This window comes from Bacillus rossius, chromosome 2 (assembly GCF_032445375.1).
Source record: "Bacillus rossius redtenbacheri isolate Brsri chromosome 2, Brsri_v3, whole genome shotgun sequence".
Lineage (NCBI taxonomy): Eukaryota > Metazoa > Arthropoda > Insecta > Phasmatodea > Bacillidae > Bacillus > Bacillus rossius.
This window is the reverse complement of record NC_086331.1, coordinates 116,141,878-116,285,942: the sequence shown is the minus strand read 5'-3', so window position 1 is coordinate 116,285,942 and position 144,065 is coordinate 116,141,878. Positions and strand designations below refer to the sequence as shown.

Sequence of the window (144,065 nt, the reverse complement as noted above, 5' to 3'; positions counted from 1 at the left end):
TTAGTATTATATTTTATCACATTTTGCATTAATTAAAAATGATTTTCTAATAATATTTTTGGTCATATATCAGGTAATATTTCCATCCTGAACCGACAGATGCCAAACTGCTTTTGTTGAGGAAAGTGCGGGGTTGCCAATTTGATTTACAAGATCCCTTTCAATTATCAAAGCACCAGAAATGTATTTTCACATTAGAAGCTATAATTATGTAAATAATATATACATTTTTCTCGTCTTTTAACCACCCCCCCCCCCCCCCTGAAATTTTAATGACGCAGTCTGCGTCGTTACACCCCCTTGTGGGCACCCCTGATATAAGTCATCAAGTAATCCTTTTCGGGATCCGGCTTTTTAATTTTAATAATCCATTTATACATCATACAGACAGATACATACAGCAATTAACGAACCATAACAACTGTCAACTAGTGAAAATAAAATGATAATTCTTTAATGAGTGATACACATAACAAACACAGGCTGTACTCGTGTACTCATTAGAACAGTAAACTGATGAGTAAACAGTAAGAGTAAACACTACACAGTAGTGCTACCTGGCGGACGGCGGCTATTATTCCGTGCGCCTGCCGAGTGGAGTGAACAGTGGACACCAAAAATAAAGGTTAGTGGTGGACACCGAGCGCGCATTCTATGTAATTCGAGGAGAACTAGGAGAAGTATTTACTTTTCAGAAGTTTCGTAGCCGCGGCCCGCATGTACGACACAAGTAATTGCACCTGGCTTGTTTCCGTGTGTATAGTTGGTTCGATTGATAATTGATATACATACTGATAGTGTTATGAGCACATATCTGTAACTCGACACGATTGGAAAACATATTTTTTTGGAAATAATACAGTTTTTTTGTAAGTATGTATTATTTCTGCTTGTAAAAAATAAAATAACGTTAACACTAATGGTGGTGCCAAAGCACCTGTGGCACCTACCGTGCGCACGCCTATGATATACCCCTCCCACTGTTACCTGACTTTATGAAAATGATTGCCCCAGATTATGCTCCTATAATGTCAATCCATTTACCCAGGCTTTAACGGTACCCACCGGAGGTTGTACTCCAAATCCTCACGTGCTGTTAGATACATTCTCTCTTTCTGAACTCCATAAGTGCCTTTCTTCTTCCAGAGATTCTGCCCCTGGGCCAGATTTAATAACGAATTCCATGATCAAACGTTTACAGTGCAATGCCCTCAGTCTTTTGCTGCGTATATTTAATTTGGTATATAATGCTGGGTATATTCCTTCTCCGTGGAAGGAGTTTTATGTTCTTCCCATCCACAAACCTGGTAAACCTCCCCTTTAACCTTCCTCTTACCGCCCTATAGAATTGCGTTCTAATATAGCAAAACTATTTGAGAAATTGATTAAAAACAGATTGGTTTGGTGGTTAGAACATTATTCTCTTGTACGATAGGAACAATATGGTTTGACGTCGTCCGACCGAAGGCCACCCTAAAGCCCGACCTGCAACCGCCAGTATTCAACCCCGCTAACGGAACGCGCCCCTAGCCATGGCCCACCCGAGTCAGGCGAGCCACCAGCAACCAAGGTAGAACCCGACCCCCTCAAATAAACAGACCGTCATTTCAACCAACCACGTTATAAAAGCAAACACAGATTATTAAACAGTATTACGTATTAATTTTAAGTTGGTTGACGAAAGTGCGACGTAGGAGTGCCCAGGCACTCACGTGTGTGATACGTTGATACGTGTGTGAGTGTTCCCCTGGCGGCCTTCTGCCTGTATTAGTCAATGAAACCATATGACATAATTATTCATCCCTCGTGTTACGTTATTACCCCCACCAGAGCAATCTGGCAAGAGACGAACAGTCGCTGGGGTGACGTAAAATTTAATTGAAATAATTCCTAAACATAATAACTTCAATTTGTAGAAGGGACGAATGACCTTGGTTCAGCTTTAATAATTAATGTAAGAATTTAACGTCATTAAATTCTCTTATTTAACACGTCACATTAAAAACTAACGTAATGAGGTCAACCCTGGCGCGAGGGCCACCGAGCCTCGGCCGGACGCCATGACATGACGCCAGTACAGCGCGACTCGTGGACCGGGGCGGACGCACGTCCCACGGAGAGACATCATCCTTTGTCTACATCGAACTCACTCTGGTAAATATAGTCACTTCTTAAAACCTCTTTTTTAATAATCTCTCCGTGCGTACCCGGTCCAATTTTCGGTCCAGGACCTAATCCGGCCGCATAAATCTAAAACCCCCCTGCACCACACTTGGTCCGCGGGGTAGGTTCAGCATCCGGCATGGGCCGTCTCCCGAGGAACAGAACTTTAGTTAAAATCAGTCGCTCCGGCACTGACACCACCCGTAAGGGAACTTTGAACGAATTTAGCTGCGGTCCGCGCTCTACTACCGTGGACGCGAACACCGCCTCGATACGTAGACTTACAGGATTGGCCGCCTCCAATCGCCCTCACCCCTCGTGTGAATAACCAGGCTCAGAAACGCCTAGGGCCACGCTAATAAGTAATAGTTAGTGACTTTGTACGGCGCCTTGAAACTGATCGTTTTCGTTTGTAAACTTGTGCAACGCACCTCCACGTAACATTCATAAACTTGTGCAACGCACCCTCGTGTAACATTTCTTTTGTAAACTTGTGCCACGTTTTATTAAGTAACTTTCAGACTTAGTTGTGTGTAATTGTGTAGTTTTTTGTATTTTGTGACGTCACCTGTTGTACGACGTGGCGTGTAACCAACGGCTTTACACCCAGGCCACAGTCGCCTGAATAAATGACGCACGTCATTTATTGCCTCATTTCAGCGTATGATTATTTCACCCTACGATTCCCAACCACCGCCGAGTAGGGAATTCCTTAAACCCACGCAACATTGCCGACGGTCCTAGTGGGCCACGCAGGGCAATCGACCCCACGACCCACCTACCGACTAGCACCAGAGCTAGTCTGGCGCCCATCCGGACACATTACATTCACAGCGGCCACTCCCGCTAGGAACCGCACCGGGACTCGAGCCTGAGACCCCGGACGACGGCAGGTTTTAGATCTGGTATTGGTACAGTGAATGCCATCAGCTATTTATATTCACGTATTCAACAAGCGTTCCAACGAAAAGAGATCCTAGGCGCACTTTTCATGGACATTTCTTCAGCGTTTGACAATGTCCAATTACATATATTGCAACAGAAATTAAACTCCTTAGGCATTCCGCTGAAACTGAACAAAATTCTTCATGAATTATTCGCTCAGCGATTTTATAAACCTCGAATGATTCATAATGGCCCTTATACTCGGCAAGTGTTCCAATGTTTAGTTCAAGGAAGCTCACTTATTCTCATTTTATTTCTTATTTATACGCAGGACTTAATCTTCCATCTTGGACCCTATGTTCGCCTTACCGCATATGCGGATGGCATAGTCCTGTAGTATCAAGGACCCACTTTCCAGGACGTTAGTGCAAAACTGGCTGACGCCATTACATCTGCCAATGAATGGTTAACAGCTCATGGAATGTCCTTATCGCTATCGAAGACCCATCTGGTCTATTTCACTAAAAAACGGTACAGTTCACCTCTTCCTACTCCATCATTAGAAGGTCACACTTTTCCGGCCATTTCCCAAGTAAAATATTTAGGTGTTATTTTTGATAGAATTCTCAATGGTAATGGCCATATAAACTATGTGATCAATAAATGCTACCGCAGGATACAACTGCTTAAAGCTCTAACTGCCAACAGATAGGGAGCAGATATTCATACCCTGAGGACTATCTTTCTTGCTACCATCCGAACTTATCTAATATATGGTTGTATTCTCCTACATCATATATCTAAGACTCAAGCTTATCGGTTGGAAAAAATACAGAACGAAGCCATGAGGATTATTTTAGGAGCTTTCAAATCTACACCAATTATATATCTGCAAGTTGAGTTAGGTATATTGCCTTTAACGTTATACCGACCACTAACTTACTGTAAACATTGGACTCATCTACATCGGACGAAGTTAACCAGCCTCAAAAGGTTGATGGATACAGTATGTGAAATTCCCCTGTCTATAAAACGAAGTTCGGTAACCATGTTGCCCGCCCAGATACAATCAAACTTTTCTATGACTATGCATGTCACCATTATACTCCCACTGTCAGAATTTTCGGAGGCAAAGATACCTCGCCTATTGCTCTCCGTCAGATGGCTCTGGAAATGCTCGCACAATACCCGGACAGTACCCATCTCTATACCGATGGTTCCAAAACTTCTGCTGGAACGGGAGCAGCTTGGTTTGAGTAGATTAATCACAAAACGGGCCTCTACCAATTACCTACTTACATCACCATTTATCTGGCGGAAGAATTCGCGATTTATCAAGCATTGACATATATACTAAACTGTCAGATAAAAGCTCCTCTCATACTCTCCGACTCTGCTAGCGTTTTAACCTCGCTACAGTCCTTCCTGACTCCTGCGGAGCTTCTTATCCTTGAAATTAAAAAATTATGCTTAGCCATTCGTCAATACACAAACGAACCTGTATTTCTATGGATTCCCAGTCATACTGGCATACACAACAATGAAATAGTCGATAATCTAGCGAAAATGGCAATTTCACAGGGTGTCCCTATGTACCCGCGATCTCCGCAGCTCTTACAACCACTTATCAAGGCCCATTATCATTCTCTCATGATTTCCCAATTGACACAATTATCTGCTGCCCGCTCTACCTTATATCATGAGTTACATGGCACTACATTTAAGGTTATATCCCACTACCCCCTGTCATCACATCACAATCGTGCTATAGGCCTAATATCTTTCCGTCTTCGTTCAGATCACAATAGTTCACCGGCACATCTTTACAAGCTGGGTATTATTGATTCGGCGGGTTGTTCCTGCGGAAACCCTTATGCAGATATGCGACATATACTTCTGGAATGTCCAAATTTTGTGGACAGACAACAAATGTATCAGGACTTGCAAAAACTGGGATTGCCTTTCCCCTTGTCGTATCCTTCGATGTTATACCACCATCCACATGAGGTATGTCAGATATTAATTGATTTCATTATAGGCAATCATATTCATGTATAACCCTGAAGTAGTAATAATCCGAGGTGGCCAGTTTCCGTGCCCATCCTCTTACTCCTTCATCCATGGCCTTATGCTCTTGTGGTAGAAAGGCCTCTACCAAGAAACCTAGCCTCCCTACCCGTGATTTTCCTTACCGTAGGTAACCCACTAACGTCTAAGTTCAGCTGTTTTGAACCATGGCTGCTGGTTCACACTGTAGGCCACCCAACCAAATATATATATATATATATATATATTGACGACAGTCGTCGTACCCTCCCAGATACAGAGGCCGTACCTGGCCACCGACGCGGGCCTGAGGGGGCCTGTTTTCCCCCCCAGTGAACCCCAGTGTGTGCGACGGCCAGGGACGCACCCGCGTGCGCCCTAGCATGCCAACGAGTGTTTTTTCTATGTGACTTTATCTTTTATTTCAGTGTGTATATATTTGTAAACGATTAAGGGATTTGAATGTGTGTAATTAACTTATTTTATTTATTATTCATTGTGCAAGTTCGCTGTGTAATTAATGTCTCGTGTATGTCTTTGTAAATAATTCAATAACTTTTTCTGAAGTGTTTCGCCGTAGTATGTAATTGCAGCCTGGCGCGCCGCGGGACGGAGCTCTCTCCCACGCCGGCCGATTTTCCCCTCCCTCCCCGCCACCCGCGGGCGCCGGCCCGCGGGCGAGCGGAGAGAGGCAGTCGCGTCCTGGTCTCGAGCGGAGACAGACGTGTTCGTTGCTCCGCGAGCCGCGCACGTTGCGCTCGGGATTGAACGTTCGCTCAGTCCGCAGTCGGTCACGGCAGCTGAGCTGCCACCGCGAATCAGCTTAGCATTGTTAACTTACGAGTCATCGGGAGACGTGTCTAGCGGGCAGTTTCTACAACGCGAACGTGGTGCTACGAGTCTCTGAACTTTTCGCTGTCCACGGAACATTACGTAACGGGCCGCGTATGTACAGCGTTCCGTCTTCGGGCCCTTTCTCACTGGGTCAGCCTAGCATTAATAAACTTTACGATTCGCGCCGAAACGTATTTGAGAACCGCCCCGTCATCAGGGAGTCCGTGTCGCCGTGGTAGGGCACTTGTTCCGCGACGGTTCCGCCAGGCTGCGGCAGGACTTTATAAGCGTTAATAAAAGACGGCTCGTGAAATTCGTTAATGCCGTGTTCTGCTTGCGACAACCTACCAACATTCCTCGCAATCACTTCACTCTCCCTCCAGGTCCCGCCTTTCCCGGTCCCGGCCACGTTGGCCTGGACCCACACCTCTCCGACGAGGGCAGTACGGGCATAACAGGACATTTATTTCAACGGGAAAACGGGGACCTGAAGCCGAGGGACGTCATTTGGCGCCCAACTAGTGTGGCCGTAAGCATACGCAAGCGCACGCAAGCGCACGCAAGCGCACGCAAGCGCGCAGGTGCAGGACAGAACGGAAGCAGGTGCGGCTGCGCGGCGTGGGAGCGGCTCGAATTCGAGACGTCGCGCCGGCGCGCCGGCGGGAGATAACGCAGCGCGGGAACGGCGCGAACACGAGACGTTTCGGCGAGAGATAGCGCGTCGTGGGGGACAGAAATACAAGACGGCGGTGCAGCGGTATCCCGGACTGAAGATAACGCGCTGGGGAGGATCGTATTGTATTACTGGGGGAGATTGTGTTCACGATCCGCGGATCAGTAGCACAGGAGGACAGGATGGCGTGGAAACAGGCGGGACAAGAAAGATACGATCTAATCAGTTTCGAAACGGACTTGTGTGAGGAGGGAGACTCCGCGAAAATGGACGTAAAAAACGAGATTTGCGGGTCCGGCGGCGCGGCCGAGGGCGCAAACAGCACGGACAGCACAGTTGAGGACAGTAAACGGGAACAGGGGGACAGGCACGCGGACGCAGATGGGCCGGTAGTGCGGTACGTGAGCACGCAGTTTGAGTTGCCAGAGTTTGCGGGGAGAGACAACGAGGACCCGCGGGAGTTTTTGCGGGAGTGTGAACACCTCCTAAAACTGTACGAAGTGCGACGGGCGGAGTGGACGCCGCGAGTGGCGGGACAGCTCCGCGGCGAGGCAAGGAACTGGTGGTCAATGGCCGGGAGTTTTGATACCGAGTGGGGACATTTTGTACGCCAAGTCAAAACTAGGTTTGATAACGATCAGGCGCGGGCAATGTGTTTGCGGACATTTTATTGCCGAAACCAGGAGGAGGACGAGAGTGTAGAGCAGTTCATTTACGAGAAGTTACGCATGTTCCGCCGATTGGGGACAAGTGGGGACGTGAGTGCGGCGTTGCCAACCATTGTCGAACAATTGCTGCCAGAGTTTCGCCCCTTCATGAGGACGGCTGCTGGTCGTGACACGGAGGAGTTCGTGGCCCTCGCCCGCGTGATCGAACGTGACATGTCGCAGTGGAGGACGGCACTCAGGGGCGCGAGAGCTCCCCGTGCTCGCTCGGGGCCGCGAGGGGTCACCGTCACAGAGGTCACGGACAGTGACTTGACCGTGGTGAGCTACGCCGGCGGCGCGGGACCGCGCAGGACAACAGACCGCGGTGGCACCAGGGAACGCCCGGAACCAGCTGCGACAGGAGGAGGACGTCACGAGCGGACAGATACGAGAGAGAGGGACGAACGTCCGCCGCGATGCCGTTTTTGCCCGGACGCGTACCATTGGCATCGCCTCTGCCCCACCAGAGCCGCGTGGGAGGAGGCGCGCGAAGGCAACACGTCGCAGGCGGGAAACGCAGGACCGGGGGCGGAGGGACAACTGGGTGCCGCTCCCCGGCCCGCCAGCCACCGGCAGTCCCAGTAACTGACAGAACACGTCGACCACCACCGGCGCCTACCGCACTAACGTCCTGTATGCCGCCGGGAAGCAGGGGACAACGGGACTACTCCTCATCAGCTGTCCCCATGCCGAGGCAACTGCGGGGACAGCTGACTGCCGGCGCCACCACCGCGGCCCTGAGGCCGGGTATACCAGGGCCGGACCAGCCGCCTCGTCGACACGCCGTCGACGGGGTGGACAACCAGAGCGTCAGCGCAGGCATCCCGCCGGCCATCTCCGTGCAGGGACAGCTGACTGCCGGCGCCACCGCCGCGGCCCTGAGGCCGGTTATACCAGGGCCGGACCAGCCGCCTCGTCGACCTGTCGTCGACGAGGTGGACCACCGAAACGTCAACACGTCGGCGCCGGAGCGAGCCGCGGACCTCGCCGCGAGTTCCCCACGCCCGGACGGCCAGGTGGCCGGGTGCGGTGGGGGACAGACGACTGCACAGCTGGGGCAGGTCGGCCCCGAGGAGCCGGAGCTGCTGCGAATTCCTGTCCGCGCTAACGGGCGGGAGATGCTGGCCCTGGTGGACACCGCCGCCAGCCGAACCTACATCGCGGCCCACCTGGTGGGAGCGGAGGCAGTGACACCGCGGAGGGAGCTGGTGCAGCTGGCCACCAGGGATGCCGTCGTTGCAGCAGGGGGCATCATTCAGGTAACAATGAGCATCGTTGGTCACGTTAGCCACGTCGAGGCCTGGGTGGTCCCCGAGCTCCGCGAGGGGCTGATTCTGGGGGTCCCATGGCTGCACGAGGTCGACGCCACCGTGGAAGTACGAGCTGGCCGGATGCACTTCGGCACCCAGGGGCGCTGGACGGTGTACGGCGTGCACCAGGTTCCCCCCAGTCCCCCTCAGTCAGTCATTCGCCTAGAGGACCTTCAGCACGGTGTTCCAGAGGAGTACGTCGATGTCATCAACCATGTCCTCACCTCTCAGGCACAGGTATTTGCGGCCGCGGACCGGCTACGACGGACAAACGTGATGGAGCACCGGATACCGATGGTACCGCACCGCCCTCCCTTTGAGAAGGTATACGGATTTGGCATCCGGGAACGGGAGGCCATACAGACTCAAATTGACGAGATGTTACGTGACGGGGTAGTGGAACCCAGCACCTCCCCGTATAACTCACGGGTGGTGCTGGCCACCAAGAAAGACGGAAGTCTACGCTTTTGCGTAAACTTCAAGGCGATAAACAAACTGACCATTCCCGCCCCGCCCCCGCAGATCAATATCACAGACGCACTGGCAGGACTGGGGGACGCCACTATTTTCACGACACTAGACTTAAAATCAGGCTACTGGCAGGTGCCGGTATGTCTGGAGGACCGCCCTAAGACGGCATTTACGGCACCAGACGGTCGACGTTACCAGTTCTGCGCCATGCCGTTTGGTCTCATGGACGCCCCTGCCACGTTCCAGGCCCTGATGGTACGTGTTCTGGATGGGTACATTGGTGAGTTCGCCAGTGCCTATCTGGACGACGTTATCATCTGGTCCAGGACGTGGGAGGAACACGCGCACCATCTGGCATTGGTGCTAGAACGTATGGCCAGACACGGACTGACGTGCGCCCCAAAGAAATGCCACATTGGGGCCACGGAAATAGAGTTCCTAGGACACATAGTGACGGCGGAGGGGTGCCGCCCCCGACCTGAGCAGTTGGAGCTAATAGAGGGAAAGGGGGCACCGAAGACCAGGAAGCAGCTCCAGAAGCTGCTGGGGCTGCTCAACTGGCTGCGGTCCTTCGTCCCCGACTTCGCCACGGTGACGGCCCCGATGACGGACCTACTGTCGCCGAAGACTAAGTTCCGGTGGACCCCCGCCGCGGACGAGGCCTTGCGACAGGTGAAGCGCCGGTTCAGGAACTGTCACACGCTCTCACGCCTGGTGCCCAGCCGCCCCATCTTCATCCAGACGGATGCGAGTCAGGAGGGGATGGGGGCGGTGTTGTACCAGATGGATGACCGGGGCGAGAGGCGCGTGATCGAGTACGCCAGCGCCAAGTTTGGGCAGGCTGAGCGGAAGTATCACGTGAATGAGCAAGAGTGCCTTGCGGTGGTCTGGGCCCTACAGAGGTACCGTCACCACGTCGAGGGCCGCTCATTCACGCTGAGAACCGACAGCCAATGCCTCCGCTGGTTGGACTCCGCTCAGGGCCGGAAGTCTAAGTTCACTCGGTGGGCCATGCTGATCCAGGAATTCTCGTTCACGGTCAAGCACATTCCTGGACGTGAAAATCAGTTGGCCGACGAGTTGTCCCGGAATCCGGACCCTGAGAATGAGTTCCACGACGACCAGGGCTGGGAGGAAGTGCTCCTCCCTGAGCGTGAGCGCGGGGTAGAGGACTCGGTGCCGCGACCGTGCGCGTTGTACGCGCTGACAAGCCCCACTGCTCCTGCACCTGACGCGCGACCCGAGACTATGACTGACCTGCTGGCGTGGGTCCACGCGGCGCAACTCCGGGACCCCGACACCCGGACCCGACTGACAGAGTGTGGGGAGGGGGTGATACCGGGCTGCCGGAGCCTGAACGGGGTGCTCCAGACCAGGGGGGCTCACAGGTCGAGCGGGTGGCGGACCCACGTGCCGCCCGAGGCCAGGCGCTGGGTCCTGAGCTACCTGCATGACCACCCCCTGGCGGGACACCCGGGCGCGGAGCAGACGCTGCGTGAGGTCAGACGGACGTTCCGCTGGCCTGGCGACGCGGCAGAAGTAAGACGCTACGTGCGGGCCTGCCTGCGTTGCCAGGAGCGGAAGTCCAGGCGACCCGACGGCAAGGAGCAGCAGGTCCCACGACGGCCCCGGAATCCCTTCCACACTGTGGCGGTGGATATTATGGGGCCGTATCCTCGCACGTCCCGTGGTCGGCGATTCATTGTTGTGGTCACGGATGTCTTCACCCGCTGGGCGGAGGCGTTAGCAGTACCAAACGTGAAGGCCGGCACCGTGATTGCCCTGCTCGAGCGCGAGTTCTTCCCGCGATACGGGTACCCCGCGGTCCTGCTGACGGACAACGGGGTGCAGTTCACGGGGAGAAGCTGGCGAGTGTCCTGCGCGGGTTGGGGGGTGGAGCATCACACGACGCCCACCTACCATCCGCGCGCGAATCCGACCGAAAGGCGGAATCAGGACATTAAAACTCAGCTGCGCATCCGGTTGGACGAGGACCACACCAAGTGGGACCTGCACCTGCCGACGCTGCTGTTTTGCCTGCGCCGTCGGACGAACGCGGTCACGGGCCATTCCCCCGCTGAACTGGTGCAGGGCCGGAACCTCGCCCTGCCCGGGGAAGCGCGCGCAACCCCCGACTTGCACAACATGACCACGGACGATCTGCGCGAAGACGCCCGACGTCGCCAAGCTGACTACCTGACTAGACGTACGCCGCAGACGCACCAGCCCCCAGCACGACTAGAGCCTGGCCAGCAGGTGTTTGTTAAGTGTCATCACCTGTCGGCTGGCGAGCGGGGCTTTTGCGCCAGTCTGGCTCCTAAGTGGGCGGGGCCACAGGAGATCGTAGACAGACTGGGCACCACCTCGTACCTCGTGCGTCGCGCCGACGGACGGACAACTAAGGTGCACAGGGACGACATTCGACTGATAGGCGACCCGCACGACGAGTACGACCACGACGACAGCGGACCAGTGGACGGTGACGAGGCCGAGGATGACGTCACCGAAGGTGTACTGGCCGACCTCGGCGCCCCTGTGGTGGTACCGCCGGAGCCGGACCTGGGACGTCGACGGGGACACGCCCACCCCAGGTCACTGCGGGGGGTGGGCAGGAACGTTGACAGGGACGACGACACACGGGACAGGACCGATGACAACGTCGCAGTAGGAGTCCTGGTCGACCTCGGTGACCCCGTGGTGACGCCACCGGAGCCGGATCAGGGACGTCGACGAGGACACGCCCACCCCAGGTCACTGCGGGGGGTGGGCAGGAACGTTGACAGGGACGACGACACACGGGACAGGACCGATGACAACGTCGCAGTAGGAGTCCTGGTCGACCTCGGTGACCCCGTGGTGACGCCACCGGAGCCGGATCAGGGACGTCGACGAGGACACGCCCACCCCAAGTCACTGCGGGGGGTTGGCAGGAACGTTGACAGGGACGACGACACCTGGGGCACGACACATGGACGGGCCCCCACGACGACACCGACTCAGCCTCCTACGGGGGGACAGCAAAAGGGGAACGGTGGTTGGCAACTGGCAAGAGGGGGCGGGGAACGGACGCCCGTCAGAAGGGGCGGAAGGGGTCCGCGTGGCGCAAGCATGGCAGAGCTGGAGCGCTTTGTGGACCGGGTGCTCCCGCCTGATGACGTCAGCGCCTACGCCAACGACACTGATGGACCGCTCATCGAGGACGTAACACATGACAACACTGCTCAGGGCGACCTGGTCGACCTGAGTGAACCAGTGGTGACGTTGCCGGAGCCTACCCAGAGACGTGGACGGAGGTACGTCCACTCCTGGGAACGGCGGGTGACGGGGACGGACGTGAGCAAGGACGTGACAGACGGGGTAACGGTCCGGCTCCTCAGTGGGGAGGGCGATGTCGACAGGGCCCAGCAGGTGGTCCTGGACTTGCCTTCCGGGGAGCCGAGGATGACCGCTCACGCGGGGAGGGGACCGGCGTTGCGCCGGTCCACGCGTGAGAAGACGGCCCCCCACTACCTCCGGGACTACGAGTGGGGGAGTCAGCGCAAACCCCGCGACGTAAGACAAACGACCGACGGGGGGTTACGCTGCAGCGTGATGCAGCTCCTGCCCCAGTTTGCCCGACCCGGACGGAATGACGTGACGAGCTCCGACGACCAGACAAGTGGCCGGACGCGGACGCGGCTGCCGGTCTAGGTCGGCGTCGGGGGCCAGGACGGCCTCGGGAGAGGGGGGGCATATGACGACAGTCGTCGTACCCTCCCAGATACAGAGGCCGTACCTGGCCACCGACGCGGGCCTGAGGGGGCCTGTTTTCCCCCCCAGTGAACCCCAGTGTGTGCGACGGCCAGGGACGCACCCGCGTGCGCCCTAGCATGCCAACGAGTGTTTTTTCTATGTGACTTTATCTTTTATTTCAGTGTGTATATATTTGTAAACGATTAAGGGATTTGAATGTGTGTAATTAACTTATTTTATTTATTATTCATTGTGCAAGTTCGCTGTGTAATTAATGTCTCGTGTATGTCTTTGTAAATAATTCAATAACTTTTTCTGAAGTGTTTCGCCGTAGTATGTAATTGCAGCCTGGCGCGCCGCGGGACGGAGCTCTCTCCCACGCCGGCCGATTTTCCCCTCCCTCCCCGCCACCCGCGGGCGCCGGCCCGCGGGCGAGCGGAGAGAGGCAGTCGCGTCCTGGTCTCGAGCGGAGACAGACGTGTTCGTTGCTCCGCGAGCCGCGCACGTTGCGCTCGGGATTGAACGTTCGCTCAGTCCGCAGTCGGTCACGGCAGCTGAGCTGCCACCGCGAATCAGCTTAGCATTGTTAACTTACGAGTCATCGGGAGACGTGTCTAGCGGGCAGTTTCTACAACGCGAACGTGGTGCTACGAGTCTCTGAACTTTTCGCTGTCCACGGAACATTACGTAACGGGCCGCGTATGTACAGCGTTCCGTCTTCGGGCCCTTTCTCACTGGGTCAGCCTAGCATTAATAAACTTTACGATTCGCGCCGAAACGTATTTGAGAACCGCCCCGTCATCAGGGAGTCCGTGTCGCCGTGGTAGGGCACTTGTTCCGCGACGGTTCCGCCAGGCTGCGGCAGGACTTTATAAGCGTTAATAAAAGACGGCTCGTGAAATTCGTTAATGCCGTGTTCTGCTTGCGACAACCTACCAACATTCCTCGCAATCACTTCACTCTCCCTCCAGGTCCCGCCTTTCCCGGTCCCGGCCACGTTGGCCTGGACCCACACCTCTCCGACGAGGGCAGTACGGGCATAACAGGACATTTATTTCAACGGGAAAACGGGGACCTGAAGCCGAGGGACGTCAATATATATATATATATATATATATATATATATATATATATATGTTATGATTGTAAATATTTATGAAGATTATTAAGTGTGTAGTGTAAGTACGTTTCGTAGCCTTGTAAATAACATTTACAATGCAAAACATCCCAAGGGATAGCAATATGTAAATTTTTAACACAAACGATTGTAGAAGGAAACTGTATAAATTGTCTGTCCTACCTATGTCTACCTGGGCACTTCCACGAGTCGTGAGCATCGTCGGAGTGCGGCCCTACCTCCTCACTGCGCATCGCTTCGCCTCGTTAGCTCCACGGACACAAAAGTGACAGCCGGCCTGAGGGAGGTTTTTAATCCCAAAAGGTCACCTCGAGCCTAGCCCGTTTGGACTGAGGATAAGTTAGATTCGAATCTCAGATTCGTTTCTAAATGAGTATCATAATTGTAGTACTGTACGATAAAAACGAAACAAAACTAAACAATGACTTGGTGCAAGAACGACATATGTAAACCAAAGTCAAATTTTTTATTTTAATTAAATTAAATAAGTATAGAACCCTTGTAAGATGTTTATAAGTACATAAAAACGGGTAACATATATAATTCAATTTAAAAAGCAAAAAGTAAACCTATTTTATAAGATTTAAAGGTTTTTGAACACTAGACATCGATGCTATTTAAAAATAATGTAGGCCTACTATAAAATAAAATAACAATGGTGGAACATTCCGCTTGGTGAAAAAGTTTAAGGAGACCCATGTCTATACCTCACATATTGCAGAACCGGGTGATGTGGCACCATAACTACCAGTACGTCACACTAGCATTCTATGTGCTTCATATCTGGTCAACCTTGGAATAAAAAATTATAATTATAAAATGAAATAATAAAGGGTGCAACATTCCGCTTGGTGCAAAGGTTTAAGGAGACCCTTGTCTACACCACACATTTTGCAGAACCGGGTGACAGGGCACCATATTTACCAGTACCACACCATAGCATTCTATGTGCTTCGTATCTGGTCAATCCTTGGAATTAAAAAAAAATTTAATATAATAAAATAATAAAGGGTGCATCATTCCGCTTGGTGCAATAGTTTAAGGAGACCCTTGTCTACAGCACACATATTGCAGAACCGGGTGACGTGGCACGATATTTTACCAGTACCTCACCATAGCATTCTGTGAGCTTCATATCTGGTCAACCTTGGAATAAATAAAAATTACTTTAAAATAAAATAATAAAGGGTGCAACATTCCGCTTGGTGCAAAATTTAAAGGAGAACCCTGTCTACACCACACATATTGCAGAACCGGGTGATGTGGCACCATATTTTACCAGTACCTCACCCTAGCTTTCTATGTACTTCATATCTGGTCAACCTTGGAATAAATAAAAATTATTATAAAATAAAAATAATAAAGGGTGCAACATTCCGCTTGGTGAAATAGTTTAAGGCGACCCTTGACTACACCACACATATTGCAGAACCGGGTGATATGGCACGATATTTTACCAGTACTTCACTATAGCATTCTATGTGCTTCATATCTGGTCAACCTTGGAAATAAAAAATTATTATTATATAATAAAATAATAAAGGGTGCAGCATTCCGCTTGGTGCAAACGTTTAAGGAGACACTTGTATACACCACACATATTTCATAACAGGGTGACCTGTACCATATTTTACCAGTACCACACCATAGCATTCTGTGCGCTTCATATCTGGTCACCCTTGGAATAAATAAAAATTATTATAAAATAAAATAATAAAGGGTGCAACATTCTGTTTGGTGCAAAAGTTTAAGGAGACCCTTCTCTACACCACACATATTGCAGAACCAGGTGATGTGGCACCATATTTTACCAGAACCACACCATAACATTCTATGTGCTTCATATCTGGTCAACATTGGAATAAATAAAAAATATTATAAAATAAAATAATAAAGGCTGCATCATTCTGCTTGGTGCAAAGGTTTAAGGAGACCCTTGTCTACACCACACATATTGCATAACCGGGTGACGTGGCACGATATTTTACCAGTACCTCACCATAGCATTCTGTGAGCTTCATATCTGGTCAACCTTGGAATAAATAAAAATTACTTTAAAATAAAATAATAAAGGGTGCAACATTCCGCTTGGTGCAAAATTTAAAGGAGAACCCTGTCTACACCACACATATTGCAGAACCGGGTGATGTGGCACCATATTTTACCAGTACCTCACCCTAGCTTTCTATGTACTTCATATCTGGTCAACCTTGGAATAAATAAAAATTATTATAAAATAAAAATAATAAAGGGTGCAACATTCCGCTTGGTGAAATAGTTTAAGGCGACCCTTGACTACACCACACATATTGCAGAACCGGGTGATATGGCACGATATTTTACCAGTACTTCACTATAGCATTCTATGTGCTTCATATCTGGTCAACCTTGGAAATAAAAAATTATTATTATATAATAAAATAATAAAGGGTGCAGCATTCCGCTTGGTGCAAACGTTTAAGGAGACACTTGTATACACCACACATATTTCATAACAGGGTGACCTGTACCATATTTTACCAGTACCACACCATAGCATTCTGTGCGCTTCATATCTGGTCACCCTTGGAATAAATAAAAATTATTATAAAATAAAATAATAAAGGGTGCAACATTCTGCTTGGTGCAAAAGTTTAAGGAGACCCTTCTCTACACCACACATATTGCAGAACCAGGTGATGTGGCACCATATTTTACCAGAACCACACCATAACATTCTATGTGCTTCATATCTGGTCAACATTGGAATAAATAAAAAATATTATAAAATAAAATAATAAAGGGTACATCATTCTGCTTGGTGCAAAGGTTTAAGGAGACCCTTGTCTACACCACACATATTGCATAACCGGGTGACGTGGCACCATATTTTACCAGTACTTCACTATAGAATTCTATGTGCTTCATATCTGGTCAACCTTGGAAATAAAAAATTATTATTATAAAATGAAATAATAAAGGGTGCAACATTCCGCTTGGTGCAAAGGTTTAAGGAGACCCTTGTCTACACCACACATATTGCAGAACCGGGTGACGTGGCACCAATTTTACCAGTACCTCACCATAGCTTTCTATGTGCTTCATATCTGGTCACCCTTGGAATAAATAAAAATTATTATAAAATAAAATAATAAACGCGGCAACATTCTGCTTGGTGCAAAAGTTTAAGGAGACCCTTCTCTACACCACACATGTTGCAGAACCAGGTGATGTGGCACCATATTTTACCAGAACCTCACCATAACATTCTATGTGCTTCATATCTGGTCAACATTGGAATAAATAAAAAATATTATAAAATAAAATAATAAAGGGTGCATCATTCTGCTTGGTGCAAAAGTTTAAGGAGACCCTTGTCTACACCACACATTTTGCATAACCGGGTGACGTGGCACCATATTTTACCAGTATTCACTATAGAATTCTATGTGCTTCATATCTGGTCAACCTTGGAAATAAAAAATTATTATTATAATATGAAATAATAAAGGGTGCAACATTCCACTTGGTGCAAAGGTTTAAGGAGACCCTTGTCTACACCACACATATTGCAGAACCGGGTGACGTGGCACCAATTTTACCAGTACCTCACCATAGCTTTCTATGTGCTTCATATCTGGTCACCCTTGGAATAAATCAAAATTATTATAAAATAAAAATAATAAAGGGTGCAACATTCCGCTTGGTGCAAAAGTTTAAGGAGACCCTTGTCTACACCACACATATTGCAGAACCGGGTGACGTGGCACCATATTTTACCAGTACCACACCCTAACATCCTATGTGCTTCGTATCTGGTCAACTTTGGAATTAAAAAAAAATATATTATATAATAAAATAAAAAAAGGTGCAACATTCCGCTTGATGCAAAAGTTTAAGGCGACCCTTGTCTACACCACACATTTTAAAAAAACCGGGTGACTTGGCACCATATTTTAACAGTACCTCACCCTAGCGTTCTATGTGCTTTGTATCTGGTATACCTTGGAATTAAAAAAAATTATTATAAAATAAAATAATAAGGTTGCAACATTCGGCTTAGTGCAAAAGATTAAGAAGACCCCTGTCTACACCACACATATTGCACAACCGGGTGACGTGGCACCATATTTTACCAGTACTTCACTATAGCATTCTATGTGCTTCATATCTGGTCAACCTTGGAATTAAAAAAAAATATTATAAAATAAAATATTAAAGGGTTCAACATTCCGCTTGGTTCTGCAATATATGTGGTGTAGACAAGGGTCTCCTTAAACTTTTGCACCAAGTGGAATGTTGCACCCTTTATTATTTTATTCTATAATTTTTTTTTTAATTCCAAGGTAGACCAGATACGAACCACATAGAATGCTATAGTGAGGTACTGGCAGGGCCGCAACTGCGGCCGGGGGGGGGGGGGGGGGGCAGCCGGGAATACGACCCGGGCGCAAAGCTGTGGGGGTGCCGAAATCGCTTGCATTGTAATTCCTACTACAACTGGTAACTGTTAAAAGGTTTTTTAACTTGCATGCCAGGAATGTCTAATCTGATTTACAATATAACGTATCAACATATTTAATGAACAAGTCTAATGATTATACGGACTACTTTATGGACTTAGTGGGTTCATGCATAGCAGTTACAGTAGCACAGAAACTGTTACATGTAGGTATGGAAAATGCTTAAATAGCACCATTTTTCCGTGGGAGGGCCCCCGGAACACCGCTTTATTGGTGTGGTATGTGCAAAAAAAGAGAGAAGGGGGGGGGGGGGGGGGTGCACGAATCCATTCATGCCCCGGGTGCCAGAGACTCTAGTTGCGGCCCTGGCTACTGGTAAAATATGGTGCAACGTCACCCGGATCTGCAATAGGTGTGGTGTAGACAAGGGTCTCCTTAAACTTCTGCACCAAGCGGAATGTTGCACCCATTAATTATTTTATTTTATAATAATTTTTATTTATTCCAATGATGACCAGATATGAAGCGCACACAATGCTATGGTGTGGTACTGGTAAAATATGGTGCCACGTCACCCGGTTCTGCAATATGTGTGGTGTAGACAAGGGTCTCCTTAACCTTTTGCACCAAGCGGAATGCTGCACCCTTTATTATTTTATTATATAATAATATTTTTTTATTTCCAAGGTTGACCAGTTATGAAGCACATAGAATGATATGGTGAGGTACTGGTAAAATATGGTGCCACATCACCCGGTTCTGCAATATGTGTGGTGTAGACAAGGGTCTCCTAAAACTTTCGCAACAAGCAGAATGTTGCACCCTTTATTATTTTATTTTATAATAATTTTTATTGTTTCCAATGTTGACCAGATATGAAGCGCACACAATGCTATGGTATGGTACTGGTAAAATATGGTGCCACATCACTCGGTTCTGCAATATGTGTGGTGTAGACAAGGGTCTTCTTAAACTTTTGCACCAAGCGGAATGTTGCACCCTTTATTATTTTATTTTATAATAATTTTTATTGTTTCCAATGTTGACCAGATATGAAGCGCACACAATGCTATGGTATGGTACTGGTAAAATATGGTGCCACATCACTCGGTTCTGCAATATGTGTGGTGTAGACAAGGGTCTTCTTAAACTTTTGCACCAAGCGGAATGTTGCACCCTTTATTACTTTATCATATAATAATATTTTTTTTTATTTCCAAGGTTGACCAGATATGAAGCACATATAATCCTATAGTGAAGTACTGGTAAAATATGGTGCCACGTCACCCGGTTCTGCAATATGTGTGGTGTAGACAAGGTTCTCCTTAAACGTTTGCAACAAGCGGAATGTTGCACCCTTTATTATTTTATTTTATAATAATTTTTCTTAATACCAAGGTAGACCAGATATGAGGCACATAGAATGCTATATTGAGGTACTGGTAAAATATGGTGCCACGTCACCTTTATCTGCAATATGTGAGTTGTAGACATGGGTCTCCTTAAACTTTTTCACCAAGCGGAATGTTGCACCATTGTTATTTTATTTTATAGTAGGCCTACATTTTTTTTATATAGAATTGTTGTATAGTGTTCAAAAACCTTTAAATCTGATAAAATAGGTTTACTTTTTGCTTTTTAAATTGAATTATATATGTTTCCAGATTTTATGTACATATAAACATCTTACAAGGGTTCTATACTTATTTTATTTAATTAAAATAAAAAAATTTACTTTGGTTTACATATGTCGTTCTTGCACCAAGTCATTGTTTTGTTTCGTTTTTATCGTACGGTACTACAATTATTATGGTACTCATTTAGAAACGAATCTGAGATTCGAATCTAACTTATCCTCAGTCCCGTTTGGGTCAGCGGCGAGTCCTCTTTCACCGAAATAGATACACAACATTTATTTAAGACTGCCCCTAGCAAGTACCGTACACAGGACTTTTCCGTGGCTTCCCGCCCCTCCCACGACCGGGCCTCTGGGCCGGCCCTGAGGGGGGACAGCGGAATGAACGAGCAGGGACTCCCAGCCAGTTCCACGCCAGACAATCTACCGCCCGGCGTAGCCTATCCTGGCTGCAGTTTTCAGCCCGTCAGGCACAACACCCAGTCTCTGTACACTCCCTCCCAGGAAGTCACAGTAACAATCATGGAAACAGCCACCTATCCAGACTCTGAATCTGTTGCCTCTCGCTCCTCAGTCAACTCACTGTCAGTACCAGCCGAACTGTACCAAGAATTTTTGCGGGACTGTGCTAGGAAGGAGAGGGAGCACCACGAGAAAAATCACGACTGGCAACAACAAACGAAAAGACAACGGAAAATTCCGCAGGCGACCACGCCTCAGCCTCTCGCGGTTTCGAACCGCTACGCGCCACTCGCTGTCCAGCGGGCCCCCCCTCCACCCCCCGGCAGGGTCAGCGCGTGAGCCAGCGCCTCACACTTCTCAGAACCCATCAGAAGCCCCCTCCCCCGGCTCCACCACACGCGCACCTGCGCCAGCTTCATCAGCCACACAGGTAGTGAACACTCAGGACACTGCTGCCTCCCCTGGCACACAGGGAGTTGCAGCACAGCCTACCACCCCGCGCTCAAAGAAAATTAACATGCTCTGAGGCTGGTCATTCCAGACACTAGTCTATACAACCAGCTGGTCACTCGCGTACGAGCCTTGGCCCCTGGAGGCGCGCAAATCGCTCTTGTGCGGGAGGGACTGCAGATCGCATGCAAGCACGAGCAGGCCTACCAACTGATTAAACAATTCCTTGACTCGGCCCCCATTCCGTACTATACGTTCAGCACGGCCTCAGAGCTGCCACAAAAAGTGGTAATAAAAATGCCCAAACAAACGCCCACAGATGCAATCAGAGAGGACCTCGAGACGCGCGGGTACTCTGTCCTCGATGTTTACCAATTCAAGGCCCGAATCACAGACCCTGTCGATCCCACTCACACCTGGGAGGAGCCCCTTCCCCGCTTCTGTGTAACAGCCAGTAAAAATGACACACTGCCGCCGCTCACGACACTATCTGTCATCAACATGACTAAAGTTGTTATTACACAGTACAAAAAACGTGTTTCAGACGTGGCGCAATGCAATAACTGCTGGCAGTTTTTGCACACAAAGAACTTCTGCCGCCTGGCAACACGCTGTAAACACTGCGCCGGGCCCCACATTCACGCCGCCTGCCCAAATCTTGACAAAAACCCTAATTGCGCTAATTGCAAAGGGAAGGGAATACATGAGGGCAACTCTAAACTTTGCCCCATTTACCTCAAACATGTCCAGGCCAGACAGGATTCCGCGAACTCGCGCGCAGAAAAACCAAAGCAGAGTGTCCCTCAGATCTCGCCAGCCAGCTTCCCATTTCTAACAACAGCTCCACCTTCAAATCCAATTCGCCCCACAGTTTCATTCGCCCAGGCGGCTAGCAACAGAACAACATCAGGCGAGCCCTCAGCCCGCCCCTCCACTCACCACCCCACCCCTGGACCATCCTCTCTCGGCGACTGTAGCGGCTTTCAGTCCTCACTCACAGACCTACAGGACCTACTAAAATTCCTTCGTGATGCCAATTTTGCTTCCTTCATGGCACATATGAAACCTTATATGCTCCTTGCCAATACAGTCTCCGATCCGTCCATGAAAACCCTCCTGCTCGTTCAGGCCCTGACAACCTTCACGGGCTGCGAGTAAGGTCGTAAATTACCTGACAGTACCGCCAGTACCTTCTCCTACGCCACGGAAAATCCAGCACCGTGTCTCAATTCACGGTAAACTCCGCGGACAGCCCGCAGTGCGGACTGTGCTGCGATTGGCCAGAGCCAAAGACACACAGCCAATCAGAGCGAAGCACCGACTTCGACACTATTTAGCCAGTTTTTTCACCACAATATACGCGGTATTTTCTCGTACACACAAATAAATTAACAAATATATTTATACATAATCAGATAATAAAATTAATATTCTTCAAAAATCTGCACAAAGATTAATAATTAAATTCTAAGCAGAGAAAATCTGAGCAAATAATTGGCCAGAGCCAATTTCCTTACACAACTAACAAAGCACCGACTTCGGCACAGCTAAGCCATAAAATCAATTTAAAGTCAACACTAATTAATTAATCAATTAAATCAACTAATCATTGTATTATATTTTTGGAGACCTGGTAGCATTCCCTGACTAGCTTGTTAATAACACTTTCGGCTAAATGCTTAAAATCACACAATAAATAAATAAAGACCCACAATTATTCAAAATTTCCGACCGTTTTAGGGCAAATGTGCAGGGGGGTAATCCTGCGCTCGACCTCATCCTCAGTGGGCAGACGGGGGTAGAAAATCAAAAGGACACCTGGGGGAAAGGTGGCAACATTTTCCCCTGACAATACATCAGCTGGGAATGCGCAAGCTACCCGGAAAGACAACTGAATGACGAGGGGGAGGGGAGGGGCTATCCCTCTCATTCCTCCCATCCAAATAAAGATGACAAATTGGGAGAACAAGAGCCCTGCCGGGCTTGTACCTCCCCCGCGCTGAGGGGCTGCGCCCCAGTGATGAAAAACCGGCGGCTATCTGGGCAACTGGGCTGGGCTGACGAGTGCAGTCGCCCGCCCCTGGGGGCACATGCGCCCCTGGTTAATAATAACCCAGGAGTACCCAACTATAAATGCAGACCACAAAGCCCAAGCACATAACTCCAGCATGGTTTATTTTTCAGCCCCTCCAACAGTTAGCTAACACACAGTTATCCAGTTTGAATAATTAAAATGATTTATTTCCCATTGATTGTTTTACTGTTGTCCAGATTTTCAACACGGCATAGTGAATACCACAACTTTTGTAAATAAAGTAAAAATAAAACTTTATAAATCAAAATTTTATCATGAGAATAAAACAGAAACAATAATTTCTACAGTGGTAAATTTAATTTCATTCCAATAACACTTCAATCCCATTATTTTCATTAAATGTATAACATTTGACTGGTTGGATATCTTCAGTGTACAGTAGAACCCCGATTATCCGTGTTAATGAAGGGGACGAGTGAGTCGGATAATCGAAAATCGCGGTTAGCCGAGTCATGCTTGCCTCAAAGGTCAATAGCCCACAGACAGCCATCTGTGGACATTCGGAGATTACAGTAGATAGGACAAACTGAATCCTTAAAAATTGGATCATACCATGTTTCGCCAACATCGGAAAAAAAAAAGATTACAAGTTTTGATCTCTAGTTTATTACATATCCAGTTGTTATAATTACATATTGTATTGTATTGTCTCGTGGTAATAATGGGATTTGAAAGTAAAAGTATATATTTTTTAATTGTCACTGAAAACTAAATGCTGTGTGGCATATTGCCGAAAACGAAAATTAGAGCACGTTGGCCTGTCGTTCTCCATATTACCAACTACTGTTTTTGAAGTTGAAAATTAAAAATATATAACGGAATGGAAAATAAATATAATAAACAGAAATAAAATTAAATACTAAACGATCATTAGTTTCAATCTGGCTGTATAATTTGAACTTTACTAGTGCAGAAAAATATTACATAAGTATTTATACTTGTTAAACTTATTTAATGTGAATTGGTGGTTGTGCGGCTAAAGGCGTTGTGTTTCAGCTCTAACGATCGCGGGTTCGAGTCTACCTTGAACCGAAGTTTTTTTCTATTGCGGAAATTTTTTTTCTATTGTAGAAATAGTTTAACGTCCCATTATAAGGACTAAGGGCGCGGTTACACGGGAGTCTGAACTACTTCAGGTGAACATGTTCAGCTGTTGAGTGCGGTTACACACAGTCTGAACATGTTTCGTTCGAGGCCATTTCTCATTTAACTTAAACAGGTTGGCAAAGTAGTTCAGATCGACATATCTTCTACATTAGCCTCTGATTGGCTGGTTAGAATATAAACAGTCTTTTGCAGAAATTCTAGATGGAAAGTGTTTCTGGCACAAGTTCGAGTAATATTTTACCGAATGCAACAAAAAAAAAAACCAACAGATAATTACATATATTTTTTAATTTATCCTGACCTTAATTTTCTTAAAACTGAGATAGGTACTCTCGCTCAAAAAATAATAAAAAATAAGTTTAAAAATTTTACTGTGCATGTTTGAATTCCCGATTTGTAAAAAAATATTGAGCAATATGTAAACACATTATATTTCTGCTGATACTGCTGTATAAACAAGTGAGGAAATCCCGCGTTTTCTGGATGCAATTAAAAAATAGAGATCAACAACACAGTCATTCGTTGACAGTAGACAATCGGTTTTAGAGATAAACACACTTTTCAGCAACTACCGTGTAACCGCACACTTTCGCGTTTGTAAACGTGTTTACTTAAACATGTTCACCTGAAGTAGTTCAGGGTCCCGTGTAACCCCGCCCTAACATAAAGCAATTTTACAATATCGGTAGCCTTTATCGAAAATATATAAAATATGGCAACTACAAAGGTGCCAACTATTGCGCGCTTAACCTTTCTCAGGTTGTATCTGGCTGTAATTTATTCGTTGTCAAGTTGCAAAGAAATGGTATGATCGCAAGGGTTTTGTTTTCAAATTTAAGCAAACGATCATTACTATGGGAGTGGTGCCTCTCCCTTTACTTACTGTATGCGTGAGGGGTCGTATCTATTCTCCGTTCACTCTTAGCTGAGTTTTTTTGCCGACCTCCATAGCGTAGTCGGATGCACACCGGCTTACGGTGCGAGGGGTTCTGGGTTCGAGTCCCGGGTAAGGCATGGATGTTTATTTACAGTAAGAGATATGATTGCTACGAAATGATAAAGATTGGAATGATTTAGTTCTGGTTGTGGGCGAAAGCCGTTAACCATTTAAATTAAAAATATTAAAATATATATTGGCTGAGTTTTGAAATAAAAAACACCGTCGTATCACTGCGCCGCGTCAGCTAGTTTTTTTTTTTTTTTTTTTTTTTAAATGGGGGACCCCCCTCAGGAAAATGGTGCCGTTACCTTTCACGACACAAAAGGAAACAATGGCTGTATCCGAATACATAGGGATGCGTCCTTAGCACACACAGCCCTACTTCCCTTAGCAAATGCAGCCACAATGTAGAGGACGCATTTCTAATGGATGGATAGTATCCAAATACTTTTACTGCTAGCACCACCTGTTGACTGTCAGTCGTACTAATGTTTACGCAGCCATTTTCTGTAGGGATATCTACGAATATTCAGCAAAACGTAAATAATAAATACCTACCAATTAAAAAATAATGTAACGTGTATGTTATACATGTTAGCGATCCAATTAAAATACATTTTATAAATTGTAAACTTTAAAAATACTTATGAGTTTTGAATTATACTTTAAGTTTAAATTCGTATTTTTATGATTTTTATTAACGTCTTCATTTGTCTCTGTTTAAGTTATCACTTTCGCTTATAATGTTTTAAACAAATCTTATGCTGAAAATCTGAAGTAATATTATACACAAACAAAATAAAACCCGATTCCGAAGCTAATGGATGTAGGGACGCGTTAGTGGATGCGAGTGTCGCATCCCTATAAATCTCGAATTAGTGGATGCGTGAAGGGATGCATCGGCATCCCTTGTGAGAATTCGGATTCAACACAAAGATGGCCGCGTCCACTACGATGCACTTTTAGTGGATCCCTTAGCTAAGGGATCCATTAGGCCAGTATTCGGATACAGCCAATGTTTATTTTTTGAATAATCGATAAAATAGCACCGTAACGTAAGACAACAATATGATAGTGTTACGATTTGGTACTCACCTAATCACTATCTGGCAGTGGTGCTATCCCTTCCAGACTTGAATCAGACCTACCACCACTATCTTCGTCACTACTGTCATCACTGTCAGCGAGAGGAATGATTTACTGGCCCCAACAGCGTGACACATTCACAGTGAGGAGTTGAAGTGGAGCGGTTTGCAATTGAAAACAAAGGAATTCGGTACAAACTTTTGTAAAAGTTATCTTAAGAACATTATAAAACTAGATGTTTAGAACTTTGAACACATTTTAAGCATTTTAAGGAAAATATGTTAAGTCTTCTACAGTTTTTTAAAGAAGTCTGTTACTTTTTTCTGTCGCAACTTGTTTATTTTTCGTTTGATGTTTAATCTTACTTTTCTTAATGTAAGAATATCTGAGAACTCACTACATATCTTCTTCCTGTTCCATAAACTGTAAAAGTGTTTCTGTTGACTCTAACGCAGTTTGCAGATTCACACGTTTTGCTGGAGTCAAATCTTCCCCGTCGCCCTCATCACTTGAACTGACATCGGCGGTCGCGCATGTGTTCGAATTGACAATGTCGTCATCACTTTTAATTTCATACCCAGGAAGCAAGACGTCAGTTTGTAGCCATTTTCTTCATCAACATGAGCAAATTGCTCATTGTTTTTTATAGTCGATTGAAGCGACTCAGCAAAGTTTTCCGTCTCAATGTCTTCTTTTTCAAAGCCGTGGAAGTTATCAGCTGAACCTTCAATGTCACAATACAACTTCCTCCAAGATCTGACTATGTTTACTTTCGAGACCATTCCCCACGCCTTAACAACAAGATAAATTGCTTCCTTTAAGTTCATGTTTTTCCAAAACTGAACCATTGCCCTATCTTTCTCCAGCAGTAAGTTTAAGAGTTCTCGTCGGTAATGCCTCTTTAATGTTACAATAACACCTTGATCCATTGGCTGAATGAGCGCAGTCACATTTGGAGGCAAATAGGATACAAAAATATTCCCATCTGCTGATTTCAACTCGTTTTCATTTGGATGAGATGGTGCATTATCTAAGAAAAGCACTGCTTTGACCGGCAAACCTCTTGACTTCAAAAATTCAGAAACATGTGGTACGAATTTGGAATGGAACCACAGTTTAAAAATTTCTCGAGTCATCCAAGCAGATTTATTGTGATAGTAATCAGCTGGAAAATATTTCATTTCCGTGCCTTTAAATGATCGTGGCTGTTTTGCTTTTCCGACACACACTAATTTTAGTTTATCTTCTCCACTAGCATTAGCACAACACATGATTGTGATTCTCTCTTTACTCAATTTGTGGCCAGGCGCAGACTTTTCTGCTGATGCTGCAAGTGTTTTACTTGGTAAGCACTTCCAGTTCAAACCAGTCTCGTCTCCATTATACACTTGGTCTGGAACTAAGTTGTGTCTGTCAATAATCCGCTGGAACTCCTTTTTAAATGCGCTTGCCCCTTCGGTATCGCCGCTAAGTTTTTCACCTTCCAAGGACAATTCTCTTATTCCATGACGATCTTTAAATCTTGCCAACCAACCTCGTGATGCACTGAATTCTTCTGTCAGGTCTAGTTTTTTTTAAAAAATTTGAGCCTGCTGTGATAAAATTACGCCACTTAGTGGTACACCCTCCGACCTTTTCTGTTGAAACCATTGAAACAAACAAGCGTCCAAGCTGCTAAATGTGGATTCTTTCATCGTCTTTCGTTTATTTAATCCACTTGAAGTGTCAGCCTGTGAAGCAAACTGAAGGATTTTTTCGCGATTTTTTATGATGTCGCGCACTGTTGTGTTACCGACATCAAACTCAGTCGCAAGTTTTGCAATCGTTTCTCCACTCTGAAATCTTTCTATAATTTTTGTTTTGCTGTCGATTGACAGTACCACTCGCTTTCTTTTCTGTTCATTTGATGACATGATGAAATGTTACGCTCAACACTTCCGCACAACACTACGGTATAATCCGTCGGAATGCTGTTACAATACATAAAATTATCACCACCTTCACGCTTCAACAACGTACACTAATGGACTGTCTCCATGCGCCGGGTAATTTCTGTGGCACGGCGCCGTGCTGCGCGCGGAAGTGTACAGTCCGGTCACGCGGACATGGAATCGCGCACCGGTGTATAATCTATTCACGTAACACGGAACACAAAAATAGTATGTACATACGTATGTATCGACTAGTATTTTTTTTAACTTTCTTTGTATATAAACATGACTGAGTCAAAAGTACTTTGCCCAACATACATTTTGCAAAGTATTTTAACATTTACATAGGTACATATTGAGGCATTGGTTATATGTAACTAAAAAATTGGACTTGATGGACATAAATCGCGGTTAATCCGCGAATCGGATGATCAAGTCTCGGATAATCGGGGCTCTACTGTATTTAGATCTGGTTAAATTAAGTTGATGCTCCTGATACAAAAAGTCTAAATTAGTTTTGTACATCTGCACCTCCGTGTATTCTAGTTGCAGCTTTCACTTTTCTCTTAAAAATACTTTGTCCTTTATACTGTTTCCAGATTAACATTTCCTTTTGGAGCCTAGAACAATAACTATTTTAAGTATCTTTTGCAACATACATACAGTTCAAAAATTTTTGACAGAGGTACTGAACAAATACAAATTTTATACTTAATCAAAATAGCCCATGATGGATAATTTTTTTTGTCCCAATGCCACGTAAATTCTTCTTGAGACATATGACTTGCAAATTATTTAAAGCCCTTTATCAAAATTTTGTTTAGAAGTAAAACAAAAAAGTTTCAGGGAAACAAAGTGAGTGTCTACAGGCATGGCGTTTTTGTAAAAAAAAATTAAAAATTTCAAAAAATTGTATTTATTGAGTACCTACTACTATAGAAATTGTGGGATTAGACACCATTAAAACTAGCAAATTATTGAAATTTCTGTCATTTAAAGCTTACTGCAATTTCAATAATTTTCACTTCAATTCAATATTGATAGAGAAGATAATTTTCTAAATAACTATATTTTTTAGTTTCTAATTACAATTCTTTATCATTCTGATTCCAAGCGTGTGAGCATATGAGCTAGCCGACATGCAGTGTGCAAGGACTTGTTTGTCTCCAAGTAATTATTAACGAAAATGTAAAAATGCAGGTAAACAGGTAAGCTCTCCATGTTCACTACGCTCATGGTCTGAGAATCAGAGTGATAACTCCGCAAATAGTATACTTAACTATTTATTTTTATTCCTTCCTTGGATTTAAATACAAATTTTAGGAGCTATGAATGATTATTTTTTCCATGGTGAGACTTACGAAGTTATATTGCGCAAGGCTGTAATATTTATTAACAAATAAAAACTTATTAGATAGGTGCCCTATTTTTTGCAATTATACATTGCAAGACATACTGTCAATACATGATAAGATATGTTGCACATTTACTTACAGGTTTGTTACATAAATCTGCATAAACAACACAAATCATCTTATGACTGCAGCTTATGTGGAAATTTTTAACAGACATACCTTGGCTTGTTTCTTCAGCAGATTTTCAACCCACAACAGCTTCAGCAACCATCTCCCCTTCATCCATGGCAACATCTACTTCGAACATAATTGATTCATTATTGCAGCTTGTGTTAGAACCCTGGACAGTAACGTTACTGGCCCTGGCTAGTTTCTGTAACTTCCAAGCTAAACACAAGAGGGGAATCTTTCCCATCAATATCCAGAACTAAATTTTCAATGTCTGTCAGTTTCGCTCCACTTCCCCGTGTAACACCTGCCTTCTTAGGATTATCTATTTTACTTTGTAGAAAAGAGAAAGGTGCAGGTTTGATTTAGGTTAGGTAGCTGTCAAATGATAACCTAACTGTATTTGAAGTCAATACAAATATTTGTTACGATTGTATTGCATATTTCTGTTACATACGATGTATAAAACTAATTTCATAGACTATCCTTACCATTGTACTTTTCTTGACAATAAATTTGTAAAACAAAATCCCAAACAAAACTTCAGTCTTAACTTTTAGGATTAATTCCTAATGAAGCTGCAAAATTCAAAATCTCCTTCCAAGCAACCATTATATTTTCTTTCGCCAGCATGTCTGAGAGAGCCCAAAAACAAAATATTTTTGTTTTCTTTTATTTTGTTAAGAATCATAATCTTATTTTCAGTTTGCTTTCTGCCACCACTCATTTTTGGTTTGGCATTAAAATACAGCTGTGAGTCTTTTGTAAAATTATTGATTCGCCAATTGGTTCACAAGTAAAAACATTTTATTCATTAAACACTTATAAACTAGACTTGTCAAATATTTACTAGTAATGTGTAGCTTGTAAACTTGTAGTTTTATGAAACAGGCCCCAAGTGCTCTGACTAAAATTTGTCCAGCCATGATTGACTCCTCGATGCATCCTTCTCCAGGGCACAGGATCATGCAACCTCTTGGAGTACCTCCGAAGATAAACGGAAAAATTTGGCCAAAAAATGGAACGACACCGCAACACTTTGATTTCGCTATTACATGAACATGATTACCTTCGGGGCTCCCTCTGGTCGCTTAGGCCGTTGTTGCCCATTGCTGTTTACTGTGATCCTTTCTCGTGTGCAGTACAAGTGTAAGAAACAAATGAAGTGCAGCAAGTAGAAAGTCCCCGCGGCCGGTATATCGATAGCTGTCAGCGCAGCTATCGGATGACAACATTGTGTTCCTCTGCCAGGGTTTAGTATATCATTCTGCCATATGTAAATGTAATTAAGAAAAAAATGTATTTTAATACATTTTATATCACCATGTTGATTTATTAATTAAATCACTTATATTCATTGTGCAGTTCAGTCCAAGAAATTAGCCTGAACCATTTTTTATTTGCTTTCTATACACTTCACGCGTGAACAGCCACCCCGCGTGTCAAAGTGTCGCTAGGGGCCAGCTCAGTTGTCATTCTCCCAGCGCCGAGGCCAGATGCATTCACGCACCACACCAACATTGATGTAGCTACAATAGTGTAAGTTTTCATCAATCTTTTTCTTTTCGCTCCATGGCCAGCCTCCATCCGACTTGATTTAAAGCATTAGCTGCTTAACCTAACTCATTTAATTCTCTTAACGCATTCACGCTTTGTAAATCGTAACTTTGTAGTTGAAGGGCCACACTGCGTGGATCCTCTCCTGAGTCGCGGTGGATTAACTGCAAAATTGAACTTTGTCCGCACTGGGCTGCCTACGGGCTGAACATGTAAACCGCTCAACAAATGTTAACTTAACTTGGGACTAGGAGACGCGTACCAACAAGGGCCCTCTGCCCAAGCATACTACATAATCTTTACTCTCCTAATGTACGGTGTACTCACCACCTCATGTGCATACTGAGTTAGTGTAAATTTGTTCAACTATTTAGGAACTGTTAATTCCGCGTAACTGAAAGACTTGCAATCCGGCGGTGTTATAGTTTGTTCCAGTTAACTTCTGTGCATTTTGATTTAGAGTTAAGTTTCTTGTAATGTCTTCACGTCAACTTGCTTCTTCACGAGCCTTCATGCTGCGCTCAGGCGTCCTTACGTCTGTTACCATAGGGACGAGATCTGGAGCTAGTCGGTGATAGTGTCAGAACGTGCCCTTGGCACTCAAATGTAAAGGGCTAGTTACTTAGACAGCACCTTGTAAAGTGTAGCTTTTGTATTAAAACAAACGTCACACCAGTCCAGTCTACAATCATTTACCACGGCGTCCCGAGTGGCCAACAGCTCGGGTGGTCATTGTTGCAACATCTCCTCTGTTCTCAGCCACCCCACACATAACCCAGAGATAAGCGAATTAGTCAACTGGTGTACGGGGTTCGAACCCGCAACTTCAACCATCACCAGGGAATACGTGGGGTACGTCAAACCAATCTTGAATTATTCTCCTCAACCGTTTTAATTTCACCATATCACAGACTTCAAAGCTGAACAAATGTAAATAGGAACTTTCATGTCTCTTATTTGCTTCCTACAGCATTTTCAGGATGCTATAGCATTGAAGACTGAAGAGAAGACGTGGTTTTTTTCTGCAGGGCTTGCCTGTTTATCCCCACATTCGTGAGTATAGCCCACAGATGAATGTGCAGTCAATGGCCTCAATGACTAGCCCACCAAACCCCAAAGGATAGTAAAAATTATGAAATAAAGAACTTAATTCAGAAACACCAACAGGTAGGCATGGATTCTCCTTACCTTAACAGTAGATACAACTCATTATATGCCACAGAGAAGTAAAATATTGTGATTAGTTACTTTGACTGACCCTTTACTTTCCCCTATCTCTTTCTCTGCTAGTGACTCTGTGGAGACTGCAGGAAAATTCTTTCTTCCTAGCGACTCTGCAGAGACTGTGAGCACACCCTTCCTGCTAGCAACTCTTCGGAGACAGCTGGCAATCTCCTCCTCCTCCCACCCTCTTAATACCCATGCAGCCTAACTAGCCAAGGTGACCAGCACATTGTCCCTGACACAGGACTGGGACAAGTCAATTTGGAGCCCAATGTAGTGCGAGTTTAGTCTAGATCACGGATGACAAACCAATGGCACATGTGCAAGTGGTGGCACGCAACAAAATAATTCGGGCACGCCAATAATTAAAGAATCTATGTACTTGATCGCTGAAAGTAACAAAGTATGAGTCTAATATAAGATAGTTAGCATCTAACCTTTTATTTAAATAAACATAAAATAGTGAACATTTTGATTGCTGTACAAATTTTGAGTTACAAATAAAGAGTTTTAAGTTAATAGCATCTAGTTTTATTTTTATCCATTATCATCACTAAGTCAAGATTCTTTGATAGCACATCATAGCCAAATTTTTTTTCCCATAAAAAATAGCATGTTAACCAATAAAGGTTCATCATCCCTGGTCTAGATAGGCTTATGGATATCTCATCACCATTGCCGGAGTGCAGGAAAAACCTGGTGGCACCCAAACCATTCTCCACGATGGTTGCAGAAGCCTGTGCAGCACCATGCTGTAGTGCCATGGAAGGACCAAGCATCAGCTGCGAATGTTGTAGTGCCCAGTTCCACCTCCAATGCCTTGACCTCATGGAACAAGTCTTTGAACAACAGGTACTGATCCACATCTGCAACCCCTGCCAAGAGAAGCTTCTAGAGAAGAAGCCAAAAACCCCAGTGGCCAGGTGTTGTTTTGCACCGAACTGCCATAAAGACTGCCCTAGTCCTTGTCACTTGCCAGACAGACCTCTCCTGTCTCGGCTGGGAGGACACTCTACTCAATCTTATTGGGACTTCATTCACATGAATTCTATGTTGAGAAAACGACTCCACACCCTTAAGTACCAGATCTGCAAGTGCACTCTGTTCCTTCAGAGGACAAGATCATGAGGATCCTGTGCAAGATGCCTGACAATAGGAGCAGGCCTTACATGAGCAAGAATTCCACTACACCAAATGGGTGCACATGGTAGGTCCACTACTATTGGGAGAAGCAGCTAGATGGTGGAATGCGCATGAAGAGCTGTGCAACTGGGAAGAATTCACATGGGTTTTCCTAAACCACTTTGGTAACCAACCAAGAATGGCAGAGCTCACTGTCCAGTTATTTGACATAAAAAAAGGTAGGGGAGGATGTCGAATGTTTCTTACAATAGAAAAGGAAACTCTATGAAAGGCTGCACCCAGGAAGAGATACCAATGAATTCCTCCCTACCCTACTGGAGCTGGTGCAACCCAAACTTCTGCAATTTTTGATGTACCCGCCTCCCAAGGATTTATCAGTACTCCTTATGCGAACTGCTGCAGTGCAGCGGGATCATTTCGAAACTCAGGGCACCGTAGCAAGTAAACCAGGCCCACCTCAGATATTAAAAGAGAAATATGGCCCCGAACATAAGCTTGCACAAATGAAGACAATGCTCCGAACAACACTTCCACCAAGACTAGCGAGTATTCCGCCAAAAAAATTGATTGACAGGAGAAGTCTTAACCAGGAAGGCTCCTGGAGAGAGAAAACTGTGCCTACCAGCCAGACCCCTGGGTCTAAGGTAAATGACTCCAGCCTCCATGCTCCACACGAAAGTAACCCTACCCTGGGCATTATGTGCATACAGCACGATCCACACCAAGAACTGCCACAAATCAAAGTGCTACTTAACCAGCAGTCCATTCATGCTCTAATCAACTTAGCAGCCACCACTAGTTATATACACGAAAGTGTCATTTATGCAACAGGGACCTCTACGAAGTCTCAACCCCAAACTTCATAACTCGCAAACAAGGGACCACCCTCATTGCTGCATAGCAGATACAAGGGTGGAGATTCCCTGCCAGTCACAGAGGACCTCCACGACGATCTCATATAGGGCCAAGATTGGCTCACGCAGTAGCAGGCGAGACTTGACTTCAAAGAGAAGACTATTCACTTCTGATGAACCTCTCACCGAGCCCTTAACTGGACCATCAAAGAAATTGGTGGCCTGCATCCCTTAAATAAAAGCAATTTTGACAACCCCAATCCAGACACCAATGTGGAACTACTAATACACCCGCATAATTTTTTGCTGGACCCAGGAGACCAGCGACTCCATGAAACTTCTCCACCAGATGCTGCTGCAATCCCACTGAACCAAGATAGCTCAGTCAGCGGTTTTCAGTGGCACAAGGAAGGGGGAATTCCCAAAGGTGACATCACCTATACCGCCATGGAGACAGCCTCAGAGTAACACATCTATCCACCCAAGGTTCACTAGAGCCAAGAGCCCTACCAGCACCATCTAATGTGGAGGTCCCATAAAATGCTTCACTTTCAGACATGGAGGCAGAAAAGGGTTCCTTCCAAGGACTCCAAACCCCAAGAGCACTAAAGGCAATCCGCAAGAAGACAGTGCAGTGCAGTGCAGTGGCCAGTGTAAAGGGGCCAGCCCAGCGTGCTGACTCCAGGCAAGTGCAACAATATCAAAATACCAGCCGAGGCCACAAAGTGAGGGGGGGGGGGGGGGGGGGGGGGGTAAAATTATCATATCCACCATTTTGGCCTTGGCTGGCACTGCAACACTTTGGGAACAAACTTCTTGACAGAGTGCAACTTGCAGCCCTACAAAACCTATGGAAAGTGTAGTGTCGCCAGCTGCCCACAGATGGCAGTTGTATATATTCACAAACAGTATGATAAATTGGCTTCTAACATCTCTGCGGTTATCTAGGGTAATAATTACTGTGGGTTATATTTGTGTGTTGTATATGTGTATAAACATGTATGATGCTCAAATCCTTTATGTATATGTGTTGCATATATTAAGTCATAGACCTTTTCAGACATTCCTTCCCTAAAGAAATCTAGGAAAATAAAACTAGAGAACTAAAATATTGGGATTAATTACTTTGATTGACCCTTTCCACTCTTTATTCCCTCCTGCTAGCGACCCTAGGCATTATGCCAGTGATGGTATTGAATGCTTTTCAGTCAGATGCTGGACATCCAATCCCTAGTGTTTTTGTTGTGTAACTGCCAGAATTTTGTGTAATCGAATTCCGTACCATACCGAGACTTGAGGCCATAAGAGTGTATCTATCCGCTTAAGACTTTAGCAGGTGATAACTCGCACTTGGCCTGCTAGGCCATGTTTCCCATATGCTATGTGTTAGGTTTCGGACTCACGTTAAGGCTACTCATGCACTAACTTCTGGAGTTACATCACACCTTCAGCCATCCAGGTTCATCGCAATACATCGCAACAACTTCGCATCCCTTGACCCTTAACAACCACTAGATGGATCAGTAGTTACTGTGATTACCGCTAACAGGCAGCAAACCTGTGCCAGGAGGATCCTAGCTCCGCTCGTGACAAGCCATGTAACGAGATAGCACCATGTACAGGAGTCACTGTACAATAAACTCAGTTTTGTAAACATCCTCTTTCATTTAATAATTAGCAACCCGAGGGGCCGAAACACTACATTTTATTTTCTTTTATTTACAAAATTAGTATATTCCATGATCATATATTTTTTTTCTTTTGAGTGATTGTCCACAAGTAGTTGTAGTACAATAACATAGTCCACAACGCTGAAAGAGTCAAACATTCTCTCGCTAAAGTTTCTTCTTCTGAGCTACATTGTTTAAGTTACGGCTTCTCTGGTGTGTTGGTGAAATCTCTCACATTAGAAATCAGGGTGGTGAAGGCAATTGTATGGGTTTGGCTAGTCCCAAACATTTTGGTAATGTTTGATTATAATTCTATAGATAATATTTGAAGCCTTTTGAATAGTTACTTAATTGCGCCTCATTGCCGATGATATTTTCATTTTCCCATCCCCCGTAAACTTATTTAAGGCCAGAAAATATGAGTAACAGTTTATGGTAGAAGCGCTAGGTAGTTTTTCCTGTCAGCAGTTCCACCTGTGAGAATAAAACTGTGTGTATAGAGTGCAGATCTAATCAATAGACTATTAATACTTAAAGGAGTACTCAAAAGACCTATAATATAAAAGGGAAGATGTTCTGCAAAGTAATTATTGTCCTGTAAAATGATTACAAGGAATCAAATGATGACCAACTTGAGCTTAACTGTGTGAAAGAAATTTAGGGATAAAACAGAACACTTATTACTACTGTCTATTATTACATTTTACCTGTCATACTTGCATTTGTTGTCTCTTATAAAGGCATTTTAATTATATTGATTGTTATCTTGTCCCTTATTGTATTTATGTATTAGATTGTTGTGCTGCAATTGTATTTCTGTGCAATATTTTCATGAAAATTCTTGTAGACACACACAATTTAAGTGTACGTAAAGCTAAAAATAAACAAATTATCACTGTCACAAAGCTGAAGGAGGAAAATTTATTTTTTCAGAAATAATACAAATTAGTCATTCTGATTCTCAATTAGAGTAAATATCTAGTTTACAATATAAGCATACAATAATTTGGTTAAATTTTTGATTTCATTACAGAACTATGTATAAAAAACAAAATACTTAATAAAAATTTAACAAAATTTGGCATATATTTTGTAGATAATTTAATATGCATTTATAAAACAAAAATGGAAATGTTACAAGTATAATAAACAGTGACTGCTGATGGTATTACATATTGCACACAAATGAGTACATAATGAACCACACAATAGCTGCACAAGTACCTTTTGAAAAGATACACATGTTTGGACGAAATGAATGCAGCATTAGGCACCAATATTCACTGCAGTATGTACAAAGAGAACTGCATCATATAATTTTTGTACACATTTCAGACTTTCAGGATTATGCACATTTTATACTTGCAACAAGTTTTCAGAGCTTCACAGAGTTCTAAATCTGTAAAAAAAACATAACATTTTATATATATAAAAAATGTATACTAGAAACAACTGTTGCTATTACAGACTTTACTAAAAATTAGGAACATAAAGACAGTAATTTCTATTCTTTAATGATAAGAGCAAGACCACGAGTTATAAAAGCAGGGCCCAATTTCATAAAACTTCAAGTCGACAAGTCACACGTATGTTCTCTTGTAGCTAAGGAAAAAAGCGAGGAAGTTGTTTAATAAAACCAGAAAACATTTGCAATTCCAAGTGCAGATTTACAAGTCACAAGCTGTTTCTACATGTAATATTACCCTTGTGTTTCATAATGTTTTTTGTAACCTACATGGGCTTGTAATTTGTGAAACAATTTCTACTAGTCATAGCACGAAAGTAAAACATTTTACAAGAATAATTTGTATTTTTAATGTGGAAGTAAACTTGACATAATATTCACTAAAGGAGACGATATTAATGGTATTGAGGTAAGGAGAGCATAAAATATTTACCCAGGATTAATATGGACTTTGTGATAAAATTATAATAAAACATGAGGTTCTGACTAAAATCAATTGCATTTGAAAGACTTTGTGAATATACAGAACATCAACTGGAACATCTAACACTGCGTAAATAATCTCTGTCTAGTAACTCTTTGGTTATCATCTTGAAAAAACAAATATGTAGTTTATTTATATACTCTTCCACCTCAATAATTCTTACATATTATAAGCATTCCATATAAGGAAATAACTATAGAACAAGACACAGATAAAGCTTGATTTCCAAAAGTCATGTATTTTTGAAGGGGAAAAAAATAATTTAAAAATGCATAAAGGTTTTTTTTTTAAACCTATTAATGTTTATTTACTATCTTGAAAAACAACATTCTGAAAAGTTTGAATGTTGCTGACCTACCATAAATTACCTTCCATAAATATTTACATGATTTTAATTGTCATTGACTTAATCTAAACAACTTTTTACACAATTTCACAGTATTTTAAATACTGCTAACCAAATATTACCAACATTTGACTCTCGTAATGTTCATTATGTAAAAAAAAGACCTATTAAAATTTAACAATTTATGAAATTGAAAGTAATTATAATCACTAGAAAATCATTTCCAATTTTTTTTCTCAGAGAAGTTGCTACTCTAGAAATGTATCTTTGAGCATATTAATTTTCTGAAGTAATTACAGAGTGCTATACATTTTCGGGTTTTTCAAGATAATATTTATATTCATACATAAAATTTGGTTTCACAATTAAGGTTCCCTTTAAATATAGCAATCCCAGATGACTTTTAAACTTGTAATTCAGTTTTATTAGAGAGCAAACTTTTACAAGTCAAAGAATTTTATTTATGAAACAGTTCAGTTTTACAATAATAAAACTATAACTTGTAACTTGTAACATATAGACTTGGTTATGAAATAGGGTCCTGATGACATAAATCAACTGTAATCATGTTAGCAAAACATAAAATTCCAAAATTAATGCTACACTAATATACTAATATTATAAAAACCGAGTTATTTCAAACAATCTGAAAAAAAAAAGTTAAATAAAATAAATTACTGCAAAGTAAAATATTATGAAAAATTTAATTACATAAATCTAGACTAAAACACAGAAAAATGCACACATTACTATCAAATTTCTCCCATCTTTACCTACCGAGATTCATAATTGCAGTATAACCAAACTGTACACACAAAAACTTTCTTGGTGAAAAATTGATTCAAACTTTCATTTCCAAATCAAACCAAGTTAAATAATTGATAACATCTGGAACTCACAAATCCATAAACAAACCACGGTAGAAAATCAAGGCTCTGATATTGCCTACTATGGTTTGAGACCGCCTGAGATAGCAGTAAAGCATAATTAAGAGTTTGAGAAAATCAGTAAAAATAAACAAACTTTACATTTAATTTTCAAACAAAATTCTACTGTTGCACAGTCATTGCCTATCTTACACTTTTTAGACAAATAACTGAAATTAATGGATTATGTTGAATTAAGAGTAAAATTATGTTTTATTTGGATCAAACAATAGTATACCTAAAGGTACTTATACTAAAAAATTTTTTTTTAGCATGCTTAAATACTCAACATATCAATAACGTTTTTCTAAAAACTCTAAATGCCTGGGTGTTTGGTCTGTCAGTTGATGGAAAATGCTACTAAAAATATAAAACAAGTTTTGGAGAAAATAAATCTCTATATTCAAGGACATTCATAGTATGTTTGTGCAACACAGAAGAAAATAATAGCATTTTGAAATACCTCACTTGAAAAATAACAACAATCATCAGAATACATAGCAAACGTGTTGCACTGCTGATGGCCTCTTTCTTTCTGTCTCGCTTGCACATATGATGCACAGTCAAGCTCATGTGAACACACACATACACACGAAAACAACAAACACTGTGACCAAACATTTAGGACATACAAAATATTTTGAGCACAAATTACACAATTCCTTGACCAGATAATTACAAAATTACCAAAACCTTAATTAAACTTTTACTACCCAGACACAGGTCCAAGCATTTGACATCTTTAGCACTGGACATAGCACTAAACAGTGATGTTAGCATTCCTCATGCGACATGTCACATAACCCGAAACACATAACCAAAATGCAAACTTAAATACATAAAAGGCAGTATGAATATGCAACATGCATTAAAAACAAAAATTAATTCAAAATATCAAAGCATTAATCAGTATTTAAATCATAGAAATGCATGCATGTATTATGTTTGTAGATACCACCACCCATGTTACATGTTAAAAATATTGAAAAGAAATTAGGAAGCAATACAAATGGCATAATAAATAAATAGAAAAAACAACATTCAATGGCATTTTAAATTGTCACAATAAACCTATGATTATTTCAGATGCAATTTAATTTCATCGATTGTTGCCCCTCCAGGCAAGGATTAGCAAACTTACCATTAACTCTAGCTTGTTAACTTTTAACACAGTCAGTTTGTGCACATGCATACAAAACTGATTAATTTGGGCACTGACATAGTATGCACAATGATATTAGTACCACAGAAAGACAAAAAAAAAAAGTTGAAAACCAATTTATGAAAATAGTTAACTAGGGGAAACTAATAAGTTATAATATTTGAAATTCACGTGACTTAAAATGTTAAATTAAACAGACAAATGCTTAATCTCACAAGCTTGAAAACTTTTATTAGTGTGCTAGTACTGGAGACCAACTGATCCAATTGAGTAACCAACTGTGTAACCATATGTTTTAAATGAATAAAGTCCTTACAAAATCAATATTTTATTTCAGCTCATTAACTCTATTCATGATTCAAAAACCTTGTATGACCAATCTTCTGCCTTTAAACACTTAATCATGAAATATGAATGCCAACAGAACATGATTCCTGCAAACATGTTGATTTTAAAAATAACTTTAACTTCTTAACTTACATTTGTAACTAACTCACTGTTGTTATGCCATTTGAAAATCAAGGCTGTTAAGACTAACTAATAATAATACATATATTAATATTAAATTACAATTTCTTCTATTATTAAGTGCAGTACATAAATAAACACAATAAAATTAAAAAAAAAAAAAGAATTCTTACCTTAAAGTTTAAGAAGGAACCCCAACATTAGCCACTACTATAACTGTAATCTGTACATAACCTTTTCTTTCTTAAAAAAAAGTCTTGAAGTCAAACTGCACACAGGCCAAATACATTACTTCAGAATATTAAGTAACAAGAAATCAACATAAAAAATGTCTGGTTTAAATAATGGCCAAGTCAAATTGTTGGAAATAAAAGAAAGTAAAAAATGAAAGTTCTTAAAAAAATTGGTGCTTTCTTTGACTTTCTCATTGTACAATTTACCATCGTGTTGGACATACTGCTAGTAAACCAGAAAGACTTCAGCATAGTACACCAGGGTTGAATATTCCATGGAACCACGGGAACCATAGGTCCACCTGCTTATAGCGGGATACCTTATTAATTAGGTTCAGAATCTGTCATTTGAATACATTATATGAGTAGAAGTGAAAAAAAAAAACAACTTAATTTTTGAGGCAACATTCTTTCTCCCCTTAGCTCTTAAATGCTGCAATACATTGTTTGAAACTCAAGGGCCAGCTATCTTCACATGTACCGATTGTACCCGAAGCCACGCAGCTGGACTGGGGAACCAGACCAGTGCTCCGCTTCCTTTGCACCAACAATAAACACATGAGATTTTAAAGACTGGCATGTTGTAAAAAAAAAACATTGTCTATCACAAATTATTCCCGCTAACATCTTTAAGATTCTCGATACTAGAAATGGATTGTTGAAAAGTAGTTAAAAAAAATGCAAACCTGTCCCTCGGCAGGCCCAGGCCACGGAAGGGAACCGAGGGCTGGCTTCGCTTTCTCCAGCCAATCAAGCAGCAGAGGGGAAGTCGGGAGGGAATATGGTGTGGGGAAACAAGGGGAGCAGTGCTTGGGAGGAGGAGGGAGAGAGATAGACATCTGTAGACAAAGACAGACAGTTTGGCCGACAGTTGGTAGCAACACATTTGGATGACAATTCTTTAATTTTTACGTGTGAGACCAACTCCTGACATAATGCATGTGTTGAATACAGCTAAAAAGAAAATTAGGGATTTCAAAAGACATTTAAAAGTAAGATTTTACAGCTCTCAAAAATGCCTTATGCATTGACATCAAAAATAGATTTAATTTTGTAGACCTGGTATAATAAGCACTAATGAGAAGAGGACGTAGATAAATGATGGGTTTAGTTAGTTATTACAGTATTTATTATTGTGGCTTTGTGACTGCTGACATGTTATTTGTGTTTGTATATAATTAAACAGTTATATATAAACACACATTTTGTTCTACATTGAGTGTAAAATTTACAGTCACATATTCATATTATTTACTATTAAATTATAATAAAAAAAGGATAATAGTTTAAAAAACAATGATGTTATGTATCTTAAAAATTGAAGAGCCATTTACCGGTTTGAAAATTTCTGATACTAATTTATAATGTTGGTTCCCCTACATTGAAAACCACCCTCCGCCCCTGTAGTACGCCAAGCTGTTTCAGATTAATGATACCTTACTTTTAATGCAATAATGATCAATTTTTACACATTTATGAGTATTCAAATTTTGAGTTGAATATTTAATCAATATTTAAAAACTAATATTAAATTAATTGAGTCAAGTTGAATCTGTTATATAAAATACATCAAAATTTCTGTAAATGCTGGTTTCACAACTTTAGTCTGCATTATAAAATTGGTGGACAGGTAAATTTTTTTTTAACCATGCTCAATAATGAAATTTTGCTAATCATAAAAAATTTTACATAATGAGAGACTACTGATGTATCAAAAATACAGGGTTTTGAAATTAAAAAAAAGTTTTAAACACAAAATAAATAAAAATAAAAATTACTTCTAATTAATTCCCAAGTGGGGTAGTTTGTAGTTAAGACTCCAAACACGATTTCATTAATTTTCAAAAGTTGGGATAAATTGATGATTGAGATATTATATATATATAAACACACTTTAACGGGGGAAAAAAGGCAAATGTTTTATAGTAAAAAAATTGAAATTTTGATTCAGAACAAAAAAATAGAATACAAACATTTTTAAATTCTATAGCAAATATTTGAACAAACTAATTTTGTATTCTTGCTAAATGTATATGCATTTAAGTAATATAAAAGTATGAAATTTGTTTTTGAAATTTTACATCAGATTTACCCACCCACCGACTTACTCTATCTTACCCAAGAAACAATTTATTAATTAATTTAATCATGTTTTTTTAATATAAATTTGGTAATTTATGTTTTTCTTGAGCCAAATCAATGCACTTAACCAGGTGTACACTTCAGTACTGAACCTGACTAATGCCAAAACAACTAGTATGTCAAAGAAAATATTAAAAATAAGATGTGGAATAGATTCAGTGTCTATTTGTATTAAAATCTAAGAACTGAGGCCATCTTTTGTGCAAACTACATGTTGCATGTTAAATGTTCATAAAGCTATAAACACTGCACAATTATAATTATAAACAAACATGAATGTACTAGAAGTTTTCTTACCATCTATTGTTGTTTGAAAAAGAATAATAAATTGCTTTATTTATTTTTTGGAGTTATGTGAGTTAATTAGCTGAAACTAAAATAAAAAAATTATGACTGATGCACAATGAAAATAAACCCAATTCTGCTAAACAAAATTCACGTTGTTTTACTACAAAAAAAATATATGTATATTTATAATGTAACTTGCTAAGAAACCTAAGCCATAAACTTCACTCCAGAAACAAAAAAAATCTTTGGGTTGAAGTCCTTGAATGTGTTTATACTAATATGCCCAATGGTATCATTCAATTACCGTCAACAAAAAAACCACTTCCATCTTGTACATAGCTTTTGGGACTTGAAAGATACTTACATAATTAATTATAAACACTTGTAAGACAAAACAATATTACTAGCATAAAAATTTTTTTGTGACAAAGTTCTGTAAATACATTTTAAATCATCAATTTAATGCAAATGATATGAGCTGTGTAAGTCTAAAGTCTACAATAACACTGAAAATTAATAGTTACAACATAAATTACCAAAATGACGTTAAGATCCTCAATAATCAAAAAAATATTTAACTTAGGTCATTAACTTTGTAAGTACTCACAACACTGCAGAATTACTTTAATATCTATTGTACACTGAAAAATCTTATAGAAATACTTAACTGATCTACTTTTGAAGTGATTAATTACTTTATGAAGCATTTTTAAGAGATAGTAGCTATGTGATCCATGTATGAAAAATAATGCACTGAGGAACTTAAATATTATTTTAAAAGAAATTTGAACTGCATACTTAAAATACACAATGCACTGACAAATATAATAATCTATCAGCCATTTAAAATACATGCACCATATACATTTTAATAAACCACCCATTATTTAAAAAAAATTCTGTAACAGAAAAAGATGGCATACTTCTTAAAAACTTGGCTACTTTATAATGTTCAGAGAAAAGTACACATGAAAAGAGGCAATAAAGCACATTTGAAATAATATAAGCTTCCACCTTTTTGCAGCTTCTACACACTTTTTCCTGTTGCCAAAGGCCATCAAAACAATACTTATATTTGAACAAAGATTGTGGTGTACACTAATAATGCCTTACTTTTGTATATTGATATGTCTGGTGATGACAGTACCCTTCACCTTCAGCAGAGTTAAAGTTACAGATTTGAAAAATCATTAAAGTGGTGAAAGAAATAAGAAATACAGTGATAAAAATGTATACTAGAGAACTCCAATCATCTAAGATATGATCATCCAACACGTGGATTAGCCACAATATTCTAATATCTTGTATAGTGTTGACATAATCTGTGGGGACAAAATGCCTGCTTCTGCCTGCCGTGAAGTTCCCATCACTTTGGACGTGAACTATTTGTAATCACCAAAATCCAATGCATCTTTGTGAAACATTTACTTTTGAGACATTCTAGTGAATTTAATGGTTTCCCAAAAATAAATACAGAACTTTAGATACCTTGATTTCTAAAGATACATGAAATAAGTTTACAAAACACAGGGCAAAGAGTTAATATGGCTACTTTTATAGAGACATGTATAATTTGAATAAGTATAAAATTTTAATTACCTGCTAAACAATTGATTTTAGCCATTCCAACAAAATAAAACTCTTCTGACCAACTCACATATTTTTTTTTTTTACAATTATAATTTAGGTTTCTGCCTTTGTCTTCATTATTATATTTCAATATCAATAGTTCATAAAACTTTATTTAAATGGTTTGTCTTCAAAAAAATTCCCATACCTGCAATACACTACCTTTTACAAATAAATATGTTTTCAAAAGAAAATAGATGACAACTAAGCATAACAATTCACAAATCATCAGCGCATGAAAACAAATATGTAGTTTGTTTGTTGTGTTATTTTGTACAAAAATCATGGTAACTTATGTTTTTAAAATAATCATAATCACAAAATTATCATAGCAACTGGCACATGATTTTAATATTTGAAAAATTAAAAAGATACATCACCTAATTGCAAATGTACAATATATGTAGAAAAAAATGCCTAAATATCTTGATTATGCCCTAAATCGGGCAAACAAATGTTCCAGTGAAGGTGTGAACAATAAATAAAAAACAGTTTTGCAACTACTGCAATTCACGCTGAGTTCAGAACAAAGAGAGACACAATAATTAAGAACCTCACATAATACAAATAAATCCAGAATATTCAGGTTCAAATTAGTATACGCGTCATTGGTGCAGTAATCATTAACCAATATCAAAAAAATTTTCAATATTTTCCACATACATTTGTTGTCATCAATATTTTATGTAGCAATGTAATGTTCCCTTTGTCATTTGTTACTCAACTAAATATAAAGTACCAATGCAGCAGGCGATTCTGAAATTACGACAACTTCAAAGGCAGCAATAAGACCTCAAATGCTGTAATATGACATCAAAAACAGCAAGGTGAACTCGAGTGCAGAAAGGTAACCTTGAATGCAGCAAAAAATTCAAAGGGGCTGCAAGATTACCACTAACGAAAAAAATTCCAGAGCCAGTATACAGATGTGACTATCCTTCTTTGAACCAAGCAATTATCATTATCATCATATGACTACTTACCAGTACAAAACACATTTTTGCAAAACACTTGTTACGGCAATTTTTTTTTTCAAGGATGGGAGAAGAGAACCATTTTACCAGCATCATACTGGAATCAATGGTATGCCAAACCTTGTAATATCGAGCTTCTACAACAATTTCAAATAGTACTCACATAGAGTAAAAAAAAAAAAGTCAGATAAATTAGTGCACAGTTTATTCAAAAGAGAAATACTTTTCTTTCTGATAGGTTTTGAAAGGTATACAAGAGTTGATCAATGATGTGGTTTATTCAAATTTATATGATACTGTATAAATGCACTACATTACAAAATTTATGATCATTTACTACATATATACTACATAATTCAAACAAAACTTTGAAGTGAAATGAATATAAATAAAAATAAATAATTCAGATCTGATAAGGTAACGATAAGCATATAAAACATCTGAACCCAGCATAAAAAAAAATCATTAACAGCCAGGGAAAAAAATAACTATTTTATTATATAGCACAAGGAGCTGACTAGATATTTATGATAATTAATTCTTTACTAAAACAATAACATTACAACTCAGTCATGCTTCATATTCTCTTCTTAAAATTATAATAACCCTTTTAAAAATGTTTGACAGTGCAGTCAATTACCCAAAGGGAGAGATTGAACACTGCGTGAGATTACTTTTTGCCTTTTGGAGATGGTTTAGATGTTTTGGCAGGCTGGGCTGCAGCAGACTTGCTTGCATCCTTTGATGTTGCAGCTTTATGAGGTCCCCGTCTCTTAGGTGGAACCGGTGCTGCCGTCTCACTTGCAGGTGGTGTTACGTCTGTTTTTGCACCAGAAGGAACATCAACACTGCTAACTGGACTACATGGAGAGGCAACCTTCGATGCTTGTGGCTCTGGTACAGAGGAAGCAGTATCTACAGGTGGAGAAGCCTTTAATACAGCTGCCGCAGGAGAAGACTTGGTGGAGGAAAGTGGGGCTGGGTGTGGTGCTGCTTGAGCAACAGATTTAGGTGATGCTGGTGGAGGTTGAGTGACAACTGGAGGTGATGCTGGCAGAGGTTGAGTGGCAACTGGAGGTGATGCAGGCGGAGGTTGAGTGGCAACTGGAGGTGATGCAGGCGGAGGTTGAGTGGCAACTGGAGGTGATGCAGGCGGAGGTTGAGTGACAACTGGAGGTGATGCAGGCGGAGGTTGAGTGACAGCTGGAGGTGATGCTGGCAGAGGTTGAGTGGTAACTGGAGGTGATGCAGGCAGAGGTTGAGTGGCAACTGGAGGTGATGCAGGCGGAGGTTGAGTGACAACTGGAGGTGATGCAGGCGGAGGTTGAGTGACAACTGGAGGTGATGCAGGCGGAGGTTGAGTGACAACTGGAGGTGATGCAGGCGGAGGTTGAGTGACAACTGGAGGTGATGCAGGCGGAGGTTGAGTGGCAACTGGAGGTGATGCTGGTGGTTGAGTGGCAACTGGAGGTGATGCTGGTGGAGGTTGAGTGGTAACTGGAGGTGATGCTGGGGCTGTAGGAATAGAAATAAGTGTTGATGCTGGAAGTGAAACAGCAGATGCTAAAGACTGAAGAGCAGCTGGTGTGGATGCACTTTGGAAAGGCAAAGCTACTGTGCTAATGAAAGTGCCAGAAGAAGCAGGTGCAAGAGGCTGAGCAACTTCCACTACTTGATCACTTGCCTTTTTGCTACTTTGCTTTTCCTGCAGACTTACTATGGGAGAATCAGAAGCAGCAGTTGGGCTGACTGAAGCTTCAGTGCTCTTAGCTACAGTGGTTTCAACTTTTGGTTCTTCACCTTCCACCACAGCTTCAGTCTTGTTTTCAGTTGCTTGTTCATCAGTAGATTTAATTCTAGATTGTTTACCTGCAAAAACCATCAATTATGTAATTATGAAAGTTTAGTTTTGATGGAGAAGATTTTTAAACATTTATTTAATTTGGCGGAATAAATTATCTCACTGTTCTATTTATAACCCAATACGTCAATTATTTATCTGCATTCTTGAATTAAGAAAGTAGTGGATGGAATAAACCAAAAATAAACTCAGTTAAGCTTTAATAATTTGGTAAGTAAAAATTGGCAATTATAAAGTCTAAAATATAACCAAATATGAAAAAACTTGAGGCAACATTCAATCTATTGAGAAGGGACACAGATAAAAAAATAAGGAATATTTATTCATATACATTCTGTTGATCTCACATGAGCATAGGCTCTGGGATATAGAACAAGTCAAGTTAATAAGGAACATATATATGTATACATCAACAAACTAACAGAAATCACAGAATTACATAATTAGCAAATTTAATTTACTGAAAACAAATAAATATAATTTGCAAGAATGGAAATATAACGGAGAGAACAAGGAATGTCATATAGTTAAGCTTATAACTAAATCAAACTTATAAGTTTTTAAATTTATGCTGTACAAAATGTCCAAGGCTAGCATTTAAAAAATTAAATCATCCAATGTAAGCAGAAGTTCAATAGTTAAAATAATCTATAAGTTAAAAAATGTTTATTTTTTTAATACTCAGTGCTTTAGGATTTTCTTGTAAATTAATATACAGATTGGTACCTGAAAATTTGGTCACCTTTCTGTAATATATTTGTACTATTTGTTTGGACATGTATGTAATTTTTGGTTCTGATGTTATGACTGAGAATCAATATTCATATCAAAATTATGTAAATTTTTTGTAACAAAATTAATTACCTACTGCATAAATGTATTGAGATATGGGGGTAAGTATTTAGCATTTTTTGAATAAGGGTCAAAACGATTCTTGGTACTTGGCACCCACAATGATTGGTATTACTTTTTTTGAAGGTGGAAGACTTGTATTTGATGTGATGACAATGCCCAGAAAATTACTCCAAATAACAATATTGTATAAAAGTATACAATATATATTTGTTTAAGAGATGAAGTTGATAAGACAAGAGATAATTTATGCAAAGCAAAAAATGGTGCAATATGTTTCGGAATGATGTCTTTAATTTGTTAATTTACACATAGAGAATAAATACTGTTCAACATGAAGCCAAGCAATTTAGTAGACTGGCTTTCACTGAGGTAGGAATAATCATTAATGATCTGCAAATTAAATTATTTTTTTTTTGTTGAAAATTTTAATAAGTTAGATTTATCCATATTTAGTGTAAGATTATTTGCAAAAAACCACTGCTTCAGTTCGTGACTAATAGTGTTTAGAGATATGGCAAGGTTTCGAGAACTGTGGTTACGATGTAATATGCTGGTGTCATCTGCAAAAAAAAATTTCTCAGCTTATTTGAAATAATGAGGACAAACGAGAACAGTAACCCATTAATGCTGGGTTAGGTTATAATGCCAGAATTACGTTTATTAAACAGGATGTCAACAGATAATGGGTAAATGAAATTCAGGACATTTTTAAGACTGTTTAATAACAATTTCATTCAAATTTTTTATACCACAATGGAAATAAATTTTGATGCAAGCAAAATTCCACTTAACTCAAATTAAATCTACTATTAGTAGGAATTTGTCAACTCTTAAGTCAGAAAGCTTAAACCTTTAAGAAATAATTTACACATGATAGTGCTGTCAAATTTCAAACACACAGAGCTGCCAACCTCAAATCACACCCATCAGTAATGGCAATTAGGTATATGAAAAAAGTACGCGTAAATCATGCACGATAAATTTTTCCTGGGGCATTATAACACACTCACAAGATAAAACAACGACAATAATATGCAAAAGAAAAAGAAAAATATGAATACAATGCAAATTAATACATAAAAAAATCTATTTGAACAATACAATCATCTGAATATGTAAGAAATATTAATAATTTTACTGGATATTTTGAATCTTCAATTCAATGTATTCAAAGTTAAACTTTAAAACAACTGTCTTTTTATTTGCTTCTTTTATCCTGGTTCGATAAGAAATGTCATGTAAACAAACAAGACAAACACAAGGACTTGTAAACAATAACTGCGTTCGTTACTTTCGTTTCTTCAGATGTAGCGAAAAAACGAAAATATAGATTTATTGCTAGTCACGGCTTTAAAATGTTCTGCATGTTTCTTTGATTCAATATGCCGTCTACAGTCATCCCTTTCACCATGTGCAATCGAAAAGTCACACGCGCATACATTACAAAACCGTGGCGTTCCAAACATTTGAAAACGACAATCATGGCCATTCTTTTGAATATTTAAGTGGAAAGTTCTGAAGTCTTGCGTGTTTTTTCCCACAGATGCACATTATTCTGTCACACGCTTCATTTCTACAACCGGCACTGAAGAACACAACACTATCGAAAAAAATAAAAAAATTTTCACGTCTGTAGACACGACAAAAACCGGACAAAAACACTATGATGAAAAAAATGGCTTTCAAGAAATAAATTAATACAACACAGGTTAGCCAAAGTACCGTACAAAAATTATCGTGATGTAAGTAGCCTTCAAACGATAAGTCCGAGGATATGTACTAGTTGTATCGTACAACGGACGTAATACCATCCCATTATTATTTGAAAACACGAGAATTAATTTACTTATTTCGACAGTACATCGTACATGCGCACACTTACTAGTTCCGTTATTTGAGCAACCAACCGAAGTATTCAAACAGCGTTCACGAAACACGCACAGCAGAAACGTAAATTTTTCCGTTACCATGCAGCACAAAGCCTCGTTTCCGTAATAAACTAGCGATGTTCCGTAATTCCGTAATTCGGGGTTAAAATCCGTAATAATTACGGAAAATCCGTAATGGTTGGCAGCTCTGAACACATATAGCTGAAATCACAGTTATGAAACATGCGTAAAACAAACTTATTCACCCGATTTGGCTTATAATGGTAGTTAAATAAGTGTTTTCTTTCAAAGAACAAAGTCATGTTAATTCTCACAATAGAAAAAAGTAATAGATTTTTGCTAATGTTGATAAATGTGACAAAATATAACACTGGGAATGTTTCATGGTAAAAATTTATTACGCTTATAGACATGCATTAAACACTGCAGAATAAACTAAGTTTCTCCAACTAGACAAAAGGAACTGATGGAAATAAATAATAGCCAACAACTGTTTATCTGGCTCCTGAAAAAAGAAGTCACTCTTCCTCTGTTTCCCAACTAGACAAAGACAAATCAAACGAAGAAAATTCCGTAGAACAGCTTTATCTACAACACACTGTTCTCCCCCCCACGATGGGAAAAAGGGAAGGTAAAATAAATGCAAGAATTGTCAAACGAACCCTGTAAAATTTTGAATTTTCAAGTTTATACAATATGTTGTCCCTAGTGACCTCAATCGATGAGACATTACACTCAATCCACCCAATCATACACACTCTATAAAAATAATAAATATTTGCAATTGATTTTTATTATCATTTACAGTGTATTGTTAACCGAGAATATTTACACCTGCGACCTTGATATAATACTGTTCCTTTAGCACGCTTTTGAAGTAAAAACACCATTAATTAAGGCATTGTTTAAGTAGCGCAGTTTTAGATTTGAAGCAGTGTTCTTTTTCATCCGTATGAATTTTAATCTCCGTGCCTGCACAATAGCAATTGCACTTGTGCAACATTAAACACAACATAATGAATTAATATTATGTAGAAATGGTTCCAACCCCTGTGTGTGTTCGTTCAGCTCTAGTGAGAAATAACAGAAGCTTTCAGGGCTAGCTTACCTCGTGCCAATTACGCTGCACTAGTCACAAGTCGTGGTTAACGATTTAAGTGTTATAGTAAATAATAGCAAATAAAAGTGTCATACATACAGAGAGAAAGAGAGAGATATAGAGGTATTATTTGATGCATGGGAAAAGAAAATCACGTGATGGGTGATGGGTCTTATGGAAAAAGTCGCAAGACATTGAAGTCTGTTTTCACTATCGAAAAGTGTTTTGTCATTGATTGTAATTGTAAGCTGCAATGTTTTTTTCCCAGTGGGAAAAAAGCTGGATTCATAGGTCACAACATTTGTCGTTACTTAGGCATCTGTGAGAGCAGGCGTGTAGAGTGGTTGCTTGCCAAATTAACATTTCTAGGTAGTGGAGGGAGGAATTTCATGCCTGTGGTCCAAGCCGTGCTGTTTTTAAACTTATTTCGGCCCTTCAACTAGAATTTTTCGACCAAAGGTGGCAGCAAGGGTCTAGAGTGGAGCCTTTTTAGTAAATCGTGATCACGCTGAGTAGACCATGGTCTCTTGGCCATTTGTACCATACCTAACAAGTGACCGCGGGATTTCGTCAACAAACCTTCAGTAAAAACTGTGCCTAAGAAATGAAATAATTTGAGAAGTTTTAATTTTTGTGCAAGTTTTTGTTCGTTTTCTTTATGTAAATATTACTGCACTGTTAAATGATGGCAATGTTCTGTGTTTGGTAAAGAAGAAATAACTGTACAAATTTTATTCGTGAATCCTTTTATCTATGCAAGACAACCTTTAAGGTAAACAGACTTAACCTCAAAAAGTATTCTTCTATCGTACTTGTATTAATCTGAGCACCCAGTAAATTCTTCAAATGTTTACGCATGTTGTGAACATTGAAAAAATAGTATTTATTGGGTGTATTTTTATTATATTACTTATTTTATTTGTCGCAAACTTAATCTTTATTGATTATTGTCTGTATGAAATATGGATTGTAAGCTCGTCCAGCACCACCATACACACTTTACATTCATGCTTTAATTGCTTAGTTTCATTTCATGTTCATTTTTATTCCTTATGATTGGTATTTTATTATTTTTGAATTTTTTCCCCTGCATCCTTGCAGTTTTTACCACAGAAGCTTCTACTGCCAGTTTGGATAGTAATTATAGTTATACGGGTATGTCCTCTATGCCCTTTTTCTTAGCATCAAAAGTTGTGAAAATCAAAGGAAAGCCTCGAGAGGGAGAGTTCAGTATTGGGTGCTGTGGAAGCAACATCTGCATGCACGTGGATAGGAATTCATGCCAATTGCAGAAGACTCAGGCTACTGCCGTCTAGCTTAGCTGCAGTGGCGATGCTGACCACCAGCTTAGGGCTTTTGTCACGCCTACGACAGAACTAGGGAGTACATTTGTCTTCCGGAAAAAGCATCCGCAACTGTAAGTTTATCGTCTTCGGCAGCAGCCAGTCTCCCGACAACGATTCTCGGTAAGAACGTCCCAAGTCATCTCTGCGTCATCTTTCTGTAGAAATGCATCTTATTGTGCTGATGACTATCTGTAGCTTCCTATTCTCATTCCTCTCCGACGGCCTGGAAATTAATTTAAGCATACTTCCAGACCGTCCTCAGTGGTTCTGGAATATGAAATCATTTTCCTCTGCCGAATTAAGCTAGTTATAAAATAATTAATGCTAGGTTAAAAGTATTTCTCAAAATATTTGGAAACATTTTAAACATTTATAGTCTGACGTAATCCCATCGTCCCGTGTCCATAGTCAAGACTTGACATGCCTACGATGGCGGTAGGGTTAACTAATAACAGTTCACTTCTTTTATTGAAATTTTTTTAAATGTAAACTATAATAAATAGTCAGTAAAGCAAATACCATACATTTAAGTCTGTTTTAGTTTGGACACTGAGCTGACTTGTTGTGTTAAAATTCTGTGATTAAAGTTTATATAATTTAACAAATGTTTTCCTTATTCAGTAAATTTATCTATATGATATTTAAAAGAACTTTGACGTACTTCCATAAGTGGTTTCACTTGTGCATCTTAAATGATTTTTCTTTTAGGATCCACACAATCACATACTACAGGTATAAAATACGCCAGAATTTGAGTATAGAATAACTAAAACACATTTTAATTTTTTTAAGGTGCTCAAATATATTTAAGATATTTAGATTTTTTTCCATTTTGAGATAATAGTCACAGATCAGAAGTATCCAATTAATACAATTGATCATACACAAGAATTATTACAGTTACACCATAAAGGAACTGTAAATAATTACAATGTAACAGCCAGACCAATTTGAACTAGCCAGAGGTCTGGTTTGTTACAAACTGGTGTACAGTCTTCTCCAACTATGGTGGAAAAATAAAGATAACGGTGTAATGCCAGCCCCTTGAGTGATTTCATGAATTTGAACTAAATGTTTTATGCCTAAAATTATTCTGAAAACACACAATTTAGTAATTAAAAAAAAAGACTTTAAAATATAAAATATGGAAACGGAACTACTCATCAGCTCTACGCGTATTCTTGAATAATTTCTATAAACAGATCCCACTCGGAATATCTTGAGCAGTTTTCAAATAATGTGGCTTATTTCTGAAGCTCTGCATACCACATTTGTGTCTATATAGGAGGGGCCCTTAAATATGATTCCCCATCACAATTTAATGTTACAATTCAAAACTTATACATAGATAATTTTTCTGTAACACGATGGCTTTCAAACTTTATAATCGTAAAAGCTTTCAAAATAAAAGTAAAAAAGCATTTCAGTACATCTATCATAATTTCAGTTACATTTTAATCAAATTATAGGCTGCATACTACAAGATCTCTGTAATTTAGTTGTAGACACAGCACAAACTGCTGCACACCCATTGAGAATCATTGACATAATGACTGAAAAATTCAATTTTTGAAAAGACACCTGAGACTCAACACAAAGTTGCCACCCAAACGGACATGATTAAATACCTGGTGCAGCTGAGAGAGTGGTGCATATCTTGTTCCAGATGTTGTCAAAGGAATCTGAGCCCATGTAGTCTGCTTGGCCTTGTTCCCAGTTTTGCCTTCTCAAGTGTTCCTCTAGAGCCGTCTGAGCATCTGACCTTGGCGCGCCCAGCCTCAGCTGTGCAAATGCTCCCGCCAAGCCAGCCTGGGAAACAAAACACAACACCTCTTCTAAACATCGGGCCCCTTAAAGCCAACTAACTGTAGCTATGCAAAACCAACACCAGCTACTGGCTATACACATACTGATACACCACTTTTCCTTAGCCTATGATGACTTATCCTACAGGCTGTAAAGAAGTTTCACTTCAATATTCAATAATTCACTTGAAAGGTATAACCAAACAATAAAATACACAATGGAAGTCCACAAATTTCCAACTCTCTACTTATTCATTTCTCCCCCGTACCCACCCCAACACACTGCCCAATATCCATAGAGAATTTCAGCAGTTTCAGTTACCTCAACATATTCGTTACCTCCAACTTCCATTACCTACTCACGTTTAGCTACCCTCAGGTAACTTCATTGATCAGCTTATCCCAACAGCCAAAAAAGCTTCACTTTCAAAGAAACAAATTATGTTGAGAAAACGTTAGAAATATCATTGAAGTAATAGTGAAACTATTAAGGCTTTGACAAGTAGTACGTAGCCTGATTCATTAATTATTTTACAAATAGATGATTTTCAGCCAGAGTTGCAAATGTATCGTTAAGTTTTTCTCTTAATTCAGGTGTTCCACAAGGTGGTAATCTTATCTCCAGTATTCTTAAAATATTTTTATAGTTACAAATGTAATCAAACATTCAAAAATATTACTACATGCTAATGACATTAAATTATAAGACAACACAATTAGTAAATATGATTGTGAAGCCCTTCAACAGGATACTTCAGCTGTTCAGGCCTGACAATAATGAAAAATTACCTTTACTAGGAAAGCTTATTCAATTAATCAGAATTATCAAATTGTAAGTCAGGACATTAAACATGTGGACTACATCAGACATACAGGAATTACCAATATTGGATTGTAAACTTTACTACTTTCAATAGCATGTGGACCTTCTTCTTAGTAGCACATCAAAATTATTTTTTTAAGAATTATAAAACTCATAAAATTTGTGACACAGCATACTCCTGCCCTATTACAATAATATTTTGACTAATTTGCATAATATTTTTGTGCATAATTAATGAATACTCATGTTTCTTTTATTATGCATAGGCATTTTACGAGGGTTATTTTTTTTTCAACCTCCGATCGGCTGTAATAAAAAAACTGGAATGAATTGGGAAATTATTTTAATGTCAAAAGAAACGTACATCTTTAATCTATTTTTCCACATAATCACCGTGCAGATTGAGGCATTTGTCGTACCGATGCACCAGCTTTCCAATACCCTCTGCATAAAATGATGCCTCCTGCCTATTCAGCCACGTTTTAACAGTGCTCTGCAGTTCATCATTGGTGTGCCCTTCTGTCTGTAAGAAACGGATGACTCCACGCAGCTCACATTTCGCCGTACAGTTTATCGTTGCAGCCATGTTGACATTCCCATAACCAAGCTTCAACTGAGGTGTGAGTTGGCCGCTCCACATGGTTGGTGGAAGGGGGTAAACACTACGAGACGTGTCGATTCGTGTACGAGCGATTAGGGTATCGAGTAATGGGCATGCCATGGAGAAATGAAACTGTAATCACACTGCAGGGCACTGTTAAAACGTGGCTGAATAGGCAGGAGGCATCATTTTATGCAGAGGGTATTGGAAAGCTGGTGCATCGGTACGACAAATGCCTCAATCTGCACGGTGATTATGTGGAAAAATAGATTAAAGATATACGTTTCTTTTGACATTAAAATAATTTCCCAATTCATTCCCGTTTTTTTTATTACAGCCGATTGGAGGTTGAAAAAAAAATAACCCTCGTAAGAATTTTGATTGTGCTAAAATAAAATATTATTAGTTCGGGTTAGGTTTTAAATAAAGCTGAATGTAATATTTTTTATTATTATTCTTTCACTCAAATTTGTTTAGTCAGTTAAAATTAATATGTCTATTTTTTTACATTTTTACAATTATAAAGCACGCTCAGGGCAGTAAGACTGTAACATTTTAGAACATTTTAGAACGTTGAAGGTTTGAAAAGAAAGGAAGACAGTAATGGAACACACCGGTGCCCTGAAGTAATTTTTTTGTATCTAAGAAATGCATCGCTGGGAAACCCCATCACATGGCCGCATGACTGCTCAGAAGGTTCGTTGGGTGCTTTTTCAGCCAGCCAATCAGGAGGAACCATGATGTGGGGTGATGTCAATTTCCAGACTTTCAGAGAATAATTTTCAGCAACGTAATTGCCCTATATGGTCACGTACTGAATAACGTCCTGTGATTGGTCAGTTGGCCCACTGTGTTGCCTCCCTTTGTTTATATTTTTGTAAAGGAAGGTAACTGTGTGGTGCAAGGCAGTCGTTGCTCGATCGTTGCCACGTGCAGTTGCATCGTCGGCAACTCAAGAAGTTCTGACAAGACATTTTCAAGTGACAATGTAACGCCTGCTGGTCAAGGCCAGACTGAGTTACAACCTTTTATTTTGTGTATTTTTTTGACAATATTAATTAGAAATTTGACCTCAGGCGTTGGCATCGGCCCAGGGTGACTGTTGTCACCCACCCGGGATAAATTCCGCAGGATGACGTACCTGGTTAAGTAAACTTAACCAAGGCACTTAATTTCTTTATACCGAGTGACATGAAGCTATGAAGTTCAGCTGGAATTGTGTTAGTATATATTGTAAAATTGTTTTATCAAAAAGTAATCAGATTAAGTATAAAAACATTTTTAGACACAAAAAAATTTTTCAATTAAAGAACTTTTGATCAGAGAACGGAACTATGCTTGGTAACGTGTGCAAGTTGTGATTTTTTTTTAAACAAAGAAAGTTTAAAAACAGTTTTATTTTTTCAAAATAAAAAATCAAGTAACTCATTTTGGTTAAAAGAGGAAACTTAAGAACAATCTTGAAGTCACTACATACAACAGTAAGTTTTTAAGTATCTTGTTATTTTTCTGGATTGCTTAGCCGGGCCAACCTAGAATGTAACAAATTTTCTTCGACAGCACCTGACTCTTAACTGTGCTTATTCTTCACTTTGATTAGATCCAAATTATAACACTACCACCCTATAATGTGGATTTCAATCACAGCAACCGACTCCACAATATGAAAATATCTAGAAAAAATATCCAAAAAAATATAAGAAAAACTTCAGTATCATGAAAGTCTATTTAGCAAAGCTAAATATTTATCTAAATTACAAACACACACAATTGTATCATTTGGCTTTATACAAATAGTGCACTATTTCTCGTTAAATGTTTTTTTAATCATATTTTGACAGCTCACAATAGCTTATAAATACCCAAATACAATCTTGATCTAAAACAAACTATAGTCTTTAAAAGAAAAAAATATATAAACATTTTAAAACTACTAACATGCATAATTATTGTTAGAATCAAAGCAGTGGTGGCTAATTCGGCACTGCAATTCAATTACTGCTCAAGTTCAAGGAACACTCCTGAATTAATCGGTATCAAAACACACACACACCACATACACACACATATAAACACAATTAATTGAAATAAAGTTTTTACTATGAATAGCTCCCTGCTGTTACTTAACAAACACCTTACTTTTTCTATTGTAAATACCCACAGCTCATTCAGTTTTAAAACACAGTTAAACCCAATAAATAGTGTTACAAATGTAGGGAAGTGTAAAAAAGGTAAACTTAAACTGTATATGAATAAAAATGTATTAAACACAAAGACTATACTACAACTCAGTCTCTGATATGCAAACCAACTACAAAATGTAATATACGTAATCAGTTTAGTAATTGACATTAAAACCCAACTTAATTCTTTAATATTACTGTGACCCAATAAGAGACTAAACTTAAAAAATTAACATATGGCACAATAATTTATTTATTTAATTATTTACTCACGTACAGTTCGGCCAAGGGCCGGTTTTCAACAAATACTTACTTTTCATACACTTATATTATTTTAAATTTTCTATTGCAATAATTATCTTATGAGTGATAATGAAACACAAAAACAAAATATTTAAAAGAACTATGATTACATTACCAAGGTTAACCTTCATTTAATTCACAATGCACTTCTGGAACAACACTTTCAATAGAAGTTTTAATTAGACTTAAATTTGGGTAAGTCATTCCACATTTTTCTGGCAGTGTATTTAAGGACTTTCTGAACACTGTACATCTGTGTGCTGGAACTCTTAAGTAGTGTTTGTGCCTGGTGAGATGACAATGATGTCAGTTGCATTAGCTTACTGAATATGTATTTAGGCTTCTTATAACTTTTAATTTTTGCTATCTGCCTAGTTAGTTGGGAGCAGTTGCCTATTTTCCATACTAAGCAATTCAGAATGTTGCAAATATTCTGTAATATGCTTCCTTCTATTCAAGTTGTATGCATATCATCGGCATGTGTTCTGAGGTTTCTCAATTCCATACTGAAGACATTTTTCTATTCGTATAAATAATCCGGCCAAATAGTTAAAAGGAATAAGGACTACCACGCCACAGATTTTAAGTTTAAGATTGATTGGCAAAGTATGTTAAATTTTTTGTAGGTGCTCTAGCTGTTTGCACAGTACCTGAAATATGCTTTGATCATTCTAGATTTTTGTCTAGAACATACCTAAGCTCTTGGTTGTATTGACTTAAGAAATTCTCTCATTTTTAAATTAATTACAAGAGGATTTAATGATTTTTTTGTAAGTTTTGGTTGTTAAAATTTTAATAAAAGAGCATTAGCTCAGATTTATTTATAGATTGTTTTTGATGCACAATTTGTAAAGTCAGCGAAGAGAGACTGCAATGTTAGCTTGTCCAGAAGATTTTACTGAGCTTTCTCACAATTTATTTTGCCTAAAAAATTACTGATTTATAAAGACCATACACCAAAACGACATTTTAAGGATCCAATGTCTGATGGGAATAAATAAGAGCTGGAACACACCACAAGTTTGTTCCTTTTCTTACATTGAAATTTTTTTGACATTTACATCTTTATTCATACAAAACATACATACCATAAACAAAACTAAGTATTTTTATAGCATTAAAAATTGTTTCTATGGCTGAACTATAGAATTACTGAAATGCAAAATGTAAAAACATGCTTTAAAAAGTTTCTATATTTTTCTTACCATTTTCTAGCAAAGAAATATTTCCCTACTTTAAAAATTAAAATACTTACACACTTTAAAATAATACTTCCTTTTAAAAATGTGGCATTAAGCTAGTTAAAAAATACCCAATGCCTCTTTCATATAAAAAAACAGCCACCCTGCAATTAACTAAATACTAAAAGCTATAAAGGAATAAGATATACCACTTTGATTTAATGTTTTCACTGTTCAGATAAACTAACGGACGTTTTTTAAAAGTAATTTAATGGACTTGTTTAAAAACTATGCAAAACCATAAAATTAATGACACACAAGGTGTAAACAACAGGAGAAAAGTTAAATTCGTATTAAAATTTTCCATTTTTCTTCCACAATTAATTCTTTCACAATGATTTTATCCATTTCAAAAATGGCAATACTGTCATAACTTGTTTTTTCACATTTTGTTTTAATTGAAGTTTTTGATTTTTGTTAAGATCGGTAGTATGTTTTAGTGGTGAATTTGGTTTTGGTAAAATATTGGGTTAGGGCAACTGTGTTCAGACAAAAGCTAAACGGGATTGGGTCACACTGTGCTTAGCTAGCCACATATCACTTGGCTATCACATTTTCACTGCATGCAACCGGTTCAGCACAGTTGGCATTTGGCCAATGTCCAGTAGTAGACTGTTCTCCTGGCCTGGGCTGTTGTGCAACTCGGTGCCACAAAATTTAAATTTATGCATTTAAATTTTAGGTTACTAAATTTTGTATTTAAGTTTAGTTTATTCATCTTTTGAATTTATAATTTTAAATCTTTGGTCAATTTTAAGTTCAGGTTATTTATTTAGTTAACTTTGTTTTATAGTAGCGCAAATCAATTGTTTTGTTATTCTTCAAACTTAAATTTTTTGGTAGTGGTGCTAATGGATTTATTTTACTGGAAATTATTGTTATTATGTGGTCCTAGTGAAAAGGCGTGACAGTATTCGGCCATAGGCCATGATGCGTGCACTTGGCAGTCACTATACGACATAGTTGTGTGTGCATGCTTTGACTACTGTAGGCGCTAGGGAGTAGTGAAGCTTATTTGAAAAGTATCTGCATAATATTACAGACCACATACCACCATGACAGGCAGTAAAAAACTTACAGCTGTACTGGTTATTGATGCTTAATGTTTGTATCACTGTCACAAAAGTATTCATAAAAGTACTTAAGTTATGAAGGTTTAACTGCCACCAGAGGTAAGAGTAGTTACAAGTTAAGACAAATTAATCTTTACATCCTGCAATTTGTAAATTTGGTGTCTTGATGTTTTGAATCAGTCTTACACTTGTTCAATATAGTACAGTTAGCAATGCTTGAGCTATGCAACAGCTTGTAATTATTACAGTTAATCACCTTAACCCATAGGAATAGGAAATTTTTCACCTAAAAATATACACCAAACCAAGGATTTTTGTTTAAGTACTAAAAAACATACTCTGTTCAACTTTGAATACTAAACTAAACATTTAGATTTAAGTTCCACAACTACAGTAGACTCCCGATTTGTCCGGGGTAATGACTGGCAAGGGGTCCACGGATAAAGCAACGTAAAAAAAAATTGATTGAAATTTTTTTATTTCGATTACCTAGACATACACTGCAACACCCCAATTCGTTCCAGTAAAACAGAGCACTAATCAAAACAAAGCTAGTCAAATGGGTTTTTTCAATAAGAGAGTATTTTAATCAAAATAATTTATTTTCCAATCGGGAAAATATGCTTGCCCGCTAACATTTAAACTTCCGTTAAAATTATTATACAATACTAATTTACAAATGTCCAAGTACATTAGACGTACATTTGAATAAATATTAAATAACATTGAGATTAAACCAGCCAAAATTAAATTTAATAATTCACGTACGGCATTTTTTATATAATAAGGCTTGGGCATAACATTTCTACGTAGGTGTTATTAACATTTCTGAATTACGAAATAATAATGTTATTGATATAGGAGATATATTTCAATTCTAATAAGAATTTAAATAGCATAACCTTAACGTTTTATATTATTAGAAAGATTATTTAATATGTTAACATAATTCCTGACTGTTGTTTACTAAATGTGTGTCTGCCATGATTTGCCACTAACAAAAGGTAAACTAGTCATGAAAGCTTCAGGTTTTTCTTTCCAGAGATGCTGTTGACATGCAGTATAACGGAATATAAACTTTTGTTGAACACTTGGGCATCATCGGAAATAATTATGAATGAAGGAAGCAAATAGCTACTGAGGAAAAGCAAAATATTTTTTGTTGATTCGTCACATTATTAATTTATTGCATTAGTAATTCATTGCATTGTATTTAATGCTACACAAGTGGTGTCATTGTGCGCGCATGGAAATAAAAGGTCAAAAATCATTTTTGTTTTCGTGGTTTATTTAAGTGAAATATGGCACGGTTAATCCTCGAACTGGATAACCCAGACCTGGATAATAGGGAGTCTACTGTATTTAGTACTGGCACATTGGGAAAAGACACATTTAAGTAAAGAAACTACAGTAGCTACTCACATTTCTTGGACTAGGATCCGATGCCTTGCTGCTGCCTGCGGTCTCGTCTACGAGACACTCACCCTGACTGGTTATTCTAGCACACACAACAGGAGCATCAGAGTTCACGACATGCATGGCCAGGCAGGGATCAGCCAGGTGTGCTGTGCTAGGTGGCATGCTGTCCTGTGCAGCGCTGTGCAGAAGTGTGCCATGCGATTCAGAGAGGGGGCTGGATGCAAATGTGGGACTGTTCTTGTTTTCAGAGATAACACCACTATTTGTTTTGCATAAACTATTGTTTAATTGTACGACCGAGTTGTGTGGCACGTCATGGGCAACACTTTTGGAAGATGCGTCATGTTCGATGACTGGAACAATGTGGAAATTTTGCAGGCCACCACCACTGTCACCATTGTGCAAGTCACCTGAAGAAAAACTCTTGTCATGGGCATTGGTGTCATGTGCATGATTGAAAGCCACAAAATGAGGACTATGTAGTGTATGCGTGGGTTCTATATGCTCTACATGATGTACTGCAGGTTCTTGATGTGGCAAGTGATTGTTAGTTGGAGGGACGTGCTGTAGCGATACAGTCTGTTCCAAGTCAATAGTTTCCCAAGGGTCCCAGTGGCCATAGCAAAAGTCCTCGTCTGGCTGGGAATGCAGTCCCATCGTGGAGTCAGCAACGTGGCGAGACACTGTTGGGGTATCCTGTCGGGCCTACGTTAACAGCCATGCACAGAAAAAAGAAACAATGAAAGTGCTTGTCAAGAACACTACAAAGCCAACTCTATGCCACAAAATCCAAATATTCAACCACAAACATATATTCCTGATTTTAGGATACAGAAAATTACAACATAAGAGCACAGGAAAACTATGCAAAAAATTAACAATTATTTAAATGTTTGTGATTGAACATCTGACAAGCTTGGGGAGTGAACCAGAATCACCGTCCACCAACACAGATGTTAATTGTGTTAATTCCATAGCTGGATATGGTAACATTCCAAAATAAGCAGAACATTTTAGTTATTCTACAGCAAAAACTCATGAATTTGGGCAGGTGGAAATTCTGGTTCTTTAATTCTACTATTTATCATATTGTCTAATCTAACTCTAATTTTCTAACAAATACTTTAAAAAGAGTCAACTATTTTGAAAAGAAAACTATGTACAAAAGCAATTTTAACACACCAAGCAATAATAGTTTAATTTTGTCAGATATATGATACTCATGCTATGTTTATTAAATTTGATTTAATTTTTACAATAATGACAATTTCAGAAATTAATCTTGATATTTCTCATGCAAAGAATTTTTAATAAAACTTATTTTGATAAAACCATTTTATTTAAAAAAGTACACATAAAACATTATTGATATAAAAATATTTAAATAAAATATGGAAGCGCAGACTTACAACAGAAAACTGTCAAATTATATAAAATTCTCCATTAAACATTCAGAGATATGTGCATTCAATTGCAAACACATGCCAAACAACACCCAAAAAATTCTCAATGAATATTTAATGCAAGATGCTCAAATCAGAGGATTAACTTCATGCATTAGATAATTTCAAATTGTGAAATTACTACAAATATAAAAAAATTTCAATTGTATTATTTTACTCAGGTACACAGTCAAAAATATACAGTAAGATGTTAAAACATGGAACCATGTATCTTCTATGACTTAAATAATTGTACGACTGCACACTCAGCTTTTATTAATGGTGGAAAGGGGAATCAGACATTTGGCTTAAGGCGACATGCATTCAGCACCCCTCACAAGGGGTTGTGGTTTTGGGCAGTATTGTTTCTGATGAAAGCTAGAAGTTGCTCACTGAAACCTAATGAGCAGGTTGGGCTGTAAATTAGAGCTGGGACATGTCATTATGTTTTAAATAGTGCAATAAAAAGTGTTTTAGAAAAAAAACCTGTTAGCAGATTCAACACAATGCATTTACTCTAACACTTCTTATAATTCTGTATCAGAACATACTATGAATAACTAATTTGTGTCTATCAACATAAAAGTTTTTTTTTTTTTTTGTATTTTTGTACTGCTAATATTAGCGGTTTAAAAATTGCTGCAAATTTTAGTTTTACATTTGTTCAAGTTTAAGCAGCCACTTAATTAGGTTGATAAAAGTATGTATAGTTATATTCTATGTATATACTTATTGTAATTATTAATTTAATTGTACTTTTTAATGTTAAGTGAAAATTTTTTGTATTTAATAAAAAAAAGGCTCTACTTAAAGAAAACATTTTGAAAGATAAGTACATTATGACTATGTTTGATCTAATAATAAATATAGTTAGAACAAAAGTTGCATGTAGTTAGCCATTTCCTATCCACATCCTAGTTCAGAAAATTCCTAAAAGAGTTTAAGTAACCAACCTATTTAAAGGTTAATAACTAAAAAATAATTTTAAGTTAAATTACTTATTAAATATTTATTTGGTACTCAATATTATTTACAATATAGTTGTTTAGTTTAGTTTTCCAGGTGTGTCTACCATTATTTAGATTTGTGCATAAGTCAGGTCTTTTATTTTACAGATGGAAAGTAATTATTTTTAAGTGTTTTTATTTAAAATTAAATAATCTTTCATAATTAAATTATACTCGCTGCCCAACCCGGCTTCGCACGGCTATACTAATGGAAAAAAATTAAGCCACATCTCCCATTTACAGTAATGGTAAATAAAAAGAAATTCAGTGAAAATTTATTACAATGCTGTATAATGTACCGGAGAGAAAATGAATAGCACCGATGGTTTCCCGACTCGTGCACGCAACGTACAACTGATGTACCCGTACTTCGCTACGGCAGTCTACAGGCAGATCACTTTTGCACCGCTCATTATACATGCCCCTCCTTGTGGGTACGCCACTGCCGCGCGATGCCCGTTGCCATGGATAGGCAGAAGGCATGAACAATGCAAAATCCTGTTCTCATGCAGACAAAGTACCCACTGTTGCCTTGTTTTAACCACCCATGGGATCTAATTTTCGGAAAATGTCATCCTGCGTAACATAAGGAACATTACAGTGAAGTTTCAAGTCTGTAAAATATATATAATTGAAAAAAAGGGCAATAAAAAAACAAATTAAACACAGAGAGAGTAATAAAAACAATAGTTTAGGTTTGCGATTTAAATTGATAAAAAGTATTTAAATACTAATTGAACTCTTATGAGGTTACCGATTGCTTCGTTGTTGATATCACACGGGTGTTTTTTACTTGTATGGGAAAATTAAGAATGATAAGGCATCTAGTGCGTGGCAACAATGTTAATAGGCAATAGGAAATAAACTTCTAGTGCCTGCGGCATTGTCAACACACACTTCGTATGTGTACTGCATGTTGTATCTAACGCATTTTATTCTAAATTGGACTTTTAGTAAGGATCCCTAATGTTATTGATAATATAATATAGCCTATAGCCTTCCTCAATAAATGTACTATCCAACACTGAAAGAATTTTTCAAATCGGACCAGTGGTTCCTGAGATTAGCACGTTCAAACAAACAAACTCTTCAGCTTTATAATATTAGTATAGATTACTCCTGGCCCTCTAGGAGCCCAGGCCTTAACTCACAACAGGATTCTTTACTAATGTCCGATAAGTTTTGTATAAATCTGCTTGCAAATACAAGTAAGAAAAATATAAGTTGCACATACTGCCTTATTTTTATATTTTCAGGAAACGAATATACAAAATTAATGACCAAAGTCCAGTGAAAATAAGGAATCCACATAAATATGACTTGCATGTAATCGACAATGGCATCATGAAATGAGAAGAACCCTGAACCCTGCCTGCTACTATTTAACATGAGTACAATACAAACAAGTGCTATCTCCTACTGCGGGCCTAATGAACCATTTTCACTGGATGCTGATACCACAAGAATTTAAACGACCTGTCACACATGTTAAGGTCTGCCGCTGCCCCTGAACACTGCTGCATCATGTTGCAGCACCTCGGGACGACCAGATAGTCGGAAATAAGTGATGTCACACTGTGCAGTTGTACCGCAGCAGTTGTCAGTTCCTACTGGGTTAGCTATTCTAGATCAATTGTTTACATGTTTGATTTTGATTAATTTGCTCAGTGCATTCTTGAGAGACCTGCATTGTGCACTCTAATACAAGCAGTCTGAAGAATATTTACCCAAAAATTGCTGCGGGGATGATTTTACCTTAATTTTAGCCAAACATAACTTTTGTCTTCTTTAATAACACAAGACAAAGCTCTCTCTGGTCGAGTACACAATATAATTTCTCTGACAAAGTAAAGCTCCAGCTACCAAGAAGCAATGTGTTATGTTGTCTCTGAAAATAACCCTCTTCCACATTGACTTTTAGAAATCATAAACATCCATTAATATATATAAATGTGTTTAAGTATCTTCATAGTTTAAACAATCTATTTTAAAGGTAAATCTGTAGAGATGCATGAAGCTTTCAATATTATTAATGTCTTTAATGCATTTTCGGTTTTTTGTGTGTTGTGATAAATAAGTTTGGTTAAACAATATTGTTGATCAGACTATTCTACATTAAGATTATTTTTTGAATGGGTGTTTGTTAAATGTTGTTTCAAGCTAATACAATAACTTTTACGTTTGTTACACAATTTTAACCTCATAAATTAATTTAAAAAAAAAAATTGTCATTGATTATGCAGTTTCTGGTTTAGCTGCAGCGGGAAAAAACACAGTTGAAATCATGTCTAGGAGCCTTACACAGCAATAACTGCACGTATAAATCAAATGTTGCCCGAAAATGTGGAATGAGACAGATTAGCAACCTCCAATCGAATGATCTGTGAACGTGTGCTATGTGCAGTTGTTGCGCGAAACACCAAAGACAGGTGACCAGTACCAAGTGCAAGTAACAGGACTGCTGATCACAAGACCACCTAGACCTCACAAGACCACCTAGACCTCACAGACCTTCGAAGAAGTCGGCCATGGTGAGTGCAGGTAGGAAATTCCGAACATGTAAAGTCATCGAGGTGTAGAGTATATGTAATGTATTTGTCACGGTTTTAAGTAGCGAAGAACGAAGGACATAACATCTACCTTACCAACAAGCACAGTCATGGTAGATGACAGAAAACTAAGCACCGAGTCGATTGGAATTAAGCCAGAACTTTCGTTTAACATTAACTGCATTTTTTTGTGTAAAATGTGTGTGACCAAGGCACGCAGGTGGGATCATGGGTGCATCTTAGAGCAGCACGAGCCATGTGTGGACAGTTTCACGTGAAGAGTAAAACCAAATCGAACTAGAACACCGTAAGTGCAGTGACTGACTGCAACGGACAGGCGCACGAAGGCATATGGTGCAGAAACTGCCGGGTGTTAAAGCACATGCAATGCATGTATCAGACTGAACAAACATTTCTCAGAAGCAGTTGGCACAACTGCGCAGATGTGTGATGCACGAAACAACACTCTCCACTGAGCTCCGAGGCAAGACCAGTAGAACAACAACAAAGATAAATGTCCCGTGGAACATGTCAAGCTGTCCGAATTTTCATGCAGAATACGTGACGATGTGAGAAAGTTCATGCGTGTGTGCCACGAGACTACGGTACGGCATGCCAGACGCGGAGTGAGCAGGGCACGTCGGTAATTCAGTAATGTGCTCAGGGTTGACGCAAAGACGTGGTGAGACATTTTGTTGGTGAATTTGATATGACCAGCGATTCAAGGCGCAGTTCACGGATGTGAAAGCTAAGATGAAGGTTAGGATGGAGCTGTACTGTCTCGAGCAAGCACTGACGGGATCTGCAGAGGCGATCATTGCCAATAAAGTCAGACTATACCAATAAATATTCCCAGAAAGTAAACCAGAAGGCATGTTGGAGTGTGTTATAGAGTTAATGCACCCATAGCATTGTATCTACATCACACAACCCGTTAGTCAGCCGAAGAATTCATGCAGTATGCATGCACCGTAGAACACAGCTAAGGCAACGCAGACGGAAACCATGACGATAGCTGACGCAAAGGCCGTAGTGCCGTACATCCCACCACTCGAAAACAGTCGGTAAGAAGAACGTTCACCACCGGCATGACGCAATCTGCATAGGACCACCACCGCAGCGCCACACATATCCGAGTGAGTGGCACACTCCATTGGCACAAACACTGTCCAGTGCGCAACTGATACCAGCCAGCACCAGAACAGAACAACACATCGGGAAACGGACAACAGGGGACAGCACACTAATCAATCCCGTCACCCCCAAGCAGCCAGAGAAACAACAGTGGGACCAATCCTGGGTCACATCACCATGGTGGAAGGTGAACAGCTATGCATATGCTATATACCTGTTGTGGTCAACAGGCATGCAGTCAGTGGTCTCGTTGACACTGCTGCCTACCACAATTATGTTGCATCATGACTCATCGAGGGGATGCTGATCAAGTCCAGATCAGGCTGACTCCCAACAAGCAACCACTGGAGACGCCTGTCCCACCCAGGGTGTCATGCCAAGCACGTGGACGTGTGTGATCAATGTTTGAGCCTGCAAGGCACAATGATCGAGGCACAAGAGAGCTGCATACACGTAGGCAACCAAGGCTGCCGTACCGTGCATAGCTTCGGATGGTAACTACCACCACAAAAAAAAAAAGGTCAGTCTCTACTCATTCAAACATGGTGTCCCTCACACCCAACATGCCACAATCCAGTGTGTTGTAACGTACAGCATTGGCAAGTGTTCACGAATGCTGATGCTTTGAGATGTGCTACTGTTACAGAGCATCCCATTCAAATGCACCCCCACATCCCAGTGTTCATACCACCAGGTAATTAAGGGCACATTGATAAACAAACCATCCAGAACAAAGTGTGAGAGATGTTGCAGGACGGATGTGTCACACCCAGCGAAAGCAAGAACAATTTCCAAATTGTGCTAGCGGAAAAGGACAGGACCTTACACTTGTTCACCAATTTTAAACCAATTAATAAAATAACATTATATGCCGCACCGCCTTTCTCTGTCATTGCTGTGTCATTAACTGAACAGCTGTTACCTACGAAACCCTACCAGTGGACAGCAAAAATGGAAGTCGCGATCAAATAACTAACTAGACACGGAGAGGCAAGCAATTATGGAAACAGACATAAGCCAGGAAGGCATAAGAGCAATTTGTTACAGCTAAGGGACACGGGCGAACCATGCATATTTGAGTACGCAAGTGCAAAGTTTGGAAATGTATAACAATAGTACAGTGTTAACGAGCTGGAATGTTTGAGCATAGTGTGGGCCTTTAGAAGGTACTGGCCGCACTTCAAGGGACGTCATTTTATCTTGCAAATGCGTAGGCAGTGCCCAAATGGTTGGCCACTATGCAGATGCATCACTCGAAGTTGACGTGGTGGGCCATGCTTTAGCCAGCTCCCAATTTTACAGCAGAACACTTTTCCCTTAAACAAAATGAGTAGGCTGACGAACTGACATGTAACTCCAATGACACGGTTGACGTGCGAGGATACATGGGATGGGATCAAATCCCACCACTCACTTTTGTACATGAACACGAAACCTGCACACCCTCAGTCAAGAGGCGCTGTGTGAGATCACCACTACACCAACTTACCTAGGGGCAGAACTCAAGGATATGGACGCGTTCGTACGCACGGCACAACTCATGGATGAACACACTATAACTCAAGCGTCGCTGCGGTGAGGCTACATGCGAAGGGTATAGTGAGAAACGGCATGCAGGGATGTCGGCACTGTCAGCAGCATAAGAGACTGCAACCAGACGGACGAGAACAACAATTACCTCGACAGCCCACAAAACCGTTTCACACGGTTGTGCTGGACTAAATTGGGCTGTACTCGAGATTGACCGGAGGAAAAAGGTTCCTAATGGTCATGAACGATTTTATCACACGCTGAGTCGAGGCCTTTCCACTGACAAACTTTCACACTGGCACCACTGCACACGTCTTAAACACAGAGTTTTTCACACGATGGGGCTACTCATGCATCATTTTGATAGAAAATGTGTCACAATTTTTGGAACATAAATGGACAGACGAGATATGTGGTGCATCAAAGCTCACAATACACCGGTGTTCTAACCCCGAGCAATCAGGAGGTAAAAATACAACAGAAAATACAGCTGGTGGAGGACCACACACAATGGGACATGCAAATTTCAGAAATCTGTGTACTGCCTATGATGATTCGTGAAACCAGCTACTGGTGCAACATCTACCACTCTTCTAAAGGGACGTAAACTCCCCCTACCCAGACAGTATCGTGTGCAAGATGGATATGTGGAGAATGCGGAGAAAACACCAGAAGAGCAGGTGTAGACCATTGTAGTAGTACATGATGCCGCCAGACACACACAATTGACTTACCAAGAACAACACACACTCGTCACAACAAGGCCTCCACCTGAGCCTCCACCTGGCCAGCTGGTGTATGCACACCTACATCCACTCCTGGGTCGACATACAAACTTTTGCTCAGGCCTAGCACCTAAATGGATTAGACCTATATTGGTCTTGCATGAACCTGGACCCACAGCGGTCACAGTAAAGCTACCAAGCGACCGAGCCACAAAGTACCACTGGAACGTAATAATAATTGCGCACGAAGACGGAGAGGAACAAGTCAATGCAATGAGAAGTGGACCCAAAACACTCAAAGATGCAACAAGTCAACATCATATGTGTGCAGTGACATCCACACCAGCAGACAACTCGGAGGCAGAGTTCCGGGATTTTTTCGAGACTGAGGCAGTCACCTCACTCGACATACTCCAGCTGAAATGCTTATTTGTGGAGACAGACGGGGAAGACATGCCTTTCCACGAATTCACGTAAAAGGTTGGGCCAGATGCCACACACATCACCACCCAAGACACGTCCATGCCACTGATATGGTCGCCAAGCAACAAGAACGAAGGCCAGAGACACCCGATTTCGACGAGATGATGTGGCCATTCCACTACTCAAATGAGGATTCAGACTTCCATCTAGTTGTTGAGAAGTCCTCAGAGCATAAAATGGAAAGAGACATCCCAGACGAGCCAGCGGAAGTACCAGTACCAGTGCTGAAGTAAAATTTATGACCACGGAGAACAGCGCAAGTACAGAGGTGCTGTGCGCTGCAAAATGATGGGCTGGATGCCAAGGCCTCAACTCCATACTAGCTTGGCATAACCACACCAGAAGATAAACATTGCACGACAAATGTAAACACTGTAGTGACAATTCTAAAAAACGTTAACATTACGCCAAACCTGCAACCACAGCCTTGAGGACACCAACGTGATGAGCCGGCAAATTGTAAACATTTACACAATGAGCCAGCAATACGTAAACATTAACACATCCACTCAACTGTCAAAGGTATATTTCACATCGGGCTAATTATTTGGCCTGGAGGGGGGAGGGGGGGAGTTGACATTGTCCACAGCTATGCCCACTGGAGCCACAATCTCCCTCCTTACCTATAACCTTCTTTGCTTTTTTTTTTTACATACTTGTGACGTTTGAACATGTGCTGCAGGTGTTTCTGTGTTTAAACAGCGTGCTACCAGCCTGGATAAGGAGGTGAATGATATTTGTAGTGATATTATGGGACACATAAGGTACAATCTTGTGTAAGGGAAAGGAAAAAATAGTGATTCTTTACTAAGGAAAACATTATTAACAATAAAAAACTAATTATGATTAAAATTGTACACCTTAATATTGTTATTTAAAACGTAAAAATATAGAGAAAAGTTGACCTCTCACTAAGCTTAATTGGCTATCATCTTCTGGAAACGACAAATTTCTAGAACATGCCCTAAGAAGAATGAAAAAGGAAAATTTCATTGTATAGTTTGTACCTGTGCAAGCAAACAACTAACTATGTCAGAACATAATTAATGTTCTTAGACATCAAATAGTTGCCACTATGAAGTTCATGATCTACAGAAGCATTTTATCAAACTATATAAACTTAAAACTGCCACTATCTAATTCATACACACAATGCACACATTGTTAAACTATAGTAGAATAAAATCAATTTTTTTAAGAACCGGCATCTTGGCCATGCACAAAAATACTTACAGTTCTAGTTGGTTCAGTAGTATTGCACTCCCAAAGCAGCATAAAGAATAAAATGGCATATTTTATATAATCCAATCTTTAATAAACTCAAAATATAACTCAAGAATAGTACAATGGTAGTAAATTAACTCAACATACATATTTATTAATTACACAATCATTTAAAAAAATTATCATTTTAAAGCTGACGTACTACATTGGTGTCATTCAACACTAAACACTGTTACAAGTAACATACTTTTTGACAGCATATAAAATAATACACTATCTGTACCATCGTAAATAAATTAAGGAAAGGATATTCAAAAACCAAATTTAGAATTAATGCTACTACGATGCTGCAACTAAATATTACACCACATAGGCAGTACTGCAGAAAATTTAATTTCATACCTAAAAACTATGTAATACCAATTGAGATGATGATTAATATATGCCTAGGAAAGCTATGCATTAAAAAGATGATTTTCATATGTCAAACTTCATACTACATGAAACTAATACCAAACAAAGACTATCACCCTCATAGTTTAATGTCTAGAAATATGCATGATGGTCCTTGTTAAAAACTCACAAACAGCAAAACCGAACCATGGATCAAAAGTAGAACTGGAGTATTATGATTATTGCTAAAAAGAATTAGGACAGAATTTTGCCTTCTTGATGAACAGCCATGGTCACAAAAAATGAGCAGTTGAAATAAGCAAGTCCACTTCGGCAATCTTCAACTCCAGGAAAGAAGGGTAGCATAATTAATTAAACACAACAAATAACACATGCAACAATATCCAATAATGACTAGCTTTAACTTAATCAGTATTACTAGTTAATTTAGTGGTGGGTCCTTTCAACTACGAATGAAAACCACAAGTTGTTCACATTTTTATTGATTGAATGGTAAAAGCCAGAATACCAAACAAATTGAAAACTCCTTTCAGTTTCCTTAAGAAATCAGTGACAAATTACTTAAAGATTGTTAAAAGATACAGTTGCGCTGCAAATTTGGCCATGTTTATGCTCATTTTGGTGAACAGTAGGTGGTTGAATAAGCTTTTCTTTGGTATCTTTTCTTTTCAGAAGATATATGCTATTAAAATAATTTTATTTTTAGTTTTGAAAACTTGTGAACGAAACAACCGAACACAGACTTGGTGACAAAAAAGGCAAATTTTAACGTACAGTTGTAGAGATGGGTCAGTCTGTCAAAAAAAGGTTTATTACAACCCCCTTCCCATATTTAAAACAATATTCTCGGGAACCCTGAAGGATCCCAACAATGAGGTGTTACTGTATGATCATTAATTGTGTCTATACATGAGGTGGCCAGTCTCACAAGTTGAGGTTAAATGATATTGAAAAACAGTTTTATAAGTCACTCCCTTTATACAGACGCCCGTGCAGATTTATTGATCGTGGTCATCTCATACTTCATAGCCCCTTGTGCTGCTTTGTCTCTAATGTTTTAGTGTTGAATGTCTAAATTATTCATGATGTATTTTTTTTCACAGACATCAAACCGTTTTCAGTCTGATTTTTTGTTTGATATATTTTATTATCTAAATGTAGGCTATCGAACTTGAATGTAAACCTGTGAAAAAAGGTCTCAACTCCCCCCCACCCCCCTCGTTTTAGTAAAAAGCCAGAGATCAACGAAAAGGAAAATCAACTGAATTTTCCGTTTGATTTTGCAGTCACAGGAAAATATTTCAGAAATTTTTGTGATTTTCCTGACTTTTCCCTTTTTTCTATACCTGGTGCAACCCTGTCAAATTACTATAGCTAGGGACTTTTCCAGGATTTCAAGTGAATTCCTTGACTTTCCTTGACTTCTCCCTGGTTTTCCCTGACTTTCCAGATTGTGGACACCAGGGCACAACTAAATGAATGGGTGCTAATTACTGCATTGTCCAGGTGCCCCTACAAAATCTAATTCACCACCACCTAACTGAAAATGACTGAAATTTTTGTCAGAGTAAATAGTTAAGAGTATCCTTGCAAAAACTAATTTCTACCCAGTTAAAATTGTAACGTGTTTCAGAGGACAGGGTCCTCTGCCGTGATCGGTAATGCCTTAATCTCATGTGGTGAGGATTGGCATCACTAAAATCTTTTGAGCAGAATTACAATGTGTAAAATTGTACCATGGAGTTTTTATTAAAATAGGAAAGCAAACAATATCTGTAGTTTGGACAAGGTATTCGGTGTTACTTTCCATTGTGAAGCCAGAAATTAAGTAGTTTTCACGGACCCCTTTGCTTCAACACCTTCACACCATCAAGAGGTAGGAAACTACTTGTGTAACAAAAAATCCCTCAAGAAAACAACAAAAATTGAATACTCCATGCACCAAAAACAATTTTGTTGGTTAGTTAAATTCTTACAGATAAGCCCCTATTGTCCAGAATCATCTCTCGAAATCTCTGAAATTTGCAGCCTTGGCATTCAATTAGATCACTAATTACATTTACTTTATAAGTTTAAAGTAATGCAGTAAAAATACACATTTTTAGTTTAAAGATGATATACAAAGTACACAAAATTATTCAAAACATTTTTAAAGTAAAACTTCTTTGCTGAGGGGGCTAAAATTTTCAAGCATTACGAAAATTCCAATTGCATGAGGGAAATAGTTAGGTACGTGAAGGGGGAACAGATGGAGGAAGAGAGTGCGTCAGCTGCGATGCCACTCAAACTAACGGTCAAATGGGACTGTGGTAATGGAAGGGGGGGATAGGTACGTAGCGTAGCATGCTATATGTTAGTTGTAACGACCGGAAGGGGAGAGGGCAGGGTAGTAGAAATGACACAGCAGTGATGCTACAGAATTATCGTAATGCTGCTTGTGTTTATCTACTCCTCAGTTTTTATAATGGCTAACGATTGATGCTACCATATTTCTTTTATTTTTTAAATATAACTTTTAATCATGTGACCCTAACTTCGCCAATAGTACTGCGCATGGACAAATAATGTTTGCTGCCAAGTCGGAAACAAAGGAACATTAAAATTCCCAAATCTATATTGCTTGCAATCAGTCTTTATTAAAGAGACTATAAATTGTTAATGAAATTTAAGGACTCTGAAGGCCCCATATTCAATTAAAGACAAATTAAGTACTTTCTGAGGATATTAAGGAGGCATACGAACCCTGTAAAACCATAAAACATAAAAATTAAAAAAAATACTATTTCACAGCTAAAAAAATATTAAAATATGACTAAAATAACCCAAGCTAGTTGATTAATAAGTAAATACAGCAGTGTCTCGATTAACCAAGTTAACATGACCAGCAGCAACCTCGGATAAGCAGAAACTCAGATAATATGGACAGAATAAGAAAATAGTCTTGGTTTTCAGTTGGGGATTTTTTGGAGCAATGTTAATGTAGATTCTTTCACGGCACTCCATGATTTATAATTAGTATTTCCAACACAAACTTTCTTAATTAAGATATAATGGTATATTAATGCAAACAAGTGTTACTACAATTTGTTTGCACTTTGCACATTTTATCCTCCAGCCTTGGTTTTTTCTAGCAGCACATAGCCACTCACCCATGCTCATGGCAAGTACGCTCACATACCCAAGCAGGATTTAAATATTTCCTGCTCCACCAATGCGCTCACGTTTTATAACCATGACTGTCCATACTAGCATGAAACACTTTTTTTAAGATCTTTATACAACTTATCTATGGCTATAGGTTAAAATAAATTCCTCTCTGTAGTATCAGGTAACTATAATTTTACTAAGGACATTATTAATATTATACAACTTATACCACAAACTAAAATTGTTGTAATTTTAGGTTCATTTTAAATAATATTATATCAAATATAACATATTTTTCCTAACTCTAATACGTATAGCTACATATTTTCTAATATTTTCTAGAAAACTATAAATTTGCTAAAGTGTATAGCATAATGTGTTTTAAAAGTCATAACCGCAGGAGAAAATCTAACGCTGGATATTATTAACAGAAAAAACAAGATATTAGTAATAAGATTCTGGGACTAGCAGCCTTCTGCTTTTCAATTAATGTGTTTCTGAAAATATTGATTAAATTTTAAATGTAAAAAATTTGTATAATTTTCTTGCATGTAATATAATTTTATTTCCAGAATGTTCAATTACATTATATTTCCCACGAAACTGCGTGATTACTATTGTAATTGGTAGCACAATGTTGCACTTATAAAGGCACGCCTGCCAAAGAGCAAAGAGTTGGACTCACCATCGTAGAAGACAGTCTCGAGTGCACGGAGGCAAAGAAAATGTCCCACCATTTCTGCAGGAGTGGAAGCACATGGTGGAACCCAGCTGGAGGATGGACGCAACCAGTCTCCACATCAAAGTGCATGAGCCACGGCTTGTTAGGACCAATGAAATGCACTATTTTCACAGAATCGCCATAACTGGAAACATGAAAACAAATTCATAATCTTTTATAAACATTTAAAAATATAGATTTGCTAAGAGAAATGAGAGAGAAAAAAAACACTTATTAGCAAGGAAGTATGGGTAGAAGAAATACGGAAGCTAAAATAAGTGGGGAAAAAATTACATTATGAATGAATGAATGCTTAATGTAATGTTAACATCAAGGTCAATAGATGATGACGCATAATGAGATGAGAATGGAGCATTGATGGAATTGGTGAGCAAACATGAGTATGCCACGATTCCACTTGCAGTGACGGACCCACGATGAGGTGCAATGGCGGATCCCCGAGGGTCAGTGACGGATCCACAACGAGGGGCAGTTGCAGAACGAGGAGAGGTCAGTTGCGGAACCAAGAGGAGGGGTATTTGGGGAACCACGAGGAGGGGTACTTAAGGAACCACGAGGAGGGGTATTTGGGGAACCACGAGGAGGGGTATTTGAGGAACCACGAGGAGGGGTATTTGCGGAACCACGAGGAGGGGTAGCTGCGTAACCACGAGGAGGGGTAGCTGCGTAACCACGAGGAGGGGTAGCTGCGGAACCACGAGGAGGGGTAGCTGCGGAACCATGAGGAGGGGTAGCTGCGGAACCACGAGGAGGGGTAGCTGCGGAACCACGAGGAGGGGTAGCTGCGGAACCACGAGGAGGGGTATTTGCGGAACCACGAGGAGGGGTAGTTGCGGAACCACGAGGAGGGGTATTTGCGGAACCACGAGGAGGGGTAGTTGCGGAACCACGAGGAGGGGTAGTTGAGGAACCACGAGGAGGGGTAGTTGCGGAACCACGAGGAGGGGTAGTTGTGGAACGAGGAGGGGTAGCTGCGGAACCACGAGGAGGGGTAGCTGCGGAACCAAGAGGAGGGGTAGCTGCGGAACCACGAGGAGGGGTTAGCTGCGGAACCAAGAGGAGGGGTATTGGCGGAACCACGAGGAGGGGTATTTGCGGAACAAAGAGGAGGGGTATTTGCGGAACCACGAGGAGGGGTAGTTGCGGAACCAAGAGGAGGGGTAGATGCGGAACCACGAGGAGGGGTAGCTGCGGAACCACGAGGAGGGGTAGCGGCGGAACCAAGAGGAGGGGTATTGGCGGAACCAAGAGGAGGGGTATTTGCGGGACCAAGAGGAGGGGTAGCTGCGGGACCACGAGGAGGGGTAGCTGCGGGACCACGAGGAGGGGTAGTTGCAGGACCACGAGGAGGGGTATTTGCTGAACCAAGAGGGGTAGCTGCGGAACAACGAGGAGGGGTAGCTGCGGAACCACGAGGAGGGGTATTTGCGGAACCACGAGGAGGGGTAGTTGCGGAACCACGAGGAGGGGTATTTGCGGAACCACGAGGAGGGGTAGTTGCGGAACCACGAGGAGGGGTAGTTGAGGAACCACGAGGAGGGGTAGTTGCGGAACCACGAGGAGGGGTAGTTGCGGAACCAGGAGGAGGGGTAGTTGCGGAACCACGAGGAGGGGTATTTGCGGAACCACGAGGAGGGGTTTTTGCGGAACCACGAGGAGGGGTAGTTGCGGAACCACGAGGAGGGGTAGTTGCGGAACCACGAGGAGGGGTAGTTGCGGAACCACGAGGAGGGGTAGTTGCGGAACCAGGAGGAGGGGTAGTTGCGGAACCACGAGGAGGGGTTAGCTGCGGAACCAAGAGGAGGGGTATTGGCGGAACCACGAGGAGGGGTATTTGCAGAACAAAGAGGAGGGGTATTTGCGGAACCACGAGGAGGGGTAGTTGCGGAACCAAGAGGAGGGGTAGATGCGGAACCACGAGGAGGGGTAGCTGCGGAACCACGAGGAGGGGTAGCGGCGGAACCAAGAGGAGGGGTATTGGCGGAACCAAGAGGAGGGGTATTTGCGGGACCAAGAGGAGGGGTAGCTGCGGGACCACGAGGAGGGGTAGTTGCGGGACCACGAGGAGGGGTAGTTGCGGTGCCACGAGGAGGGGTATTTGCTGAACCAAGAGGGGTAGCTGCGGAACAACGAGGAGGGGTAGCTTCGGAACCACGAGGAGGGGTAGCTGCGGAACAACGAGGAGGGGTAGCTGCGGAACCACGAGGAGGGGTATTTGCGGAACCACGAGGAGGGTTATTTGCGGAACCACGAGGAGGGGTATTTGCGGAACCACGAGGAGGGGTAGTTGCGGAACCACGAGGAGGGGTATTTGCGGAACCACGAGGAGGGGTATTTGCGGAACCACGAGGAGGGGTATTTGCGGAACCAAGAGGAGGGGTATTTGCGGAATCACGAGGAGGGGTATTTGCGGAACCAAGAGGAGGGGTATTTGCGGAACCAAGAGGAGGGGTATTTGCGGAACCAAGAGGAGGGGTATTTGCGGAACCAAGAGGAGGGGTATTTGCGGAACCACGAGGAGGGGTATTTGCGGAACAACGAGGAGGGGTATTTGCGGAACCACGAGGAGGGGTATTTGCGGAACCATGAGGAGGGGTAGTTGCGGAACCAAGAGGAGGGGTAGCTGCGGAACCAAGAGGAGGTGTAGCTTAGGAACCAAGAGGAGGGGTAGCTGCGGAACCACGAGGAGGGGTAGCTGCGTAACCACGAGGAGGGGTAGCTGCGGAACCACGAGGGGGGGTAGCTGCGGAACCACGAGGGGGGGGGGTAGCTGCGGAACCACGAGGAGGGGTAGCTGCGGAACCACGAGGAGGGGTAGCTGCGGAACCACGAGGAGGGGGATTTGCGGAACCACGAGGAGGGGGATTTGCGGAACCACGAGGAGGGGTATTTGCGGAACCACGAGGAGGGGTATTTGCGGAACCACGAGGAGGGGTAGTTGCGGAACCACGAAGAGGGGTAGTTGCGGAACCAAGAGGAGGGGCACCGACGGACCCACAAGGTCAATCTCAATCCAGTCATTCTCTAATTATCTTTATCATCACTACAAAACAGTATTGGCTAAGCAAAATTAAATTTTTAAGTCAGAAACAATAAGATTGCATGGGACTTGACATTAATTTAGATAACGGATATTAGTCAATATATATTTTTTTTAGTTTTCTAAATCTTCTATTACAATATTTCACCTATTAAATTGAAACAGGAGAAAGTATTGTTAAAAAAAGAAGACGGAAACCACTATTTAACAAACCAAGTCACTTGCCCTCTTCACTTTCTATATAAGTTTATTAAAGATTAATTATGTTTTTATAATCAATCACAGCTGTTTTTTTTCTTTTGAGAAGTATTTGTGCATTTGACTACTTGTCATAGGAGAACTTTTTGCCTTGGATAACATATTGTGCTTTACACCTGATCTCTGTGTGGATACCACCAGCTAAAAAGTGAGCCTCTTTTATGCATATAACGGTTTTCACTCAGTACAACCCGGGCTATCACTGTATGGTCTGGGTGTTTTGACCGCCACGTTGCTGGAAGTCTGTGCTATGTGGAATACAGGTAGTTAAGGAACAGTTTAAGAACAAAAGTTTGTTCAGGGGAACGGCGATCCAAGCAAGCAGAGACCCACATCAACAAGCAACGACACGCTACCTCTTTCCACGCCGCTGCCGCCCGCAGTCATCGCTGACATGCTACCGCTGCACGCCTCCATGGACTTAGTGATTTTGGTAAGCCCATTAGTGTTCTGACATTAATAGACAATTTGTTTTTACTTATGGAAGTTTTGAGTAAAGTTTAAGTGTAAATAAGTAGAAGCGCTGAACGAGTAGATATGATGAATCGCTCAGCAAGAACTGAAGCAGCTGAACCAGTGGACTTGATGAAGTCGCTCGGCGATAGTTTGAAGACATTAGCAAGTAAGAGGCAGGCATTAGATGACATCAGTGTGACTATGACTCACCGATATTCTTCATACGGACTAAACTCAACTTACAAGATGTACTAAGGATTCCCCCTGAAAACTGATGCATAAAATATAAACATTGTAAGGTAATAATTTATGGTGTCATATTAATTATTTCATTCCTTATTACAAAAATTTCAATCATATTTTTATAAATTTTCTTGTGATTTGTTCAGTACAAATACTGAATGTTTTGTACTTATGGTTGCGGACGTATGAGTTTGTGGACTTTTCTTCTACCTCAAAGAAAAACAAAATACAAGTAACAGTATTTCATACATTGTTCAATGTCTTGCAACATAATAATAAAAAAAGTCAAATTATTGCTCATTATCACTGTCATTGCCTGTACTTAACTAACACATTACAGCAGTGCTTCTCATGCACCGTAACACACAATTACTCCAGCAGTAGCACAACTGTTTGTTCCCACCTCTAGTCATGTAGCCAACCACTGAGAAGTTCAGAAGCGCAGCCATTTTTTTTTTTTTGCTACTTGGGCACATGTAAAGGGCTGCTTTTGTTTGCATAACCTCAACCAGCAGATTTAAAATTAAAAGGTTTTCACTATCGTAGCTATAATTACTTAAAAATACTTACTTCTTATATGCTGGAAGATATGAGTACACAGCGTTTGAGCACATATTGTAGATGAATGGCAGATGAAAGGCAATATCTTTTGTTGCCCAGTCAGCAAAAAAAGAATTCAACAATCCCTGATCACCACCTATGTAAACAAATTAAGACAACATTTTGTTCACAATGTCAGGGAAGTACACAATCACTGATCTTATGAAAACAGTTGCAAGCAGCTCAATTAACTTTTAAAGGGTAATGTATAATAATTTTTTCGGAAGAAAAAAAAGTGCTACAGCAAGGTTTTCCACATACCAACTATTGTGCTGTGGTACGCTAGTTTGCTGTTGAGCTTCAGTGGCATGCCATGAGAATTTGTTAACTTAAAAATATCATATATAAAAATTTGTGTATTGCATACTAATTTTCAAAATAACCATATTTAACTAATCAAAATACACAGAATTTTTGTGACAATACACTCAGTTCAAAAATAAAACTCAGAACCAAATACTGTACAGTAGACACATCCCATCCTTTAGCATTGAAGTTATTAATTTTTAATGAAATGTATATAACTATTTTATTAAGGCCTGATAGTAATTTTATTTATAAAAAATAGTGCTTAGCATTTTCATGCAAATTTTACTGTAAAAAAAATTTAACATGTTTATCTATATTATTAAGATTAGTAATAAGTTTGTAAATAATGTCATTTATATAGTGGAGAGTGCAAAATAAAGCCTGTCAGCAACTATTAAACTGAGGGACTACAAGACATGTATTTTCAAGAAAGTATTTACAATTAATATTTGAATTAAAGCAGTTATGAACAAAAAGTGAATGTAATAGTGTTCTACATACAAGGGGAAATTAATATGGTTTCGAAAAGTTCTTATGACATAAGGTTTTCAATAATTAGTTTTGAATGTTTTATAGCTTGTCACTCTCAGACTTATTGATGTTATTCCAGATTACCAATCTATATTCTATTTTACATCATACTAAAAACTAAAACCAGATAAAGTGAAAGAATAGAATCAATGTTTGATGCATATTAGATAATAAATTTTATCAGGGCTAAAGTTCAATTGATAAATGTCAGATGAGACCATGGAATTAACATGTTTATGGAAATATAATTTGGAATCAAAAATGATATCTAGATCTCTAATAAAGGAAGGTTTAAATATAAGTATATTTTTAGATAATCAACAAGTAACGAACCAAAATAATAATTTAAAAGCCCAGCAATATTATCAATATAAATGTGAAATTTCACCAGTTATAATGTATTTCCTTGAGCGACTCCAGAATTTGCATAGACAAAGTGTCTAAAAATATCTGGAGAACCAATTTCAGTACTTCAGGACCTTTTAATAAAATTTTCTTATAATGTTTTATATTGTTTATACAGATTTATATGTATAAGGTAAATTATTATACATAATAAGCAAAATTATACATAAAAATCTGTATCCACTATTTGCAACTGCTCTATGCTTATTTTTACTAAAGTGCTTAGACAAAGGATCAAGACATAAGAAATGTGAGAAGTATAGGGGAAGGAGTGAATGAAGAGAAGAGTGAAGTCCAACGCACCTCCACCTCATAGGGAATGGGATCCAGTTTTTGGGATGGCTGGTGCTCACACAGCCAAACCAAGGCATCTTGGGGGTAACACCGGCTGCTTTGATGTTTGCTACTAATGCTATGATCAGAACTGAGTAAGTTGTGCGGTGACAGTGGTTAGTTTTGAATACCAAAGCAGGCCTGGGAAATGACGGCAGACGCAGTGAGCGGCGACAGAGCTCCCACCTGTCCCAGTAAACAGCCGGGGTGACGGTGGCAGCCCTGGTCAGACTATGAGCATGATCTGGGAATTAAAACCCACAGTGCAAAGTGGGAGGGTACCTAAAGTACCAGACTGGGGCATTGTAAGCATGTTAGCAATGATACCAGCTGCAGGCAATTTGTATTAGCTACCTATGTGTATCTCACTGTCTAGCCTTATGAAGCCCTTACTTGGGTTTAGTTCTTTAAAAGTACACGCTACAGAATTGTAAAACTTTAGATTCCAAAACTAAAGAGGTAGGTGCTACATTGCCATTGAGGCAATTGTTAAGCTCTTGAGCTGGGGATAATTGGCAGGGATGTTCAATGTGTGTGTTCTCCTCTGCTTTAGAGGCCGATCACACAATCTGAATACCCAGAGAATGTTTAAATTATTTTCAATTAATTTCAAAATTAATTCCAAACTGTTACTTTGCATAATACCTCCGCCAGGAGTTGGTTTAAAAATTAAAGCAAAAGAGGTTAACCAAAAGCTATGCTGTTGAATTGGGCCAACAATAAAATTCAAAACATCGCAAAATGATTTCCAATGACAATTTATTCTGCTACAATGAAGGTACAGTTGTTCGTACTCAAAAGCTTATCAACTGTGTACTGGATTTTTCACTTACATTTTTACCATTACCACTGGACTTCCCCAATACAATTATAAAAATATTAAATATAAAAAAAAATACCCGGCACAATTTATGTATACATTTGAGAATTGAAATGTGCCAGGATATTAAAATAATTTTGCATAAATTAATTAAAATACACCAAAAACCTTCCTAAAAACTAAATAATTTGTTAAAAAATGAGAGAAAAATTATTAATAAAAATTTTCTTAAAAAACATTCTTAATACTTTTTATAAAAATATCCAAAACATCACAAAGTTTATTTGGGGCCCCTCAAAATGTATTCCTTGCCAAAACAAGTTTAACCCAGCACTTTATAAATAGCAACTTCCTAGGAATGAATACAATTTTCTTCTTTACAAAATCATGATCATTGCTAAACCTGTTCAAAACCGGGAGCTTGCAAAGACATAGTTGTTTCCTTTGCATTACCAAGCAAAATTATTCAAAACCATGCTAATAATTCAGACTGACCAACACCATAAAAAATTTGGAGCAGACAGTACTTACAGTACATTGCGTCGTAATTGCGGGACCGAAAATCACAAACTTGAGCTTCATTATCGTCACCAATAACAAACTATTTAAAACGCAGGCCATCTGTTTCACGTCCAGCAAGGCCGAGCATTCGTGCTCACAAGCGTTCGTCTGCCTCCATAAAGCAATTTCTAGACCAATGTTCATGCTCGCGCCATGGCCGGTAAGCGATTCCACCAGCTGACTGCTTAACACAGCATACGCTGGCATCACAGGCCAGTCCGTTGAGTCGTTCTTGCACACAACAAAATGGCAGCCGAAAATGTAAAAGCTCCCAAGTCAACATTAGCGCGGGCCATCGCACAGACTGGTATTTGAGCTAAAAAGCTGGCCAAAAATATTTTTTTGGGTTTTTTTGTGCCCAGGTGTTAATTATTCAATTAAAAGCTATTTCTATCAATAAAGTTATAGTTATATACATACTTATAGCTGTTTACTCAAGCACAACCCATATAAATTATACTGGCTAAAGTCTTGATTGGGTGTATAACAAAAATAAATAATTAAATAATTTTTAAGTACAAAATGAATATATATTAAACAGACACGGGTTAAAAAAAGTTACAATACAACTTTATGTATATCAATAAACTCACAATAATTATAGTTATATAGATACTCGTAGCTGTTTACTAAGCAAAACCCATATAAATTATACTTCCTTCAGGTTTGATTGGGTGTATAACAAAAAAAATTAATGAAATAATTTTAAAGTACATAAATTAATAGATATTAAACAGACACAGATTATTAAAAGTAATAATACAACTTACAACATTTCATCATAGTTATCACTATCATCAAAAGAACCAGCTGGTTGTAAAAACTCTAAGACTTCCTTTGATATTGTCTGTCTTTTTCTTTTTAAGTTACATCTAATGCCACTCAAAAATGGGTCCGAAGTTAACAAGAGCCTATTTAAAACGTCCTTATTACAATCTATCCTGGAAAATTTTCTGGAGAAGCTCTCTCTGTACTGGCGAAAATATTTGTTCCTCGCTTCTGCAGCCTCTTCCGACAACTGACCAATTGGTAACAAAGCATGCGATATAATACTCGGAGCATGAGTTAATATCTTGTGGACTGTTGGTGACATAGGTTGCTAGGCATACAATTCTACATAATACTTTGCAGTATCCATGGTGTATGTACCAAATTTTTAGACATTTATGTCGTAACCCGAAGATATCACCTCCAATATTATTTTAAATCGGAGAATCACTTCGAGATCTATCCCTGTAATGGCAGCTGCTACATTAACGTCACCGAAAAATCTACGGGATGTATTGCCGTCATTTGTATTACCATAACCAACTTTAGGTACGTCAACCAGCAATCCCATTTTTTCCTTAAATTGTTTTTGGATTTCTTCTTTGGCGACTTTTATTTTTTCTTTGTCATTTTTAGTTGTGACGCGACTTTTGTATACTTCTGCTTTATCTTATACGATAAATGTAAAAAGAATTCAAAGCATCGAATCCTAGCGTGCAAAATGGATAATCCGAATTTGAAAGTCTCCGGATCTTCCGTGCTTCTTATTGATAAATCATTAAAAGTTTTTGACGTGCTACCACATATATAGCAGCGCATTGTCGATTCAGTGTGAGTGGCTGCGTTGCACACTTTTCCGTCCACCATTGTAGGAAGTAACAAGTGTTTTATTTTTATTTTTTCGCTGATATTTTTTGCTATCAAATTGTTTGAATGATTTTTGTATGTATTCAATCGCTTCGTTTGTGATGTCCTTGTTCTGTTTAATAAATCAAATTCTAATAGGCCTGCAGAATCTAGGTGACGATGGACACGGATTCTGCCAGATGACCTTTTACCAGACAATCTTAAAGGCACAAGGGAACTGAGGAAAATGTTGGCATCACTGCCTTCATTATGTTTAAATCTTTGTTTGTATTGGCTTTGCTGAGATCCCCACTTAAAGACTAGCACAAAATCTTTAGTTGCTTCATGACTATAGGCATCTAATACTTCTAAATACTTGCACAATCTCATTTTTGTGTGATCCACCAAATCTTGCAATTTTACTTCAGCACACGTTTCACCGACGCTCTTTTTCGGGTAACAATCTTGTTTTGCTTTTTGAACATAATTATAACAGGGGTACACATATTTGTTAGCATGCTGTATACCTTCGTACTGACTCATTGATAAGTTAGCTTCCACAAATATTGCCAAAGCCTCTTCCGGCGAGTGTTTTTTGGTAGTAGTACATTGACTACCAGCAGCGACTGTTTTGCGAAACTTTGTTGCTCTGGTTGGAGACTTTGTTATGTCTTAAAGTACTTTAGCCACATCATTATTGCCTGCCGCACGATTACTCATTTGCGCTGCGTAAGTCAAATCATCTACAGGAACATTATTTCTAAGTTCTATTGTTTTTCGGCGCTTTGATCGGTCACTTTATTCCCCGAATTCTCTACTCGGTCGCCCTTTTAATAAAGGATCTGCGGCACTAGGTAAATAAACTTCTTCATTTAACCAGTCTAGATTCTTTTCCAAGAAACGACTTTCTGTACTGTTACATGTGGTCCATTTTCGCTTTCACATGAACGTATCTTAAAATAAAATTATGTTTTACACTGCTATGAAAATAAAATTAACCTGAGTACATGTTACGCGATTGCAAAAAAAAACAGGTACCCTAAATTTTCTGTCATAATACACTGACATGTCGCTCTAGCATAGCATTTTACAAACACTTTGGGTCACAGCAATGCACAAAGAATTGCTGAAATTGATGCCACATTATATATATTTCTACACCATTTCTTTACACATAGTTGCTTTCTTTTTTTTTCTGGGTTAAAATTTTTTAGAATGATAAAAAAAATTTCATTTTACTGTAGAATTCAAAATGGTTATGTTGAAAATTAATATGCAATACACAAAGTTATTATTTATATTTTGAAGATACTAATTTCTCATGGCACGCCACTGAGGTTTCACAGCAAACTAGCGTACCACATCACAGTAGTTGGTAGTTGGGAAACCTTGTTCTAGCACCTTTTTTTCCAAACAAATTTCCAATATATCCCTTTTTAAAAGTTAAATAACTAACAGTTAATTTTTTTTTACTAAGATAAGCCATATCCTATATGTAGACACTAAGAGAGTGTGAACTATGTTAAACATTTTTAAAATTAAAACTGGTAAAGAAGTATTCGTCTAAACCTGACTGTCCATTTTCACATGGCATTAATGGAAACTGAATTTTTCAAGTGTATTAGTAATTGAAAAATATGAAAAACATGAAATTGTTAGTTATTATTGCTAGATTTATAAATTCTAGACTTGATTCATCACTTACCATCAAAGCTGCCATGAGTGACAGCAAACGAGAGAAGAGCTCTGAAAGTTTCGAGAGATGGCCTGTACACAAACACACCAGAGTTGAAACAGTCAGGCCATCCGGCGTCTGGCGCTGCAGACAATTCTTCACGATCAAACAATTCGTCACAGTTTCGTACAACCTGAGAAAATAGATAAACATTCGGGTGTAAAAAAACTGGTAAAATCAATCTGCAGGTCATTTGTTCAAATACATATGCTCAAAATTTTGGAACCTAGCACCTGCCTCTGATAAATTTTGGCATGCACAGTTTACATTAAAACAAACATGAATGTAAAGTGGTGTCGGTTTGTACATCTGAAGAATATGAAGACATATAATGATTTGACACTATGGTGGGTCATATCAAATCTTACATGTAAATCTATAATGATACAACGTTGGTCAGGGAAGTTGGAAAATATATGATAGCCAGGAGGGGCAAGGAGTGCCCTTGCTTTCATCTATACGGAGAGGGCCGGAAAACCGTATTTTGACTCCTGACTCTTTCCTTGCTACTCCACATCCTACTGCACAAACAATTCACCCAATAAAAATGTAAATCATTTAAACGTGGTTAATGTTAACGAGTTCCCTACTTATAGTCCATTTCACAATTTGTATTAAAGTATTGGTTTTCTTACCATGTGATAAATTTAAAACAAGAATCTCTCTAACCAGTAATTAGTACTGGACTGTTTCTCAACTTACTTTTACAGGTATATATATCAGTGTTTAGCTACGAAATGGTCCAAATAAATGTGGCCACACTATAGTTAAATTTCAAGTCGTGATTGGCTGCCAGTTATTTTTTATATTCTGTATCAAGCAATGTTTCTTTAGAAATTTTTCTTCAGTTGTTAAGGAAATAGGAATAAAATTTACTCTATCATTGAGGAATCCAAAAAGTAAAAAATGATGAAAGTTGCATAATCATAAATGTTCATAATAAAACATGAATGGTTATGGAAATACCCTGTTTATGTTTGGTAAACATAATGGATTTCGGTACATGCCTAGAGACCGTCAAGGAAAAAAATATTAACAACCTACAACACACATAATTAAAATTAAATGGAAGTAACATAAGTCGATAAGGACTGCAGGTGTTTAAAACAATAGTAGGTTAACACCAAAAGTTCAAATTGAAAAATATGAAGGGAAATGAAAAAAATATGTTAATAACACAATTTTAAAAATGGAAAAAATTGATGGAGAAGTGGCAAAACAAATTTCTGAAAACCAAAACTCCTGTTTTTATTAGTTAGATACCAAACATACTGACAATCCAGGTTGGCCTGGCCAGGCAACCCTGAATAGTAACAATTTCTAATACATTTGCAAATTTTAATTCCAGTTGTTAAGAAATTAAAGACTTTTTTTTGGTTTGTTCTTCTCACTGAAAGTTGGGATGAATTATAAGCCGAATAAAAGCGTTATTATGTTAATTAAAATAAAATAGTTCGTAAACTATTTTTATTTTATACATCACTGAAGCATCATCATCAACAACTTACATAACGAGAGTTCCAGATGATTTTTCTTAACAACTAAACCCGTCGCATGGGCCAATGCCGACAGTCAATTTTCTGTTTGCTTTTACTGTTATTTATTGTAAAAAGTTAACATTCGGCCTGGCACTGACCAGCAGGCGTTACATTCGCAGTCTCCAAATCACATCACAATTTGAGTTTGAGCTGCAGACAACGCAACCAGCTGGTAAGACGACGGAGTGACACTGGTTGAGCAATGAAACCACCTTCCTTTGAGTCATTCCACATCAAATCACCCAATAAAAAATTAATTTGACACCCACCACCTCAGATTTTAATGAAAATAGGCACTCGCTGTCATAGTCGACTCGCTGAGTAAAACCTGGAAACTTGCTCGGTGGAATCTAAAGGGTTTAGTACTATAGAACAGTTGAAGATATTTCAAAGTACTCGCCAGTGAAGGTCACATATTTCACTCGCTGGGCAAGTAACGAGCAAGTAAAGGGCAAGCAACAGCGACCCAAGTACCATGGGTCAGGAATTATCAAGCTCGGACAGCCTAGACAAGTGTTGTCTTAACCGAGTAAGACAGGTCGTGTCAAAGTCAGTTCGCTGAAGTGCGAAGGAGCCAAAACCGGAACTGAAGGTCTGTGACTGACGTAAACTTTGCCAGTATTCAAAGGAAAGGTGTTTGAAGAACTGTATACAACTCTCGAGTGAAGGTCATCACACAAGGCTACGCAGTGTGTCCCGAGACATCTCGTCCGGAGCACTCATCATCGAAGTCCAGACGCCCGTCGAGAAGGAAAGAAGAGCGGACGCTGGCAGCAGAGTTCTTCAGTGGCGACATCTTGGTGCACGTCACCATGGGAGAAGTCACTGCATGATTTCAAGCGAACGTGGTAACAGTAAACACTAAGTACAGTGGGGGTTATCTGCAGTAATTCTTTTCCGTCATCAGTCTAAAGACATAGTGTGTAAAATGCATAGTTTGACGATCAGCATCTTCAAAGTTGTAAATAATTAAGTGTGAACAAGTTGTTTAAGAGTCAGTTGCTGAGACATTTAAGTATATTTGTAACCACCGGTTTGAAAAGTTATATTTTTTCGTAAAGTGATTTTTTTTTTGTTATTTATTGAAGCACTTTACGACTTAAATATTTGTCATGATTTTAACTTGAGTATTGAAACTGCTAGTAAAAGAAATGAATATAGTGTAATAATTCTTATAAGGCACCAATATAATTTGTGATATCATAACAGGCAATGATTCTTTGTGCTCAGCCACTGCAGTTGTAATTGAGCCAAGGCTAATATGTGTAAGTATTAATTGTATGTTTTCTATTATGTTTAACAGTTACCCGTCTACACGAGAGAGCTACTCGCCAGTGCTGAAAGGAAGCGAGTAACGAGAGAGCATGTGCAATGTCAGGGTTACATTTTGCTTGCACACATTTGTTCAGTCATCAAAAATATCCCTCTTGTTGTTCCTTCCAAGGTGCAACAATGTTTTTCGCAATTGAGTTTTTGGGTTTGTCAACCTTGTTCAATGTAAGTGATCCTTAAGTGCTGTGCAACTACAAGAAAGCACCCATGCATGAAAATTTGACCCGGCGTGCAAACTGCTTAGGGTAAGTGAGCCTTCAAACACCTGCTGTGTCATTGCGAGAGCAAGCTGGCAGACTTGCTACCTTGCACGAACATTTTAGGAATCTTTTGTAAACTTATTTTCGCATGCACGTAAACATAGTGATGTCTTTATTTCTTTAAGACTTTGTTCTACAAACACAATTTTCAGACGATGCAAAAATAAAATGATCTGCCATGTATTTTTGAATGCAACATGAACTATCTAAAAAGAGTTTTGAGGTTTTGTGCACCTGCTTAGTTTTGGACTTAGTTACTTTGTATTCACTACAGTTGGACTTAGCTGTTTTCCTTCCACTTGGTACCTCGTCCCAACTTGGCTGTTTCTACTTCGCCCCAAGGCATTATAAAATAAAAACGGAGGTCGTAAATTTTTGCAAGTATGGTACTCCTCCAAATTTTGATAACCCATAGGACTCTAGTAATTTAGAGTGAGTTTTTTTTTATTTGGTTCACGAGAATTGTAAAGATTTTGTCATGTGCTTACTGAGTTTTGGATCTATGTACCATGCTAAAATTTATAATCATTTTTGCTACTAAAGTGATGAGATAGTATCAAGCCATTTTCTTATTTAGTATTGATGAACACGAGTAATGTTGTCTTTGACCTACTCCTAGTATCCCGACCAGAGGTTTTCGCGACAACATGTGGTTTGCCCTGTTTTAGAGTAACTTACTATTAAAAATTGGTCATACCCACAGGTGGGGGTTACACTATTTAACAACACAAAATCACTCTCAGATGTTATGTTTCAATACGGACTTATCAAGAAATGGACTACTATAAAGGCTTCTGAAAACAGGGTAGTAATTATTCCTCAGTAGCGGTGCTCTCACATTCTTATAGTAAAAGAGTCTTGGTTTCCAAGCTATTTGTTTTACATATCCACTAAAATACTATACACTGGCACACAAACAGGGAAAACACACAGGGCAAATATTTTGCATGCACGTTTTTCAGCCACACTTACCATAGTGTCGGCATCCATGAACACGCACTTCTGGAACTGAGTTAACCGCCAGCAATGGAGCTTGGTGAATGTGAGCCCCAGTTCAGGGCGAGACAGAAGAGAAAGATTAACCTCATCTTGGGAGTCCAAAATATTCACTTCAAATAGCAGATCAAATGCAGATCTTAACTGTTCTCTGAGGGGGAAAAAAATTATAAGTTTGGAAGCATTATACTAAATACCTTATGTTGACTTTACCAACAATGATACCTATAAAAATTTCTATAAAGTTAAAATGTTTCTCTAACAGCATCAACTTGCAGTCCACTGTTACTGCAATTAAAGAAGGGGTTAGTGATTTTTAAGAAAACATAATTAGCTGAAGTAAAACAAAAGTGTAGGATTTTTTTCAATCAGAATTTTATAAGGAACATAGTAAACACAAGCAGGTTCAAAATGTTATTTTTTTTTAATGTTGGTAAGTAAACAAAATAATATCTTCAGTGTAAAATTAAAACTGAACATTTAAAGTTAAACTGGAATCATTACAGGACATCCCGCCCTAAATACGTTCTAAACACATTCTTATCGAAAAACAAATTCTTTTTATTATAACATGTTGTTAATTAGCATCATACATTGCAAGTGTCATGTAACAGCAAACAAATTTAAAAAAAATATACAAACAAAGGAATACTATATCTAACACACTGAATTTTCAGACTTCTAAAAAAAAATTTCAGTCTACTTGTAATAATAACTGAATTGGTGACTAAAAATTTAAAGGCCTAGAGTATATGCATCCGAGTATTTTAATGAATAAACTTGTGCAAAGATCATTGCTGATAAAAATATTTAATGCCAACTTGTGTAGGAATTACGCTACAATTTTAAATAAGAGCAACCTTTCTTTGAAGCATTCTAGTAGGTGCTAGCTTCTTTATTTGAGTAAAGAAAATTTTTCATAACTATTCAAAGCTGCCTGTATTCACATAATTGTTTAAAATAATTGTTTAAAATCTTAAGTAATAATTTTAAAAAATTACCAAATGCACAGTTTCTTCTAATTCATAACGAACCATGACAGTAAGTGTTCTTGCAAGGGAAACATCTCTTTGGCCAAACAAGACAAATATCATTATTTTATCTTTAAACTGTAGCTTGTTATACTTCAGCACCAATTGCACATTTTCATTGAGGTTGACTGCATCATTATACAGTAAAGAATGTGCCGAGTTTACTTAGTAGTATAAAATACTATTGTCCCCCAAGGTTGTAAAAAATATCACAACAACAAAAAAAAAAATCTGTTATTTTTTTCCATGTTATCAGAGTCAGTTTTAACGCTTCCTTATCTATTTAAGCCGTCACTGATAATGTAGGTCAAATCCTTACATAATGTTATGTAAACACAACACTTCTTTGAACATTTTATTTTGATCAAAGTAACGGCATAGTTATTTCTTTCATTAATCAGCCTTTCAAGGTCGTGACTGGCAAATCAGATTCAACAATGCCAGTCCAGCACTTTACATTTTTAGTAATGTAGGTCTGTTTCGTTCATATAAAATCTCAGTCAAATAAAAATAAATTTAAAAAAAATTAAATATGCTAAAAGTGAAAAAAGAAGATAAAAAACCACATGTAGTTCTCATCTGGGGCAGGGTCTACATGATTGGAATGGGGCTGACACTCATAGGAGCCGGCTGCCCTACCTGAGGTACGGACCTGTCGTTCCGGCCAGTCTGGGGAATGCACAAGGTGAAATCAGATGGGGTATGGAGCAGCGATGGAATGAAAACCCACAGGTTAGTGCAACGTCCGCCAAGTTTCCTACTTGTGAAAATCCGAGTTTGACCCCGCTGGGATTCAAAACCCTGTCACTTTGTTGGGAGGCGAGTGTAAATACACTTAATTTAATTATTGAAATAAAAGTTTTAACACTTAAGAAATATTTATATACTTCATGTTGTCTTTGTACTTTTAAAATTTAAAAGTATATGTTATTATGCACAGTTTAAGTTAAAAATAGGCTCATGTGAACCATCATTACCACAAGAGCACTGCCACAAGTTAAAACACTGTCAGAAAATTAGCATCAAAGTGTTACAGCTGTAATTAATTTAAAAAGTGCTACTTGTTTAAACATTTTAAAGAATTATCATGCATTCATGCATAATACAACTGAAATTTAAGTGATTATAGCCAAATTGTATGGTTATGTAACTCTTCACAACAATCTTTTATTATGTTTGATACATTATGAAGATAATTTGTAACATCTCTTCTGAGATGACAAACATTATTGACCAAAATGGCCTACAAATTTGGAAAAGCCACATTTACATATCTCATTGGGCTACAAAGCCTATTTTAACCACACAAACAGATATTGCAAACTAAATAGTTTAAATCATACCTCATCACAAAATTCTTAATAAAACTTTAAAAAAATTTGCTGCACTGTACTGAAAATTGTAAATAACACTAGTAATACATGATAAATGCATAAGTTCATGTATTAATATAATGCTGTAATATTTTATAACATCTCAATTACACTGAAAGTATCACTTTCACAACCGTTTTAGTTTTTATGTATGACAACACTTGTATGAGTATATTTTGAGCTTCTACTATGGTATTTACTATATCAACATGTCCATACATAACACCCCTAAACTTTCTATAATTTATGGCAGGCTTATCATTAGTATCATAAAGTAAGCCATTATCATATCTTTAGCCTTCAGGGGATATTCTGATAACCATGTGAAGTTTAGCAGTCATCACGAAGAACAAGTTGTTATAATTTTAACAAATTTCTATTCTTACAATTAGTAAGAACATGTATATCAGAAAATTAATAGATTTTCATAAGATTTCTGATCTTTTTCTGTATTTTTGATGTAAATTGCAAATTGCACTTTAACACAGTTATGATTTATTACCACTGATAGTGTAGACAATTTATTTAGAGACCCTAATACTAATTTATTAGAATACAATTTCCAAGTTGGTCCACGAAGTTTTACATTTGAAAAAAAAAAAGTAAATATGAATACAGTAGATACCAGATTATCCAGAGTAATGACTGTCAAGAGGTCCACGGATAACCAAAAAACATGGTTAAAGCATGTCAAAAAAAAGATTGAAATTTTTTTTAGACTATCTAGACAAACACTACAACACCAGTCTCTCAAAGTAACACCCTAATTCATTCCAGTAAAACAAAGCGCTAATCAAAACAGTGCTAGTCACACACTTTTTTTTTCCATAAGAAACAATTTTAATCAAAATAATTCATTTTCCAAATAGGTATCTGTGAATGCTGACTACCATTTTAATCAAGACCCTACTCCTGTTAAAATTAATTTACATTATGCATACCCAAATACATTTGAAGTATATTTAAATAAATTTTGAATAACATTTAGAGATTAAACAACCTAAGATAAAATTTTAAAATTTACATACTGCACTGTTTACATAATAGGGCTTGGGCATAACATTTTTTCCTACATAGGCATTACCACCATTTTGAGTCACAACATAATAATGTTATTTTATTTATTTATTACATTTGTGACATGCACACCAACACCTCATAAAAAGGGTACTAGGGTGTGCACGGGGATATAAAAAAGAAATGAAAACAATGAAAAAAAAACCTATCACAATAAAAGATACAAACAAAAACAACATGCAAAGGACAAAATAAACAAGACACAGACACAATAAACAATTGATTAATGAAACAATCATTCTCTACAGGAAAGGATGAAATAAATAAATTTAGACAAGTCAAAATCATAAAATTAAATTCTCCGGATATGGATGAAAAATAAATTATCTTTATTAATACATAATTTTTATTTATAGTTAATTATTTATTTTATTTATTTATTTAACACTTGAGAATCAAAGGATGAGCAGAGAAAAAACTTTTTTAATGAATATTATATTATTTGTTATCTTTAGGAATTCCTCATATTTATTGTAATTGGTAATTAATCTGTTAATTATATCATGAGTCTTATATAAGGTACATAATGGCGGTTTAAGACTGTTGAAAAAAGGAATTTTTATCCCAGTAGTTTCAAAAATGTGGGGACAAAACAGTTTATAGTTATAACAGTTATGAACAAACATTGCATCTAGAATATTTCTTCTATCAGAAAGGGAACCTAAAAGAGAGTTAAGATCTATTAACTTGGTTGTTTTTTGGGTTATATAATTAGATACTTTGGTTTCAATGGAATTAAGTTTTTCACTATCACTACTAGTAATACTGTTCCAGATTATTGATCCATATTCAAGTTGTAGAGGGATAGTATAGAATCTGGATTGGATGTATAGAAGGTAATGAATTTTATAAGTCCAAGAGTTTTTCTTGAGTGAGATACAAGGGAATTTATATGTAGATGAAAGAAGAATTTAGAATCAAGTAGGATGCCAAGATCTATCACAAAAGGGGTCTTAAAGATAGGTAAGTTATCTATTTTATATTCATAATTTAGGGGAAATTATTTTCTAGTAAAGGTTATTATGGTGGTTTTATCTTTGTTAAGATGAACTAAGTTTAAGTTGCACCATTCAATAACTGAATTGATGTCCGACTGGAGTAGTAACAATCATGGATGGATGAAATTTTCTTGTATATTTTTAGATTGTCTGTGAAAAGAGTGCCAATCAAATGATTTAAACCAACAGTTACGTCATCAATATAAATATTAAAAAGTAGAGGTGAAAGTATACCACCCTGTGGTACACCAGAACTAACCGGATGTATATCAGTGTGTGCTTTTGTATTGCTACAAAATATTTTCTGTTTAGATAACTAGTCAGCCAGGATATATATTTATTACATAAGCCAAATTTAGCACATTTACATAGAAGAATTTGGTGATTTACAGTATCAAAAGCTTTTGGTAAATCAAAATAAGCATCAACTTGACCACAAGTTATAACTTGAGAATAGATAGGGTTACGAAAAGGAACTAAATTAGTCGTAGTGGTTTCACCAGTTCTAAAACCACGTTGAGAGTCAGATAGTTGATTTTTTAAGTTAGAGTTTAAATGTTTAAATATTATTTTGTTGAAAACTTTAGCGAAACCATTTAACAGAGAAATTGGCCTGTAATTAGAAACGTTAAGCTTGTTACCTTTTTATGTAGAGGTATAACCTTAGCTAGCTTCCATTTACAAGGGTAGATACCCTTTTCAATACTACTGTTAAAAATGTGCCTAAGGACAGGAGTAAGGAGTAAAGAACAACCTTTTATAATAAAATTAGGTATATCATCTGGTCCTGTTGAAAAGGTATATTTTAGTGATTTAATACTCTAAAGAACCAAACTTTCAGAAATGCTAGTCCTAGGAATGAAACGATTAGTAGTATAAGATATAGGTAAATTAGTATTTAAGGGTGGAGTAACATAGACACTTGAAAAGTATTTAGCAAAACAGTTAGCAATGATAGTAGGAGATACAGGAGATATATTTCAGTTCTAATAAGAATTTAAAAAGCATAAACTGAACATTTTCTATTGTTAGAAAGATTATTTAACCTGTTAACGTAATTCCCGATTCTGTCGTTTACTAAATGTGTGCTATGATTTGCCACTAGCGCATCCTAGTGGCGTAAGGTAAACTAGCCTTGAAAGCTTCTGGCTTTTCTCTCCAGAAATGCTGTTGACATGGAGGATGGCGGAATATAAATGTTTGCTAAACAATTGGTTTGTAAGTGTTTTGAAATTGCATCGGTCAACAGTAATCCATTGTTTGTAAGTGATGTCAATCATTTCCTCCTTGAAAAACCTGGTTAAAACTTCTTTAAATTCCTGATATCAGGACAGTAGTCACATTAATTTAGGAAACATGCCTGTAATAGTGGATTGCACTTAACTTTAGCCGGTATTGTAAAAAAATGTAATTTTCATGAGCACAGCTTGCAGGCCTAACTTTGACTACTGTAATTTCATTTTATTTATATAAACTTATGTACTGTATGTATGTATAATTAACAAAAATTCTATCCACCAAAACATTTCTTTAAGTGGGGTGAGGGTGAGGGTGAGAAGGTATATCCACAAATTTTATTTCACCAATTTGTAGCAAATGTTATGCTCTTTCTAATGGTACCAAGCCTAAGATTGTACAGATTAAAAGAAAACAGTTATAATAGGATTACTGAACTGATGTTTACAATTTTTGGTAATTCATTTTTTCCACTTTTAACATAAATTGCACATACTGCTGGGCATTTAATTACATTTTAAGAATGACATTTGAAATCAACGTAAAATTCTGAATAAGTATGGTGAATTTCACAATTCTACATTAATAACTGTTATTACATATGTAAGGAGAAGCAAGATGTCACTCGACTTTGGTTGCGGATTAAAAAAATTTTACGAAACAGAGGGAAACTTTGAAGGGCTTTAAATTCCAAACTAAAGCCAATATTCCAAAAATAAAAAAATACGGGTTCTTATATTTGTCTGAAAATACCATGTACCAAATTCATCCGCATCTTAGATGGTGGGGTGGACAATGTGTATCGATGTGTTGCTCCAGAACATCATGCAACAATGATTGTATTTGCTAACCTTAGGGAGCTGGCCATGAAACTGTCCTTATAAGGTAATATTTGTTGTGATTGGTTGGTTGGCTCCCGGGGCTGCCTCCCTTGGTTCCACTTTGGAAAAGCAAGTTAACTATGTTGGACAATTAGTCTGTCGTTAGATGTTATCCTGACTGGTAGTGTCTGGCAGCGACTCGCCAAAAAACATCTTGAAGAATTAAGGGAGAGACAATTTAAAGCTTGATGGTATGGATGGGCTGCAAATAAAGCTCTTTCAACAATACATAAATAATTAGAAATATATTGACCACAAGCATTGCACTGACCTATGGCGACTGCAAATTTTCCTGCAGAAATCACCCCAGTGGCATTGTGCCCTGGTTTGTAGTTGGAAAATTTTATTGGCTGTTTAATTGTTCATCATCATAAGAAAATCGGTCAGACAGTAACTTCTCAAAAAATGAACTAAGTATAATCACATGTGCTGCAATTGTTTTGGACTGTATGGAGGTATATATTGTTCGAGTGTTAGTAACAAAATAAAATAAAAAAAATCAAATTGTTCGCTTTGGGAGTATTCTGCACAAATTATTTTTACCAAGTGCTATGGTAAGCTTCTGCTACCTCCTACTAGCAGTATCCAAGATTTCATCCAATTAACAAATTGCTCATACTCCACTTAACATTAGTTAAGATACTTCTTGTACAGAAATTTGTCCCATTCAAAATTTGTCTCAGCAGGCACCATCATGACATGTGCAACAGTGTTTAATTTATGGCTACTTATTGGCAACAGTAGTAAAGGCAGCGGTATGAGTAATACATTTGGTACCACCCAGTACCCCTCACATCACTTGTAATGGTACTTCCACTGAAGACACACTCTTGATGAGAAGCCAAAATAATACATTCACCGCACTCATCAGTCCATACTGTGTTCAGTCTGTATTGTCATGTATTTTTCTAAACTGTTTGAAACCTCACCTCTCCAGCAGGTTGAGAAATGATAGGGCCTTACGCAGCAATAATTAGCACAAATATTTATAAAACATATGATACATTATGAAAAATTAAACAGCTAACTAAACAAGAAAGGCAAAGTGTCAGCTCAGTGTCATATACCTGCTAGCTTGGGTTTGCGTGCCATACTGTTGAGCGATTGTGACATCATCCTGCTACAGATTTTTCACCGCAAATTACTAGTGTTCTTTGCATTGTAGAAAACTCAGGTTTTCAAGACATTTTCTTAGCCTAAACTAACTGAATAGTGTATTGCTTTTTTTTTTTAAGTTCACCGGGCCATTAAGGTACAGAATGAGACTGGTATAGTGTTTCTTTTGTAACAGCCAAACTAAGCCTTTGGGTATTTTAAAAATTAATTATTTGTGCATGTAGTTATTTTTTTACAAAACTATTGCAACACATTTCTAACACTACTAAAAATAACATTAACTGTGGGACAAAGTATTTTTTTCATGGATTTTGGGGTGAATTGGTTCTGAAGCACATGCAACCCCAGACATAGTAGTGAATGTATTGGTTCCTAAAAATTGATGCTTTATAAAAGTAACATGCAATCAAGTCTATGGGACACAATTTTAATACAACATTATTCTGCCACAAAATAGAAACTATGTGGTTAAGTAATGCAGTGTAAATTTAAACCATCACTCTGGATTCCAATGCTTGTAACTGATATGATCTACAATTTATGTACACTACTCATGCTGTGTGAGGCAAACCTAGTAATGGGATTGTTTCCTAAAAATATAAAATTGGTTTTTCCCTTAAAATTTTCCCTTTAAATTCAAATATTGGGAAACTATATGGTTTTGTAAGGGGTCCTCTTCTGATGTGGGATATGGACAATAGTTCTGACACCATCAGTTGTTAAATGGACAAAGTGGGATATGGGAATGGGGAGCCCTGGTAGGAATAAAAGGGGAGGGGTGGAGAAGGGTTGGGCTAGGTTCCTGATTTCCGCACTTGTTGCTTACTTTTCATGTCGTTTGGGATGTAGACGGGTGTAGGTTTTAATTAATACACTAAATTGTCTTTACATGAACCTCCCTTTTATTCCCTTTTATCTCTGTACACTTCTACTCTACACAAACTCAAACATGGGACCTCGCTCTTGAGTACACGCCACCCGGCACCTAATGACCTAAGGCTTGTGGTCTCCTTAGTTTTCTGTCCTCTGCATAACTACTAATTACTGGCCTCATATCAGCCCGAGACAAACATCTCTCGTCCTTGCAAAACACACACTGCACTCCAACACACCCTCCTGCTCTGGGTCACGAGTCAGCAACACTGACTCCAATGTTAAGTTCTCTTAGTTTCTTATAAAAATTATACATTTTAATATTGTCAAATAATTTTCAGAACCATTGCAGTAATATTTCCTTCCACACCATCCTTTCTAACATGCACACATAATGACTTCTGAAATTGTAGACCTAGCACCTTTAAACTATAACAGGTTGACTTCCTGGTCTGGAATTTTTTTTAAATACCATTAAGTAAAATAATTTCAATATTTTATCATACCTAAGATAACTGTTTATGTAAAAAAAAATTATAATACACTAAAACATGAAATACAATTAACTGCATAAATTCAAACCATAAAATATTTCACATTTGCTAAATGCAAAACTGCAGACATTTTCTAGGCTAAGCTAGACAGAGGAAGTATTTAGCCAATTTTCGTAATTTTAATATATTTTTATTTATATTTTTTACTATAAATAATAAATTTATCTTGTGTTTACTATAAATAATAACAAAAACTCTCTAATGGTGGGAATTTTATTTATTTTTTTGTAAAATACACTATATTTTCTTACTCAGTGGGAAAATTCCCATGTTTCATCATTAGGCAAATGGGCATGAAATACTTTTATTTCCTTTCTAATAATTGTAAAGCCTGCAATGTCAGCAAAAAAAAAAATTTACAAGCAATTTATATAACTAGCTTGAAATTCCATTAAAAAAAATATTGATGAATAGAATAATTATGGATTTTTTACTTTTGGGTACCTTACTAGGTTTCAAACTTAACTTGCATTACAATACTGGCTGATGTCAAGCACAGAGGTAGTGTTTTGTGGTGGAGACAGGATCTTATGAACTGGCCCCAGACAATAAAGAATAAAAAAGGTCATGTCGGGGAAAGATGAGAGGTGCACAAAACACATAACAGTAAATAACAATAGAAGAAATACTACAGGCAAAATGTACAAACTTGAGCCTGGTAATGTATTGCTGATCTAATTCTTTCAATAAGCATGGCATAGCAGTGTCAGTATTACAAATTGTAATTTTGTGAACACTGATGCTTAGGTTAGTATTACAAATCATGAATATAAATGGATTAAAAACACATACTATGGTAATTCACATAACATTCAAATATAACTTGCACAGGGTGCCCAAAAGTTTGTAGGCACAGGTGTACACAGGATCAACTTGAAACTGTAAAAGAACTTACTTCATTTCTGGGGATACACCTCTTGTAACCATTACTGCCAACTGATGTGTAGTGCCAACAGCACGCAGTGAACTGGCCAGCACCAATGTACCAAGGGCATACGAGTCATTGGTAGCTAAAGTAACCCAAGCATTACCTACAACACAAGCCATATCACAGATATTTTTCAGCCACACCAAGTATTGTCAGCTTCAATAACAATGACGAAATGATGTCAAACTCTGATTAAAAACTACACAAAGAAAACACTATTTCCTTCAACAACTTTGGCTTGCACCAGTTAAGAAGTAACATGCTTATTGAAACTATATCATCCCAAGTTTTAAGTACTACTGCACTTTGACAATTAATATTCATCAGGTACATATAAATACTTGAGCATTTAAATAGCTGTTAAAACTAATTGCACACATACTGCTACAAAAACTTCAATATTCACTCAAGCATAAAATGTAAAATACTGCTGCTATATAAATGTAGTTCTTTTGTCATTTAAACATTGGAATAGTAAAGACCATCATAGATAGTATGTGTTTGCTTATATAATTTGAATGCATATCCAATTTGATTTGTATTTCCTGTTCACCATTCTCTGAAGGTGAAATTTTATTCTGATCACCCTACACCCCAATACTGTAGAGGAAGCATTCATACCTCATGGTACTAGTACACCTATTCAATTTGTTTGTAAGTAAGTTTATTTTAACTCCTTCCCCCTTTCACTTTTAGAGGTTCATTTTATTATGAGGATGTTGGAGTACTTTGGACATTTTCTGTACCCACAAGAGCTAATAGTTTTAATTCAGGCTTCAAATAAATTTGGAATGGGTTAGTTGAACTATACCCTGCCTACCACCTTATTGATAGAAACCCTGGATACAGTTTAACTGGTGGCATACCCAATACCATGCCTCAGTAATAGTTACAAGTCCTAGAGTGTTCTGACCTGGTGGCAAACCTTTTATCCAGTCCTCATGCCAAAAGATAAAGATAAGACATTTATATATTTCCAGAAATATTGAAAATATATATTTTTTTTAAGTTGTTGGAACTTACACTCAAGTTGTACTTCATAATCACTGTAAAAATTATTAGATGTTTATAAAAAAAATTACCAACTGTCAGATAGAGTAAAAGTCAAAGGCAAATTCTAACACTGAAAGAAAATAAAAAAAATTAAAGCACTATATAAACATACTCCTTTAATCAAATATAAAATTTAAAAATAAAATTTGTGTGTGGCGTCCATGTGCGACAGAAGTAAAACTTCTTGCTTATTAGATAAAGATAAATCATTAGTTTTTTTATAGAACACAAGATAATAATTGAGAATAGTAAGAATGTGGGTATGATCATATATGAAATAACTCTTTTCCACACATATAAATAAATTGTAGGCTAGATTCTTAAGAAGAAAAAAAATTACTAAAATATTTTTTCTCATACATTTAAAACAAACTTGTGCAAAGTATCATTAAATTTCATTTCAAATAATTCTTAAACTTGAAGCTTGCCGATAATTAGGTAGGTAGTTTATGCAGCATAGCTAATTGTCCATATGGACGTATGGAGTCTGAGGCAGGTATCTGGCATGTGAAAGTGACAGCATGGCTTACAAACAGGACCTAGCTCAATGCTACTTTGTTGACCCACAGTCGCCCATAGCTACACTCCGAATGAGAAATATTCACGCCTCTTAGTTGGACTTAACATATTTACACGCTTGTGGGCTCCTAAATATAATACGGTGTGTGATTTAGTTAGTCAAATAATAATTTGTGTCAAATAATAACCCATGTCAAACTAAAGTGTGAAAAGAATTATACCAGCAAAAATATTTAGTTACACAGCTAAAACAATACTCACATAACACTGTTTTACAATAATGATTTACACAAGTTATTATAATAATAATATGTACATGAAAAAACAATTTCTCGCAAATATGGCCCGTGGCGCGGTGCACAACAATAAGCTCAAATCCTGTTGTGTTGCCCTCTGCCCAAATACTCCCTACAGTCAGGGTGACATCTGGCGGCAGGTTCCAACCGCCGAAATCTGCCTATCCCTGCAGCATGGCAGGGTTCAATCTAAGCCGCACGCCACCACGTGGAGTCCTCTCAAGGCTGCTCCAGCGATCACAGACCGCACCAACAACCCCGGAGTGGGGATAGCTCGACACACCACCCCCCAAGAAAAAACTGCTCTAATGCAAGTACGCAAGAGCACGAATGCTTGAATGTGCGAGTGGGCAAGTGTGCAAGATGGCAAGAGTGCGAGTGTGAGAGTGAGCAAGTGTGCAAGATAGCAAACGTACAAGTATGCTGAGTCATTTACACCTCTCCTGTCATCTCCGCTAACGGTTCCCCCACCACGTACCTATCTATTACTCTCCTCTCCCAGTTCCCCCACAACATACATAGCTATTTTCCCTCATGCAATCAGAATTTTCAAAACACTTGAAAATTTTTGTCCCCTCAGCAAAGAAGTTTCACTTCAAAATTATTAATCACTTGAAAATTTATAAACAGTTAAAACTTTTTCAATGTCACTATTTAGGTTTACCATATTTTAACATAAAATCCACAATTCTATACAAATTTAGCTGTCACAGTAAAAAAATTTGCATGTTTTATTCACCTATTCCTCACCAAACACCTTTGAGATTTATTTTAGTTAGGCTTTACTCCTCATTAACAAGCTCATGATATCACACAATAACGTAAGTCAAGGATATTGGGGAACCAATATGCAATGGCCTGGAGTGATTTTAGAAAAACCATGGAAAGCCGAAATCAGGATGGTTGGACCAGGATTTGAAACATGATTTGATCTACATTTCTGTAGATGCCAGTAACACAAACCGAAATATCTTCCTCTGGCTATTGCACCACGGACACAGAATTTCCGGCGTTTACAGTCTGGCACCAACAGACATTTCTATTTGTGAAGTTTCTATTTCTTCACATGACATTATGAACCAAACCTTCCCGAATGCATTGGACTAGGCTCACTGCACATAAATAAATGTTATGTCTTACCAGCAATAGTGTAACAATTTTGAAGCTTTACATATGTTTCACCACATACATACATTAACACAAATAGTGTTCTACATATCATTACTATAGTGGCTATAGACCAAAAATTAAGGCCTATCTATTCTAAAACAAATACCGATGACACAGTTAACTTACCTTCTTTTCATTCTCTGGAAACTTTTGTATATGTGAGCATGCACAGTTCTTTACATGACTGCCACATAGAAAGTGTAATTAAAGTACAAAAAAAAAACTATCTTTTATTTACATTTGGTTCCTGATGCATCCTTCATCTATGCAGGGCAGTGTTAGATGCAAAGAATGACTAAAGAATTAGTTCTAAACTCATAAAGTCAGAAAGATGGAAGAAAATAGGCAAGAAGGTCTATTTTAACTTAATTTAAAAAAAACACTGAAAAGCCAATTCCGTTCAAGAAGTTTAAATGCTTTAAAATGTATTAGAAAAAAATTGAAAAGTATTTTATCAGGATATGTAACTTTTTCTTTAATAAATGATTATTTTTATTCTTATTGTTTGCGCTTGATTTTTCCTTCGTATCTTATTTTGTACATAAGCTGATAGAGTTTTATACCCGTTTAATACAACGTTGTAATAAACAATACCTAAGGAAGTTTTTAAAAGCATTTGAACTTCTTGGACGTGATTAGTTTTTTTAAATTAAGTTAAAGTTGACTTTTTGCCTATTTGTTTCCATTTTTCCACTTTATGAGTTTAGAGCTGATTCTTTAGTCGTTATTAGCATCAAACACTGCCTCACAAAGATGAAGGATGCAACAAATGTAAATAAAAAGATTAAGTCTAAAACACATGAAAAAAAAAGTATACGGGTTAAGAGAAATTTTTTTTTGGTAAAACTTAAGAAAAATATAAAAATAATTGTAACAAAAATTTTTACCCCTAGGGCCTTTTTGCTTAAAGAGTATTTTCTAAATTGGTTCACCAACACATCCATTCAGTTTGTCTAACCCTCTACAAATCAACCTGTATATATCATAAATAATATGTATTGAAAATTAAATAAATTATGCATGAATTAAATACTACCATCTTTCAAATGGAAAAAACAGTAAGTATAATTTAAGTAAGTAAAATTTTGATGTGTGTATGCAAGGTGAATAAGAATGATATTACCTACGACACGTAAATTTACGATGTTGATCCCTTTATAATCCTGAACAGTCACACGATAATAGAAACATAGTAAATAAAAATGGTGTCGGACATAAAACAGCTTACAAACAAATACTAAAATTCACTTCCATGCAAGTAAATGAAATGTTGAATTCAAACAGAGGACAAAACCACCAATTAAACAGTGTTTCCTTGAAATGTGATTTGCAACCAGTAAAAAATTTGAAGAGTAATTTCATTCCTCTATAATACAAAAATATATGGTGACAATTGTAATCATAGGGAAAAATGGTATATAGTTAAGAATCATTTATTTATTGTACCTATTTCAGGAAACATCAAGATACACTTTTATGCCAGCCGTGACAATGGAAATCACCATGTCAAGAAGCAGGTTATTAATGTTTCCTGCTCCTGCTGGGATCTGAACCCACATGCTGGCCATAGAGTGTCTAGGCCACCTGGTAGGCCAACTAAGCCTGCTCTGCCCGTGTGCAGAGCCAGACAAAACAAGAGAAAATTTTGTACACCCCTCAGCCAGATGTGGCAGTGTTCAGTTCTATTTGCATCCTGGCTCCTTGCCTGCCTGTAACTGCTTCTCTACTATTTTCTCTCCTGTGAGCTCTTCTCTCTGATAAAGCCTCACCCAATACACGGTGCGTGCTGCTACAGAAAGTGGTTTATTTTTGAAAAGCCACGACAGTAAACAGACAGCCTGATGTCCTGAAACTATTTCCAGCACACCCTGTATGTTGTCCAGAGGAACATAAGCTTGCCACCCATGAACAGTTCAACTTTTCTGGTTTTATATAACATTATCAATCAAAAGAGTCTGTACTGTTGAAAAGAGGGGTTTCAATAAATACTTTCTGATTGAATTATGTTTTGCAGCCTTGTGTGTGATAGTATTTTTTTTTTGTGATCTTTAATAAAAATGATCTGACTACAAGTTATTGTGCAATGCAAAACCTTTTTCAATGAATATCAGAAACTTGATTTCTGCAGTTTTGTTAATAAAGTAGCTAGGAATTCTTTTTCTCTAAGTATTACTTCACATTTTAAACTACAGAGTTCTACATGTTGAAAAGATTTTAGACAATATTAATATATTTAGGAAGAACATGTTGTAACTAGCCGCATACAACATTGTTCCTGCTACAAAATATTAATTTTGCCATTTATCAGATGTAAATTAACCATATTGTGTTGAAACATTCAAACTGTATTGTTTAATGATGGGTGTTACCTTATGTATCCAGTATATCTTTAGAAATAACATAAGTACTAAACAGTTTTATTGCTCTCCCATAAAATTTACTTTTTGTTGGGGTGAATAATTTATTTTGAGAAAACTACTGTACATAATGTACATAATGCTTGTACTGCCAAATAAATTGTTTTGAAACATCATATGCTTGATACAATGGCATATGAACACACAAGGTTATCGCTACTGTATGCCATCACTGTTGCATGCTTACTCCACCAGGTGAGAATCAACATGGAAACTATTCCGTGTGTAATAACAACTGACCAACCCAATATGTTTATGTGTATGCATTGGGAAGCTCAAGGAAAATAATGAGGTATTCCATAGCAAATCAATCAATAAAATAATTATTTTAAACTTTGAGGTTTTCAAAATGAATCATATTTGGTGATTGCGTTCTGGCCATCAGTATAACAAAAAAAATACAAGTAAAACAATTTTTTTTGACCTTTCATTTTTGATCTATAAATTTTTGAAAAGTTAAAAACTGATAAGTTTGTAGAACAAATTGAAATATTTAAGAGCATGTAACTCTAAAATGTTTTGTCCTAGAAAGCTCAAATTTGTACTATTCTCTTTAGAATGACAAGACTTTAATTTGACATTTAACTTGAGTGTATCACATCACTTTATATTTTTCCTAAAAACTCAAAAAGTGTTTTTATAAAAACAAAAATTGTAAACTTTAATTTAAAAAAAAAAAATATATATATTTTATACCAAACCTCTTAAGTAAGTTGTGTACAAAGTTTCATGATGGTGTTCCAATAGCATCAAATCTTTGGCTCAAACATTGTTGAGCCTTATTATTTTAGAAAATACAGCCTGGGAGAAGTCTTACATTTAATTTGTAGGCTCAATTCTAGGATAAAAATATTGATATATAGGCCCAACAGAACCCATGTGGTCTAAGTGCAGTGCAAAAGCAAAACCCAGATTTAATTCATTCTTTTGCAATGCTGTTGTTTGCTGTTTCTCCTGAGAAGCCTATGAAATAATAGGCTACTGTTGTGCAGTTAGGCAGATTTGGTCAGCATCATTAAAGATAGGCTTCAAGTTATATCATGGAAGGCACAACCATATTTGCAGATAACATTTAGCAGTCTAAGGTAAAATTTACTTACTAGATCTTAAAATTAATTATTTTTTGTAATATTGATTTAATTTGGCGTCTCTATGATATTCAAAATCATTAAACTTCTGCAGTGTGTTTCTTTGAAAAAAATAATTCTGAGGGGCCAAATTATTTTGGAGGTGTTTTACTTTTTTCATAACTGTCATCCAACAGTTAATTAAAATTTGTACATTTAAGTTCTTTGTTTTTATAGCATATAGTGCAGCTAACTACCAGGCACACCACCAGTAATCACATTTATACTAACAAAATGTGACTCTAGAAAATAATTTTATACATTTTTATACAGTAATGATCGAATTCATCCAGTAAATAGTTAAAAAATTACTAAGGTTAAAAAAAATACTAAAGTAGCAAGACTAATTGTTGTGTTAGGTATTTTATGTTCTACCTTATTAATAACATTTGATAATGCAAGCATTCAAGCCTGGATTCTTGAATCAGCTTGGGGATAAATCTACTTTTATAACACACTTAATAACATGAACTGAATTTAAACAAACTGGAATATACCAAAATTATTGAACCAGATATGCAGTCAACAGCCAACTAAAATATGTGAGAGATTTATCATACAAAACGCTGATAATAAATACATAAAAATCAGTCATTCCATGACTGGATGTCTCAATCAGTAATAATTAGAGAAAATCTGTGATACTTGACAGCAACACATATACGAATGTTACCATAAATTTATTTTTCAGATTTACTTCAGACTATTTGTTCAATCAACTTAATCTATTTGACAGCATTTAAAAGACACTCCCAGGGAAGAGTAAGTGGCGGGTGATGGGATGGGGTTGTTAGAGCTCCAGGGTACGAAGCCCTACCAAAGAGAGGACTGGATGAAGCAATGTTTGTGCTATGGTAGGTACTGAAAGTGTATCATACTTTCACAGTTTTTTTATCAATATTTTTAAATGGTCTTAGCAACTAATCAAAAGTTTGCTTTGTAATGTTAAATTCTATTTTTTTTTTTAATTAAGTATGATATATTTCACTGTGTTACTTATTTTACTTATTCAAACGTGGAATTTATTTTAGTGTTATATTGAGGTAAATGATTTTATTTGATTTTAATGTCAAAATTCTAAGCTATTATGAAATTACTTAAGACTTATGTTTTTCTTACATTTAGTTAACACAGTATACCTGTGCCTTCATCATAATCCAGCATGTCATGATTTGTTCTGGTGTTGAAAATTCAAAACATTTACTTTCGCTGCAAGTAAAGATATTGTTACGAGACTACAGAGATGCTCGCCCGCCAGTCCACGCGCTTGCCTGCTCCATGTCTAATCCGAATAGCAATGGTGCTTCGATATCCCCTCCCCCACTGCTTCTCCCTTCCACCATCCTCAGTGCTTTCTCATCGACAGGAGAGCTCTCTTTGGCTCTGGAGGGCTTGGCATGTTCCCAAAGTCCCGCCTGCCTGAAGTAGTGTGATTAAGATGCCACTGTTCTGGGAGCTTCGGGTGTCAAGTCGACCCTGATGACGCGACACTTCGAAGGGGTACGAGACCATTTCAGAAGGGAACCGAGGGGTATAAAAATTGTGACGCCAGCCTCCGTGCAGTGAAGTGAAGAGGGTAAGTGACCTCTTGGTGAGGAGCAAAGGTGGACGATGAACGAAGGGCTTTGTGCACGATGACTGGTGCATTGGGGACTGAAGCATCCAGGACAGTGGTGGGTGTGCGGTGGATGAGTGAGTAGTACGAGGCAGAAGGTTGAGACAGAGGTGAGCCGTAAGGGACCAACAGTCGTGAGAGTCACTGTCGAGCCCAGTTCCAGTGGGGAGAGTATATTGTTGACTTTATGAAAGAGCGATAAATATGTTGATAAAATATTTCATTGTTATAACTTAATAGTTTAAATATTAGGTAATTAATACAACTGTAGTTGGGCTTTTCTTTGCTCGACACCGCATAAGAGGGCAGTATTTTGCAATTTTTTTGGATTTTTCCATTTTTTGTAATCCTAGCCCAGGGGGTGTTAGGGACGTAGTTTCTCATTTTATTCAAGAAAACGTACAGCGAGGAAGAGAAAGCTACAGCACTTGTCTTGGCCCTGCGAGGACCCCCACTCTAGCTGCTTCAGACCATACCAGTTCCAGATCAGGAAGACTGCTGTATCAGTAGAAGCTCTTGAGCTGAGGTATGGTGACCAACACATGGGCGAGGTGTACAGAACTGCTTTGAAGACATGTCAACAGCAATCATCAAAAACCCTTCAGGACTTTGAGGTTGACATGAGAAGCTTGCGCACCTTGCTATCCAGAGACTCCTGAAAGCTCTGACAGCACCTAGCTACTAGTGCATTTATTGATGGACTCAAGGATGCAAAGATCCAGCTAACCCTTTATTTGGCGCACCACAAGAAGAGTTGAGATGCCCTGGTTCAAGCCCTAGAGATAGAATCAGCGTGCAATGCATACAGGAATACCAACATCAAGACAAGAAGAATGGGCTTGGGAACAGACAACACGGTAAATACTAATGCCACCATAAATGAGGGGGATATCATCAGGGTCCTGAAAAAGCTGCTAATGGCAATCAAGACTCCCAGTTCAGTACAGGAGGTCGCCCACATTGCTTTGCCTGCCAAGAACTAGGGCATATTCAGTGGGACTGCCTGACACAAAAGAAGATCCCACAACAAGAAGAGCACCAGAGAAACAAGCAGTAGCTGGTGTGAAGGAACACATGCCAGCTTTTTGGGAAACAACAGCCTCTAGGGTGTTCCCTGTATCTTTACTCCATAGAGGAAAGACAGTCTATTAATTAATGGATGGGTCAACAGTAGACAGTGCTTACTTCCCATCAACATTGGAGCATCAGCACCCACAATTTGTATAGACATTGTTAATAAGGAACAGCTGAGGACACCATTCCCACACAAACTGAAAACAGCAACTGGAGACACATCACATGTGCATGGACAGATAGATTTAAAGGTAAAGATAGGGACTTGGACATTTTTATGGACATTTCTTGTTGCGGATATTACTCATGAGGTAATCTTGGGAATGGACATTATGATTCAATATGGATTTGTCCTGACATGGAAGGTTTGGTTTTGTGAATCAGAGGGAAAGAGGCAGCATTGTTTACTCTCAAACAATTAAAAGTGCCCATAATGCAGGTAGTAGTTGAAATGGTTTTGATTCCGGCCAATCATGAGCAGATAATAGCAGCCTGAATACAGGGACAGCCTAGAGGCAACATGACCTACATCATCAAGTCAGATATGACAATAAAACTGGAGATACTCCTAATCAACCACAGCATTACCACGGTCTGTGAGATTGTGCCAGTAAGGGTTGCCAATCTTGATTAATAAATGAATATTTTGAAGCAGGGTGAACCAATAGCTACTGTGAACCAGTCCTTTAGGTAGCCCAGTATGAAACTACTCCACCTCATGAGTACACTCTACCACCACTGAGCCCAGAACTAGAGAAGCAGAAGTTACTGCTTTCCTGTAAAAAAAACCAGGATGTGTTCTCCCTGCCAGATACTGACCTTGGAAGACAGAACCAAGACAGAATCAAGAACCAATGCAGGTACCTTAGGCAAAGCAAGAAGAGGCCAAGAAGATGCTTTCAGACGGTGCAATGAAAAAAAAATCAAGGGGCCTTACAAGATTAGTGTGAACCAAGTGGTGATATGCGAATAACCACTTAAATTTTTGAAAAATTAAAGTGGTGATATGCGAATAAACACTTTAATTTTTGAAAAATTAAAATGTAAAAATCCGGACAGTAATATGGGTTTCACTGTAGTAAAGGATGGTTTGGAAAGTTGTGGAAAGGTATGCGACATGAGTTGAGGTCACGCCGAGGCGGGCAAGCCAACCAGCCGACTGACGATAAGTACACAACCACCTGTTTATCATTAAACTGTGTCGTATTTGTCATACAAAGCATTCAATGGTAGGCTTATAAAGAGAAATGGTGTAACATTTATCATTGAGTGTTATTCTACGTATTTATATTATGTAAAGAATATTTCCCTACACAGGTTGGAAAACATTAAGTAAATTGGCCTTGCATATTTATGGAGACTAATGCTTCAGAGTATGCAATTTTGAATAACACAACATTTTTAAGAATGCATTAGTAGTGCTAAGTAAGGGATTGGTGCATACTATAGGGCAGTTCCATGAAAAGGTCAACCATGGTAGCAAATATTAAAATTAACATAACCTAGAAATGTTTTATATCATTGGAAAGCTAACATATTTCTCTACCAGAAACTAGGCCTTAGATTAGTCTTTAACTTTGTGATGTAATTAATAATGATGAACAAACCTAATAAAAATTATTCTCTTAGTAGTTTCAATTGTACGCAAATTGCTTTCTTGGCTGATCTTGATGACATACTAATACTATATTAGATTGGTTTCTAAGCCATTCAATTTGTGTGGCCTAATGCTACACGTAGAAACTATAATTAAGAAGACTAAATCATATAACTGTTCTATAAACCTCCCTCAAAGCAGGTGTTTTTTTAGTTTTACGTCTGACACCAAAATGTGTATTCAGTTTTATACAGCCCACAAGGCTAGTGATATAATTCTAACAACCCACATACAAAGTAGGTTTGTACTGATCTTTACTTTCTATACATAACAAAAGATTGCTATGAATTAACTTTTTATATAACTGGGGGGTCGGACGTAAAAATAATTTTACGTCCGACACCAAATTTAATAATATTTACATTTAATACCAAATTATATTTTCAGTGATTTTATGAAGTAATTAACCGCCTATATTGTAAATATCTTTATTTATATTTGTAGAACATAATTTTTGTTTTGTAAGTTGTCACACCTGCACTTGTGCATTTTGGTTATTCACATGTCACCCATGCTGGCCTTCACAGTCCTTTCTATTGTTGAAACTGCAGTATTTTTGTAGTGAAATACATTCTTCAACAGATAAAGAAAGCTACACCAACAGCAGTGTAAGTAATTTATGTTCATTATTGTAGGCAGTTATTTGTTTACTATGATGTATACTGTAAACACATCTGTTTACAATACTCCCATATTATATAGAGTAACTCCTAACCTAAAAATTAATGTTTATAATACTTTCATGGGAAAAGTTAATAAGCCAAAGTTTAATGGAACTTATTTGAGGAATAAATGTTATGTCTGAAATTAACAGTTACAGTCTTTTTGCTTCCTAAGGGCCTACGCCCTTTTATAATATATCTGAAGCACTCTCTTCATTACTTATCTTTCTATAGTTTATTTAATTTTTCTTTTCTTTTTAGGTCATGGCAAAGATCAGCAACAAAGAAAAGATGGCACGTCGCAGAGCAAGAATTAAGGGTGGTGATCCAGTAAAAAGAGCAGAATTATTAGAGAAAGATCGATTAAGGAAAGCTAAATATAGAAAACAACAGAAGGAAAGTATGTCTGAGCCAGAACTGAAGAAGTTACGTGCAAAGGAAAGTGAAAGAGTGAAATGTTGGTATCATAACAAAAAAGGTGAGCCAGCAACAATTGAAAAAAACAGTGACATACCTTTGTGTTCAACTCCATTTAAAACAAAACAGTCTTTAGGAAAGGCTATGAAAAAAATTCAGCGTAATTTGCCACAGTCTCCACGAAAAAGGCAACATGTTGTGCAATGTCTAGCTAACCAATGTGGCTTTAAAGTAACTCCTCCAATAGGAAGAACCAGACAAAATGAAGTTTCAGAAAAGTTAAGAAAATGGGTTCATATATTTTATCAGAATGATGATGTCAGTTGGCAAGCACCAGGAAAGAAAGACAGAGTAATATACAAAGATGTAGACAAGGATGGAAATAAAGTGAAACGTGAAGTCCAGGCTCGTTATCTCTTGGTGTCACTAGGTGAGGCGTATAAGGTATTTGTAGAGAAACACCCACAGGTTACAATTTGTCGAGCAAAATTTTGTGCACTTCGTCCTAAACACTGTAAACTTTTTTCTCAAATTCCACATTTTGTGTGTGTATGTTCCTATCATGAGAATGTCAGATTGTTGCTACTGGCACTGAAAGACTTTACAGACTTGCCAACAGATTTTGATTCCTTCATTACTACTCTAGTGTGTGATGCTTCATCCAAAGATTGTATGACCAACCGTTGTGAATCTTGTACTAACAGTATAAGTCAACATACACCTAAAGATGAAGATCTGAGAAAGCCACTTAAATATTCTCAGTGGCAAAACAATGATGGACATTCAGAGAAGATGGAGATACTGAGTAGTGTGCAAGAAACATTTGAAGATTTGAAAAGCAAGTTGAAAGACTTTTTAGTTCATACCTATATCAAACGCATTCAAGCAAAGACATTTGAAACCATTAAATCAAATGTTAATGGCAGTGAAATTGTGATTCAAGTTGATTTTGCAGAAAATGCATCTCTGGTGAACCAAAATGAAATACAATCAGCTCACTGGAGCCATGGACAATCAACTTTATTTACAATTTATGCATGGATTAATAAAAACCTAACTGAAGGGTGTGTAATAGTATCTGATGATTTTGAACACACCAAATTACAAGTTTTTTGTTACATTAATCATATTCTTACGTATTTGAAAACTTCCTACCCAGATATTAGTACAGTAAATGTATTCTCAGATGGTGCTTCGTCACAGTTCAAAAATCGTTTTATTTTTTCAGTACTTGCCAAACTGGAAGAAATTCACACCATAAAACTTAAATGGCATTTCTTTGCGACTTCGCATGGAAAAGGTGTTGTTGACGGTATTGGGGGAACAATTAAAAGAAGTGTCTGGAACCATGTCAAGGCAAGTAGAAGCATTGTAAACACACCAGAAAAGTTTGCAAGAATTGCAGCAGAGCGAAATCCCAACATCACTGTGTGTTACATCACAGCAGAAGAGAACAGAAGCAAGAACAACACAGTAGCTGAGATATGGGCCAAAGCATTGCCAGTTGCAAACACACACAGTGTTCACTGCGTTACTCCTGTTGGAAACAAGTACATTTTAGTTGGTGGTACCAGTGACAGTAATGAAGTATTTAGGAAAGTGAAAATAAGCAGAGATGAGGGCAGTAACAGTGAAGGAGACATCATGAGTAATAGCACTAAATGTAACCACGTGAATCTAGACGACTGGGTTATAGTTAAGTATGATGGCAAACTGTTTCCAGGGCTGGTGAAAAAATTAAGGCCAGATTATGTTGATGTATCTGTTATGCATCTCTCAGACACTGGTAGTTACTACAAGTGGCCTTCACAAGAAGACTGCATTTCATATTTATTTAGTGATGTGGTAAAAAAAATTGATGCCCCTATTGTGACTGGGAGTAGAGGCCAGTTTCAGTTCACTAGCAAAATATGAGAAAATTAAGATTCAACCAATTTCAATTCATGTTCATTTCGTGATTGCCAACATTTCCTGCTCCTAGTTTGTTATCCATATAGAGTAGGCCTAATGTTAGCATTTTTGTTAGTGGTAATACAGTGAAAGAAATGTATCTCAAGGAAAGTGAGAATAAGAAGAGAGAAAGACTGTGACAGTGACACTTAAGAAGAAACATCAGTTATAGTGATAAATGTAACCACCGAAGCCATATACTGGATAATAAGTTAAGTTCCTTTAGTATTTTTAGTTAAGCTTTGTGAACCAAGTATTTTTTTGTCATACATTTTACGTCCGACCCCATCATTTTACGTCCGACACCAAAGTTTAAAAATGTATACATTTATGATAACTAAACAGTATGATTCATCTAATATATGCACATTCTTTGTTATTATTCAGGCAAGCTGAAAAAAATTATAACATAATTCAATAATTTCATTTTTCACAGACATTAGTTACTTTAGCCCCTGATGTGCCAAATGTTTTGTTTTCTGTTTTACGTCCGACACCAAAAATAAAAAACAAATTGTTGCCTTGCATGTTAGCAAATTCGAACCATTCCATGTCAGGATGTACCCTATAATCTCTCTTTTTTTACTCAAGCATTAATATTAATGATACATGGAAAAGAATAGTAATACGAAGAAGATTACTCAACAAATTTGTTTCTAAATTTTACGTCCGACACCGTGGAACTGCCCTTTACTATACTTTACAATACCAGGGATGTTAAAATAAATTTGAAAATGAATAATTCAATTATAACCATTCGTGGTTCGCAAAATATACTAAACCAGGTGGGATTATGGTATAAAATATGATAGAGTGGCAAATATATCTTCTGTATCATGTTGTTTACTTGAATAAGTAGGGCTGTAGCATAGAATGCGATACCTGAAAGTTAGTTCAATAAAGAAATGTATTTTGTGCAAAACATCATGTGAGTACTCACCACCCAAGACCCCCGTATTCCGTGCTTGCCCCATTAGAATGTACAGGTGGTAATATCAGCACTGCCATATTGGTGATATCATAAATATTGTAAAGGTATCGGGATCTAGACTACTCCCTGTCAATCTAAAGCTAGTCAAGCTTTAACGGAAACCTTATCATTCAGCACGTTCAGGTATCTGAGATAAATTTGTCTTCACATGGCAGGGCCCTAATTCTGGCATTAGTAATTACAAATTTTTTTTGCAAAAAAATCTTGGGTAATTTTTTTATTTGCTGATTTTCCAGGAATAAATTATTGATTTCCAAGAACATTTTTTTTGAACACTAAATACGTTCCTCTATTTACCCTAAAAACAGAGTTTCTAAATTCAAACAGGTTTGAAAAATACCCATTTATCAGTTACATTACAATACCTGTGCATTGATACTGCTGCCGCCATTTATTGTTTTACCATGTGGATGTGTGTGTGTTTACGAGAACTTTAGTCAATATAGGTATTACGTTAATAATTAAAGTAGTATATTGCAATTATAATGAAATTATAATGTTTCTACTAAAGACATTCCTCTATTTACCCTGTAAACAGTATTTCTTAATTTCTACTGGTTTCTGAGAAATTAGCATTTGTAGTTCACATTTGATAGCCAATGCAGTGAAGCTCCCACCGCCATGTTGTTCTAATTGTGTTGCAGAACCTGTGGTTTTCCATTCATAAGAAAGTGTATATTTTTTATTTGGATATAGTAAAACAATGTAATGTAAATAATAAAAAAATTATAAGTCCCTACTGTGCATCCAAACCCATGCATCAACCCTTTACAGGGATTTTTTTTAGCGACCCAAGGCACAGACTTGTTTTAATTCATTTTGTTTTGTATTTGTTAATTGTCATTTTTTTGTGTTTGTTTGTTTTTATGTATGGTGGCTACCACCCTGGCTCAACGCTGTTAGTAGTCATCTCACAACATTAATAAATAAATAAAAAATAAAATAAGTGATAGCACAACACCTGTTGTATAAAAGGAATTATTACATTTGATAAACGTAATTACAATTCCTGTTATACGTAAGGCTACGTGCTGTCGCACGTAACATGTCAGCTTATCGTGTCACCACACTGCTAAAAAAAATCCCTGCAAGGGTTGACGATTGGGTTTCGATGCAAAGTAAGGACTCACCTAATTTTTTAAAGTTATTATTTAAGTAACATTGTGTTACAATATCCAAATAAAAGATATACACATTCTTATGTATGGAAAACCACAGGTTCAGCAACGCAATAAAGCACAACATGACCCGACTGCTTTACCGCATAGGCTATCAAATGTGAACTAGATGTTAATTTCTCAGAAACCAGTAGGAATTAAGAAATGCTGTTTACAGGGTACATATAGGAACGTCTTTAGTGTTCGCAAAAAGTACTTTCGGGGTTTTGCTATTCTATTTAAGGTAAAGCCGCGAGGCAAGAAAATTACCAATACTTACCATCCTTTAAAAATTAAAAAAATCTAGCATTCTACTCACATGAAATTGCAATTAGATCATGCCTTAATCCTTACAAAAAACCCATAATCTAAATTTTAAGTAAAAAAAAATTAACATTGTACCTAATATTTCCCTGTTGTAAAAGAAACTCTCTAAGTGCTAAAATTTGCGACGAATATAAATTCCACCAATGCAGTCCAGTACCCCTAATTTTCATCCAACACATTCACCCAAAGAAACTATCATGCCAAGTGCATTATATATTTTCGACAGGTTTGTAATAAAAATAAACCATATATATAAATTTCCTAAATATAACGGGATCTTAAAGATTCAAATTTACAGTCTATTCGCTATGAAACAAGTAACTATTTAAAAAGTGTCGAAAATATTCCTAAATGATTTCAACAAGACCTAGGTCAAGGAAGGTCGCAGATATTTTCTTCACATATTTTAAAATCTACGACAGCAACTGAAACCTAAAAATTATAATTATACACTTACCAGACATGTTAGACTAGTTTTATAAAAAGTGTAAACAAAAAAATTAAGGAAAAAAACGAAAATAACAGACGTAACGATCCCCAAACCTCCCGCGGTAAACTGACACTCACCGCGAAAGTCGGCAAAGTAATGTTTATATAAAAGGACCAAAGAACCTACAAAACTTTGGAAAGAAAGTTAGTCCTCTACTTGTGGTTGGTCCCACTAAGTTTTTAATTTTTCTTTAGTTTTTTAGGATTGATAACGAATTTTTTTTATAATATACTTATAAAGTGTAATTAAAGTAAAATTTAAATGTTTCATACATTTCATTCGGACATGGAGCCACCCAAGTGAATTAATATTAAAATTTCAATGAAGGTATATTATCTATGAAATCCAAACAGTAAATGTTGAGTTAGAGAATATAGAAAATGTGCGAGGCTATCAGAAATGGGTTTTTATGGCCACATCTAAAATACCTCAAAAAATATATATATCCCTTGAACAATTAATATCAAAAACTACGAACGAAAAATTAACTTTTCATTATGTTAACAATACCAAAACAACAAAAAAGCATGTTTACACAACAAGTGTAATAGATTTATGTAGTATTTACTTATGTTAAAGAAAAGTAAAAATATTAACATAGTATGCAGTATATACTTAAATTTACACAAGTAGGGAAAAAAATTATTTATATACAGAATAACGACTATGTTACACCAAAAATAAACACATTTACGCAAATGGGGTGATTTACATATATAAACAAATATTTTATTTATGTATTAAAATGAACATTTACAAAATTTACATATTGTTTATCATTTTCAAAAGCAAAGTGTGCAGGGCAATTTTAGCAATGTCACGACCACTCTCGTACATTTTTATGGGAGATTAAGACAAAAGGCGATAACTTCTTGGCTGGAAGTGGCACTAGGATATAGCTTTAGGGTGTGTGCCACATAGAAAGAGGTTCGCGGAGATGAAGGGTCAAACACTGACACCCGTGATGAAAACTGGTGTACCCGATGCGATCATGTATGGCTGATACACAATGACACACCAATGACTGGTTAGGTGATATCCCAGCCAGAATAAACACCTGAATTACAGTGATAGCGACCAAGGATACAGTAGTATAAACTCCCAAATCAAGTATAAAATGGAGCGGCAAAATGAGTTAATTCAGCTCATGGACAATGCCCCAACTGGACGAGATGGTCATGAATGCCAGATGGTACAATGATTCAAATAATGTGCAAGTAATATCAACCTAACAAACTACTCAGTACAAGAACCATCCCCCTTGGAATTCAAGATACTGTACCTGATCGGTGGATCTCCCTAATTTGGCCCATATAAACTATCGAATGGAACTATATGAACGTATCCTCAGATAATGATTGCACAAAGAAAAAAGCTTATACTCAACTTTTTTTCATAGCTTGAGTTAATTTAAAAGTTTGCAGGAATGGTCAAGGTTAGGTGAGGACATAAGTGTGTCACAGGCTTAAAGCCTATACACCTAACATCGACCCAAGTGTCTCCTCGGCTCCTCCAGGCCGTTATGCCTCGTCAATGTCCTCCCTTGTTTCCCCAGTGCAACATCGGTGAAGTGCGACGGCCAGGGACGCACCCGCGTGCGCCCTAGCGTGCCAGTGAGCCTTTTTTGTGTAATAGATAATTCTGTGTTTGTATATTTTTCCCAAATGGTCACGGGCCTCAACAAGTATGTAAACAATGTAATCGTAATTTATTAATTCTGTAAATTTGCTTTTGATTAATGTTTCGTTTAGTTGTGTAAATATTCTGTGATTTTCTCAAGTGTTCGTCATGCTAGTATGTAATTGCAGCCTGGCGCGCCACGGGGCGGGACCTCTCCCACGCCGGCCGATTTCTCCTCCCCTCCCACGCAGCCCGCGGGCTCCGACCACTGGCGGGCGGGGAAGGGCAGTCGTGTTCAGGGCTCGAGCAGAGACAAACGTGTACGCCGCTCCGCGCTGCTCGCGAGGCACGTACACCGAGCTCGTGGCCAGTCGTAAGTTTAAGTTCACAGATTGTCGCGGCAGCCGAGCTGCCTCCGCGAGTCGTTCATCTAACTGAGTTTACAAGTTTTTCGAGTTACGTTACCAGTCGAGAGCTCCAGAACGCGAACGCGCAATTACAGGTCACTGAACCTTCGTCGTCTTTACGAAACATTATGTAACGGGCCGCGCACGTGTTGCGCTTCTTCGTGGAGTAACCTTAATCGGGATCAGTATTACGTGGGACAATTCCCAAGCTGTGTCGGGACGTGTTAACGGACAGTACGGTCTTGCGGGAGTCCGGGTCGCTGCGGGAAGGGCGCTTGTTCTGCGACGGTTCCGCCAGGCTGCGGCAGGTTCTAAAACGTCAATAAACGAGGCTCGTGAAATCGTCAACGCCAAGTTATCCTTGGAACAGCCTACCACTATCCCTCCTCACCTAACTCTCCCTCCAGGTCTCGCATTACCCGGTCCCGGCCACGTTGGCCTGGACCCACACCTCACCGACGAAAGCAGTACGGACTTAACAGGACAATCACGTAAACGGGGAATCAGGGACCTAAAGCCGAGGGACGTCACACCCTATATGCTAGGATTTAACCATGCACACAATGTCATGTGAATCATGTGCATTAGGGTTTATTGGACTCATGGAAGCGATTGATAGCACTGCTAAAGCACCTTTCGTTGACCTAGCCAAAGCTAGCTTCTTTGGCCTCTTGTATAATGTACATAGACACAGGGAAATCCATAGGCCGGGTTATTCAGGGATCAATTAACATGCATTAAACAAGCAAGATGACTACTAGATATGGATAAAAAGGTCCTGGTGAGGAGAGTTGGGGTAGAAAAATCTGCCATGCAGGGTTGGAAACTTAGGTGTTGTAGCCTGCATTGATTTATTGAGCAATCCTGGGTTGCTGTACCAGGCATGCATTCACCACTGGTGGGGGAAGGGGGCAACTGTAGTCATCAATTCTCCCAGATGCCAGACAGCTGAATTTAAAAAGAAAAGTACTTATGCATATATTCCCTTCTCCATAGCTAGGGCCTCGGCTCCAGGAATATAAACAGCAGTGGAAAGACCGAAAGCACAACTACTCTCGGTGAAAGTCAGAAAAGCCAGTAAACTGGCTTGAACTGCTGGCACACGAGGATCCAGATAGCTTGGCATTATTCCTTATTCACAGTCAACAACTCTCTACCTTTCATGCCAAGATGGGGGAGGGTCCCGAAACCCTTAGTTCCCTAAATTCCCCGACATTGTTGAATGTCGCACCGCTCGGGGCTATCATAAATGACTGCAGTAGCCCTTGTCGAATGTCTCAGGTGTCTTCACCTTTGAGCTTCGAAGCTGTTCTGTGCTGATGCATGCACAGATTATTCAACAGTCCTGTCCACACAGTTTGATATACTTTGCATCTTGTGCACCTGTAAATACCCTAGGGTACCCTCGCTGTCAAGACTGCTTCCTGATGCACACCAGTCGTCCACAGACTACTATTTTTATTCACAGACACCCCAGTCACTGGAATCCCGTATCTACCACTCACAGGATGCGATTGATAGTGGATAGTATTGCTAAGTCCCGCTCAGTTAGCTCGAAAACACCCACGAACTGCCAGCCTTCAGTAGCTCAAAAGGTAACAGGGTCATGGCCTCCACATTAGATTACGGGCCCTAAACCCAAGATCGGAGACAGTTCCCCCCTCCCCTTATTTTACAGTCATGTGCTACATTATAATTGCATGGTTATTTCTTACCTATACTCTTTTTAGAATGTTATTTAACCTGAAATTACAGGGTAAAATTATGGTTACTATTTTATAAGTCCAAACTAAGCTTTATTTATAAAATTATTTTACTTTAAAATAACCACAGCGATTATGTATATTTATTTCACACACTGAGATAAAAATAAACGGGGCTGGGCTCGGGTCCCCTCATGGCCCGAGCCCTGGACCCATGGGTCCACCCAGCCCCACTCTTGTGGAGGCCATGAGCAGGGTACTCCTAGTCCACGACCCAGATGAGCGATGATTACACACCCCGAGAAACAACAGCCAAATGGACTAAAATTCGGTTACTGTTATTTAAGTTTTAGGAATAGAGTTAACATTAGAATTTTATGAATTATGAAGCCATATGTATTTAATCCTAACAACATTTCTTACACAATAATATATTTTAAATTAACTAAATAATATCTTGTATGTTAATAATTTCTCAACTGACATTATTCCCAAACACACTTTGATTGCGAGTCCACAATTATTTTCTAACGAAGCTGGAACATACTATTTACTCAAAGGTGATGCGACAACTTTCATTCTGCACCAGTCTCACTTTGGTCCTTGCAATGGGAACTGACTGAATTATCACAATTGTATAAACTAATGCAACCATCTCTACAACCACGCACTTGGTTTTCCCACATTCGTCATACGAGATCCTTCAGTTCTACTCTCATTCGCTTACGATTCAATCATGGCTACTTTAAAAGTCATTTATTTAAATTACACCTTGCAGTCTCTCCTGCCTGCGATTGTGGCTCAGCAAATCACGATATTAATCAACTATTATTTCAATGTCCTCTGATGAGAAATCGTGACACATTATATACATCGCTATTTGAAGAAAGAAAATTTCCACCATATAACCGCGAATATTTGTTATGTCAACCGAATATGCACATATATCTAGCTATGTATCAGTATTTGGCCTCTAATGGTGTTACAGTTTGAAGACAACATGGCGACCCCGTGAAGCACATTGTCTATATTCCAGCTAGCCTCTAAACTCCACGCTCTTAACTGTCCGAGTCGAGGTTTTCTCAGTCTAACAATGAATGCTGAACAACGAAGTTGTGCCTAACCACGCTGCATCAACAGGCCACTGCATTGGCAGAGTTCATCGACCCGTTCGTCGAACGCCCGTACAGCAGATGTGAGGTAAATTGTAAACTAACGCGAGAGAAATCGGCCCGTGTTCAATAGTTTTGTTACAAAATTGGTTTTTCATGACTGTTACTATGTCCGGCAGATATCTTGGCATCTGGGCTCCCTACTCCTGTCTTAAGGGGAGGGGAGGGCGAAGAGAAAGCGATACCCTATTGTCAAGGTCAGCGGCCAGGTTTGTACTAGCAGAACAGAAAACATTCGGCGCGTGACTTCCTACACTACGTAAGTCTGTATCCACGCCCGTGGGGGCCCCAGGGCGGTAAGGCCTTTTGGCTAAGAGCGCTGGGTTACCAAACCAAAAGTGAGAAATCTTATGAATTGTACTTGTATTGCATAAGTGTAACATTGTGTAAATTGCAGTGGTTGTGTGGTCTGCTAATTATTATGCTAACCAAAATTAATTGAAATGTTAACTCAGTAACTAGCGAAAACCAGACACGATTTATTTTGGAAAACTAGGTCACTTAGTATGTAAAATAAATTTAAAACTATGCTTCTCAATTGATTGTGTTCTCAAAGTTAATTAAAAAAAAAAAAGTCTTACAAGAAAAAGCAAACGACCAAAACATTACGCAATTGTAGCTCTCCGCGCGAAAGCTATCTCACAGTTGATGACGCAGGAGCCAGTCTAGCCCTTATCGTTCTCCGGTTTCCGTACCTTAAACGTTCCATTTAGCGCTGTATGTACATTTAAGTAAACATGGAGCTTGTTATGTTATATTTGATGCTTTAACTTCATGTCAGTCGTTTAGAAAACACCTGACTACCAATGTTAATGGCATTTAAAAAATGATTATGTATGTGTGGCTTTATATTTTAATGCACCTATAATCGATTATTTATTATAAATGTAAATACAATTTGCATTGTACTTCCACTTTAGAATGCATATTATAACCTTCAAAACCTCATATACCTATATTATATGATTTGTTTAATGTAAGTGTGAAGTTCTCTTTCCATGATAATTGATTGTATTAGGTGACGAAAAACAAAATTAAGTTAAAATTAATTACTATTATTACTATTCTTATTACTTTCTCTAGGTACTCCCGTTTTCCCCGTTCTGTCATTTCGTCAACGCTTCATACTCATCATTTCTCCACAATAGGCTATCAAGACCTTACTTGTTAATAGCTGCCCAACTCACACACACCCTAACTGCCCAAATATTTTACTCCACAATACACTACCTAACAGTAACATAGTAAAGATATATTTCCATTGTTTATTAAATATTAAAAATACCTGTTTTTTTCTGGCGTAGTCTGTGGGTCATGTGGTCGTTCTTTGCTGACTTTACGAATCCTGACTATGGACCGTTCACTCACACCCGTGTACTTCGCTGCTCTTGCCGTCTGTCTCTGTAAAGGCTCGAGCAGACATTTATTTTTCGCTTCTTCATTAGAAAACTGCATCATGGTTTTTATTATTCCCCGCTCTTCGCAATGTATCACTTTACCGCGCCTCTGCGAGCTGCCACCTTCGCCTTCCATTTTCGGGTATACACTGAAGGGCGATATTTTCCTAACAGACACTACACGGCTCTCGGCTACGTGTCGCCTGCTCACCCCCTCTTCTTTCTCTGGTCCCGCTGTCCCCGCTCCCCCGCGCTGAGCGCCAAGATAACTGCCGGCCACAGTACTTGCAGCTAAAATACTAAAAGTCCAAAATTCCTGGTTTTTATGAGTAAATGGGTACCCCCCAAGGCCACAAAAACGTGAAGAAGAAGAAGTGATGATGATTGCTGAAGAAGAAGTGATGATGATTGCTAAACAATGAAGTTGTGCCAAACCACGCTGCATCAACAGGACACCGCACTGGCAGAGTTCATCGACCCATCCGTCGAATGCCCGTACAGAAGACGTGTCGAGGGCTGGGCGACTAGTCCCTGACAATGCTGCTGTTCTGCCCGCTACTCAGGGTTTGGTAGAGGGGGGTCCGGGCTGCGTGGCCGAGGGACTTAGTCTCCAGAGATGAAATGAGAACAACTCGAATAAAGTTTGATGGTCCTTTATACTCAAGACGCTGAACACTTTACATGGGGCTGCCGCGTTTCCGCCTGTGACTATTTCTGTGTGGGTCGAAACCCGGTTCCGCGCATTAATATGGTAATGAAAATACGGGACGTCCCGCCTGTGACAAGTATTACCACACTGTAAGGAATAGAATTCTTTACGACTCACGCGCAATAGGATGTCTGCCCGACTGTACACCACAATGACCGCGGAGAAAGTAAAAAAAACCCAAAACATACAACTGCGGATGACCAATTTACAAAAATAAACCGCGACTCGCAAAAACTAGCAGAAGACAACACGTGAGACAAAAAACAGGATAAAAGCACGCGACTGAATGACAAAGTGACAAACTCGACTGCATAGCTGAAATCGCTTCCGCACGGCAAAGCCTAGCGCTACTGCAAATACTGCGCCCGCTCAATCTGACCGTCCCGGAGCGACGTCACGAACACGTCCGCCGCCTCTCGTGCCGGGTCCATGACTGCCTCCCACTCCCCTCGCGCGCCTGAGCGTCCGCGTCTCCTCCCCTCCCCGCGAGCCCGCGGAACACGCTGATTGGTCACAGGCGGAAGCCACGGCCTTGGCGCCCGGTGAACAATTAAAACTTACACAAATACACAACCCTTCAATACAAAATTAATTATAATAAAAATATAAGCAAAATATATACAAAAAACGTAAAACAAAATATATTTACAATAAAATACTATGTCGAATCCTGTAAATAAATTAAACGTCGCAGGTCACCGTCACTTGCGTCGCACAACACACGCAAGAGATGGCGCTGGCGAGGCGTAACGGCCTGAAGGAGCCGGGGAGACACTTGGGTCGACGTCAAATGGCCACCCTCCGACGAGGCCGTTATGTCCGTCAACGCCTCTCATTTAACCACGAGTTTTAGTAGCCGCACACTGCGTAGCACTCGGTGTGGTGGGGACGATGTCTGGTACCGTGGATCGTGAATTATATACCCCCTTAGTGACAAAATAAGGCAATAGGCTCATGACACTATCTCGGGGCTTCGATGGCGAGACAGGACTGACTGTGCCCATCTGCGAGCACACGAAGTCTCGCAGGTACCCTGGTGCCCGTCGTGTCCTAGTGGGACGTGTCAGTTTGGCGGGTGACGTGTCAGAAAATGTGTCGGTTGAGGTTGGGGAAGATACATCCCCCACAAACAGTTCTGGCTCCTCGTCCGATGACGTCTCCGCCTCCGTAATGTCCGCAGACCCGTCTGTACATGCCTCGTCCTTCGGCAGGGGCAGCGAACCCTTTCCGTCATCCTCCTCCTCGTCATCGTCCGTCTCAGGCTCTGTGATTCGGACCGATAAGTCAGAGTCAGTGAGGCTAATGTCTAATGGCCACAGGGGCTCCCCAAGCCTCTGGGGCTCCTGGTGTCTCCCGGCCAGACTCTCGAACCATACTACCGTCCTGGTTGAGACCCGTGGACTGTCGTCCGTCAGCACTTGTCCGTCTGTCGGGGGCTCCTGCGTCTGCCCCTCGTCCGGTTCTTCAATCAAACCGGGAAGAGTCACGTCTGTCTGGCTGTCCTCCGTTGACAACTCGGACACCTCGATGGCCGGGTCCTCCTACCTCTCCCGCTCACCATGTCCTGCCTGCTCCACCACCTGGGGCTGGTCATGCCTCCCCTCGTCGTTTTGTCTCATGTCCTGCCCTTCCACCGGGTTATTCGCCCGCTCTTCTCGTCTGTCGTCAGCGTCCTGCTCGTCCCGCGGCCCGTAAGGAACGCCCCTTGCGCGGCCGGTGTCATGTGTTGCGTCCCCTCACGTTGTCTGACGGGGACCGGTCCTGTCCTCCCTGTCTTCATCGTTAACCCGTCTCAGGTCGTCACGGTGTATTTTAGATGGCCGTCCACTAGGTCTCTGGATGTAGTAGGATGTCTCGCCTGCACGACGCAGCACCACACGAGGCCCATCCCACTTCGGGGCCAGACCCCTGCTGAACTTGTTGGCGCCCGATGACAGATGATGCTGTCGGATGTACACTAGGTCGCCTGGCTCAAGAGGTTTGGGAGGGCGATTTGTCAGTGGAGTGTTATGCTGCAGGTACGGATCCTGCCGCTGACGTGCCTGCTCTCTCATTTCAGAGAGTTCGACGCGGGGGTTCTCCCCCCATCCCCCCTCTGTTGCCGCCGCAGCCACGCGGCACTCTCCCGGGAGGGCCAATGTTTGTCCCTGCACCAGCTCCGCGGGAGAGTAGCCGGTGACGGCGCTAGTCCGCCGCCGCAGGCAATACAACAGATTAGGAATGTGGACGTCCCATTTTGAATGGTCCTCTCCCAACCGGAGGCGGAGCTGAGCCTTGATCTCCTGGTTCCGCCTCTCGGTTGGGTTGGCCCAAAGGTGGTAAGTGGGGGTCGTATGATGTTCGACACCCCACTTCCGGCAAGCCGTCTTCCACCTGGCTCCCTTGAACTGCCTGCCATTGTCACTGAGTAGCACTGCTGGGTAACCGAAGTGCGGGAACACCTCCCCTTCCAACAGTGCCACCACAGTTCCTGAACATACGTTGGACACTGGATATGCCTCAACCCACCTTGTGAACAGATCTGTTACCACGACCAAGAACTGCTTCCCTTTTTTGCTACGTGGATATGGCCCCATTATGTCTAATGCCACGGTGTGGAAAGGCTGCTGGGGCCGACGGGGCCGTTGCTGCTCCTCTCCGTCTGATCTCCGCACCTTCCTATGCTGACAGGTTGGACAACGGCGGACATACTCCCGGACGTCCCTTGTGATGCTCGGCCAACAGAAAGTCTCACCTCGCGGCTCTCAGCGTTTGTTCTGCTCCCAGGTGTCCTGCAAAAGAGTGGTCATGGAAGAAGGACATGACTGCCGTCCACGCCCCCTCCGACACGTAGATACTCCAGGAATCCATGTCCCCTGGGACTCGGACCTGCAGTACTCCCCCTCTGCAGCAAGCCCGAACTTAGCGCTTGCATACACCAGGACCCACCGCTCGCCCTCGGGTCCAAGCTAGTTGAGTATGGCCTCCATGCCCACCTGACTAGCGTCTGTCTGGAAGTACAGGGGCTCCTCCGGCCTTAGCCTGGCCAGCGTATGACACTCACGAAACAGGGTCTTGACAGCAGTCAGCGTCTGGTCCGCAGCCTTTGTCCAACGGTACTTATTTTTGGGGGACAAGAGATCAGTCAGAGGTGCAGTTACTGTCGCAAAATCTGGAATAAATGTCCTGAGCCAATTTAAGAGCCCCATCAATCGCTGAAGCTGCTTCCTCGTTTGGGGTACTGGCTTGGCCTCGATGAGATCTAGGTGCTCGGGGAGAGGGCGGCACCCATCTCCGTCAACGATGTGGCAGAGGAACTGAATTTCCTCCGCCCCAATGTGGCATTTCTTTGGCGCGCAGGTAAGACCATGTCTAGCCAGCCGCTCGAGAACCATGGCGAGGTGTTTCGCATGGTCCTCCCACGTGTCCGACCAGACGATGAAATTGTCCAAGTAGGCAGTCACAAACTACCCGTCAAGGACTCTGACCATCATCGTCTGGAACGTCGCGGGGGTGTCCATCAGCCCGAACGGCATGGCACAGAACTGAAATCTGCGGCCATCGGGGGCGGTAAAGGCAGTTTTGATCGATCCTCCTGGTGCACCGGCACCTGCCAGTACCCAGAATTTAGATCTAAGAAGGAGAAAATTTTTGCCTTGCCCTGGCCGGCCAAAGCATCTGTGATGTTTATCAAGGGTGGTGGGGCGGGAATTGTGACCGAGTTTACCGGTTTAAAGTTCACACAAAACCTCAGGGTCCCGTCTTTTTTCTTTGCTAACACCACCCGACTGTTGTAGGGTGAGTCACTGGGTTCAATTACCCCGTTCCTTAACATTTCACTAATCTGTTCCTCAATTACCTGCCGTGCCCCGAACTCAGTGTCATGTGGTTTCACGAAGATGGGCATGTGGGGCCTAGTGGGTATGGTGTGTTCGGCATAGGTGGTGCGGCGCAGCATGTCCGTTCCCGCAAACACCCGTGGTTGCTGCGCGAGCACGTCCTCAAACAGCGACACAAACTCCGGAGGCACGCTATTGCGAATGTCCCCTAGACTAAAGGGCGGGGAGTACTGGGGCGGAGCTCGTAGGCCGATCTGGTACAGAGTACGCCTGCCCTGCCGACCCACATGCACCTTACCTTCGCTGACGTCTATTGCCGCGTCTTCCTGTATCAACCAAGGTAGGCTGAGTATGAGGTCCTCTCTCAGTCCCGGAATCACCAAGGCTGTTGTCTGACTCAATTTATCACGAATGCCGATGATTACCTTGGTGCACCCAGACGTGGATGCGCAAGCTCCCTGGGTTGCCAGCTGGACGTTCCCCTCGTACAGATCCACGTCCCCCTCCGGCACCAGGTGAGCGGCAACAAAGGTCTGGCTCGTCGCCGTGTCCACCAGGGCTCGAACAGGGCGCCCGTTCAGGTGGACTGGCACCCGGAGGAGCTCGGCTGCGTCATCCCCCAGCTGTCCGAGATGCGGAGACGTGGCCCCGCGTCTGCCAGGAACAGCCGGGACGTCCGGTTGACCGGGCCGCTCGTCGGCGACATCAGCTATTCCGGCGTTGACGGCTGGTGCCTTCAGTGTGCTGGTAGCTCTAGGTGTGATGATCGGCATCGTCTCCTCGGAGAATCTCGTGGTGGTGTCCAGGTCCTCCCTCGGCAATTCCTCATGCTGATTGGTCCGCATAAGCGTAGTCCTGTCCCGCTGCTTCCGCCCGTCCAGTTGTTCTGAGTTGTCCGGGCCCTCTGGTGTCGATGTGACAGCTGTCCGGTGCCTAACGGTCCGTGCGCCTCTTCCCCGCACTTCGGTACTGTCCTTCTGCCATTCGCATTCCCTGCGCCGCCGTGTCGGTGTTTCCTGTGGTGACTCACGTGATTCAGTCAAGCTGAAACTCCGGGAACAGTGGTTGACTGTATCACTGTTTCCCGGCTGGCGTCCCTGCCATTTTCTTCCACACACGGTTTCTGGTCGGGCATTCTGCGTGCTAATGATACTCTTCCACGGCACAGTACAGGCACCTACTGTCCGGACCAAACGTTGTGGTAGCTGGACTCCCTAGTGCTGTAGGCGCGTAATGTCGGCACGGCCCGGTCACACGCGGCGCACATTCGGCACAGCCCGGCACGGCTCGGACGTGTTGTCTCTGTTACAAAAACATATGCGTGTATCGCTTTCTCATCGCTCCCCAGGCCACAACGCTTTGGGTTTCACTTGTCCTTATCATGACACCTTAGGCCCATATTATTTTTTTTACTATATAACGAGAAATGTAAAACCGATGGTGTGACTGATATTAGCAACCCAAAAACGGCAATGTAATCAACACATATGAATGCAATGCACACGTTACGTACCAGTAGTCTGAATTTCACCTCGACAGATATTTTATCCAATAATCATCTGTCTCCAAATGTTGTTAACTGAAAAACAAGGTTAAATATAGATCTGAGTCGGTATCAAGGAATGTGTAATGAAATAAATATGTTACACGCAAATAAATTTAGCAAATGAAGTTTACTGCAGGGGGAAAAATGTATTTTTAATATACATCGTCACAAGTATAACTTTAAAAAAATCAATTACATGAAAATATAATACTCTCTTGGTAAAAGTGCCACATAATGTAGAAAGAAAATTAAATAATATCACCCTGTACGGGTAATTAACTCTTTAAATTACATGAATCAATAAAACATAAATCTCACGAATTTAAAAATCAAACTGACCTGGTCGCCGGTTTTGGTTCAATGCATAATACTGTAAAATGCAAAATTAGACTATAAAATGCCACTATACAAAATTATGAAAGATACAATATCATTCACAATAGCAAAATCGTAAGTATCAATGTCTACAGAATAAATACAATTTCCAAACAAAAATATAAAGGTATATTATAAATAAACAATGTATTGATAACCTTCCCCTTAAGGTATTGAAGTCATTGCTCACTACTTTAGCAATAATGTCTCTTTCTCGACTATGAATAACTTTATGAGGCCGTCGGCAGCGTCCACGTCCACGTCCGTCCATTTCCTTACGTCTCGTAACACGCGCTGCGAGTTGGTCACGTAGCAATGTTTTCATGCTGAACGTTACACGTACCGACCTGCGCGCGCATCGCCTGCCCCTCCGCTGCCTTGCCCCTTCACCCCCGCGCTACCAGCTATCATAACGTTTGGTCCGCACAGTAGGTGGTCGGCTACCAGTCGTGCGCCTGTCGACGCGGCACTCCTCCTGACGTGTCACCAGGTCGTGTCTAACCACCGATCTTGCTTGTGATTGACGCGGAGGGGGTGGGGCCACGTAAGGGACAACTGCCCAGGTCTCTTCCCGATTCTACTGTTCCGCGACACAAGATCTCTGCGCACTGTCCTTCGAAGCATTCCCGCACCTAATCACCTCTAAGTCCCCTTCTACACTGCGCGCGAGCTCCACAAACTCCCACAAGTCTAGTCCGATAGCACTGCGCAAAAACGGCCTCAAAGTCGGATGCAACTGTTCGCAGATCATTGGCAACACTGCACTCAATGGTCCATTGGTGCCTAAACGTCGGTACAGGCACACTTTCCTATGAAAAGAATGCCTCAGCACTTTCCCCTTCGGCCTGCGGCGTACAGTAAAGCTGTCGTTCACAACTGGCGAGCGCCATTGGTCCGTCGTAACGTCTCAACAATGTACGTTCGAACTCATCCCATTCCGCGAGAAAATGCCCGACCTCCGCCCACCATGTCTGTGCGTGTCCCCTTAACTGTTCACTCACTTTGGACACCCATCTGTCCCGCGATACACCCTTCAATCTGTCCTTGCAAGTTTGGAGAAATGTCCGCGGATCCTCATATGCCTCCCCTGAAAAACTTGGTAACTTTTCCGGCACCTCCACTACACGCATGACTACCGGTAATTGTCCGTGCCCGCATTGCTCGCACTCAGTCACTTGTCCGCATGCTCTGCGCCGCACTTCTCCCTGGCTAGCCGCGTCTGACTCTGCCCATTGCTGCCCGCGACTGTTTTCCGCACTATCTGTGTCCATGTTTCCGTGTTGCACTGTCATTTTTCCGACTTTACCGTTGACGCCGACCGCCAATGCTCCTCTGTCGCATAGACCGCTATGCCTCATCAACGTCTCGCAAAAGCGTGTGCACCGAACGCGCCCGTGCGCGCAGCAAAGGGTAGTGCGTGCGACGAGGCGAACGCCATGCAACGAGTGCTGCGCCGGCGGAAGGATCCGGCCGGGTGTGGCATATCCTTCCGCCACACTACAACAAATTATTTTAATTATATTTTTCCACAGGTTTTTATTAAACATTATTTTTCATTTATTATTGTTTTTATGGCTAAACTGGTACCCCCAAGGCCAAAAACGTGAAGAACTGAAGAAGTGCACCAGTTTCGGCCATTGTGCAGTAAAACATCCAACTGGGAAGCCTACGATACCGGTAGCCTATCACGTTCGTGCAACTTCGGATTTCTCTCAAAAATTGAAAAAAAAAAAAAAAAAAAATATCGAAGGGTTAGGTTATGTTAGGTCAGTCACAACATGCTTGTTTTCATTGGACACTTCTGATTTAGCGGCTGAAGTGGCGTTAATACCAAAACGCAAAACTTCGGAAATCTTCGGAAATTCTTGCAGGGAACCGAAGATACGTGAGTGCATGGGGAGGAAACTGGAATAGGAAATTGTTGCACAGGTTTTTTTTTAATGATGGACCCTTTTACTTGTTAGTTCGTCATTTGCCGTGATTCAGGTGACCGCGCTAAAGCAATATCACACAATCACACTAAAAACTCCAACAAGTATAGCATAGTTACTTGTACTTGTAACGAAGTTTCTACATCAATTTTTAAAATTATTCAATATTATAATCAAAATAATTTGCTTTGAAAATACTTCGCTAAAATAAGTAGGATAATATTTGACTTGTATGGTTTGATTTGCTGGGGCCATGTTGTGTTTCGTGATAAACAACTTGCAGCTGGTAAATTAGAAATCATTTTAAAATATTTGGTTAGCAAGAAAACGTGAAAAGATAAAAATGTCTGGACGATATGCCTATGGGCGAAAATGTGTAGTAAGATCAACGACCTAGAGATATATAGACCAGTGATGTTAGATGGACAGTGCTTCTGTAATGGTACTATGCATCCAAAATTATGGTACATTGGTAAAAAATATGGTACATAAAATAATGTCTAAAATCAAAATTTTGAATTTTCATTGATCAACACATAATTGAATTACACACTAATAATATAAAAAACCTGTAAATTGTATAAATATATACAAATTAGCTCATGCTTTTAAAATCACAAAATTACGAACGTTTGGCACTGAAACACTGGCACAGTGATTATTCACTATCATTATTAAAAAAATATATGTCTGTGACAGTTGGTGTGTTATCGTATGTAGGATGTTCCTGGGAATCAGATTCGGGATACAGGTGTGTTGCTGTCATCCTCTTCAACATCTCGTCAGATGGCTGGAAATTACTGCAGCAAGCACCAGTTTTTTCTTTCACACACTGTGATGCTAGCACAATTCCATTAACAGTTTCTGTTACAACTCGATTCATCGTCTTGGTATTGATGAGATTTATCTTACTAAATATGCGCTCACAATCAGCATTCGAGTGGGGAAGAGATAATACTGTGAGAGCAAAATTAGCCAATGCTGTATACAAAACATTCTCATCTTCATTCTTGAATTTCAGCAACTTATCCCAGAACTTGTCAGGTTCTTCCTCTTTAGCGATATCATCTGCTAAAGTTTCGAATGGTAGGCGCCTCCATTCATCATCAATTTGTTCCATTTCGCACATCTCCACAGGCTTTGCTCTCTTTACTTGGTTTGCAAGATCCAGAAGATATGGAGTTATAATGCGTTCCTTCTGCGACAAAGCTTTCTTTGGATGCAATACAGAAATGGAATCATACATGGGATCTGCAAAATCAAATCGTCATTTTATTCCTTGACACCCTTTTATGAGGAAGTCTCGACATTTCGTCCGTAAGTTTTCGATCAGATCGGGCATATCTTGAACACTTTGCTTATTAATTTCTGTCATCACACCTACACAAAGATAGATGTTTGAAAGTTGCAAAAAATGCTGTTCAGACTCCGGACAGATAGAGCACAGAGGTGTGTGTGCCACATAGTCTTGTTCCATATATGCACAAAGTAATTCCCGGTAGGAACATGCTATCTTCTCTTTTAGAACAGTAACTAGTACTTTTTCAGACTGGAAGTACTTATTCACTGAAACAAACATTGGAAGTACCCACTTCAGGAATAAATAAAACAATTTCATGAATGGGTCCCGGAGAGCATTGAATATTTCTTCGGCAGCAATGATACAGTCTTCTTGCCACTTATCTGAGAAGAATAAAAGCAATCCCTCCCAGTGTTCCATTACCCTCTCCACTACAGCAAACAAAGACAGCCATATAGTTTGTGCAGGGTGATTTCCATAAATTTTTGGAACTCTGAAAGTTGAGATTGCCGTTTTGCACTGCATTTCATGTAGTTGTATATATTCCTTGCGAGATCTTCACATCTACGTGGCAGACATTCACATGCTTCACTTGCACACCGATGAAGAGAGTGGCAAACACATTTCATTACAATGATCCCTGGACAAGATTTTTTCAAACGACTTGCCACCGAATTATGTTCGCCAACCATTGTTGAAGCAGAATCTGATTCAAAACCGATTTTATTTTCATTTGGGATGCAATAATCAGAAAACGATTTCATTATGATCTCGTACAGATGTGCTCCTGTTGCTCCTTGCTCAGCAGAGGCTGCATCACACTTCTGCGAGATCCCAAAACTGGCTTACCACTCGCCCAATAAACGAAATATAAAAACGCACCACAACACGTGAAGTTTTTGTAGCACCTATATCAGTTTATTCGTCTGTCAAAATAGAAAACTTTACCAGCTTCAACTTTTTTGAAAGTTCGTGTTTATGTGTAGCACCAATAACATTTTTCACAACAGCAGTAGCCTTATTTCTTTTCATGACCATGCCTTGGGCTATTTTAGAGCCAGAGAAATTCAGTTTCATAACTTCTACTAAATGATCCATCGCAGAGAAAGGAATATTGTGAGCAGCAAAATATGCTGCAATCCTTATTTCTGCTTCTTTTACCTAGTTTTGATGAGGTGTAACAGATTTACTCTGGTTTAAGAAAAAAACTCATACAGTTTACTGATTTGATGTTCGCATCCTTCATAGATTTTGAATGTTTGCCTGAGTTTCCATGCAGTTTTAAAATTGATGTGTCAGCTTTCATTACAACATTACAAATTTTACATTTTGTTTAAAACAGTCTCCCAGGACTGGACTCACCCACAGTTTCATGTCATACAATTTTTCCCATTCCCGACGATATTTCTGAACACTTTTTTTTTTATCACTTTTGAGAGCACATTTTTTCTTAACAGGAGAAAGTACTCCAGGATCATCACTATCTTCTCCGCATGAACTCATTATGTTAGCACACACTACCTCTAATCTCTAAAAACAACACTAAAAAGGCAATATAAACTTTTGATGTATAATTCCGATAATTCCGACTTTATAAAATATTATTAAGGAACAGATATCACTCCACCGGCGAGGTGAGGTAACTAACTACTGAAAACAATCAACAATGTACTGTAATTCGTTTCATGTTCAGTGTGATAAGCTTTCCCGCGTTTCCTTCCCCCTTCCCTTTAAGATTTGAGCAACGCGGAAACTGCCATCATATGATCTGACAGTCCCAGCAGCCCAGTTGGAGTATTATATTACAGATAAGTAAGCAGGCGTGTGAACAGGCGACACTACGAAATTATAATACACACTGGGCACATTTTATCTACAAGGAAGCCGATATGGCGAATATAATATACAACAAAAATCGCCAGAAACCTGATGGATAGTCAGATTATGGTACATTTGCGTACCATCACGACCTCGCCATGGTACATGGTACACTAGGTCCAATTATGGTACAAGTACCATGAAAATGGTACGTCTAACAACCCTGATATAGACTGCTTATCACCCTGCTTTCAGCGCCAATTGCTGCTGTCGACGGCATACTGGGGAACTACAATCCGAGCGAGATAGACAGAGAGCTGTTTTGACAGAATGGTGGGCAAAACATTGCTGTAAAAGCATTGGTTCTTATGGGAGAAAGATGCAAGTTGCTAGTAAATTCCCTAAAAATGTAGGTTTTTCGCAATTTTACAGTTTTTGCGGGTAATAATTAAAGATGGAACGAGTGAAATATAATTTTAAATACAGTTATATTGTAGTGCGATGTGTAAGTACGACATTAAATGCGCTAGAAAATAGCTAACCCTTCTTCGACCCAACGCTTGTGACCAATATGTAGATCAGTTATTGAACCTATTATATATGTATTTCGGGTAGGTAATTTGATACAGTACATGGAATTTATCTCATCACTAAGTACTATTAATTAAAAATAATCGACTGCAATTGAATAATGACCACTTTTAAATGATTTGTGTGGGTTTGTTATTGTAGTATTCGTTCATTACGAGTTTTAGTTGTGTCTTTACTGTTATAATATTTCAGATTCAATGCAATTTTTTAAACAGGATAATCTAAATTACGTAGCAAGATAAAACAAACCTATTGCTAGGATAGATTTTAAGAGGAAATCATTGGACGAGTGCAAACCTAGACTGTGTGTTGATGTTTTAAATACAAATAAAATTGTCATCACAAACTGCTCTACCTCATGTTAATATTATGTACAATTATAACAGTGTGTCGTCCAATTTTTTTTTTTTTTAAATCTTGAAAGTAGTGGCTCTAGAAAATAAAGTGCATACGTAATAGCTGAAGTAAAAACTTGTGAGTCAGCTACATTAATACGTATAATCTGGGTTACATTATTTTTTTTAAAAATGTAATTTATTTATCACTTCAAAACCTTTCAGTTTTGTTATTATTTGCCATTTCCCCAGGAGCCTCTACTTTCTAAACTGTATTGTCTTCAGGTGCTCTCTCCCCAGACCCTTCTCTATATAGAAATTTAAGTAACATATTTATACTTACCCATTTTTCGAGAAAATTAGCATTTATAGCAGTAAAAAAAGAAACATTTTTGACTCTCCACCTTGAAAAGCCAACCCTAAAAATAAGGCTCTATGCACATAAATTGCTGAACCAGTAATACTGGAGATTAGCAGATTTTAGAAAATAGTGTTAAGTAAATGATTGGTTGGATCAGCTACCTTAATAATGCATAATATCTTGTTGAAATGGTAATTAAAGTATGATTAACTTTGCTTACCTAACCTCTCAATCTTTTCACTTAATATGGCTGACATAACCGAACCTACTATGCACACTATTTCAGAGTATTTTTAATGTACCTAACATAACCACTTTTTGAAATGGTAAACTATTTAAGGTATCACAATTCCCTCCCAGAGAATGGGTAAAAAGATTAATACACATATATATATATATTTTATTCAGGAAAAAAACAAATTGCTTTCCTTCAAACCTATCCTGCCTTTATGTACAAAAATCCACCGGATATACTTAAATCAAAGACGTTCAATTTACACGAGGAAAAAAATTACTGGTTCATACTATCTTAGCTGGTGACTTATCGAAACTCGTGTGTCTGGAGAAACTATGAACCTTGTCTCAAGCCTACAGTGCTCAATGTGTTTAGCCTACTCATTGTTTTACGTGGTGTTTCCCCCAATAGGCCTATTTAAACCTTTCACATTCATTATTTGCCTATTTTCCAGGAAAACCTACTTTGAAAAATAACTATTATCTTTAATTGGTTATTGCGCAAACTCTTGTAGAAATAGTAATTTACGTGTAATGTTGCTCACCTTACCTACTCTACACAACATTTTTTTTAAATTTTAATTAGGTATGTAATATACACATCTCTGTGAAGCTGCTCATTTCTGTAATTACTTTTAAAATTATTAGATGTGCAGTGTATACATAGGCTTGTTAAAATGGTGAACTATTTGAACACCACCCTTTTATAGTATGATTGGAAACAAGCGTGGCTCCAGAAGTGTGCTCGACCCCCAAAAAATGCTGGAATGACAGCACCACTCAGTATTTGGTTTTATGTGACCATGGCGTTGCGTGTTTCTTTTGGCGCATTTGCAGTGGCCCACCATAAAGGAAGCCTTAACATCATGTTTCTTTGTATGATAGTCCCTCTCAAAGTGTCTTCCTGGAGCTTCTGCTGAATGGAAAACATGTTAGGATGCAGAAAAAAAAATTTTGATATTTTTTTTTTTTAATTCAGAGGCTTTCCTGCAGACTTGATCTGCCCCACAGGAAAACTCCACTGGATGCAATTTAGTAAAGTCAATCAAAGATGTGCAATGTACCTACTACATGACGTAAGAAAAATCAATGGTACATACCATAATTGTTTGTCTATTGAAAATCATACTTCTGGAGAAATGTACTGAGTGGAAGCAGTGTAGTGCACAATACATTAACTCATTTTACACGGTGAGTTTCTCCAAGAGGCTTATTATACCATGCTATTTAATTTTCTAACTACTACTACTCCGTAGCCTGTGTAGTTTCTGGATATCTGTAACTACATACTATGTCATGATTACAACCAACAAGTCCTTGTTAGAATCTTGAAGTATACTAAATTGTAAGCAAAGAAACTCAGTTCCAAATTTTGATTGTTAAGAGATATTGCCCAATGGGACTAAATTGGGCCAGGAAGATAAAGACTCAATTTGAAGTAATTGTAACAGAATTTATGCGTGGACTATTTTGATGTATGCTTGTTGCCTTAAAATAAAATTCACATAAATAAACACTGTTGATATGATTCATAACACTGTCACCAAAGTTTGAAATTTTTATCTACTCTAGAATTACATTAATAAAACAAGAAATGTAATACAGGAAAAAGTAACAGTAGACTGACAACTTCAAAAAGAAAATTATTGCCTAGGTAGGTGTTAATGTTTAACAGTTATTATCAAGCACAAATTTTAGTTATGTATAACAAAATTTACAGCACGTTTGCTGAACACTGGTGTGAGTACATAACCTTATGACTACCCAAAACTCGCACTTCTCATTATATTCGTAACACAAATCCTAAATTTTTAACATACACATCAATATTTAAATGAAGCTTATTTATGTATAAGAAGCTGAAATCCATCATTATTGTATTGATTACTTTTGACATCATTTTTTTTATTATTTAAAAGCTGAGATTACATTCGTCGGATTTTTAAAGTAAACAAATATTTAAAAATTAAGATAACTCCTAAAAGAAAATGCACTTCAAAAATTATATTTTGAAAGTAAATTCAATCAATTCAACACATCATCTGTTCATTCATCACGTAATTTTACAAATTCATCCCGTATTATTGCTGTCAAAGTATGTCGTCTGCTAACAAAGCACTGTTTGCCCACCATTCTGTCAAATTCAATTGGAATCAAAGATGGCCTCCCACTAGCAGTCTATATATCTCTAGGTCGTTGAGTAAGATGCTGTCGTTCAAAACAAATGAGCAACGATTTTTTCTAATGAGTTTAGTGAATATTTTTATAAAATTGTGTATGACCAACTCCGTGTTCATTAGATTATTAAAATAATGTGTACAATACAGCCTCCATTTCTGGCACAACCTATTCATCATCTTCTATTTTCATATTTCCTGTAACTAAAATGGAGTTATTGTCAGTAGTTCATAAATAAAAAGGTAAACGTTCATCAGGTTTAGATGCTGTACCTGATTTAATGGAATCATCTTGACCATTTGCTTTATTTCTGTGAGAAATCTGATGTGATCATTTATAATTATATTTCATGAATTTTAAAATAAATTTAGCTAAAAAAATTTTTAGCTTGAAAATAATCCCTTTCAATGAGAATGACCCATTATTATTATTTTATGATGTACATTATTTTTTTTACTATTATTTTTGTTTATGTGTATATGATTGTACTTAAATGTGTATTCATAATGTTTAATATTCTTGACGAGTCCTATACTACATGTAAAATATAATTGTATATGTTTGAAGTCGACTTTGACATTTTAAAACAATAAATAAATAAAATAAAAAGTTTCTTTACATTATAACCATATTTCCACAAAGTGAAAATAAAATAAATTAATATTACATGCATGTGATTTGTATAATTTTTTCAAAATAACATATTCTTAGTTAGACTTATCCTATTAACATACTTGTGGGCTCATAATTATAATATGATGTGTGATTTAGTAATTACCCTTTCAAACTAAAGTGTGAAAACAATTACACTAGCAAAAAAATATTTAGTTAGACAGCTACAACAATATTGATTTACACAAGTAATTAAAATAATACATACTTGAAAGAACACCATTTTCTTGTACGGTGCACAACATAAAGCTCAAACCCTATTGTGTTGTCCTCTGCCCAAATACTCCCTTACTAGGGGTGGTATTCTAAGACATTCGGGTAAGGTAATGAATAAGCACTACCTTGTTGGGACACAACCGTAACCTAACTCTCAGACCGTATAATAGAATGTGTCCAAACCCAATCCCTGTTAGGTAATGAAATGACAATTGTTTTAATAAACTGTGCCCTTCATGAGGCTAGAAAATTATTTCAATACATTCTAGCAAACATTTGGCAACCATCTATATATTTGTTACTACAAAAATCATACAGATACAGCAGAGGTGCCCCCCCCCCCCCCCAAACACTATGACTCACCCCCCCCCCCCCCTAACCTAATGATGTGCCCCTTCCTCCCCCCCCCCCGAAATTTTTTATGCCATTTTCTCAATGATTTACTCAATTATTTTATAATAATATACTTTTTTAGTATTATATTTTATCACATTTTGCATTAGTTAAAACTGATTTTCTAATAATAATTTTGGTCATATCAGGTAATAATTCCATCCTGAACCGACAGATGCCAAACTGCTTTTGTTGAGGAAAGTGCGGGGTTGCCAATTTGATTTACAAGATCCCTTTCAATTATCAAAGCACCAGAAACGTATTTTCACATTAGAAGCTATAATTATGTAAATAATATATACATTTTCTCGTCTTTTAATCAACCTCCCCCCCCCCCCCCTGAAATTTTAATGACGCAGTCTGCGTCGTTACCCCCCCCTTGTGGGCACCCCTGGATACAGCACTATCCCGCAAATTAAAAGGGTGTGATTTTTAACTTTCTCAAATACTTTCAAAGATTCAATTATTTGTTTTTATGTCCATTAAAGATTACAAAATGTATTCCACGATAGTTTCGCTACCATTAAGTTTCACTTGGCACACCAACATGCATGTTACGTCCCCCGATGATTACAAAAATGACTATATACAATTTAATGGTGCCAGATGCTGTTCATCCATCTGGACAAAATCAATGAAAAAGTGAGCTTTGCGCATGCGTAGAATTTGGGCAACAGAATGGCAACAAATAGGACACCAAAATCCATTGCCTCAAAATATTGGACTGGCCGTGTCCTATCATGCACTAGAAATATGGTCAGGATACAGGTGTAGCATAATCAACACCTAAACACTTATTTCTGTCTCTTGGAATACCGACCTTGATGCTAACAAGTCTGGTGACGTCAGGAACAGAAAGGTCCTTACCGCTGCGATCTGCCTATCCCTGCATTATGGCGGGGTTCAACTTGAGCTGCATGCCACCACATGGAGTCCACTCAAGGTAACGGAGCCCGACAAGTTCTCTGCATCGTCCGCTACAAATATTCCGCCCTTTTTGCACCAGAATAGTAAAGCTCTTATATGATAAACTAGTCGGTATGTATTTCTTATCAGTGTTCATCTCATAAATTCAATGCCTTTTTGTCAAACAATCAAAGATCTCAAAAATAATGGGATTATAAAATCATCAGTTTCAGATTATGCATTGCATGCCTTCTTGGTTTCAAAGGAAACTAAAGGTAAATACTGTTTGGTCCTTGAGTATAAAATTTTAAAAAGGGAAGAAGATTTAATTAGATCCCTTAACCATGCCGAGATTTGAAACTATTCTTCAGTTCTTGTGGAAATGCTTAATACTACACCACCATTGACTTTAACACTGTATTCCTGTATTCCTTCAGTGCCTTTTTTTTTAACCTAATATCATAAGATGTACAGACTTTGTGACACCCTGCTGTCACTTTCTGTGGATGAGTGTGCCATTCAATGTTAATTTTGGGATCCAAACCCTAGGAGGCACCACATCTGCATTGTCAGTAACTGGAAAATACTCCAAGCCTTCCACCGAGCATAGAAACGTAGCTAAGCCCTGGTACATACTTTGGCTATTGAACGACTTAGAATACTGTTACAAGTTCTTGAACCAAAGACCATTTGGTCAATCCAGAAAACTCAGTAGAATGCATATTTTGCCACAGTTAGGCGGGCTTGCAATTATGCATCATATGGAAGTGATGACATGCCACCTTCTGCAATGATATTTAACTCCAATAGTGGATTGGGTATGATTGGTTTTATTGACACAGGTCTCTCATAAATGGCACTGCCTGTGACATGGCCTATCTATTCCTAGAGCCTCGGCTCGTCATAGCATTTGCTGAAGATCACTTGCAAAAATACTCCAACACCTTAAAAAAAAATGCATGACCCTTTTCACATTTTTGGGGCATGGAAAATTTACAATGGGGGCTATCTTCCCTGGGTCCATGACTAACCTCCTGTTGGAAATCAAAAACCGAGGAACTTAATTTGTTAACTGGCCTAAACCACCTTTTCAGGGTTGATGGTAAACCCAGACCCCGCAATGTCTACACAACCTTGCGTACATGATCCGGATGTTACTCAACACTTTCCAGAAACACCAAAATATCATTTAGGAAGGTCACTACAAAGTCGAAGTGGAAATCTTCTAACAATGCATGCAAAATCCTAGACAAGGACTGTCCCCCGAAATTC

General features: G+C 39.2%; 2 protein-coding genes across 5 annotated transcripts; one reads left to right on the top strand and one right to left on the bottom strand.

Moving 5' to 3' along the window:
• Window positions 1-36,971: 36,971 nt before the first annotated feature.
• LOC134529661 (glycogenin-1) lies at window positions 36,972-119,209 on the bottom strand. Of its 4 annotated transcripts, XM_063363982.1 has the most exons (10): window positions 119,079-119,190; window positions 102,157-102,292; window positions 92,099-92,273; window positions 87,967-88,129; window positions 81,659-81,785; window positions 77,035-77,215; window positions 62,698-63,399; window positions 54,875-55,055; window positions 47,881-48,065; window positions 36,972-37,478 (listed from the first exon to the last, which is right to left on the bottom strand). In XM_063363982.1, the coding sequence occupies exons 1-10, from the start codon at window positions 119,083-119,085 to the stop codon at window positions 37,473-37,475; spliced, it is 1,863 nt and encodes a 620-aa protein (XP_063220052.1). In that variant the 5' UTR covers window positions 119,086-119,190; the 3' UTR covers window positions 36,972-37,472. The 4 variants fall into 4 exon arrangements, with proteins under 4 accessions (XP_063220052.1, XP_063220053.1, XP_063220050.1 ...); XM_063363983.1 differs by lacking the exon at window positions 62,698-63,399 and having other exon boundaries at window positions 119,079-119,209; XM_063363980.1 differs by having other exon boundaries at window positions 36,972-48,065; window positions 119,079-119,197.
• LOC134529662 (uncharacterized) lies at window positions 113,289-116,992 on the top strand. The gene is made up of 2 exons (XM_063363984.1): window positions 113,289-113,725; window positions 114,041-116,992. The coding sequence occupies exon 2, from the start codon at window positions 114,044-114,046 to the stop codon at window positions 116,108-116,110; it is 2,067 nt and encodes a 688-aa protein (XP_063220054.1). The 5' UTR covers window positions 113,289-113,725; window positions 114,041-114,043; the 3' UTR covers window positions 116,111-116,992.
• Window positions 119,210-144,065: the final 24,856 nt, after the last annotated feature.

Bases quoted from the DNA above. Each gene is read 5' to 3' on its own strand.
- LOC134529662 (XM_063363984.1), top strand. From the start codon at position 114,044: ATGGCAAAGATCAGCAACAAAGAAAAGATGGCACGTCGCAGAGCAAGA.
- LOC134529661 (XM_063363980.1), bottom strand. The intron at 81,786-87,966 runs GTAAGTGATGAA...TTGTTTACATAG, and splicing joins CACTCATGGCAGCTTTGATG to GTGGTGATCAGGGATTGTTG. The intron at 55,056-62,697 runs GTGAGTAGCTAC...TTTGTTTCCCAG, and splicing joins CGGATCCTAGTCCAAGAAAT to GCTGGCTTGGCGGGAGCATT.